This window comes from Pinus tabuliformis, chromosome 3_2 (assembly GCF_031772625.1).
Source record: "Pinus tabuliformis cultivar Carrire ecotype Pingquan chromosome 3_2, CPIR1, whole genome shotgun sequence".
Lineage (NCBI taxonomy): Eukaryota > Viridiplantae > Streptophyta > Pinopsida > Pinales > Pinaceae > Pinus > Pinus tabuliformis.
Genome location: NC_142302.1, coordinates 878,723,607 through 878,867,785, shown reverse-complemented (window position 1 = coordinate 878,867,785; position 144,179 = coordinate 878,723,607). Strand labels below are relative to the sequence as shown.

The following is a 144,179-nucleotide window of genomic DNA, read 5'->3' as shown; positions in this document are numbered from 1 at the left end:
GAAGAGTCTGACAAGGACACATATGATAGATTCATTTGAGGAATGAAAAACAGGGGATCACACATAAGAACTTGAATTAGGGGACGATGAATTAGAGTAGTTGATAAAGGTGGAAGGATCTATGAATTTGATTGAATTATGGGAGATTTAGATCAAGAAACCATGTCATAGCTGAAGGAAAATTTGAAGCTACCAAGTAAATTTTTGAATCGTCTTTGGAGCACAAATTGTTTTTCTTATGATTCCCCGCATTATTTTTAATTTATGAAGCAGGATAGAAAGGAGAATTCAGAAAAGTCCTACCTAGAACCTTTAGATGGGAATTGGTATTATGTTAATTTGCTAGAAAAATCTCAACAATTAGAGCAAAATATGTGTCTTTCTATTCCATCGAATTCCATGATCTTCAAGAGAAATCTACAAGTTAAGCATAGGAGATTTCTTAACCCATTTCTTCCTCATAGGTTGTGTTTTATTGACATTATATACACAAGAATCAGCTAAATGTCCCACCTTATACATACGTAGCACCTGAAGAGTAGTCGCCAATAGCTAATTTGTTGAATCCAAGTTCTCCCTTAATAGCATAACTTAATGTATTTGAGCAAACATTCCTTTATATTAACCTCCATCTGCACCAATGCATCCCTTTTGTCATGCTTTGAGAAACAATCCTCTTCAAATTACATGAACCAAACAATGTGATTTCCAAATTCTTCCAGAATCAAAGGATTCCAAAAAACCAATGGAAATTTGCGCAGAACATCCCATACCTTCTGTGTTCTCATCGGTTGATGGGCCATGTCAAAATAAAAGTGCCACCTTTGAATTGAGAGACTATAAAGCCCCCAATACCAATCCCTAGACATAATAATATTTCCCTCCTCAATAGAAAATAAGATCACACAAAACCATCCATAAATCATTATATGGAATTGTTGGCTTATTGGGGCCTGACCCAGGTTCAAAATGTTTAGCCAAACAAATCCCGAAACTACCGGCCCTTTTGGCAACAGTCCGTAGAGCGCGGACTGAGGTCTCACCCGAGGTAGTATGGGAGGGTGTTCGAACCAGGTTTCCGCACCCTAGGGATGTCTTGATGAGGTCTCAAAGTTCGCGAACCAATCCTACGCGCTGCGCTACTCCGCACAGCAGTCTATTCAGAGTATCTACCTTTGCACGGCTTGAATGCAATTTACCTTTTCTTTGCTTAGTATTATTATAGTTCTTGATTTAACTTAAGAAGGCACAATGCTTTCAGTTATCATTTAACATAAACAAACATATGCGCAATCATAAACCATAAACAAATGCATAAACCAGAATATAGAACAGATACGCAATATTCCAAAACCAACTTATCTTTATTATGCCTTTTTTCCAATTACAATCTACTTCCTGCCTTGCGCACACAGCTGCAGGGGTCCACGCACACAACTGCGGACTCTACCAGGCCTCCGCGCACACAACTGCGGACTCTACCAGGCCTCCGCGCACACAACTGCGGACTCTACCAGGCCTCCACGCACACAACTGCGGACTTTACCAGGCCTCCGCGCACACAACTGTGGAGCCTTTATCTCCTATTACAACCCAAAACTCAGACTTACAGACTCAGATCTAATATCGCATTCAGACACCCATGTTACTTTTTAACATCACCAAAAAGCTGCTTTTTACACTTAGAGCCTCACTCTTATTTATACATTCCCATAGTCCACGAACCATGGGTAGGCCGACACATTCTAGATTAATTTACAACATTTTAAGGCGGACTACCCTTAGACTTGACCCATTACAATTCACGCTCTGCGCACTTCACGGAGCTTTTACAATACCAATACCCAAAAATGTGGGCTTTAAGCCCAAAAATCATTACGTGGGGGATCCGCTACCCAACAAGCCCCCAACACAATCATCATGACTCGTCCCGAGTCACTCGTCGGTGCGGTGAGACACACTGCCAAGGCTTCGCGGTCCACCATCCCTGTGAGTGATTCACTACGCTTTGTTGCTCCATCCTTGCCTCTTGAAACACTTCTTCAAGCTCCTGCTCCATTTCCCCTGCTAATTCGTGTAACCGATGATGCTCATTCTACTCTGCTCAGTTAACACAAAGCGGCCCCTCATAGGATTTTAGCTCTAGCTGAGATGCCAAAGCCGTGAACTCTTTGTGCAAGAGCAGCAATCTTATGATCTCTGGTCCCGTATACTCAATGTCTGCTGAAGCTTGTGTTGCATTTTTGCAAGAGAGATGTTGTTGTCCGTGAGGTCCCAATCTTCAAGTTTCGTCGTGGGCACACGGCCCAGGGATGCACTTTTCAACAAAATTCTGTCTTTTATCCCAAGATTCACCATCTCACCCTTATCTTTCATAGATCGCTTACCAGACCACAAGTTTCGTGGCGACATCCAGACCAGTCCTACTATTTGTTTGGGAATTTGCAGTATATCTCCCACCACTAGCGTTGGGCTCAGCACGGTGACCTCGGCTGTCGGCATTACGTTGTCCCGAAGGTCTTGCATCTCTTTTGGCAATGTTGCAACCACTAGGTTTATTCTCAAAGCATCAAAGTTGGACGGGTCCATATCTATCAGATAGCTCAATAACTTAGGTCTCACAGTGCCATGGTTTGTTCGGTGGATGACCAGCTGTGATTTATAGGCCGACCGATATTCAAATTCGACCGTTCCCTCCTTTTCTGGTTCATTAATGCGATACTGACGGGAGATCATTTCAAATCCAGTTCTGACTCCATGTCTTAAATGCCCGCCGTCTGCTCCTCGTTGTCTCAGATTGACCATCTTGTCATGAATAGTGACCTCAACAGTCACTTTCCTGCCTTTCTGCGCAGCAGCGCAAACCTTTATGCGCGATCACAATTCTTGTGATAAACGCACCTTACACGGAACCTTGTTTCCACGCAGCTTTCCTACAGACTCGTTTATAGTCCCACGCCTTCTTTCAACTTCTTGGAGCACTAAGACTGTACTTGGGTCAGTTAGTTAGACAGCCGACCCACTCGTGTAGAGCTTCAGACGATTGCCATTTACTCTTCGTGGGAAGGGCTCTCCATTAAGCTTGCCGAGATGGACCGCGCCTCCATCTGTGACCTCTTTAACTACATATGGTCCCAACCAATGCATTCAGAGTTTTCCAGGGAATTTCTTGAACTTGCTGTCATAAAGCAATACTAAATCATTTACTTTGAACGTGCACAACTTGATATGGCGATCGTGCCAAGAGTTTTCGTTCTGTTTCTGTACCTGTTGATGGAATCCTATCAGAAACCGTTCTTCCTCCTGTTCTTCCAGTTGCACGAGCCTCTCTTCCAAGGCTTCACGGTCTGCCATGCCAGTCATCGCTGCTATCCACAAACTGGGTACAATGTATTCCATTGGCATGACAGCTTCCGTGCCGTAGACTAACCTGAATGGTGTCTGCCCCATCAATTTCTTGCATGTGGTTCTATATGCCCATAGCACGGCAGGTATGCGTAAATCCCAATCGGTTCGCTACGCGTTACATACTTTGGTCAACACAGTCTCCAGAATCTTGTTGAATGCTTCTACGGTCCCATTCGCTTACGGATGGTACAACGTGCTTTGCTGATGATACACCTGGAATTCCTTAGTGAATGTGCTGATAGTTTCATTTAGAAAGTGTGTTCCGTGGACTCATTAAAAATTTTGGGCATCCAAACTGTGTCAAGACATTGTCGAATAAAAATTTCGCAGTTGTACTGAGTCCTTAACGAGCTGTGCTTTTGCCCATCGAGTCAAATACTCTGTCGCAGTGATGATGTAGCACGCACCTGTCTTCCCTTGAGGTGTGACAGGCCCCACAAAGTCTATCACCCATTTTTCGAATGGCTGTAGTGTCATTTGTGGATTGAGTGGCATCTCATCCCTTCGCGATGGTTTCCCAGTCCATTGACATACGTCACAGGCCCGACAATACGCTTTTGAGTCTTGATGTAGGGTTGGCCACCATAGTCCGGCGCGAAGAATCTTTTGTGTTGTCGCCCGTCCCGCATAATTTCCTCCTACAGCCCCTCCATGTGCTTCTACGAGGATCTATCCTCGTTCAAATTCAGGTACATATCTTCGTAATATTTCGTCGTTTCCCATTTTGTAGAGGTGCCCCACGATAACAGTAAAATCCGTCGTGCATACCACCAATTCTTTCTTCTGCTGAACTGAATATCCCTGTGGCGTGGTCCCTGTGGTTAAGAAGTGGATTATATCCTCGAAGTGGTTGTCTGCGACGTGCACTGCATAGAGCTGTGCATCAGGTAGTCCTTCCTCCAAATTTGTTGGCTCCTCACCGTTCTCAATTCGAGACAGGTGATTTGGGCTTGCGTTTAGGTGTCCCGACTTTACGATGACCTCGAAGTCATATTCTTGAAATAGTAACAACCATCTACAAATGCACCCCCCCAACATAGGCTTGTTCACCAGGTATTTCAACGCGAAATGATCGGTATACATTTTGAAGTGCCCACTGAGTAGATAGTGGCGGTATTTCTGGAGCGCGTATACCATCGCCAATACCTTGCGCTAAGTAGTAGAGTAGTTATTTTTGGCTTTGGAGAATCGTCGACTTGCAAACACGATCGGGTGATCAATGCCTTCCGCTCCTTCCTGCTTGAGTACAGCGCCTAGTGCGATACACGACGCATCAACATGTACATGAAATTCGATGTCACATTTTGGGAAAACAAAAATGGGAGCGGATGCCATCTTTTCCTTGAGAATCTCCAGAATTTTCTTACAATCATCATTCCAACAATATGTAGCATCCTTTTTCAACACTATTCCATTGGTGTCGTGATTTGTGCATAGCCCTTAATAAAATTTCGATAGTAGCCAGTGTGCCCCAATGTGGTGCAAAGTTTTTTGACACTTCGCGGCATTGCAGATTGAGTATGACAGTAATCTTCATAGGGTCCACCATCAGGCCTTGTTTGTAGACCACATGGCCAAGAAAATTTCCAAAGGGGACAAGGAAGGTGCACTTCTTAAGATTCAGCACAATCTGGTGTCGTCAACAGGTATCCAGCATCAACCATAAGCTTGCTATATTTTTGTTGACTAGCCCAAATACAGTCCAATCGTCAAAATAAACCTATAAAAACTTATGGATGAATTCCTTGAATGCGGCCACTACTACGCGTGAAAATATCGTTGGTGCGTTCTTCAACCCAAAGGGCATAATAGTGTACTGAAAACATCCCCATTCAGTCACAAAGGTTGTCTTGCTCCTATCTTCCAGCGGGATATTGATCTGATGATACCTTGAGAACCCATTTGTGAATGAGTAAGCTTCTTGTCTGCCAACATTCTCTAGGACTCCATCTGTAAATGGTGTCGAGAATGGATCGTGAACACAGGAATAATTCAGTTTTTGGAGGTCCACGCAGATTCGAATTTTGTCGTTCTGGTTTTTCTCCTACACTATCATAGGACTCACCCAGTCAGACTCTTCCACTGGTTCAATAATTCTTGCTGCAAGCATTTTGTCCAATTCTTCACAGACCTTTTCCTTATACTTTGGATTCAAATGATAAGGACGCTGCTTAACTGGCTTCGCGTCCGGTTTAAGAGTTATCTTCATCATCCCTAGGTCGCCGAGGATCCCTTTTAACTCCATTATTTTGGTCAGGAATAAGTCTTGATATTCGCGAAGTAACTCGATGACCTTTTCAACTGTGGCATCATCCCAATAGTCCCCAAGCGTTGTGTGCTTCGGCTCCACATCTGTACCAATGTTCACCTGTTTTGTTTTCAGTGGTGTCATGATGTCGGGGTCCTCGATTGATGGTCCACAAACTTCGCGACTCCCTTCTATTTCTGGAATATTAATATTTCGGGGGTCATCATCATCATCCTCCACTTGCATGTTGTAACATTCTAGGGCATGGCTTAACTAAGGTGACCGTACTGGTTGAACTATATTTCGTGGTTCTTGTGGTATTTTGAAAATGGCGACGTTCACAACTTGCAGCACATTGTCAACAGTATCCGCCCATTGGGCTTCAAATGAGAATGTTAACAAAAATCCCTCGCACAAGATATCCCATTCCCCTGTACCATGTCGAAGTTCTGTTTCGGTATATCAGTTTCTTGGGATGACATCCAGGGTATGATAAAATAAGTGTACCCATTCAGACTGGGGCTCTTCGCCATAGGCTTTGGTCCATTTTGTGAGGTGTGTGCGCAAGTCATCGCATCCATCGTATTTCTCGGTTATTCATAGTTCCAGCCTCCCAAACCTTAGCTACATCATCCTTCTATAGTCGCGCCAGTTTTCAAAGTTTCCTTCATGTGTTCCTGACCAACGCGCAGGTGTCGCGCGCAGCACTCACTTTAATGCATCGAACCTCTGGTGCTCTGGTACAACACTCTCAAACTTATTCAACAATTCATTCATTGTTGTCAATCCATCGTATGTTGGTAGATCTCGAGCCTGGGCAGTTACGCAACGCAATGATTTGGTCATCATATTACAATTTAGCATTGTCACTTCACTCAACCAATTGTACCAACGTTCATCTTCTTTATCTGAATCCGAAAGGCAGGACTCTACGCGCTCCCACGAGACCCTTCCCTCTGCAATCGGATTTAGCCAATCCCAGTTTCACGCAATTATTTTGTAGATACAATCTAGATCCTCATTGTCTCCATCGTCGCACACGGGTTCAGTGTAGCACTCTCCTTCAGCTAGATCCAGCGGAACTACTACGCATAGGGACTTTTTTTCGAATATCATCTTCTGTTTTTTTAGGTTGATGACTCCATTCATATCCATGGCCCAGTCTATTCCTAGCAACGCGGGGTAAGGGTTATTGTCATCCACAATCTCTATTACCTCGAAGTTCGTCTATGTGCTCGCACCTTCGATATCCACTGTCACCCCTTTCAATATTCCCATGGGAAAGATCTTTTGTTGGTTCACCATCCATAATTGAATAGGAGACCACTGTAATGCGGGCTTGCCCATGCATTCCCATGTCTGTTTCGGTAACACATTTGCATCCGAACCCAGGTCTAGGATTACTTGATCCATCTCATATTCACCAATTTGTGTTGTCAACAGCAGTTCTCTTCTAATGAGCAAAGCATGCTTCCCCATTTTTCAAACTACGCGCGCTTCACCCGATCCTGCGCATCTAGCAATCAGCTCTTGTAGTCCTTTAACTGCCTTATTGTCGCGCAACAGTTTCATACATGTCTCTAAAAAGGTAGTTAGCATAGAAGGATCTAGGCCCATCTCTATTTGATCCTTACTACCTGAAGTAGAGACCTCCGCGAAGCTCTTCTTAGCTTCCATAAATGTTTCCTTTGCACGTTCCAAGTCAAACTCAAGTTCCTTTGTAGGAGCCTTACATACCTAGGTATCTTCTTTAGGCTGCTTCCCCTTATCTTCCCCCATGGTCGTGCCACTTCTGAGCATCATGTTCACATTGGGGTCTTCTTCGCGCGGTTCGGACCTCATCATTTGGATATTTTGCGTCAGAGTACGTTGCAGCACCCCTTTTTCGCGCATTTGTGCGATTAGCGTCAAACAATCTACCATTTCATGATCAAATTATTCACAGTACGGGCAAGATATTCTCGTTGGGTTGGTACAATCACGAGCGTAGTGCCCGAGCCCTCCGCAATTGTAACAGATTAGCTGTCTGCGGCCCCTTCCAGGCCCCATTCCTCCTTGACCTCGACCTCGCCCTTGAAATCCACCCCGCGCTATTGCTGCGGCTGGATCAAAGCCTCACGATTCTATCTACATTTGATAAGCTGGGGTCCTATCCATCATTAGCTCATAGCTCCGACATGTCTGCTCATCGTGGCCCACAAATCTATAGAAATTATAGTATAGTTGTTGTGGAGTCTGGGTATGCTTTTGCAACAGGTGACAATTGTCTATCGCGTGCTTTCCTCCCACCTGAAAAATCATGCACCAGAGTGTGGGTGGCACACTCGTCCCTGCTTATGCCTTTGGTCTCAATGGCATCAGTCCCCCTCCTTCTAAATAGTTCGTGAATACAGGACAATGATCCTTATCGTGACCTTGGCCTTTACATTTTATACACCACACTTCTTCGCTCGCCTCTATCCAGGACGCCCTATCCTACTTCAAACTTTGCATCTCCAAGCATATGTTTTATAGTTGCACGCGGATTTGTTGGACTCTTAACCCTGGATCCTGTATCGGTGTTTCGTGCAACCTCATTTCCATTTCCAATGCTTCTGCCTGGGTTGAGAGCTTCTATTGTGACAATGTTGTCCTCAGGTGTGGTGTCAAAGACGCCACAAACCATGCGCAGTGTTGCGCATATGTCAGTGTCATATTAGCCTCGTGGATCATACTTTTCAGCCTCTGATCCAAATCCCAGGGTGTTTCGCCTAGAATCATTGTGATCTCCTTGAATCCGATGATCGACTGCATCTCCGATTTCTGCTAGCTAAATTCTCTGTTCAATGCAATCTGGATCTCCGCTATTTTGGCATTCAGGTGATCATTCAAGTGCTTGATATACCATGTCAGCGCACGATCCTGCAGCACACTTACCAATGTGGCCTTCTTAATGTTATCATGCGTAACCTCGTGCGCTTCCCACACTGCTCTTACTACGAACTAAAACTGATCTAGATCTTCGTTCCCTGCTCCTTTGAATACAGGCAACTTGATCGTGCTCACCATGCTAAACTACTGGTTTGGTAGAGGCCGTGAGGGTGAAGATGGAGGTGAAGAAGGTGATGGGAGTGGTACCGTTAGCGAGGACAATAACTGCGGAATGTGCTGCCTGATCAAACTGACCGCACTCCTCAGAGAAACCTAAGCACGCTCTTCCTTGCTTGCTCGCGGAGGTGAAATTAAAGGACTATTTCCTAACCTTTCGATCCCTTTGTAGGCCTTTCCACTCTGCACCATTCCACTCATTAATGTATTTGCATCACCCGTTTTTCACATAACAACATCTTAATCCAGGTATTCAAAGACTTGATGTACTTACCTCATGGTCCCTTGAGAAAACGTCTTTCTACTTCGTTGTAGCTGACAATTGTGTCTATCGCAAATTCAGTGATAAACCCTCCTATTATCTGATCCAGCCAATGGTCTACGGCCCGCGTGATCTTATCTTCAGATGCCTCTAGCCTGTGCACCAACTCTGGAGTCCACACTATCAGTTGATCGAGCTTGCACCTTCCCTGGCTATCTGCTAGCCTCGCAATCCAATCATACAGTTCTGAAGAGAAGGTCGCGAAGAAGATCTCGTGGATTTCTGTATATATGAAGCGATCCAACCACCTCTTCTCAGATATCTGCGATGTTTTGTTTTCCTGTATTACGAACTCGTGCAGCTTCTGATCCAACCAATCTTCAATTTCTTTCTTCGTAGGGTTCCAGTGTTCCGACATCAGACATCCCTTAGGTAGATCCTGGTCCTGGCAACGAAACCATTTGTTGGCTTATTGGGGCCTGACCCAGGTTTAGAAATGTTTAGCCAAACAAATCCCGAAACTACCGGCCCTTTCGGCAATAGTCTGTAGAGCGCAGACTGAGGTCTCACCCAAGGTAGTATGGGAGGGTGCTAGAACCAGGTTTCTGCACCCTAGGGATGTCTTGATGAGGTCTGGAAGTTTGCGAACCAATCCTACACGCTGCGCTACTCCACATAGCCGTCTGTTCAGAGTATCTACCTTTGCGTGGCTTGAATGCAATTTACCTTTTCTTTGCTTAGTATTATTATAGATCTTGATTTAACTTAAGAAGGCACAATGCTTTCAGTTATCATTCAACATAAACAGACATACACACAATCATAAACCATAAACAAATGCATAAACCAGAATATAGAACAGATATGCAATATTCCAAAACCAACTTATCTTTATTAATGCCTTTTTTCCAGTTACAATCTACTTCCTGCCTTGCGCACACAGCTGCAGGGGTTCGCGCACAAAGCTGCGGAGTCTACCAGGGCTCCACGCACACAACTGTGGAGCCTCTATCTCCTATTATAACCCAAAACTTGGACTTACAGACTCAGATCTAATATCGCATTCAGACATCCATATTACTTTTTAACATCACCAAAAAGCTGTTTTTTACACTTAGAGCCTCGCTCTTATTTATACATTCCCATGGTCCACAAACCATGGGTAGGCCAACACATTCTAGATTAATTTACAATATTTTAGGGTAGACTACCCTTAGACTTGACCCATTACAATTCGCGCTCTGCGCACTTTGTGGAGCTTTTACAATACCAATACCCAAAAATGTGGGCTTTAAGCCCCAAAACCGTTACGCGGGGGATTTGCTGCCCAAGAGGAATTTAGGAGTGTCACCTAGTAATGACACTCAATTCGACTATAACCAGTGCATGAGAGTTGGTGAACTAAACATATTACCTGCAAAACATCCTACCTAAGCCCTTTCCTAAAGAATAGGGATGTCTGAGAGAGGAATGTCGTCACTTATGAACATTTTGGACTTCTCACAATGAGGTTCTAGGGAATGTTTGTAATGGGGAATAAAACTTGTGCCCTGTGAACCAGACTCTGGTTGAGGAGGCGCAATACTTTTTTTTTTTTGATTGGATGATTATATTATTTGTAGAATTTTTTTTATAGATCATCTAGCTCTAATACCATGTAGAAATTCTCACTGTAGATCACCTGATAATGCAATGTAACTAAAGCAAAATACTTGATCTACTTCTACTATCAAACTTGCAAAAGCTTAATCGATTTGAGCAAGATCAAACATAACACATATAATAGAGAAGAAGAATCAATCACACATGAAACACCGAAGAATACTCTGGGGAAAGCCTCAGCTAAAAACCCCGCTATATGTATTATCATACAAGGTGGAAATACATCAAGATTACACAAAGCTTTAACTCCCACAGCTAACCAGCTCTCAGTACAATCCTCCTGGATGATCACATGCAAACAAGGCTTCTCACAAACCTTCTGCTCTGCCCTCCAAGCCTCCTATTTCCTTGCATTGTTTTCCCTGGGTGTTCCTGTTGTAACCTTGTGTGACACTGGTCTCACACACTGCTCCAACACACTGTGAAAATGCGCAATCTTCAAGGAACCTTGTTCCTTCTACATGGATGAGTTTCCTTTATAGGAAAATTCCTCCAACTGATAGTACAATGTCCTTGTCTTTAATCTCAACTGGGTCTTTGCCTAAACTAACATGCATGAGTTATTTATGAGAGAATCCTCAGTTATCTAGAGTACACTAGTTTCATGCATGCATGCATTAACTGACTAAACTCACAATTAGTTCCTCAAACTGTTTGGAACTAATTTAACTAGACTTAACTTAGTTAACTGAGCTAACTAATTACAACTCAAATACAACTCATCCTTATCTCCTTAATTAAAGGATAACTTCCTCAATCAAAGGGATAACTGTTGCATGACTTCACGAAGACTTCATGTTTGAATTTCGCCAACTAATTAACTTAGGATGAATTAATTAATTATTTTTCAAACAGCTGGTGAGACTAAATTCAAATTTTAATTCAAGGACAAATCAAAATTGGAATATCCTAAAATGCTATCTATAGCAATGCTATTTTTAGCATTTCTTGTTGCTATTTTCAACATTATTTTTCATCCATATTGATGCTTTTAGAATGAAAAAGTGGAGGAATCATCTGACATGATCATTTTTACCAGCAAGGCCTAGTTTGACAAATTGGTGTCTTAAACCTTCTAGGAGCATTTTGAGGCATCAAATTACGTTTTTTGAGGGGTAAAACTATGTTACTTTAGTGCAACATTTTTTTTTCATATTATAAACACATAGATCTTTCCAACAATGTAAGAATCACATCAATCGAAGTTTGTATGCACAATTTATGCCACTCAGAAGTTGACCTCCCTATTTTCACCACCCTAATTCAAGAGGATGCCATGTCAATCCCCATTACTGATGGAGAAGGGGATCACCACATGAATATGATTAAGAAGACTCTAAAATGGTCCATATTGTAACTCTAGTTAAGAGTTGAGGTAGTCAAACCTAACCATTAGTAGGCTATCAGGCTGTGTTATAACCGAGCCACTAGGAGGAAAAGGGGTTCCATTCTTTTGAGTGCATTTATTCCATAGATGAGAAACAATAGCAGAGAAGGATAGGAGATAGAGTAAACATATATAGTTTGCGAATTACAGTAGCCCAAGGGCCACAGACCATACTTTTTCATACTTGCAACCATTTTCTATTCATAGAAAGAGAGTTGAGCGGCCTCACATTCTAGCTATATTTTCTCCTGAAAGGGTTTCCCAAGTCATATCTTATGTCAATCATGGTTTTTCAGTTTTTATTTCATTGTTATCTATATTCTGCATAATTTTAATTTGCATGCATATGCAACTAATAATAATCTACAGATCCAGAAATTTAAAGAAAAATAAAACCCTAATAGTGTAGATTTTGTTAGATTTTAAGCTTCTGTGGAAGTTTCTTGTAGCTTCAAGATCCGGATTATCCACAGTTTCTAGATTTTGATTTTTAAAATATAGTTTTATTATATCTGTTGTGACGAACTGTCCAGTGGAATATCTATGGAATTTTATCCATGGAAGTGGAATTATATTGGAATAATAGTAGGTTTCTTTGGGTATATTATGGATATTTGCAAGGGATCTAGATCAGCTAGGCCAAAAATCGTAAAACCCTAATCATGGCCGATGAATCTATGAATGACCTTCGTGATATTGCAGAGGAGGGGTTTTGTGCCTGGAAGCACAAGTTGTAGATATAAACCGTAATATGAATCTCCTCATGTCGGCCCTAAGCAATAATCTTGGGCTAATTAAAGAAACGGGGGTTCTAATGTAGAGGACAAATTAGAGGGGAGATCATGAGATTGAGAAGAAACAAAGAACCAACTGAAGAAATGGCTTGAAAAAAATCAACCCAATTTGAGTGTTGTGAATCATTCACAGTCCCTATTTAAAATGGAAGAAAAAGTCGATCTCAAGCCATACCAAGGCGGGATTGATGCTCTGAAGCTAAATCATTGGTTGCAACAATTAGAAATGTATTTCAATGTCCATCATATTGAGGAAGAACATAATATTTTATTTGTGTGGCTAAAATTAGAGGGCCATGCCCTCACTTACTAGGAAATCCACACAAGGACCCTAAAGTTGGAGGGAAACCTCCAGTGACTAAGTGGGATAACTTAAAAACCCTCTTAAAGTCACAATTTTATTCACTACTTTAGGCAAAAACAAGGGCAGAGCATACATGAGTATATCATAGAGTTCATAAAGATGGCCATAATGTTGGATATCTCCCCAAAGAACCCATATGTAGTCCTCAAGTATGTAAGGGGTCTACACAACCATTTGTGAAATCAAGTAATGATGTTTAATACTAGATCGGTGGATGAGGCTTGTGTACAGGCATGATACCTGGAGAACATAGGATTGAAGAAAGGGAAATCAAGTGGATCCAAGAAAAAGGAGCAAGATGACGCTTCTAAGGAGGGGAAGAAGAAGTGGAAAGGGGGGAAACATAAAAAGACGACAACCACAACACACTAGTGTAAAGATCTTAGCAACCATTGCAAATTTGACGACCATATAAAGGATAAGTGCTATAAGTTGCATCCAAATCTTAACCCGAAGAAAAAAAGAAAGAAAATAAGAAGAAGAACCTCATGGCCACCGATTCGAGCAACCAAGTTGAAAGCACCTCCGATGTGGATGAGAAAATTGTTTGTATGTCAGTGCAGATGGAGGTGAATATGAGTAGCCTTTAACAATGGGAAGAGAAAGAAATGACCAAACTCTTTAGCATAAAAATATAAGTCAATAAGACACATATTTATGCTCTATTTTACTTATGATAGTAGGTGAATCTCATTACAATAGAGTTGGTCAACAAATTGGGATTGGAATTTCATGATCATTCAAGCCCATATCCATTGGGATGGGTAAATAAGGATGCAGAGTTAAAGGTAAAAAAACATTGCAAAATTAGATTTGTTATTAGTGTTGATTTTGTTGATGAAGTGGAACTAGATGTAGTTCCCCTTGATGTATGCGGTGTAGTGTTTGGAAGTCCCTACATGTACATGTGAGATGTAATATTCATGTAGAGAACCAACTAGTACCGACTCGTCAAGGATGGAAAATCGTCTACCATCAACACCACAAGGGAAAGTAAAAATTTCGCTAGTAAGTGCCAACCAAGCCAAGAAATTGGTCAATTTTGGCAAGTATGTTTTATTTTTTTTAAGAGAAAATCAGTCTGTAGTGGAGTTTGTAATAGGCAAGACATCTCTGGAAGGGTGTACTAAGAAACAAAAGTAACAACTAGAAGAGTTTCTACAAGTGTATAGGGATGTGTTCAAGAACATAAAGGGTTACCACCCAAGAGAGAAGTGGAGCACAAGATCCAGCGATCCTTAGACTCCCCGTTGCCAAATATTGAGATGTACATGCAGAAGGCTATAGAAGCAAATGAGGTGAAGAAAAAGTTGCAGCAACTATTGGAACATGGTTTCATTTGTCTAAGTACATCACCATGTGGGTCACCCATCATGATTCTTCCAAAGAAGGATGGAACTTGGAAAATATTTATTACATACAAGGCATTGAAGAAAATCATGCTCAAGAATAGGTACCCCCTACCTAGGATAGATGATTTGTAGGATCAATTGCAGCAAGTGAAGTCCTTCACCAAGCTAGAATTAAATTTTGGATATCACTAGATTCGAGTCAAAGAAGAAGATACCTAGAAAACCACCTTCAAAACCATGCAAGAATTATATGAGTATTTAGTCATGCTATTCAGCCTATGCAACGCACCAACTATATTTATGAGGTTAACAAATGATATACCGCGTGCTTTTATAGATTCATTTGTAATTGTCTATTTGGATGATATATTAGTATACAGTGCTACCTGGGAGGAGCACATGTCACATTTGACGCAAGTGTTAGAGACATTAAATAAACATCAACTACTAGCAAATTTCAAGAAGTATGAGTTTGTACAACAGTGTTTGGTATATTTGGGTTATGTGATAGGTGAAGGAGAGATGAAGATAAATCCTACCAAGGTGGAGGCGATCATGAAATGGTCGGTGCCTACTAATGTTTATAAGATTAGGAGTTTTGTTGGGGCAGTACATTACCCGAGGAAGTTAATATCCTTATTTTTAGTAGTAACATTTCCACTCCATGACATAACAACGAGTGAAAAGAGTTTCTAGTGGGCGAAGGGTCAGCAAAGGGCCTTTGAGGAGCTAAAGAAGAATAGTAGTCAAGAACTAGTTCTTGCATTACCAAACTTGTAGCAACCCTTCGAAGTGGAGGTCGATGTGAGTGGGTATGTTATGGGAGCAATCTTGATGCAGGGAGGAAGGTCTATATGCTACCATTATGAAGTATTTCATGGGGTAGTTCTTAACTATCCTACTTATGATAAGGATCTCTATGCCTTGGTGCAAACTGTGAAGAATTGGAAGCACTATCTATGGGAAAGTATATAGTGATCCGCATTGGTCACCGACCACTACAATACCTACAAGCCCAGATTAAGCTATAATAGACCATGAATTACAAGTGGATGGGAGTTTTTTAGCAATTTCATTTGGTGATTAAGTATAAGAAGGGCAACACAAACAATTTGGTTGACATGATTTTAAGGCCACCCACAATAAATATCACAACTTTTGGAACTTTGATGCACCTGGAGCCATTCACCCGTGATGCATACAAAGAGCATATTCAAAGGATGAGGAATTCAAGGAGGTGTTTCAACAGTTGCAGAGTCAAAGTCATGTGTATGATAGCGACAACACGGTTGACTACCATCTCCAAGATGGGTTACTCTATAGGTTGGATAAGCTATGCATTCTTAAAGGTAAGTGATTGTAGCTAATTAGAGAGGCTCACACCTTTAAGGTTACATGGAACTTTGGTGTAGGGAAGAGAATGGCCAACATGCAGAGGTATGTGTATTGGCTCAAGATGCAAGAACAGGGAGTTAGGTTCATAAAAGGATGCATGCTTTGTTATATCAGTAAGCCTAGTAATAGGAAAAAAGGTCCATATCATCCCTTATATGTACCCACTCATCCTTTGGAAATCATTTCCATGGAATTTGTGGGAGGTTTACCAACAACCAAGATGGGACATGACTACCTGTTTGTGGTAGTTTACAGGTTCAACAAGATGTGTGTATTGATGCTTTGTAAAAAGACCATTGGTGGGAAATAAATAGCAATTTTCTTCTTTGGACAGATCTAGTTGCAATTTTTGATACCAAGGAGAATTGTTTCAGACAGGGACACAATATTTCTTAGTGCATTTTGGACTACATTGGGGGAGAAGATGGACACCAAGTTAAAAAGGTCTACAACATTCCATCCACAGACAGATGGGCAAACACAAGTAGTCAATTGGACTTTGGTGCAACTTTTGAGGGGTTATAATCAAAAGCATCCAAAGATATGGGATGAAAATATGGTATATATACAACTCTTTTATAACATATTAGTCCACACTTCTACTGGTAAGTCCCATTTGAAACTTGTTTTGGATAATTGTCACCTTCACCTTTATATATTGCATATGGGAATCAAGGAGGAGTGAGGGAGGATATTACATAGGATTCCTTGAGGGTTGCAAAAATTGTAGAGAAGATCAAGCAAATCCATATACAAGTACAAGAGACACTATGGAAGTCATGGGAAAAATATAAGGTCGGGCATGATCAACACAGAACATAGAAATCATGTCCTGGTAAGAAAATCAAGTCTCTATGGTATGGTCCCTTTGAGATGCTGGAAAAGTTGGGTGATAATGCCTATTATCTTATTCTACTACCATACATACACATTTACCTAGTTGTGAATGTAGATAATTTGAAACTTTATGAACCTTCCATGCTAGATTAGGAAGAGGAACACGTCCTACCTTCTGTGGAGGATTTGGCACTAGATACTCAAGTAGAGTTGGAAGAAGATATAGTTTTGTAGAAGAGGTAAAATTCTATGAGATAAGGGCAACATGACCTTTAGCATATTGGGTTGAAATGAAAACATCTATGCAAAGCTAAATGGTACACCCGAGAGAATGTGGAGGGAAAATTTCCTTACCTCATTCAGTAGAAGATTTTGGGGACCAAAGGCCTCCTAAAATTGGAAGGTGTGATTCAAATTGGATCATTATATTATTTGTCATCGATATCGATGCTTTAAAAGTGGAAAAGGTGGAGGAATCAACTCACAGGACCATTTTTACTAGAGGGACCCAGTTTGGTAAATTGGGGTCTAAAACCTTCCAGGAGCATTTTGAGGCATCAAATGACATCTTTTGGGGTTAAAATTTTGCACTATGTTTTTTGGGGGTTAAATGTTAGGTCTCGATAATACTAGTGTATCCCCTTTATTATTATTGTTGTGCCCATGTAGCCCCTATACTATTATTTTTGTGCCCCATAGAAACCCACTATTGTTATTATTGTGCCCTTACATTATTATTGTTATGTAGCCTCTGATTATATTGTGACCCCTTAGAATCCTATATATACAAAGGAGGTATATGTAATTTGTATCATCCAAGAATTGTTAATTTATCTAATGTAAAGGAGGTTCCCCCCTTGAATAGGATACTCTTTAAGTTTTTTATCTATCTTTTTGTGAACTGGTTGCATAACATTTGGTATGAGAGCTTTGGATTATAGGGTTTCACTCCTTAAAACGAGTCACCTTGGAATTTTCGCTATAATTTTTTTTTGTACGAAGCTACAAAATATGCAATTGAAATCATAGGGAGCCAAAATATTTTTGAACCTAATGTACAGATTTCAGACCTTGGTTCGCTATTTTCAAAGATATGATCTGTGGAAGTTAGTGTTTTTGCATGCTCCAGAATTTAGTCTCAAATAGGTGACCTTGGAAAAATCGTCATGTATTCCTCTATGAGCATCAGATTTGAATTTCGTAATGGATGAAATTGCACAGACCGTATTATCTTTTGTATTGTTTTGAGGGTCAAAGCTCAAAACAGTGACACGTGGCACTCCGCACAAGTTCACTCTATTGAACTAGTCCATAACCAGATCATCGTGAGAGATTGGACATAGCTTCATCTTGAAGAAACCAAAATTGGTCTTCCTTATGGCATTGGAAAGAAGACTCCAAGGGCTACCACATGACCAAATTTCAGACCTTGGAGATTCTAATTTACAAAGATACAATAGTTTCAACATCGAGCTCTTACAAATCCAGAAAAAGGTGTGTATTTTTTTTAAATTGGCATAAGTTATGTTTGAAAAATCAGTTTGAAGTGATTCAATGGGGCATAGTAAAACATAAATACCATTGTTTGATTCCAAAATGACTCAAAGCAAGAAAATGGAAATACCTAGTAAGTAACCAGAAAGCTCTACTATGACGCATGAAGAAGAGGAATAAATGCAACATGATATATCAAAATTATGAGACCAAGTGCAACAAATTTCGCTCTCACAAAGAGTAACCAGAAATGAAATGGAAGCTAAGATAGATGGTTTGAAGAATGGCATGCGAGCTTAAATGGATGGTATAGAAGCAAAAGTGAAAGGCAACATGGAAGATTTGAATAATGATTTAAAAGCAGACATTGAAAGTTTGAAGGAAAGTTTGACAAAGTTGCTACAAGAAATGCTTCCTAATGGCGAAAAAGTATTAGATGAAACACATGATGAGAATAAAAGGAATGTTAATCATGATTGATCTAGGTGGATATTGGTGGCCACCCACCTATTCCACTTGGACCCCCACCATTTTTTTGTTAGTTTCTTTTCAATTTCCTTAATTGTAGCACAATTTACTATTTTTAGGGTCCTGAACTTCTGGAGCTATTTTGAGGCCCTAAACAACGTTTTTTTCTTCAATATTCTTTTAGGCGCTGTCATTGAAATCACATTTTCATTTGTATTCCTCGGAGAGATCTTTCCAACGAGGTATCATGTGCATCAAACAGAGATAACATGACCAAGTTATGACCCTGGGAAGTTGGCTGCCCAACTAACCCCAACGAGGCCCATAAACTCTTGGTGTTACATCTCCCCGAGTTAGGGTTTTGGTTGTTTATGGTTTTCTATTATTGTTCAATAATAAAAAGGCCCTTGAGCCTCATTGTAACTCAGTTCAGAGGCATGTATCTGCCACATCTCTTCTCAGATATAAGCTACCATCGCCCTAGCAAGTCTCATTTCCATTATGTTTATAAGAATATTTCATTATTTGATATTAATGAAATGAAGTGTTATTTCTACTGCATCTCTATATTTATGGTTATATAATTTGTTGTGTTCTTGTTTAAATTCAGATCAGTGGTATCAGAGCAGTCTACTCTTTCCATGTTTTTCTTTGCATGTCCCCAATGAGGTCGGGATATAAGGAGTTAGGGCTCGAACTGGTCGAACCTTTGCAAGACTAGCCTTGTAAATCTCGATGACCTCCCATGGGGGAAGAAAAGAAAGATGAGGGAGCATGAGATCCTATCAAAATATTGCTCGAGGAGGCCCTCATGAAACCAAGGAACACAATGATGGATAACTTTGCCCAGATCCTTCAACAGTTGCCCACCGACGACACATCCACATCCAACAACCACTCTGGAGGCTCCACACCTTTTAATGTACACGTAAACTTTGACATTCCCATATTTGAGGGCCAAAATAGATGCAGACGTCGTAGATAAATGGTTGAATATGCTAGAAGGATATTTTTATGTTTATGATTTTTCTAGCCGGGAAAAGATTACTTTTGCTCTTCTCAAAGCCGCCCCCCACGTCAAGGATTGGTGGGAAACCTATTGTGAGCAGAAGGATGAAAGTATGACCTCACTATTTTCAACTGCTCCAACTTGGAATTCATTCAGGGATGCCATCAAGGAGAAGTACTACCCTGTCAGGAGCTACGAGGATAAATACATAAAGTGGACCACATTGTGGCAAGGAAGGGACCAATATGTGCTAGAGTTTACCAATGTCTTTCATACCCTTCGCACAATGTTGGATATCAAGGATTCTGAGAAACATTTGGTACTCAAGTACCACGACTACCTACATAGATACATCCAGGATGAGATGGAGTTCCTGGACATCTCCTTGCTTGTCACAATGTACCGATACACCGTCAAGATCGAGCAGAAGTTTAAACAGAAGAAGCGAGACTTTGGATCTACGAATTTGAAGAAAGGGAAAGGTGCCCCCAAACTGTAGAACAAAAGACAAAGCCAAGGTGGGACAACTTGTCAAGGCCATAAGCAAAGGATAACACTACGAAGTTGAAGAAGGACACGGGAAAGTGGTGTGAGTTCCATAAGAGCTCCACCCACAACACAAGTGAGTGTCAGGCCAAGTAGTCACTGGTGGCTGAGCTAAAGGATTCAGAATCAGATGCATGTTTTGACTCTGAGTCAGAACCCAACAAGGGGAATGACAAAGGAAAGCAAATTATTGATGCATAGCCCAACGCCACCGTCGCCACCACAAAGATCCAGAAGGAGGAACCTGAAGATCCAGAGGAGGAGGAGCGTCTCTTCCACTCTCAGATGTGGGTAAAGGGTTCCCCGCTACAGTTCATTGTCGACAACGTGAGCCAAAAGAACCTCATTGCAACAGAAGTCGTGAAGCTATTAGGTTTACCGACCACAACACACCCACAACGGTACATGATCGGGTGGTTTCACCAAGGACAAGATCTATGCATGAGCCAAAAGAACCTCATTGTAGCAGAAGTTGTGAAGCTACTAGGCTTACCGACTAAAACACACCCGCAACCGTACACCAATGGGTGGTTTCACCAAGGACAAGATCTGCACGTGAGCCAACAATGTCACCTTCCATACAACATCAAGCCCTTCACGGATGAGGTAATATGTGATGTTGCTCCCCTTGATGTTTGTGATGTATTATTAGGCCAACCATATTTGTGGAAGCGACATGATGTGTATGAGTCAAGGCCTCACTCTGTTATTGTTACATTGGAAAATAAGTTGTACAAGATACCGGAGGTAGCACCGCCTACCGCCATCTCTCTAGTTACTACAAAACAATGCAGTAAGCTCATTTCAAATACTAGGAAATTTCTTTTCCTGATGACACACCCTCAAGGAAAGAAGAAGATAGTGGCCACGACCTCCAGACAGCGCCCCTCCGCATGACAATAACAAATGGATAAGGTCGTGGAGGAGTACGAGGACATCTTCACCTCCTCTGCATGGGTGCCTCTGCATTGTTAGGTTAAGCACTCCATTGATCTGACCCTAGGTGCGTCGTTACCTAATGGACCAATCTATTAGTGCTCCATTCCGGAGAACGATGAAATCAAGAGGCAAATTCAGGAGCTGCTGCAGAAAGGTCACATTCAGCTGAGTTCATCGCCCTGTGGGAGCCCGATCGTGTTGGTACAGAAGAAGGATGGGACTTGGAGACTCTGTATTGACTATCAGGCGCTGAACAAGATCACTGTCTGGAATAGGTACTCGATCCCACAGATTGATGACCTTCTAGACCAACTCAAGGGGGCAAAATATTTCAGCAAGATCGACTTGAAGTCTGGATATCACTAGGTACCAATCAAACCCTCCGATGTGTGGAAGACTACCTTCAAAGCCAAGGAGGGCCTTTTCGAATGGTTGGTTATGCCTTTCGGGTTGACGAATGATCCTGCAACCTTCATGAGGCTTATGGATGACATCTTGTGGCCATTCACCAACTCATTTGTAGTGGTATACTTGGATGACATCCTGATCTCTAGCCAAAGTTGGGAAGAGCACCTCCACCACAACCAACAAGTTCTCCAAACATTGTGGCAACACAAGTTGTGGGCCAATATGGAGAAATTCACTTTTGGCATGAACCAAGTTCAGTATCTGAGATACATTATTGATGAATGGGGGGTGCATGTGGATCCAACCAAGATCCAAGCCATTTGGGATTAGCCAGCCCCAACCACTCTAACATAGCTCCGTAGCTTTCTAGGTCTTTCCAAGTTCTACCGCAAGTTCGTGTTAGGGTTCTCTCATATCACTTGGCCCTTGAGTCAAGTCACCAAAGGAGGAGAAAAAGCAAAATTATTTTGGTTTGAATCTCAACAGAAGGCATTCACAGAGTTGAAACGTCGCCTCTGCTATGCACTAGTGCTCACATTACCAGACTTGCAACAACCATTTGAGATCGAGACAGATGCCTCTGACTATGCTATTGGGGCATTCCTTACTCAATAGGGGAATCCAGTGGCATATCACAATGAGACACTTTCAGACACAATCCAAAAGTATCCCACTTATGACAAAGAGATGTACTCCATTGTGCAGGCCTGCTGGCAGTGGAAGCATTACATTTTGGGGAAGGAAATGGTCATCCACACAGACCACTGACCCCTGAAGTTCATACAAATGCAAGGGAAGTTGTAGAATGATCGCCATCAGAAGTGGTCCACATACCTGCAATAGTTCCATTTTAATATCAAGTATAGGAAGGGTAGCACAAATAATGTTGCAGATTGCCTCAGCCGACCATCGATCATGGCGTTAACCACCATGCTCAACCCTTGTGGGCACGAGACTTCTGATTGGCCACTTCTCTACAAAAGCGACCCAGAATTTGGCCACACATACCATACACTCTTGGGGGGTCAACAAGTTCCATATTTTCACCTCCAGGATGCTCTGTTATGCCACCTGGGACACCTTTGTGCTCCTTCAAGCGAGCGTACGAAGATGATTTGGTAAGTGCACTATAGTCGAGCCGTTGGGCATTTCGGGGTTGATAAAATGGTGGTAGTAGTGCAAAATTATTTCTATTGGAAAAATCTTCGACAGGATGTCGGGAAGTACATCAGATCCTGCACTGCTTGCGTCACTGCCAAACCGACCATCAAGAAGCAAGATCTCTATACTCCGCTACCTATCCCTAGTTAACCTTGGGAATCCATCTCCATGGATAACATGTCGAGCCTTCCTTCTACTAAGAATGGAAACGATTGTGTTTTTGTGGTCATCGATAGATTCTCGAAGATGGCCATTACAACGACCTGCAAGAAGAGTATCACAGCAGAAGCCACTGCTAAACTCTTCTTTGAAAGAGTGTGGGTACACTTTGGGATCCCACAATCTATCATCTCAGATTGGGACAACATGTTCCTCAGTACATTTTGGTCTAGTCTTTGGTTTATGCTAGACACCAAGCTCACTAAGTCCACAGTTTTCCATCCCCAAACTGATGGCCAGACAGAGGTCATCAACAGGATGATCATACAAATTTTGCGCATGTACAACTCAAAGAATCCACACACATGGGATGATAGCCTCCCCTAGGTCCAGCACAGCTACAACTGGGCTCTCCACAGCTCAATTGGCCACAACCCTTTGCAGGTGGGCCTGGGATTCCAGCCACTATGTCCCATTGATGTGGCCATACCATTTACATCAACTCAGGCAGATTCAGTTCATGTCCAGTCCGAAGCTGACAAGGAAAATAACTTCATTGAGCACATTCAACACATTCACCAACATGTCTATGACATATTGGATAAAGACAATGTTAAGTACAAGCAGTGGCATGATCAACATCAGGTGCCACATAAGTTCCAGGTGGGAAACAAAGTCTGGCTACATTTGCAGAAGGAGTGCCTCGCTGGGTCCCATCGCAAGATTCACCCACTTCGATATGGGCCATACACCATCGCCAAGGCTGTGGGAGATAATGCTTTTGAGCTCAACATTGCCACATTCCTTGGCCTGCACCCAATGTTCAATGTGGATTTCCTTCAGCCATACTTTCCACCATTATTGGACACATTCGACATTGCAGAACAACTCACACTAATAGAGTTAAATCCAGATTGCATGGAACAAGATGCAACTAATCGGATCATGGACACATAGATCAAGAACACTCGTGAGCAGAAGATCCAACTGTATCGAGTTTTCAAAGCCGACCAACTCTTGCATCAAGGAAAATGGCTCACTAGGGACCAAGTTCAGTAAAAAATTCCTCATCTCATGGAGCAACTCAACACAATGGAGACCATTGCTTCCTAAGGGGGGAGGAATGATCCATGTGGATATTGGTGGCCACCCGCCTTTTCCACTTGGGACCCCACCATTGTTATGTCAGTTTCTTTTCAGTTTCCTTAATTGTAGCACAATTTACTATTTTGGCAGTTTTTTGAGTCTTGAACTTCTAGAGTCATTTTGAGGCCCTAAACGACGTTTTTTTTTGCAATATTGCTTTAGGAAATTTCATTTAAATCACATTTTTAGTTGTATTCCTTAGAGAGATCTTTCTAATGAGGTATCATGCGCGTCAAACGAAGATAATATGACCAAGTTACGACCCCGAGAAGTTGGCTGCCCAACTAACCCCAACGAGGCCCATAAACTCTTGGTGTTAGATCTCCTCGGGTTAGGGTTTTGGTTGTTTGGGGTTTTCTCTTATTGCTCAATAATAAAAAGGTCCTTGAGCCTCATTATAACTCAGTTCAGAGGCATGCAGCACCACATCTCTTCTTAGAGATAAGCTACCGTTGCCCTCTCATTTCCATTCTATTTGTAAGCATATTTCGTTATTTGATATTAATGAAAGGAAGTGTTATTTCTATTGCATCTCTGTATTTATGGTTATCTCTATAATTTGTTGCGTTCCTGTTTAAATTCAGATCAATGATTTTATAGACTCTAACTTTGGATTGAAGACCCATCATATTCCAAAGATCGATATGAGGAAGTTTGATGGCAAGGATCTGGTAACATGGATACTACGGATGGAATAATATTTTGATCTCCATAATGTGCAATACACACAAAAGTTACGCATTGCAACTTTATATTTAGAACCCAATCAGTTTGTAATGTATCGATGGATTTGTTCTCGTAAGCCACTTATCACTAGGTCAATTTTTAAGGAGGAAATGATAGCACATTATGAGGATACAAAGAGCAACACCTTATTTAGCGAATTGATATATCTCAAACAAAAGGTTATAATGGCAGAGCACATTGAGGACTTCCAAAAATTGAATATCAGGGTTCCATAAGAGCATAGGATTGATGTCTTTATAGGCACCTCAAAGGATAACATCTAATATTAGGTTCACCTTTGGGAACCTGATTCATTGGAGAAGGCACTCAGGGTGGAAAGAAAAGTTGAAAGCAAAATAATTGCAACAAGGAAGTCTACCAATCACAAATATAAAGTTGGAAGTGTTGTTGCTCCTAGCCTTCCACAACTTACAAGGTTGACACCAAAACAATTGGAGGAAAAAAGAGCAAAAGGGCTTTGTTACAGTTGTGATAGCAAATACACTAAAGGTCATAAGTGTGTTGAGAATAAATTATTCTACATAGATTGTGAAGAGGAGGAAGAAAATGAACAAGAAACATCAAAAGAGGAGTACATACACCAGGAACCAACCCCAGAGAAAGAAGAAATGAATTTGACCATATATTCTAATACATTGGCAGGAATTACCACTACTCAAACTCTCAAGATAGAGGGATATATCAAGAAGAAAAAGGTAATAGTGTTGATTGATTTGGGTAGTACCCATAATTTTATTCATTGTAAGAGAGCCAAGGAATTGAATTGCTTCCTATATCTAGCACCAAAGTGTCAAGTGATGGTTGCAACTGGAGGAATTATAAATTACTTTGGAAAGTGCCATAATATCAAGCTAACCATGGGGGAATATATATTGAATAGTCCAATGCATTCCATTCCAATGGGTGGTGTTGATGTTGTACTGGGAGTCTAATGGTTACAATTTTTGGGGACGATAGCTTTCAATTTCAAGAACTTTTTCTTGAATTTTTTAGGAAGGAAAGGAAGTTGAATTAAGGTGTATCACAAGGAAACAAGGAAAAATAATCTCTAATGGCATGGCAAAACTTATAAAGAAATAACAATAGAGCGTAATTGCACAATTATGCTCACTAGGGGTTCAAACATCAAAATCATCTATTTCTCCATATCTCCAAAAAGTCTTGGATAATCATTCCAAGGTGTTTGAGACTCCAAAAGGCCTCCCACTTATTTGCGATCATGATCATGCAATTCACTTAATTCTAGGAAGTGTTCCTCCAAACATCGGGCCTTACAGATATCCTTATGCCCAAAAGAGCGAAATTGAATGTATGGTTGCAAAAATGCTAGAGGTTGGTATAATTCAAGCTAGTCAAAGTTCTTTCTCTGCTCCAGTAGTATTGGTGCACAAGAATGATGGATCATGGCGTATGTGTCCAGATTATAGGGAGCTCAACAAGCTCACTATTAAAGATAAATTTCCCATTCATGTCATTGATGAATTGTTGGATGAATTTCATGGAGAAATTTACTTTACCAAGATGGATCTTCATTCAGGATATCATCAAATTAGAATGAAGATTGAAGACATTCTAAAAGCAACATTCAGAACTCATGAGGGTCATTATGATTTTTTGGTCATGCCTTTTGGCCTTACTAATGCACTTTCCACATTTCAAGGTTTGATGAATTCCATTTTCAAACCCTTCCTTGGAAAATTTATGTTAGTATTTTTTGATGATATACTAATCTACAACAAGTCTTGGAAGGATCATGTTCAACATGTTGACAGGGTGCTCAAACTATTGGAGGAGAAACAATTATATGCAAAAACCTCCAAATTTTTCTTTGGAGTACAGGAGGTGGAATATTTGAGTCATATTGTATCTCATGAGGGTGTTAAGGTAGACCCTAACAAAATTAAATCCATTAAGGAATGGAAAATCCCCACAACCATAAAGCATCTTCGAGGATTTCTCAGGTTGACAGGGTATTATCGCAAGTTTGTTAAGAATTATGGGAGAATAGCAGCACCTCTAACATCATTACTGAAGAAAGATGCATTTTCTTGGACTCCAAAAGCAATGAAGACCTTTAAACATCTTAAAAAGGCAATGTGCCAAGCACTGGTCTTAGCTACGTTGATCTTCACAAAAACTTTTATTGTGGAATGCGATGCTTCAGAATATGGAACTGGTGCTATTTTAATGCAAGAAGGAAGACCCATTTCTTTTGAAAGTTTTCTAATCAAAGGAAAGTATTTACACAAACTTGTTTATGAGAAGGAAATGTTGGCAATACTACATGCACTAAAACAATGGTGACCTTAATTAATGGAAAGACAATACAAGGTAAAAATAGATCATGATAGTCTTAAATACTTTTTGGAACAAGGATTATCTTAAGAAGAGCAACAAAAATGGGTGACAAAGATGTTGGATCATGACTTTGAAATCATCTACAAAAAGGGGAAGCAAAATGTTGTTGTAGTTGCACTCTCAAGAAAGGATGAGGATGTGGAAGCATTGATTTGTGTCATTTCTATTATCCAACCTCAGTGGATAACCAAAGGAAGGGATCAATGGAAGAATGGCGAAGAGGTGTGGACACTCATTCAAAAGTTGCAACAAGATCCCAGTACATATGATACATTTAGCTGGAAAAATTATTCATTATGGTACAAAGATTGCTTATATCTTTGTAAGAATTCCCAACTCAAAAAAAAAATATTCTTTTGGAATTGCACACTTCTCCCTTAGGAGGGCCCTCGTGATTTTTAAAAACTTACCATAGGGTCAAGAAGGAATTTTTTTGGGATGGCCTTAAATCTGATATTTAGAAGTTTGTGGCAGAATGTTTGGTTTGCCAACAAAATAAAGTTGAGACAATTAAGACCCCGGGTCTACTACAACCTTTAGCCATTCCAAGTTAGCGTTGGGAGGAGGTCTCAATGGATTTTATCACAGGTTTACTGAAGTCGAATGAAAAGAGTGTCATCATGGTGGTAGTTGATAAACTTACCAAGTATGCACACTTTTGTGCATTATCTCATCCTTTTAAATCCAGTACAGTTGCTACTACATTTATGGAAACAATTCAAAAGCTTCATGGAAATCCAAAGATTATAGTAAGTGACAGAGATCCCATTTTCACTGGAAATTTTTGGACGAAATTATTTTCTTGTCTTGGTACTCAATTAGCTCATAGCTCATCTTATCATCCTCAATCTGATAGGAAAATTGAGATAGTGAACAAATGTTTGGAAGGATATCTTCGTTGCTTTGTATCTCATAAAAAAATACAATGGGTCAAGTGGTTACCTCTAGTTGAATGGTGGTATAACACTTCCATACTGCAGCAAAAATGGCCCCATTTATGTCACTTTATGGATATCATCCACCATCCATCACATCACCCTTAAGAGAAATTCTAAGGTTCAAGTAGTGGAAGATCACATCGAGCATCAACAACAAGTTCTCCAACTCTTAAAGGATAAGCTCACTCTGGCGCAGAACCGAATGAAACAATAGAAAAATCAACGTCGCAGTGAAATAAGTTTCGATGTAGGTGACTGGGTATTTTTACAGCTACAACCATATAAACAAATGTATCTCAAGCAAGCTAAGAAGGATAATAAATTATCACCCAAGTATTATGGTCCTTACAAGGTGTTGCATAAGATTGGTACTATGGCATACAAATTGGAGATGCCCGCATATTCCCAAGTACACCCAGTTTTTAATGTTTCATGCTTAAAAAAGGTTATCGGTGACGAGCTTCTAGTTTAAATAGTGTTGCCAGAACTTGACGAAGAAGGAAAAATCATATTTGAGCCCAAAGCAGTCACAAAAACAAGAACCCGACAACTACGGAATCGATCAATTTCAGAGTATCTCATTAAGTGGAAGAACTTACCCATTGAAGATTCCACATGGGAGGATGATAATTTTATACAGAAGCATCCAAAACTACTCAAGCATTGAGGACAACACTTTTTTAAAGGAGAGGGGCATGTTAGGTCCCTATAATACTAGTGTATCCCCCTTATTATTATTTTTGTGCCCTTACATTATTATTGTTATGTAGGCTCTATTTATATTAAGACGCCTTAGATTCCTATATATGCAAAAGAGGTCTTGTCATTTGTATCATCCAAGAATTTTTCATTTATGTAGTGTAAAGGAGGTTTCCCCCTCGAAGAGGATACTCTTTAAGCCGTTGATCTATATTTTTTTGAGCTCGTTGCATAACATTAAAACTTTTTTCGCTTAAATGCAACACCTTTTTTCATATTTTACACACAAAGACCTTTCTAATGATGCAAGAATCATGCCAATCTGAGTCTGCATGTAAAAGTTATGCCACTCTGAAGTTAACATTCCTATTTTCACCACCATAATTTGAGAGGATGCCATGTCAACCCCCATTATTCATGGAAAAGGGGTTATCCATGCAATTATGATTATGATTAAGAATACTTTAGAAGAGTCCATATTGTACCTTTGGTTAATAGTTGACTATCACCTCAGACATGACAATCCAATGACATCGATTAAAGATGACAATCAGGAAAAAATAATTCAAGATTGAGACTATGGAAACATAGACCTGAGGTCAAGTTTGTGTAGAAACCCTCGCATAATAAAGATCCCCCAAAACTACAGAGTCGTCAAAGTGCATATATGTATGTATGTATGATTTTAATAAAATTAAAAGTAAGAATATTACTAGGTATAAAGATGTGGAAATTATATAAATATAAATATTATTATTAATAATCAACATAAATCTATCTTAATTCTAGATTTATCAAGCGGTTAGAGGAATCAAATTCCTTGAGGTGCAAACCTTTCTTCAAGTTTTGCACTTAAAAATAAGTTTGTATCTTAAGAGATTTGATTCCTTTCGTTACTTGGTAGATCTTAAATTAAGAAAAATCTATGCCGGTGTTAATTTCAAACCCATCAAAAAGTAATACTTGATTGATATGACATAAAACTTACTACATAGTTATTTAATCTAGGTTTCATATTAAGGTCCAAACTTATAAGAGTCCTTCCATGCAATTGAAAGTGAAATATGAGTGTGTTGGTTGAGGTGTTCGATGGGAAAGCCAAACTCTTTTCATAATCTAATTATGTAAGCAGTATGGATGTCTTTTCATAATCTAATTAAGTAAGCAGTATGGGTGTTTGAGTTAGGTGTTGAATGAAAAAGTTAAAAGAATAATATTAATTTTTTAATTTTTAATCATCTTTATATAAAAAAATATTTGATTTTTATTTGTATTAACATTCATATACTTGAATACATATTTTTTATAAAAAAAATAAAATAATTAATTTATATTTTAAAATAAATAATAATAATTTCCATTCATATATAAATTCTAAATAATTTGATTAACCTTTAATATTATAATATTATTATTATTAATTTAAAAAAATCAAAATTTATATTAATAAATTTTCTATTTATTTATTATATCATAAATTTGTAATCCAAATTCTAATCATCTTTATAATATTTTTTATATGTAAATGGAATCAAAGTCTTTTTTTAATAATATTAAAAAATTTAATTTATTATTATTAAAATTATTATATAAATATCCAAACCAATATTTGAAAATAATTATCTTCATCAGATGAAAACTTAACTTGGGTAACTCAAAATTATTGTAATGTAAATTCTTAATCAAACTTTGGGCCTACGTAATGAGTGGTGGAGTACGTGTTGGGTGGAGGAGAAAAGCTACACATTTTCAATTTTTTATTAGTAAAGTTTGTAAGTTTTACCATAAAAATTTCTAAATATTGTATAAGTTAGATTATGCTCTATGAGTCTTGCAAGTAGTCATGGTAATATTAGTACCCAAGACTTTTTATTATGAAGTATGACTTTTAAATTCAAAACAATAGATTGAGATGGCCTTTAAGACCATATGTTATTAATGTTTTATTTTTGTGAATAAAGTTTTTATAGCTTAATAAGATTATTTAAAAGCAGGAATATAGGATTCCCATTGTGAGTGTGAGTATTTACTTAAACATATTAAATTCGGATACGAAAGAGTGATGGTATGATTTAATTTTTATTTATTATTATAAATGAAATAAATAAATTAAAAAAGGTTATAGATATGAATTTTAATTATAATAGTAGATCAAAATGTTAAAAAAATTTATTAATTTTTTACATGGTAAATAATTCAAGAGATTTGTTTATAAATATGATGGTAAGAATTTAAGAGATTTATTTATGGATACAAATGTAAGTAGAGTTAAAATTTAAGAGGGTGTTTAATAAGTAATTCATATTATTAATACTTTATTCTTGTGAATATAATATAAGAGATTTTACTTATGGACTTCAGTCCTTAAATAAAATGTTAAATTAAGGTGTTTAATAAGTCACTTATATCAGTTAATTTTTATTCATATGAACAAAGTTTTTGCAATTTAATAAGATTGTTTGTTGTTTGGAATTGTGGACCCTTTCTTTGTGAATATGAGTTCCTTACTAAAACAACAACTTGAGGTGTTTGAAGAGATGCTTAGGTTATTAATCTTTAATTCATGTGAACGAAGTTGTTGTGATCTAGTAAAACTACTTGAGGATTGGAACTCAAGGACTTTTACATGTGAATGCAAATCCTTAAAGAAAACCTCATATTGGGGTGTTTAACAAGGTATCCACATCGTTGATCTTTTATTCATGAGAACACAATTGTCACAATCTAACAAGAACAATTGAAGGTTGGAACTCAATACCTGTCACTTATGGATATAAATCCTTAATCAAAACCCCAGATCATGATGTTTGACAATAAATCCATGCTAAACATAGTTGTCACAAGTCAGTAAGATCACTTAAGGGTGAGAACTCAAGACCTTTTACATGTGTATTGGAGTCAACCAACGCACTAGAGTGGGTGTTCAATAAGAGACTCATGTCATTAACATTTTATTTATATGAATGGAGTTATCGTAATCTATCAACACCACTCAATGGTTAGAACTCATTACCTTTTACTTGTGGTTATGAATCCCTACCCAAAATACCAATAGGGGTATTCAACAAGGTAACCACCTTTGATATTTTATGCTTGTTTACAAAGTTGTGGGGATATAACAATTTGCAACAAATAGAGTAGAGTTGTTCCTTGTTTTATTATTGATAAAGTGACAAACATGGATATCTTTTTTATTTGAAAAATGAGGCGTGTTGTTGTTTTTTTAGTTTCCTTTTATGATAATATGAGCATTAATGGCATGCATTCCTTATTAATATGGATGGAAGATTCAATTTTTAAACCATTGGCTAAGCAACCATAAGGATATGGTATTCCAATATGTCAAACTCATGGAGACTTGTACTTGATCCTAATTGAAAATTTGAGCACAAGCATAAGCATGAGTGATCCACGAGGCAAAACATGCTGCTGGGACACTTGAACCATGGTAGAGGCAATAACAATACCCCACTTTATTTGATCCAATGAACCTTGGTTGATGGTGTGTTATTATATTCATTAAAAAATACTCATTTATGAAGGAAAAAGCTACATAGGCTACAACTAACTCCATCAAGCATTTCTTGTCTTACTATTGTTAAAATTTAGCAAATAGGAAGAAACACATGTTTATTGGAGCACTTCAAGTTGGATCTCTTTTATGATAAAGAGTTTAAGTGCCGCGTAGAGTGAAATTTCATTGTGGTGTATTACTCTCTTTTCTTGAGATGCAACGTTAAGAGAGACTACTATGCCCTTATTTCTCACAGACATCTAGCCAAGTTCATTTTTTTTTCAATCTTTTATCTTCTCATCTTTCTTGAGTGTCTTGTTGAATGAAGCCTTGATGTACTGATTTTGGGGAAAGTCGTTACATTCTCCCAGATCTAGCTCTATTTAGGACTTCTTGTTTTACTACCCTATTATTTAGGTGACTAGGATACATGAAACCTATTGACTTTTGATGAAGCATTTAACATTGCATCTCTTATATAATTAAGAGATTATATATATATACACTTTTTTTTTTCTTCGAGCTAAACTGTGAACAAAGCTCATTCTTCTCGTCTTTTCTCATAAACCTCCAATAGAGTTCATTCTTGTGTTGTTGTATCTCTTCTATGCTCTCTTTCTTTGAGGTCTATTTGAGCTAAATATTTATGTATTTACTTTAAAGAAAACTGTTACATACTCGTAGATTTAGTTCCATTTAAGACTTCTCATTTTACAACTTCATTATTTAGATAAATAGAAAGATACATATACAACTCGTAAACTTTCAATATATACTCAACATTAAATCTCTTCTCCATTAAAAAATTCAAATTTATTCTAAGTATAAATTCACCACAACTAACTTTTCTCACATCTTTTTCATGTTCTTCTAATTAAATAATAATAATTAAATATATTTATCTCAAAATAATAAAATCTTTTATTGAGAATTAATTTATACCAAAATATAAACACAAATATATCACGATCAATATTAATTACTAATATTAGGATAAATTAAATCATGATCACCATTGATATTAACATAAATTTTAATGTCAAATCCCATTGAAAATCTCAATTAACAACCTTCATATGAAATGATAGAAAATGACTTTGGAATGTATAACCTTACCTACCTCAACGAATTTGAATTTCATTTCAGCTCCGTTCCCATTCTGCGGACAATTATTGAAGGCCCCATATGTCCATGTTGCTGGAATATTCCTGATCACGCATATGCATGTATGCATGTATATGATGTATGTATCCATGTATTGTGCATGGCATCGACTTGGTATGTATGCATGCATACATACATCCGAAAATATCATATCCAACTCAGCAGCCCCTAAATGCCATGTCGGACGGAGCACGTTGAACAGCCAGAGAAATCCTAAACAAAAACAACACAAACGAATAACGAGAAGAAAAGCTTTAAACCCTCACTCGCTGCGCAAACTGCAATTTATTGCTGCGAATTCTTTCAAAGACTCGATTTTTTACAGCTTCAGATCATCGAAGGCCACTCTATTTCTAGCCTCGCGAGCTACGCTTGGCTGAAATTGACCGCGGGCTTTGAAATTTAAGGTATGTTGAAGCTTTGAACAGGTCGACATGCTTTAACAGACTTTAAAGCAGAGCGGAAGTGGATATTCCGAGGACTCACCTTAAATGCTGCGAAGGCGATGCTTTCATCTTATATGAGGACATCGTGAACGGCTGAATTCGATTTTGTTTCTAAAGTTATGCCTGTCGTCTTGAACAGTTGAAATTCTCCCTATTTAAAAGGAAAAACAATACATTTTATGCGTTCTGGACTGCGTAATTCATTTTTCGATGTACAGGCGATGTTTCGCCAGTAATTTTCGGTGTTTTGAACAGCTGAATTTGTGCTTATATCGTGTGTCTTTGTTTTTCTTGTTCCTTGGGTCAGGATCCTGTCAAATTTGAGTGTGGGAGCTGTGACGCTTTCTCCAGCTTTTTGTTCAGAGAAGTTTGACAGCATTTGAGGATATTTTAGCTGGGAATGAGAGTATATGGGTTCTTACAGCATCTTGTTAACCTTAAGGGCTGTTAAACGTATTCATTAAAGTTTAAGTGTGTTTCTGTGCGTCTTGTCCACATGAAGGGCTGTTAAAATGAGTCAGGACAGTGTTAAGTGCATTTCTGTGCATTTTGTCCATTGGTGTTAAGGAGAGCAGTTCATTTGGAGACCCGATGTCTAGATTTTGTGTTGACATAGATCCAAAAGGGACCGGTATTTCTTAAAATGAAGTTTTTCCGATTGATGAGAAAACAAAATTAGAGAGCATTAGGAGTCCATGTCTTTTGAGTAATCTATAAGCATCTTTCCTGGAAGCAACGGTAGAGAAAAGCGCAGATTACTTGAAGGGATTTGATCATTGATGTCTATATCAAAGCAAAAGTGGATTCAAGGCCTACAATATTCTTCTCTCTTTCGGCCACCTCCTCAAAATGCACAGCAACGACAGGTAAGTAATAATATTTCTCACTTTTTTGCAAGTGTTTTGTATGTTTCATTTTAGCAAAGGCTGTTTTCAAGTTAATAGTTATGGAGTTTTTGAGTGTTGTTTGGTTAGCCTCTGCAGTGATAGCTTTTCTTCCTGTTGCTACAAATGTTGCCTCCTTTTTTTGGCAAGAATGTGTTGTCTTTCTGTGAAAATTTACTTCAAAGTTCAAACTAAAATTTTCACCAAAGATATTCTTATCAAAAGTAAAATCTCAATGTGTTTTCTGAAGGTGGAGTGTCTAAAACATTTCTCCGATTTAAACCGTGATTTACATTATCCTTGCTTTTATTTTCCATTGGTAGCTTTATAGATTATTACTAATAGGATTCATGGTCGACAAGAGAGTTTCCAAACAGTGGGTTATCATTACATCTCCACTGCCATTTATGCTATAAGGTACTTTCCAATGTTTTCATTTTAGAGCAATTGTTGGTTTTGATAACAGTAATAGCGGAAACCATCAAGGAAAAATCCTTTGCCGATTATGTCAATAGTAAATTCCAGTTATAATGCTCAATATGAGATCATTTTTCCCATCAGTGCATACATTTAGCCTGATTGGTGTGGATATCTTTTTTATTTCCCATGAAATATATATATGGGAAATCCATTAGTCACTTCCTCTCATTCCGAGGGTAGTATTTAGGGTAAATCAGTTTCTTCATGACTCAAAACTGATACAACAATATATGCATTATGAGCTCAACATGTCACTCATGGGAATTGTTCTTGGGTGGAGAGGATAACACTCCTCTCAACCACTCAGGCTAAGACCCAATTGAGAGATAGGTGTGGATATCTACTCCAATAGAGTTGAAAAAGTAGAGGTTTTCAAAGTTCCAAACTAACTTGAGAAAAATATGAAAGCAAAGGGCCCCTCATTATGTCTGTGACTAAGGTGAAGCCTTGAAGTTTGTATCTACCCAACATGCAGCAGAGATGGTCTACAGTTTCATTTTATCAGAAGCATGTAACTCTAGTTCCCAATACGGTTGAAGCTGAATGCCATCTTTACCAGTTGTAGTTGGCCTTGTTCACTTGTATGTGACATAGAATTGTCAATATATGCTATATCGGCCTCTGCAATTTTTGGTTATTGCTTGCAAACATGGACATCTGCCAGGGTTGCCTCTGGTATATCGAATCTTATCATATAACATTCACAATATAGAATTTTTGGTGTAGCAGCTCATATATTCAATTGGATAGACATAGATGAAATTGCACACTTGGAATAAGTTTAAGGCCAAACCCAGAAAACAAACTTTCTTAAATGATCGATGTGTTCAATATGCGCACAAAATGCAGCTCACGTCTATTTGAAATTTCTGTGAGAGCCAGTACAGTATTTTGCAAAGAAGAAATGTCAACCTATGGGAATTAAATTATTAATCTAGGAATCATCGTTGACCGAAAATGCCTTCCACTTGAAAATCACTGCGTCCTTTCCATGATATGCATATGTCACATTGTTCCAAAGATGGCTCTGCAGTCTGCACTTGTACTCCTAATTGAGTGTACTGCATTCTAGGCAAAAAGGGAAAAATTATTATTAAAAATTTAATTGTGTGATGGTTAGAACATTTTGGAAATTGAATACTTGAAGGTTGGAATTCTGGATGGAGGACTTAAAAACAGATTTGGAAGGTTAGTTGAATTCAGTTGGCAGAAAAAGGTGAAATATAAAGCAATAAATGGCTTGTTCTTTTGGCAACATAGTCCCGACCAGGGTTGCGGGGGAACACACCCCCCCTCATGAACCCGCTCCCAATTTGCACTCCGCTCGGGAGCTACTCGGGAGCGCAGGGGAGCTATTTCAGGAGCGCGCTCCCTTTAAAAAAATGCTCCCTGGTTTTTAGGGAGCGTTTAGGGGGGTGGTTGGGAGTGGTCGCTCCTTGACCGCTCCCCTATACTCGGGGAGCTCCCTTTAAAAAAACGCTCCCAGGTTTTTAGGGATTGTTTAGGGGAGTGGTCGGGAGTGGTCGCTCCTTGACCGCTCCCCTACACTCTGGGAGGGATTTTTAAGAGGAGGAGCAGTTGGGGAGCGATCGCTTCCGACTGCTCCCCCTCGAAAAAAACCCTCCCGTTCGATGTTGGAAAAGGAGGCCGCGTGATTGAGAGAGAGGTGCGATGACGGAGAGGGAGAGGAAAGGGAGGGAAAGGGGAGGGGGAAAAGGATAAAAAGACCCTCTCCCCTCCCATTATTCACAATTTCATCCATTGGAGAGAGCAAGAGGAGCAAGAGAGAGTTTGGAGGTTGGAGAGAGGAGCTTGGAGAGAGCAAGAGAGAGGAGCTTGAGGAGCTTGCAAGGGAGATTGGAGCTTGGGATTGAAGGCCAAAGAGGTAGGATCTACACTGTAATCTATCATTTTTTTTGTTTTTTGTTTGTTTTGTTTTATGTTCATTGCTAATTTTTTTTTTTCTCTATTTCCCATTCCCATTCCTCCATTTTTTTGCAGACTCAAAACTTCAAAGTTCAAACATCATGGTTATATGGCTTGGCATTTTCTTCTTCTTGGTTCCTTTTTTGGTTATTATGGTGTTGGAGAGTAGAAGGAGGGTTGATCATGATGAAGAAGAGGATGAAGAAGTGGGTTATAGTGGATTTGATGAAAACCTTGGAGAGGAGTACCTTGGTGAGGAGGAAGAGAGTGAACATGATGAGGCCCAAAAAACTAAACAAGACCAAACCCCATTGTGGAAATATGTTTCTAGGCCTGAAGGAGGGAAAGGGGGTGGAACCACTAAATTTGCATGCCCCCATTGCAACAAAACTTACACAAGTTCATACACCCGTGCTAGAAGGCACCTCTGTGGGAAAGGGCCATGTGATGAAGATAAACCAATAGGAATCAAAACTTGTGCAAGTGTGTCAGCAATAGATAGAGCCAAATACATAAGGGGAGAGGAGGAAGCCCAATAAAAATCTAAAAATCAAAGGGTTTCTTTGAACATAGCTCACAATCACATCAACATGCACAAAGAACTCCTTCAACATCCTCCCATGGCAGTGGATATGGAGGCACAGGAACAAACATCTCTTTAAGGTGTAGAACCATATCAGATTTCCTTGACGAAGGGTGTAGGAATGATGTGGATTAAAAAATTTACCGGTTTCTCTATGCATGTGGGATACCATTCAATGTTCTTCGCTCACCTTATTGGCATGAAATGGTTTCTGCCATAAATGATGCCCCCAAAGGATACAAGAGCCCTGGGTATGACAAGGCTAGAACCATTGGACTTGATCATGAAAAAGCAAAAATATCACATTCTTTGAGTAGAATGACAAATTCTTGGACTGAGCATGGGGTGTCCATTGTATTTGATGGATGGACAAATGTAAAAGGCAAGCCATTGATAAGTGTTCTTGCTGTGTCTGTTAGTGGTGCCATCTTTCTTTCAGCATATGATTACTCAGAGAAGTTCAAGACCGACATCAACATTGCAGAACCATTACTTGAAACAATTGAACGTATTGGGCCATACAATGTCATCCAAGTCATCACTGATAATGCTGCTAATTTGTGAGTCTAAGGGAGCAATTATTGAGGATAAATACCCCAAAATATTTTGGTCTTGGTGTTTGGTTCACACAATGAACGTTTTGATGCATGATATTATTAAGAACAAAAACCAACAATACAAATGGATTGGTGATTTGTACAAGAGAGGCAAACAAATGATAAAATTTATTACAAATCATAGCAATACCCATGGGCTTTTTCGCAGTCACTCAAGATTGGAGTTGTTGAAGATTGCGAAGACTAGATTTGCTAGCTATTAGCTCACCTTCAGGCGCCTTTTGAAGGTAAGAGAGTCATTGACTAACATGGTATCAAGTCCACACTGGCAGGTATTAAAGGATAGGGCTACAAATGCAACCGACAAGCAAGTTTTGAACAGGTGGAGCAGATCGCTCTTGATGGTTTGTTTTGGGCACGTGTGAGGCAAGTATTGGAATTCACCAAGCCCATTTATAACATGATTCATTTTGCAGATATGGATAAACCAGTGATTGGGGAAGTGTATGAGCAGATGGATACCATGTTGGAAATAAAAGATATTGTTCAGAAAGATGATCCCAACTTGTATACATTGATTCACAATTGTGTGTGTACATGGTGGAATAAACTTAATGTTCCACTACATGCCTTGGCGTATATCCTTATGCCAAAATACTACTCTCCATCTTGGTTGGGCCAACCTGCACTTGGGGGTGGGGTTAAGGTCAAACCCCATACAAATCCAAAGGTATCTACAAGATATATGCAAGCATTAGACAAGTTGGTACCTGACAGGGAGGAGTGTGCTAATTTGCATCTTGAATTAGGCAGATACTTCAGTTGCACTGGTTTGTTTGGTTCTTTGCATGCAATGGAAGATAGAGATAGGTTTGATGCTCTCACATGGTGGGAAGCATATGGCAGCATGGGACTTCTGCCAAAATTGGCAAAAAAAAGTTCTCTCACAGGTTGTAAATACTTCTTTTGCAGAGAGGTGTTGGAGCACCTACAACTTCATACATAATGTGAGAAGAAACAGACTCAATGAAAACTAATAGAAAGCTTGGTTTATGTGCACTACAACCTGAGGTTGTTGAGTCATTATTGTGATTGGGCTTATGAGGATCCAACATATAAAATTTGGGACAACCACCTAGAGGACGATAATTTGGAGGATGACACTATACATCTTGAAGAATTGGAAGCAAAACTTATGAGAGATGAAGATGAAGCAACAACAACCATGCCACCCCCACCATCCAGAAGCAGTGCCAGTGCTCGAGTTCCAAGTATTGTTCCTTTGCTGCCGCCGCCTCCATCTACATCCTCATGTGAAGGGCATGTGCCTTCTGGTTTTGGTCGTGCGACTGTGTGAGAGGAGATTCCTAGAAGACCACCACGACCTGCTCAGAAATTAGACATTTCTCGTGGCGGCAAGAGGACGTTGTAGATAATAGATTTACTCGTCTTTTCTAGTAGTTTTAATAACTGTTGACTCTTTCATATTTATTATGATATTTTTTGTAAACAATATATGAAAATTTAAGTTTGAAGTTTGAAGTTGGCAATTATAACTCATTGGTAATGAATTATGAATATGATGCTTCGTGAAAGTTGAAAGTTGTTTAATTTAATTTCATGCTAGATATTCTTTGTTGTAATGGTTACACTTAACTTACAAGTACAACTTTGGTGATCAATTATGATAAATGTTATATATTGAATTTTGAAAGCTTGAAACTTTAAGATTGATGAATCATGAGACTCAGTATGTTGTATGTTAATAACTTGTGGATGTGGTTGATGAAGATTACTGATTATAACTTCTAGATGATTGTTGTTATATGGTTCAATCTATATTCTATATTTTTTATGCTTTTTATATCTAATTCATCATTCTACATGCTTTTGTTGACATATATGCATCAAAATATAAAAAATATATATTATATAAAAAATTGCTTCCAATCCGGGAGCTTCTAAAAATGTCACTCCCGCTCCTCGTTTTTGTTCCCACTCCCAAGTAACCTTGGTCTAGACTTCCTTGTTCAAAATCTGAAAGAACTTCAATCTTTTGCCTGTTTTGATGATTATTATAGCTTGAATGGGCTTAAAGGTTAAAAACATGTCTTCTTCTTTGAGGCTACAAGTTTGAATCTTGAGGTGGGTAGGGTGTGTATTGTACAGGGTAAGTTCCTTAGATAGAACACCAAAGGATACCGCTCACAAACAGATCACAGATCAGTACACCAGTATTCTTGACTTGGTTAAAACCCTCAAAGAGGGAAACAGTCCAAGGCCTGAGCTAATGCGGCCACTTCAGGTAATTTATTAATGTAAAAGATTTTTTTTTACATAAGCTTCTCTCATGAACGGTCCTCTAACAAATGACCCTCCACGCTCTTTAAATAGAGATCATGGACCAATCGGGTGTTAAGCCACAGATCAAGTGTTGGTAATACCGAAAAGAGAATGAACCGCCGGATCATTTCATTTCTAGAAGATATCGTGACCGTCGGATTGTAAGTTACAAAAAGTACATACTAAAGAAACACACTTTACCTAACTATACACTAGACCAAGTTATACTTAATTATTTCCTATGTGTCGGAATATCCTAACATCCTCCCTTAAGAACAAATTGGGATAGGATTGAAGTATGTACAAAGATGACATAATAGGAGAAGGAAGGAGGCATTAGAGCCTATCCCCCCTTAGTGACAACTTCCTGAACTCCAAACATAAATCGAAGTTTAGTAAACTTCGCCTCTGTGAGAGCCTTTGTAAAGATGTCTGCAACTTGATCATCAATTGAATAATATTGCATTTCAAGAACATGGTCATGAATGAGCTTTCTGATGAAGTGCATGTGTAGTTCAATGTGTTTGCTGCGCTGATGTTCGACTGGATGGATCTTTGCATAGTTGAATGGCACTTTGATTATCACACCAAAGTGTAGTCGGATGTTGCTACTGAGAACCAAACTTTGATAGGATCTGACGAAGCCACAGGGCTTCCTTACTAGCTTCAACGGTGCCACGATACTCTGCTTCTACTGAAGAAAGAGAAATGGCACTTTGTTTCTTGCAAGCCCATGTAATAGGTCGAGAACCAAGAGTGAAGACATAACTTGCAGTGGACTTCCGATCATGATCATCGGGGTCACTAGCCCAATCAGAATCAGTGAAACCAACCAATAGAGGAGATGCTTCTGCACTGTAATGAATCCCAAATTGAACTGTACCTCGAACATAACGAAGTATTCTTTTAGCTGCTTTCCAATGACTTTCATGTGGGTTTTGCATAAACCGAGCAACAAGGCCAACAACAAAGGAAAGGTCAGGACGGGTATGGGTCAGATACAAAAGTTTTCCAACAAGCTGACGATATAAGGTAGCATCAACTTCAGGGGAAGTACAAGTGACTGAAAGTTTGGCTCCAGATTGAAAGGGAGAAGGGGCTGGCTTACAGTCTTCCATGTGAAAGTGGCGTAGATGATCACAAACATACTTGGACTGGGAAAGGGAAATACCTTCTTTGGATTGCAAGACTTGAAGACCAAGAAAATAATGTAAGTATCCTATTTCTGTCATTTCAAACTGCTTTTTAAGGCTGGACTTCACATGGTTTATAAGGTTGGGATCACTACTAGTAAGGATAAGATCATCAACATAAAGAACAAGAATGATAAGAGACTTACCCACTTTCTTGGTGTAGACAGTATTGTCAGAATGACACCTATAAAAGCCAGTATCTAAAAGAAAGCTATCTATTTTGGCATACCAAGCTCGAGGGGCTTGCTTGAGACCATAAAGGATTTCTTAAGCCGACATACAAGGTTGGAGTATGTTTGTATAAAGCCAAGAGGTTGTTCCATATAGATTTCTTCATGCAAGTTGCCATACAAGAAGGCAGTTTTAACATCCATATGATGGACTTCCCATTTGAAAGAGGTAGCAAGGGAAAGAACAAGGCGGATAGAGTTCATTTTGGCAACAGGGGAGAAGGTTTTAGTATAGTCAATGGCTTCAACTTATGAAAAACCCTTAGCAACAAGATGAGCTTTATGTTTATCAACTTTTTCGTCTAGTCCAAACTTGGTTCTGTAAACCCATTTGCATCTAACAAGTTTTTGTCCCTTTGGAAGAGGGACAAGGTCCCATGTATCATTTACCAATAATCAATGATATTCTTCATTCATAGCTGCATCCCAATCTGGATGGCCTGAAGCTTCTGCAAAGGTATCATGATCATAATTCACTGAAGCTTGAGCCAGTAAAGAAGAGGCTCTATCAAACTGAGAATGTGTACGACGTTGATCTGTAGGATCACCTGCAAGAGCACCTGCTGCATTCCGAGTAGTGCAGACCCATTTTGGAAGTTGAGGAGCTGAAGGAGGATCTCGAGAAGGTGGGGGAGGATTGTCATCCTCGCTGCCATTATCTGAAGAAGGAATTTTTTCAGAAGTAGAAGGGATAGGGAGAGGTGGCACATCCCGCCGAACTAGGGTCATAGGCCAATATATTTTCAGCAAACTTTACATCTCTTCTAATGATAACGTTTTTAGATTTAGGTTGAAGAAGTCTATATCCTTTAACATCTTTAGAATATCCAACAAAAATACATTTTTCACTCTTAGGTTCTAAGGCTTTATGTTTCTCATCTGGAATATGGGCCCATGCTTCACTTCCAAAAACATGAAAGTGACTTACATCTGGTTTAATTGGACTTATTCTTTAAAACTTTAGTAGGAATGTGATTTACTATGTAATTTGCACAGTTAATTGCTTCTGCCCAAAAATTAAACTAAGTCCTTTAGATTGAAGCATACAATTAACCATTTCCTTTAACGTGCGATTCTTCCTTTCAGCGACATCATTTTGCTGTGGAGTATATGGAACAGTATGTTGCAATTGAATTCCATGCTCAGTGCAAAAGTTGATGAATTTGTTGTTAACATATTCTCTGCCATTATCAGATCTTAGCTTAAGAATTTGATGTCCAGATTGTTTCTCAACAAAGGCCTTTAAGGCCAAGAACATGTTAAAGACTTCACTCTTGAGTTTTAAGAAGTATACTCAAGTGCGTCTGGAGAAATCATCAATGAAAGTTAAGAAATACTTGTAGCTAGAGAATGAAACAACTGGAAGTGGACCACATAAATCACTATGCACAAGCTGTAAAGGGGCTGAGGCATGCCAAGAGGCACGTTTTCCAAAACTATCTTGATGATGTTTTCCGAGTACACATCCGGAACAAACACCATCTTTGCAAGATACCATAGGAAGACCTGTCACCATATTTTCTTTACACAGATTTTGAAGGGAGCGATAGTTTAAGTGACCAAATTGCTCATGCTAAAGTTTGCTCACTTCATCATTATGAGCAACAGATACTGAGGGAAGAGTTGATGACCCAAATTTGTTGAACTTATACAACCTTGTAGAATCATCAACAATGCTAGTAGCTAAAATTTGTCTAGGATCTCTTAGGTCCTTAATTACAACATCATGAGATGAAAATTCAACGGTTTTACCTTCACCTGAATGAGTTATCCGATATACAGATAGAAGGTCGCAGGATAAGGTAGGAACACATAATACATCATTAAATTGACCATTGTCTAGATGAATAGTTCCAGTCCCTACAACACTAAGAGATCTATCATCACCAACATATATATTTTTGGTGTTACAATCATTTAAAGAAGAAAACATGGCTTTGTTTTTAGCCATGTGATAAGAAGAAGATACATTTAATGCATACCCAGACCGAGATGCTTGACAACCACTTGCAGAAAGTGTTATTCTTGGAGATGAAGTTGAAGAGTGCTCCAAATGGATGTTATGCTTCTTCATTGCTGCTTCCAAGGCTTCCATCTTCTTAAAGCATTTGGATTTTAAGTGGCCATCACGATTACAAAAGTTGCAATGTCTATCAGTCTTCTTCCCTTTGTTTTTAATTGTCTTATCATTTTGTTGAGTTGATTTTTCATTATGAGACTGAAATTGCTTAGGACTCTTGTTTGGTTTAGGACCATTCTTTTTAGGATGCTGCTTCTTAAGATTCTTCGAACTTGGCTGTTGCTATGCTGCTAAGGCTTTCTTATAAGAGTTTCCAGTATTAAGAAAACCAAAATGTAAGAGTTTTTCTTGCTCTCTTATTAAAGAATCACAAAAGGCATCAAATGAGGGGGACTTGTAGGCTTGTCCTTGAGAAATAAAGGCTTCTCTAGTAGAATGGAAGGTGGAAACAAACACAGAGTAAACTGATCCTAACTTTTAGTAAGAATGGAATAGATAAGGTTACCATCTTCTTTCTTAAACTTAACGCTTTTCAAGAGAAGTCCAAGGGTCTTGAACTTGGACAAAAAATCTTCAATGGAAGAAAAATTATTGGGGTCCAACGTAAGCAACTCATTTTCGAGTTGATGGGCTCTAATTTCATTTTTAATTCCAAAAACATTACTGAGCTTTTTCATTGCTTCATCGGGGGTATCAATTTCTGCGATATGGAATCTAAGGTTTGGAGAAATAGACATCCCTATCAACCCACGTGCTTGATCTTGCTTATTTTCCCATTTGGCTTGCTTATCTTCATCTTGAGGTTTAGACTCTTGGCCTGAGGCTATTCTATAAAGACCTTTACTTTTAAGTAAATCCACCATGTAGGATCAATGTTGCACGAGGCGAGGACGAAATAGGGACGTTTTTTGGAAGCGGGGATGTGGAAGCGTCATTTTCCAAAAATCTAGGAAGCGAAGCGTCTACTATATATATATATATATTTGCATTTATATTAAAAAACATCCAAAATACCAAATTAGTTGTAGAAGACATGAAAACATGCATATTTTTACATAAATCAAGATAGATATGGCATCCACTGTACATTAATGATTAATTATTCCAGCATCAACCATCTACAATCTAGATCCTCTTCTCTTGTCTAGCCTTTGCCTCTACTTCAATTCTATAGGGATTTTAGTCAACATTGCCTAATTTTGATCAAACAACTTATCCAAGCCTTATAATATGATAGAGAAAGCTTAACATGCCTAATCAATGATTTTGACTTGAGTGAAGGGTACATAATTGCTAAGGCCATGACAAAGGAGTTCAACAATCAATAACACCAACACTGGGTTACATATAGGGCTTGTTGCTCTTGATTAAATGCCAATCACATGACCTCATACATGACATAATCCAATGAAACGCCACAGTCCCATTGATCCTGAAAACTATTAAGTCTGCTGAATTTTGAATCGGATATGAAATTCTATTTTCTCCATATGAAGTTTGATGAGGTTGGAACCACTCTCAAACATCCCGAGTCATTTCATGGTAATGTTAAAAATTTAATTTAAAGGATGGAAATGAAAGATAAAGGAGAATGTCACTTTTACGTTAAGAATTTAACATTACCATTAGGGAGCATCCAGGAAGCGTCTAGGGAGCATCAAGGGGCACATTGGGAGTATTTGGAAAGTGTAGTTCCTCATAGAACAGTTCGGAATTTCCAAAAACAAAAAAAGCCCCACGGAACCGTCCACCTTCTCTCGGATCCATTCATGATCCGCGGTGGATACACAACTGATTCTCCACAGATCCACACCCGATCCTTTCTGGATCCGCGGATCGGGAAATAGGAACTGCGGATTAAGAAATAGGAACCGCGGATCGGGCAGTAGGAGTCGCAGATCGGGCAGTAGGAGTCGCAGATCGGGCCCCCACAGAATCCAATTTTGCAGGAACCACCAAAAAAAGGAGGAACCGTGGATCCGATTTTCCAATCCGCGGTTCAGCCGAAGGATCGGTGGCGGATCTGTACGGGACGCGGATCTGCTTTTGGATCCTTGGGGGGGGGGACGATTCCTGCAACACTCTGTAGGATAGCCATTGGAAGTAGTTGGTGCTGTCAAGAATAGCTAGGCATAGACTTTCCATTTTAAAAGAAACTGATGCTATATACGCTGAAACTAAGTGTTCAAATGGAAAGATCTCGAAAAATTAAGCCGATTAAAAAAAACGGCTCTGAAAATGGTTTCTGAATGAAAAAGTTATGGCTTTTTGAAGAAAAGTTCTTGAAGACGCCAACAAACCACGTGAATGTTTGGAAGTTGATGATAATGTTATATTTAAAAAAATTCCCCCCCTTTCCAAATTTAATCTAATTAGCTCACTTTTAAAAAAAAGATTACTTTATGTGACCCACTTTTATAAATAAGTGAAAGTCACTTTTACAATGGTACTTTATGAACTATCCACTAAATTGTAACTTAAATAAAAGATAAAGTGACTTTAGAATTATAAGTGACTCACTTTTTATAATGGGTGAGAACACTTTTACATAAAGTAACTTTAAAACATAACTTACATGTGCTTTTTGAAAAAGTAACTCAACAAAAAGAAAGACTTGAACCCAAGACCTCTATTCTCATAAAGTAACTTTAGACCAAGTGAGCTAATTTAAAAGGTTAGTAATTGTTGGAAAGGAGGAAGGGTTTTTTTTTGCTCATTGAAGCTTTGGGGTGCGTGCTTACTTGAAAAACCCCTTTTTTCCTACAAAACAAAAAAACAACCACACAAACCAAACGAACAAGCAAAAGTATCCAAGCTTTACGGTTAAAGTTAGATTTGCCTAGAAACTAGATATTTTCCTTAATATTTTTGATTTTCCGAAGATCACACTAAGGCTCGGCAGAAAAGAGCATACGCATGAGAAAAATCATTTCTTTCTGTTTCTGGTTTGCCCAGATCACACAGAGTCGCGGGGCAAAGAGCATACACAGAAATGAAAGGTATAGATTTGGTAATAAAAAAAATTATAGAAGACTATAAACCGAAATAAATAAAGATATAAATAACTATAACTACTAATAAATACTTTATACCTCCAGATCTTAAAAATGATGTAGCTAGGGCTATCGAAAACTTTTTCGCGTGAAACAAAAGAGGTTCTTCGCTGGAACATATGCTCCTAACACAATAGAGTAGTTCTCTTGGCCCGAAAGCAGTCAGAAACTGTAGATATAGGAAACAATAGTTGGATGCAGTTGTACCAACTTCGGATTTGGATCACCAACGTATGCGACATTCGAATAGCTCTGATACCATGTAGGAATTTACAGGGTAAATTCCTTAGATAGAACACCAAAGGACATCACTCACAAACAGATCACTTTACCTAACTATACACTAGACCAAGTTATACTTAATTATTTCCTATGTGTTGGAATATCCTAACATGTACTGAGTAGACTAAGTAGTCAAATCATTGTGAGAAGAGGATTATATCTCAATTTGGCAATTGGCTAGGAGGTGACCTTTTTTGTGACTAGAGGAATTGGCAACCAGGCCAAGCTCGTACTTGCATGACATTGGGTTGATTCCAACTGCTACCACTATGACCTCTAGGTGAAATCACATGTGCTTCAACGCATGGTTCACACATGAAATTGGGGGGATTTGAACCTTGGATTACTTAGTTTACATAATACTTCATTACACGGCCATCGCCAACTGATCTGCCCCCGGGTGTGGCTGGGATGTGACCTTAAAATTTATTATTATTATTATTTGAATTGGCAGGGAACAAAAGCCTTGGTTTGTGCAACTATTATAATAGGATATAATATAGTTAATTACAATTAGTTGCTGAGGCAACTTTCAATATTGAATATTTTGAGGACAGCCACAGAATTTGGCTTAAATTTGCTTCTCTCTCAGGAGTTGAAGAAAAAACTGAAAACAAAGAAGGTGGCAGTAAAAGAAAGAAGGTAATATGCATTGGTATTATTTAGCTTAAATTTGCTTCTTTTTCTAAACAACGCAGAACAAGAAATGAAGAGGAAGAAGAGAAGGTAAAACAAGAGACATGTTAGTATTTTACTCGGAACTTGGAGGACAGATTAATCTTTTGTCATACATTATTAGAAGATGAAACAGATGGTATAGAATCTAGATCATGTTACCGCCTGAGCAATGGCTAAATTACTATTGAGGACTTTTCGTCAACATGACTCCACGATTTAGCATTAAACACTTCTGTGTGGTATTAAATTACATGGAGCAAAATAGGACTTCTGGTGGGTCTGTTGGGCTATCATTTTGTTAGGTTTTGATCTAAAACATTGGAAACGGCTTTAGAAGAAGACACCCAGCTTTTTTTTTTAATTAAGTTCTGATAACTGAATTATAGGCATATTGCTTTACTCTAATGACAAGCTATTATTTGTGAGCTTTATGTCAAACATAATCAAAGTCAGCATCTCATGTGTGTTACAGACTGTTACAGAGCTATGCTGCCCCTGAATTAATCTCTAGCGGAGGTTAGGAACTGTCAGAACAAAACCTAGCACCCACAAAGTGTAAAGTACCAAGCAACTACTAACTTTGTGTAACTCCAGAAGGTTACCCGCTGTCACCTCAGTAGCTCTTCCTCTCTCTTTAGATTGGTTCTTTTTTGACACAAGGGGGTATCTCAAAGTAGGATTGCTAACGCCATGGAGTGGAGGCTTTAAGTGATGCTTGAAGAGTAAGCCTTAACAAAACAAGTGGTTGTAGGAGTGGTGAAAATATGAATGGTGTGAGAAGGAAATACTAAGAAAAACCCCTAGACTAGTGCCTGCCAAATCTTCAGCAAAATGGAATCAAGGAACATCACTCTGAAGAGGGCTGTTTTGTAAATAATTAAGGGGTGAGGGGCTGTAAATAGCATGCCACAATCAGCCTTAATAGTGCTAGCTTATTGGCGCTACACTTGAACCAATTGAAGAAGGTGCTGCTGTACAATGCTATATTGATTACAGCAACCTCTTGTTTGATAGGTGAAGGATTAATATATGCAGAAATATAACAGCAAAAAGAAACAAAGAGAACCTCCTCACACCACTCCTCTCCAAATGGCAAATATTCCATTAGAAGGCCTTCATAAAACATTCTTTGCAAGAGGTTCCCACAATTATCCAAGAACACTAAAAACATGCAAAAAATTAAGCCTCACATATGATAGAATGATTGATATCTCCAATCTTCCATTAAGCTTGCCATAATGATGTACAATGTAGTCCAAAGGGAGAGCTCCTCAATTCCCAAATTCCCAACAAGAACATTAAAAACATGCAAAAAATTAAGCCTCACATATGATAGAATGATTGATATCTCCAATCTTCCATTAAGCTTGCCATAATGATGTACAATGTAGTCCAAAGGGAGAGCTCCTCAATCCCCAAATTCCCAACAACCATTACAATGGACAGAGAGTTCCTCTTTATAGGGTAAGTCTCTTCTTTCATACAGTAAAGTATTGTTATTCTTCTAGCTCCCTCCATGACAAGTCAAACAAATAGTAAATTATTGGAGTAGTTAGATCTCTCCTAAATCCATGGTTAACCATGTCAAACATATGTGGACATAATCCTCTCCAAGACAACTTTCCCCATCTAGAAATAGAGTAGTATGCACTAATTAATGCTCATGGAGGCATACCACCAAAACCAGGCATTAAACCAAGTCAATGCCAAGTGTTCACTTGGAATGTGTCCTCCAGTAATGCATGGATGCGACATATAATAAAATAATTCTCAACATTGGAGGGTGTGCTCCAAGGTCCACCCAGTGGAACTCACTATGTGCACTCTCTAAGATGCATGAGAGAAATAAACATATAATAATCCTCCTAGGAGAGTGCTCCACAACAACCTCATGGCAAGAGGACTACAAGATGCATGCAACCAATCCATGTGTGAATTTCAAGGTGACGAACTCCATGGATGAACATGTAAGATGTCAAGTAAATGGAGCCTTCCATTAAAAATGAAGTAGTCAAAACCCCAAAATAGCAAGTGGACCATCTCCATCAATACAAATCCAAGGTGATAAGGACGAATTATGGTGTTGACCATCCCAAAAATCCATCAAATAATAAAATACATATCTCCAAGAAAAGTGCGTCCTCCAAGATAAGCTCAAATAGTAATAGGATCAAGTAAATGTATGCTAAATCCACATGTCTGGCCCTTCAAGTGTGCCACATTTCTAGAAATAGAGGCCCTCCATAATCACCTTCAATAAAATAATATATGTGCCAAGTCAAAGAGGTGTGGGTTTTCTCCAATGATGGCCAAAAGATGACAAGTGTAGCTGAAATAACCATGGAATAAAGATGAGCGAGCGCACAAGAGAGGTGCACCCTAGAAAAGTGTCAATGGTATCCCAACACCTATCTTCAATGCCTAAGACCATGGGGATGGAATGAGGTTTTATAGTGTAGACAAGTAAGAGGAAAGAGCTCAAGTCTCCTTGGGAGAAGCAACAACTTTGAGATCTTGGGCCAAAGTCATGCCCTGAATCCTATAAGGATGCGGTTATGCGTTTACCTAAGATGCGACCATTGTAGTTGGATGCCATTATTTTTAGCAATACTGTTAATAGCCTAAGCATAGGATTAATCCTTGAATGAAGTTTTCTCTTGTGTCTAGAAATGTTAGAGAGATTATTATTCCTTGTAGGAAGATGCATGTTTAAGATATGCTACAAAAGCCAAACCTAATGTGGTTTTACTTCAAGAAGTCAAGTCTATTTGTTTTGGGTTGCAGTGCGGAATGAGTTTTTGTTGGAGGGGGGACCTCAAATCATTCTCAAGGCTGTCATGGGGTTGTGTTAGCTCTTTCTTCTTTCCTACAAAGCTTCTTAGTTGGGCATGGTTCTAACCCTTTGCATAGATGTATGTGGGTTATGATCTTGATTTAAGATGGGTTGATGGGTTTTTTCTCTATTTACACCCATATTGCAAGTAGTGATAGATGTACTCTTTGGGATTGGATGTCTTCCTCTCTCCTAGTTGTAGAGTGGATTATAGGTGGAGATTTTAACATGGTTGAGTGGGCAAGAGAAAGAGATGGCTGTGTCGATAGTGTCATTGTTGGTTTAGAGAAGTAAGCTTGGTCTTGTTGAAATGTTGCTTTATAGGTGTTTAACCCCACTTGGAGACAAAAGGATTCAGATTATGGGGGATGTTTTTGTGGAGTAATTTTTGACAGGGCGAAGACAAGGTGCAAGCGCAGTTAAATCACTTTTATGGGCCTTATGATGGGGTGATCTTCTCTAGGAAGCTCTGGCCAATTGTTTTTGATCACTTGCTCATCCAAACATCTATCTTGTTTGGACACTAGGATGATTCATCTCCATCTTTCCTCTTCAACCTATATGTTTCTCATTTGCAATCTCTATATTTCAGAACCTCATTTCATTGGGTTTGGATCCTTGCCCTTTGGTCTCAAGGGTCACAAATTGGTTGATTTGGTGGGATGTGATCCTTTGCCATATAATTAAAGTTATGCAAGGATGGGGTTGATTGATTGCGTGCAAGAGGAGGGAGTTGTTAGATTTCCTTGAACCCGACACCCAATATTTAATTCCTAGCAAAAATTAGTGAATAAACAAAACTATGTTCCTAACAAAAATATTTAGCAATGGCAAATAACAATTTGAATCGCATTGATACACAAATTTATGCCCAACAAATTTTTTCATTAAGAGAAAATGTAAATACAATAGCGCAGATCTGATCCAACAAATATGCCTTGGATCGGTGCTCGATCTTACTTGCATATCTAGATCTCCAACCTCTTTGCACTCCCTCAGACCCAACACACGGCTCACTGAGATGCCACTCTCAATCTCTTGCCGTTGTTGTGTGTCTCTCTCCTCTCCTCAACCATGCTTTTATAACTTTACATTGAGCCAAAACCCTAGTCTTAACCCTAATCTCAAAGTGATTGATGACCGAGATTAGATCTCGACTCACTTGAGATCGATGGCTAAGATTAAAAGTTACTGAAGTAAATTACATTACTTTTCCTAAGTTTCTATTTGCTTAATAAGCAAACATATTAATGAACATTTTTTAAAGACTCTTATGCCTTTGTAAGAAAGTGCATCCCATACGAGACGGAGCACGCGCCCCTGTTAGGTTAACCATCGACTGATTGCGCCTCGCCTTCGGCTCTCCGCCATGTCCCCTCCGGAAGCTTCATCGGAGGCGGCCGCTGCTCAACAGGTATTCTCAGATCTGGTTAAGTCCTTACCTCCCCAGAGGCCTCGCCCAACAATCTCCAAGTTCGTGAAGAAGCTCGATGTTTTGCAGGAAGTCAATCTTCCCCCAGCTCTGCCTCGTATGGCTGCTCTTGCACTAGCAGAACGAGGACTCATTGGACAATTTATTGGGCTTTGGCCATCGCCGAAAACAGTCCAAAGATGGGTCGAAAGGAATTGGTCTGATAAAACTCAAGGAAAAATCTCCATTCGATTTTGTGGAAAAGGGTACTTCACCTTTCATTTTGAAACTAGAGAAGACAAAGACTTGATCTTCAGGAATGGGCCCTATTTCATGGATTCAAGAGGATTATATCTCAACAAATGGACTCTGGATTTCGATCTAGAGTTGGATATTCCGAGTGCTGTTCTTGTGTGGGTTCGGCTTCCACATCTCCCTCTTCACTGCTGGGGAGATGAATCGGTCAGAGCTATTGGGAATGCTGTGGGTAGATACATTGATCGCAGTGAACCAAAAGACAATATGCAGGCTTGTGCCCGCATATGCATAGAAATAAATCTCGACAAATGACTTCCAGAGGCCATCAAGCTCAAGGTAGACGATTGGACCCACATTCAACAATTAGACTACGAACAGATTCCCTTCAAGTGCAAGGTATGTTACAAATATGGACATTTTGCTAACCGTTGTACTAAATTAGTTGATGTAGAGAACACTTCGCAAGATGAACATTGGGAAACAATTAAGAAAAATAAAGTAGCCCCAACCCCCAAGTCAAACCCTGAAGCTGGCTCTGTTCGTAACCCTCCCATTCCATCCTCCTCGTCCCTCTCTAATCCGTCCCTTCCACTGCTGGACCAGCCCCTTCCCCAACCTCCTCCTTCGTCTTCCAACTCTTTCCATATCCTCACCCCCTTAGAGGACAATCCCCCCCCCATGGCTCAAATCGATGCCCCTGAATCTCCTCTCCCTCTGATTATCTCCTCCACCCTCCCTCCTGATCTACCCTCATCTCTAATTACCAGAAGCAACTCAAAGGAGCATGGTGCAACCTTAGACACTCAAAAGAGAAATGGACCTGGAAGGAAATCAGCCAAGCAGCAGAGAGATGAAAATACCCAGAAAGATATAGCCATGGGTGCTCAGAACCCCATAGAGTCTTATATCTTGGGACAAATCGACAAAGATATAGCAAGCAAGGAGCAGGGAGGGCGATTAACTCTCCGTAACCCCTACATGAAATGATGAAAGTCCTCTCTTGGAACAGTAGGGGACTAGGGCACCCCTCCAAAATATCTGCCCAAAAAGATCTAATAAATCAAGAGAAACTTGGAGTTGTATTAGTTCAAGAAACAAAGCAAGGGCAGCAAGAAATGAAAAAAATCATAGCATACCATAAACAATACAAAGGCAGTGTTTGTGAATCAAGAGGAGCTTCTGGGGGAATTGCAACACTTTGGGACCAAAACACTTGGAGTCTCACAGCAGAAACAATCCATTAACACTGGATAAATACTGCTCTGGAGAACACTTCAAATAATCAAAGGATAGTCATTTATAATGTATACGCTCCAAATCATTATAGAGACAAGGAGTAATGCTGGGGCACTCTTAAAGAAATTATCGATGAAGAAGAAAATAACAACATTATTCTGGGGGGAGATCTAAATCTCATTTTGCACTCCAATGAGAAGCAAGGAGGCTGCTTCTCTTCAGATCCTTACAGAAACTAGGTGGAGACCATCATGTAGGACCCAGACCTTATTGATGTAGTCCCAAAAAACCGCAGATTCACTTGGAACAATCGCAGGCTAGGGAAAAACAATATTATGGAAAGGTTGGACAGAATCCTGGTGAATGTTTCACTTCTCTCCACCTTCTCTGCAGCTTACGCCTACATCCATCCCTTCACAGCTTCTGATCACTACCCCACATCTCTGACTCTTGAAACCCACTGCTCATTGGGACCTATTCCCTTTAAGTACAGTCCCCTGTGGAACGATAACTCAACAGTCAAAAGTATTATTCAAAGTAGTTGGTAGTAGCACATAGAAGGATCACCAGGATATATCTGGGAAAGCAAAATTAAAAGAGTCAAATATGCTCTTAAAGACTGGGCAAAAAACTGCTACACTGAGCCGGAAAAAGAGAAAAGAGAGACCAAAGCCAAATTGGAGGATCTCCATAGCACAATTGAGGGGCGCAGATTCCAGCAGGAAGATAAAGATCGTGAAGATAAACTCTATTGTCAGCGATATCGATCAATAGAGAAGAAGAGCAGAAAGGGAAAATTAAGTCTAGGTAGTTGTGGCTGAAAGGAGGAGACAAAAATTTGGCCTTCTTCCATAAGCAAACTATAGCTCGGAAAATTAGGAACAGCATAACATCTATTGCTGATGGAGAAGGCAACCTACAAACCAGCCAAGGTGCTATCAAGCAGGCAGCCTCAGATCATTATAGAGAACTGCTAACAGAAACTAAGGAAGAGGAAGACTATTCAGACCTGCTGCAATACCTTCCAAGTGGGATCAACAAAGAAATCAATGACAACTTGAGTGAGGAGATAGAAGAAGAAGAAATAAGAGGAGCTATCTGGGCTCTACAACCAGACAAAGCTCCTGGATCGGATGGCTTTCCAATCTGCTTTTATAGAGCTCACTAGGGTATTATTAAAAAGGATCTTATCAAAATGATGAAATGGATTCAGTGCAAAGGGAAAATTGGAGGCTATACCAATTCCACCTACCTAGCCCTCATCCCCAAAGAGAATTGCCCTACGACCTCTTGCTTCCGGCCCATTTCTCTTTGCAACTCATCTTACAAAATCCTCACAAAAATCTTAGCCACCCGTCTCAAACCTCTTCTTCCTTCGCTCATATCTGGAAATCAAGGTGGTTTTCTGGCCAACAGGCAAATCTCTGATTCAATCCTCTTTGTTCAAAAAGCAATCCACTCCAGTCACTCCAGAAAAGAAAAAGGGTTCATCTTGAAGCTGGATTTGGCCAACGCGTTTGATAGGGTAAGGCACTCCTTTCTTATTGCTGTCCTTAAGAAAATGGGTTTTGCTAAGCCCCTCCTTGATCTCATCAAAGCCTGTATCATGGGGCCTTGGATCTCCCCCCTGTCAATGGTAGACCTGGACCTCCCTTTCAATCTTCGAGAGGGCTGAGACAAGGTTGCCCCCTCTCCCCTTACTTGTTTATCTTGATGGCGGAATCCTTCAGCAAAGCTTTAGATTACAAGAGACGAACTGGTCTCATCACTGGCATAAAATTTGAGAATGGAGTCAAAAACATAAACCATTCCCAATTTGCGGATGACACTCTGTTAATAGGAGGGGCATCTGTCACAATAGCTCGTCGTTTCAAAACTCTTCTGGACAAATATATGAGTTATTCAGGAGGCATGATCAATCATTTAAAAAGCTGCATCTATGGTTGGCATGCAACAGCCCAAACCCTTCATAATATAGCCAACACTTTTGGGGTCCCTTGCAAATTGAATTGGGAATGTTTCACCTATCTGGGAATGCCTGTGAGCATTGGGCCCTTAAAAGCTGAGATCTGGGACACAATTATAGACAAGATGAAGAGGAAGGTGCAGCAGTGGGGTTCCACATGGCTTAACCTGGCAGGCCGCCTTGTTCTACTAAAATCAGGGCTCTCATCTCTTCCACTATATCAATTCACTCTAATGCAGGCCCCAACCATATTCCACAACAAAATGGAGAGTATTCTCCGCCATTTTCTCTGGCAAGGGGGGAAAAACGAAAAAAAGAAGTACAATCTTGTTAACTGGAAGCAAGTAATTCAAGGCCAGGATCGTGGAGGACTCAGAATAAGATCTCCCAAGCTCTCGAATTTGGCTTTTGGAGGCAAGATTGTGTGGAGACTAATCAGCGAGCAACTGACATGGTGGGAAAGAGACTAAGAGTTCTAGAAGTCAAATATCTAAGTTGCCCAAGACAGCAGCTTTTGGACTGTGAAATACCCGCTAGAAATAGTTCAAAAATATGGAAACTATGCAAAAAAGTAATCCCCTTTTTGGCCCAAAACACATCTAAAGTCCCCAAGGGAGGCAACAGTATAAAAATTGGTGCAGACAAAATTATGGGGAATCAATCTATCAGCAGCCAACTAGGTATGGATAAAATCCTTCTCTTTCTTTACAATAAAGGAATTCATTATCTGGACCAAATCTCGCAATGGGACACCCACTCGCAGATATGGATGGGATGGACCTTTCCACCCATTCCCTCAGATCTTAAGGAGAGCTTCGACATCCTTCAAGCTCATCTCCACAGCATCGCCCCCATAACTAAAAATGACATCGACAATTTTCGATGGGATCCTACAGGCTCCAACTATACAATTCAAGCTGGCCACCAATACTTATGTAACAAAGAATATCCTGCTCCTGCTTGGACTCATTGGAAAATTGTCTGGAAATCTGAGGCCATCCCCAAAATCAAATTCTTCATTTGGACCCTCTTGAAAGGGAAAATTCTCACTGCTGATAATCTGCAAAAGAGAGGTATAGCAGGACCTTCGCGATGCCCAAATTGTAAAGAAGCAGAAGAAACCATCCAGCATCTCTTTATCACCTGCCCTTTTGCAATTTCTTGCTGGAAAGGAATATTTCCCAACGATCATCTTCCATGGAATTCCCAAAACTCCATTGGTGAGGTTCGGAATTTATGGAAGAAAAGTTACCCTTGGCAACATAAGAAGAACAATATAGCCAAACGGGTTTGGGATGCCCTCCTTTATGCCCTTTTGTGGAAAATCTGGTTGGCAAGGAACTGTATGATCTTCCAAAACAAGAAAACCATCACAAGGAATCTTTGCAGTAAGGCAAAAGGTTTAACGTTAGAAACCATTTCTGCCAAAAATCTAAAGAAAATTGATGTCGCTGGCCTCTGTGTTGAGGAAAGGGATTTTATTGGCTATTTGTTAGATAAAAATAACAGCAATCATATTGAAAGTAATTCAAGTATCCAGTCCAACATCCCCAATCATAGCTGGAAAATAAGAAACAAAGAAGATTTTTTAAGCTGGCTCCGAGGCAGCAACCTCCACTATCTCTTCTTCGATGTAGCTTCTAAATCCAACCCAGGAACAACAGGCGTAGGCAAAGTCATCTACAACCTCAGTGGTAGCATTATAGCTACCTATGAATGGGGATTGGGCCCCTTATCCAACAACAGGGCAGAAGCTCTTGCCCTCTATCAAGGTCTAAATCAACTCCAAAAATTTGGAATTAAAAAAGCGCTGATTTTTGGAGACTCTGCCACAATCATCAGTCTCATGGTTTGCAACCGAAAGGCATCCAATATTTTCCTTCAGCAAACGATTAATAGGTGTCAAGCTCTAACCCGTCAAAACATGGAACTTAGATTTTTCCATGTGCTCCGCTCTCTCAACAAAGAAGCTGACATTCGTGCCAACAGAGCTTGTGGCAAACCCAAAGGCAATCTTCTCTGCAATAATACAGAATCCCAACATCATCTCCCGTAATCTTCTCCCTCATCATGATTTGTGGTAATTCATCTGAACCTGTCCCTCGCAGCATCTTCATGGGATTCTCTGACAGACAACTGCATCTCCCTTCCTTTATCAAATCTCTAATTAAGATCCTCTCTCCTCCTATCAGTCCCATCGCCCCCTTCGCTCTGCCCCGATTGACTCGATTCCTCCTCTCTTGTGACTCCCTCCACCCCTCTCTCGTGATCCCGCGCCTCCTCCTCCGTTGTCTTCATCCTTTAAAATCGAGCTTCCCCCTTCATTCTTGTGCTCAGTTTTATTCTCTTGTTTTCTTCGTGACCCTCTGCTCTTGTTCCTCGTTTCCTAGCTTGGCTGGGACCTCGGTCTCTGCTGTCTTCCATGCACGTTGCTACTCTCTGCCTCTCCCTCGCCCGCTTTCCCCTTTGTTTGCTGACCTGCGCTCTGCCCTCATCCCTTCTCCGCGGCGCCTTCCCTTCCTCTACCTTTCTTTTTCTCAGAAAGGTTACCCCCTCAGTTCTTCTGCTCTCCTGATCTTTCTCTTTTTTAGCCCATCCTCTTCTTTATCTTCATCGACTGGACATAACTCCTTAATCGCTCCAGGTCTTTCTCATTCCACGCAGTGCACTAAGACAGCTCCCAACATCCACAATATGGCAAGATCTGAAGACTGCCTGCATTGTGCTGATCTTCAGGCGGAACTGGAACAAATCCGTGCGCATCAAAAACTGCTGGACGCCAAAATAGATTCCCATGCCAGACTGACCAGTGAGAAATATGAAGCAGATACCAATCTATTTCTACATAGAGTCTCCTCGCTCCAGACACAGTTTAATGATCTGCCCAACAAATGCAGCCATGTCCAGGAATCAATCGAAATCCTGAAGTACATGATCGAGAAAAGGAATGCACCCAACACTAGTTCTTCAAGTCTCAGGAATGCTGAAGTCGACAGCAAACCAGAAGGTTCAACAGCCCGTTAGATTAGCCATGTTAGCATAGATTAAAGATGTGTTGTAGATACTGCTTACTTCTGTCTCAGTTTGTTAGAATTTTTACTTACTCTTGTTTTCCAAAAGTCAGAAATGACAGAAGCAAAGGGAAATTTTGTCTTCCCAATCATCTCCTAGCTTCACCCCCGGGCTTAAAACCTTGTAACACAGGAGCCCAGTCTCCCAATCTTTTTTTGGAATACAAATAGCAACCGATTATGTGAAAAAAATAAAATAAGCAAACATATTAATATGTGCTTTTTCCTAAGTTAGACTTAGGCTAAGTTACGTCAGCAACTTGCTCAAACTAGAAGAAGTGTTCTAAGGAGGTGTGGGCGACTTTTGCATGCCTAGACACAAGGCTTGTGCAAAAGCAACTTCCCAAGCTACAAACTTCAACACTACCTCTTAGCGAGGGAGGTATTTTTGGAAGAACCTCCTCCACCTGGATTTGTCTCCAATCCCAACACATCATTTGTTGTTGTAGATTCCCCCTCTGAACTGGAAGGCTTCCCTACTACTTTCTTTGGAATTTGATCTGAAGACCTGTTTCTCCCAACCATGCTCTTAGGAGGATGCTCCTGAGCATCCATCAATGTTAGATGATACCAACTGGTCCTGGCAGATCTGGAAGAGGCCTCTTGCCCATCTTCCAGAATAGAAGTCCGAGTTCTTGGTCTCAACTCAGTATTCAGAGCCTCTTGCTCAATCTCTGTCACTATTTACTAACATTGATCCTTGATCCAAGATCCGCTTGGATCTACTTACAAGGTGGCCCTGCAAGTTGTACAACTTAACCTTCTTGACACTAAGCCTAACCCTTGTGTCCTGGGTAGCTCCCTCTGAATTTATGAATACTTTTCCTTTTTGGAACTCAATATCATACCCATCATCCTCCGTAGCTGAGACTGAGAGCAAGTTCGTCTTCAACTCTGGGACATATAACACCTTTGCCACCTCCAGAGATCCTCCTGATTCTAGTTGAAATAATACTGTTCCAACCCCTTTTACTGCATGTATGGTACTCATACCAACTTTCACATGCATGTCTGAATCCATCTCTGAAACACTAAGGAACACTTCACTCATTCTCGTCATATGGCGAGATGCTCCACTATCTATGAACCATGCATCTTTCGTGACGATCTCTGAAAGGCATGACACTAAGGCAAAGTTCCTCTCAATATTCTCAGCTAAGTTATCCATTTGTGTAGTGACTGTCGTGTTTGTCATTCCTTTGACTTTCTTTTTGTTTGGACATTGGCTTGCATAATGTCTTGGCTTGTGACATGCAAAACACTTTACCTTGCCCATGTCGTTCTTCTTCCCATCCCAAGAGGATCCTCTGTCTCCTTTGTTTAGTTTGGTAGCCCCATTTTCTTACATGACTTGAAAGAACAATGTTCTTCTCATCCATTTCGATCTTTACTCTGTTTCCGATTAGTGCCTCCTCACGAGTCTCCTCTTGGGTGAAGTCATCCCATAACCTATCCTAGGTTGGGAGATTCTCCCGTTCCACGACTCCTCTACGAAATTGCGCAATTGTTCTGTGAACCCATTCAGAGCTATCCTTACTAGTTCCGAGTCTATCACTGCCTCCCCTACTGTAACAAGCTCATCTCGTACTTGAGATATTATGGTGAGATAAGAAGAAACAAATTCATTCTTGGACATCTTGGTGCCCCTAATTTTCTCTCTCAACACCATTTTCTGGTTTTGGTTGTCGCTTTGGTATAACTTGGTTAATGCCTCCCAAATTTCTCTAGTGGTTTTCTTCTTGGATATATGAGGAATAATGTGGTCCTTAACTCTATCCATGATAATCCTCTTGGCTGTCATGTCTTGCTTATAATGGGCAACCAAAAGTGTTACATCGGTAGGACGAATATGAGTTTGTGATGCAAACTCCCAGATTTTGTTCTCCTTTAATACCAATGCAATCCTCTACTTCCAGATGTTGTAATTGGACAACCCATCCAAGCGATCCACAATTTGCGTCTACCTCTGTGTTGCCCACTTGTGTCTTGTCATTGTCTGTTCGCCTTGACAAATTTGTCGTTATTGCCCTCAATGTTAACTCTATGTTGGTCTGGGCAATTGGCTTGCATTTAGCAATGCCCTGACACTCCATAACGTCCCTCGACACTCCCTAACATCGCCCTGTGGGCTGGCGGCGGCTGGGTGTGCCGTTAGACCCATTGGTTCCCTTAGCTTCTCTTTTTATTTTTTTTATTTTTTAAATTATGCCTTTTTTTTAAATTCGACCCTTTTAAAAAATTTCTCTTCAGCTGATTTACTTTGACCCCCTTAAAAAAAATCCGTTTGTATGAATGTGGTTGAACATGGCTCCGGTGATTTGGTATGACTCGACACTTACGATTTTGAGATCGATTTAGAGTTTCAACTTTGATACGATGTTACTTTTCCTTGAACCTAGCACTCGATATTTAATTCCTAGCCAAACTTACTGAATAAACACATAGTTAGGTTCCTAACAAAAATATTTAGCAGTGGCAAATAACGATTTGAATCACAATGATACACACAAATTTTTGCCCAACAAGTTTTTTCATTAAGAAATCCAAACTTCGTGGGCTCCTATGTTAGGATAATGGCCCACTTGAGAAAATACAGATACAATTCCTGGATCTGATCTAGTAGATCTACCTTAGATCGGTGCTCAATCTCACTCGCAGATCTAGATCTTTAGCCTCTCTGCACTCTGATACTGAGAGCAACATTGCAATCTCCCCAATCCTAAAACCCTGAAAACTAGAAGGCTGCTGGGTTTTTAGTGGGATCCAAAATTCTACTTTCTCCATATGAAATTTATTGAGGTTGGAACCACTCACAAACATCCTAAAACAATTAATGGTAATGTTAAAAATTTAAGTAAAAGTACTTTAAGATTTAACATTACCATTAATTACATAGCATTAGTAGGGCCCCAGGGTTGAATATTAGGCTTCCCCACTCATAAACTATTGTTTTTAGGAAAACTTTAGGGGGATGCCCAACCCTTATTGAGGGGGGACACCCACAAGCACCCCTTTTGGGGGAATGATACCCCCTGCATCTCTCAGGGTTTCCCACAAAGGGGGGACGTGGGTAAATGTTTCCCTAGTCGCTCCCCCGTCATGGAAGCATGAGAAACGTAGGGAGTGTGCCACCCACCCTAGGGGACATGTCCCGTGGAACACTAGCTAACTTTGACCACTGGGAATGATTCTCAAGAAAATCTATAGCATTTGTAAGAGTAGCAATAACTCACTTGGGCCAAGATGGACAATGAAGTAGTAGGTAAATGTCGACATTGTCATCATCGTCATTCAACATTGACAATGTCAAACATAATTTATTGCCATTGAATTGTAAATGATTAGAAGGAAAGAGATCACCATCAGAGGAGGGTCCATTAATATGTAGCACATTTATAGAGAGCTCATCATTGGTTTACTCATTGAATAATGGTCATCATTGGTCGCTCATCGAAAGAAGGCTCATTGCAACCTTACCAAAAGAGGGAAGGTTGCACAAGACCTATGGAATAAATGAGATTGAATAAAGACTATAGTCGTTAGAGATTGTTTAGAAGAAGAGCTCGAAAAGGAACCCATGTGTGTACTGAGACTTGATGAAGTTGTGGTAAGATCTAGTAGACAAGTTGAGAGTCATCAACAAATAACTTTGATGAAGAAGAAGAGGAACGTTTGATGGAGACATGTTGATAATCATCACTTGAATTTTTGGAGATCCATTGAGGTGAGAAGACATATCCCTATGATATTGCACACCTATTAGGTGTGTTGCTACCGAACAATTCATTTGATGGACTACTAGAAGAAACAACCCATACAAAAATGAATAATGTAGACATCGATTTGATCATCTACTTGAAACAACTGTCATTGACTTGCTTATCCTATGAAGGAGAGTGGGAACGTATATCCTTGCCATGTTGTGCATTCTCTAGGAGAGTGGCATTGAACTATACATCTAAAGAGGAGTTGGAAGAACATCCTATAAAAGATAGATAAGAGTACCCACCTCAAATAAGGCCATTCATAGCAAAAGTGAGAGTGAGAAGATCCAACTTGATATATCTGAAAGGTTTTGAATAAGACCAAACATCCTCAAATACAATAGGAGTGTGGGTATATGGATACATAGCATAGGTATGAGAGAATGAAGCTCAAATTAGATAAGAGTAGGTTTATAAACACCTAGCTCCCAATAAAGAGTGGCTATGGCCAAAATATAGGATATAGGTGGCTGAAATACAAGTGAGAGCTGCTGTGTGAATAAATAACTAAAAATTGTTGACCATAGCCCAAATAAAGAATTGAAAGGGTTGATGGGATTTCATATCAACATAGGGTCATCTCTATGCATAACATACTTCTTGATGATAAATAGGAGGCTAGGAAGAGAAAGCATTGGATAGAACCTTCCCCTCATAATGTTGAATGTGGGTTGTCTAAAGATAGATCCTCCCCAAAACACCATAGGACTATTGCCACAAAATCTAGCAAGCCTTGGAAAGGGCCACCCTACAAGGCAAATACTAAACCAAGTGACAACAATGGGGTAGTGGCCACTATCACCACAACCAAAACCCCTTGCTCTTTACAAACTTTCACCAATGGGAGGAGTCCTTGTATGGGTCATTAGAGAAATTTTGAGGTCTAAAATGGACCGCCTAAGGAATATTATAAAATAGTAGTAGAAATAATAAAATGAGATTAGATTAGATCATCAAATTTTAGAGGAAAAACAGAAAATCTACTTTTTCAAATCGTATTTTCAACTTATTTCCCTACGGTTTTACTAAAATTTTGAGCAGGAGCACTCATTGGATGTAGAATTTAATTCCTCATCCAAGGAGTACCCATGTTGCATATGTTTGATGGACCCCGCTATACCAAAAATGAGAAATACATGAAAAAATGTGATAGCACATTTTTTCATGTATTTCTCATTTTTCATGTAGTAGGGTCCATCAAAAGTATGCAACATGGGTACTCTTTGGATGAAGAATTAAATTCCGCATCCAAAGAGTGCTCCCGCTTGAAATTTGAGTAAAACCACAGGGAGATAAGTTGAAAACACGAGTTGAAAAAATAGTTTTTTATTTTTTAATCTTTTTACTTTTTTACTTCAAAAATGGTGAATCATCCCTCATGGTTGACATCAACATCTTGAATCCTATTGGTTCTTATAAAGTTGATTTTGGTTGTACATTTTTGTTTCAATGTCCATTTTAGACCTCAAAATTTCTCTAATGATAGGTCACCTAATATGTATTCTAGGCTCAAGGCTCCGATAAGAGGCAATTCGCTTTCTTGATAGAGACCTATTAGATGAGGCACAAGATTAGGGCTTGATTGATATGTTGAGTATTGGGGTGGCCGAAGGTGAAGGAGAGGAGAAGGGATTTCCAACGATGATTTTCAACAAGAACAAGGCACTTGAAACCCTCAAGAAGGCCCCAAATTGAAGCTAAGTCCAACTCCAAACTAGGGTTAACTTAGGGCTAGTAACTAGGGCAAAGAAATTTATGGACGAAATTGAAGTGAATGCCTACCAAAAGAAAGGATTTTGTGGCAACCACTCCCCTCTCGGCATTTAGACTCTCCAACTCCAGAATTTCCCTTCCCTTAGGAATTTGCACCAAGCCTTAGTTTGGCCACTTGGCCTTAAAGGGGCCGAAAGAGGAAATGAAGAGAAATTACTAGATTAAAAGTTAAATTGAGCATCCAAAGGGAAGGCTGGTGCCTTGATCCTTGGGAGGATGGACTCTTTGATGTGGTAGATCAGCCAACAAGGTTCTAAGGAGGTCGAAATTTTGATGCTCTAGCACCAAAATCTCAAACAATTATCTATGCAAGGGATAATGGAGATTTTGTGGGAGAGCTAGTAAAATATCACCACTAGGACATTCATTCACATGTTATGCATGAGTAATGCATGCAATAGATCATCTAGATAACAATTCAATAAATCTTCAATAAATTAGGGCACAATTTGCAAGCCTAGATTCAACATTATTCCATACATTAGACATAGAGAGAAAGATTTAATCAACAAAGGTTCACATACAAGATAACATGCAAAAGATTCCATCCATTGATCCAAAGAATAGCTCCAAAGATAGACAAATCAGCTCCAAATATCAAAATACATTCATAGATCCTTGTTCCTCCACAAGAAAAGAGGCCGAAATCTCTAAAGAGACAGAAATTCCAAGTTTGTGATGATGATTTGATACAATGGGAGCCTCCTCTATTTATATGAGGAGATTGAATGTCTAAATTAACCTAATGCCCCCTAAAATCATAAAATAATGTACGTCAGCCTCACTGTGGTACTTCTGCCTCTCTGCAAATGCACTCGCTGGATCTGGAAATCTTTCTCTAGCCTCACTGTCTTTGCCCCTCACTCATTGCTTCAATCTCTGACTCTTCGGAAACTACTGCTGCTCTTTGGAAATCGATCTGCCAAGAAAATTGAACTACTTGTGTATCTTCTCCAAGTGCCCATCGACTTCTTAGAATCCTCTGTTGGGACTCCAACGACTAAGATTAAATCTTAATCAAGGGCTATGATCATCTTAAAGTCGATTCGTGTGAGTTTCTAGATGATTCACACCTTGACTTAATTAATTTTGATTCATTAACCATATTCCCTAAGTTTGGACTTAGGAAATATTTAAAAACTGCTTAATAATCTAATTATGCCATCTCTAGGTGGAATTTCCAAAAACAATTTCTGGGTTTTGGAGATCTTATGTATTCTAGATTCTCCACCAAATTTTGTGGTTAGAACACATCCAATGCTACAGAAACTAATAGGGTCCAGGCGCATCATCCCACGAAAGTTTTCAATGTAGGGCAAAGTGTTGGAACGTTGTGGGTGCTGGAGGTGCCTAAGGATATGTATGATTCTCTACTGCTGCTTGGAGTACCATGGCTTTCAACGCTCCACCAATGGGTGTCAATATGCTCTTGTGAAGGACTTGAGCCTCAGTTAAGTTGTCCAAGCCATGATAGAACCACCTGACAATTACACACAATATCCATTGCTAGCATCTACATCATTAGGTACATTTAATCATTTTTGCATCTAAGTGAACCAGGCTTGCAAGTAATGGGCAATTTGGCATTTCAAACAAAGTTTCCCTTCCAAAATCAAGGCTTTGAACTTGAAATAGTGTTACCTCCCTAGGTCCCTATTAGGTGTTTCCAAGCCCTAAAGGGAAATGCCATGCCCTTGGTCCACCCTTCAATTGATAGGTGTCATGTGAATAATGATGGAACGAAGAAGAGAAGACTTTATGACCAAGTGCCATGGTCAAAGGGACCAGCTATGATGGTGCTCCTCATCCGGAGTTTATAGATGCAGGGAGGGAGCAATCATGGATGTATGAGTTACCAACTTGGCCTTTTTTTTTCCACCCCTCTTGTGCACCTTTTATCTTTTCTTGATTTTTCTTTGTACTACTACTCTTAGCTCAAGGGTTAGAGCTTGCTTTGTATGATGTATAGTAGTGAATTCCCCATTAAGGATAAAGCAACTCATTGCCCACTAGGGGTTGGGACATGCAAGGGTTTCTTCTCATAATATGAAGAGCAACATGTGCTTAGGAACTAGGTGATGGCCATAATTAATTAGGTAGAGCTCATGCTAGGCTTTTCCCCATGTGCTAATATGTATCTTTTGCATTTTGATCTTCTTTTGTTTTTACCTATGGCCATCATATGCTTTTTCTTATTCTTTTAGCTGTATCAACCTCCCAAGGCCAAGTTTCGGGTCCTACCCAAGTATGAGGATGTATGGTGCCAATCCCAGTGAACCAATGGTCAGTTGAACCCGAAGATGGGAGGTGGATTATGGGGCTTGTAATGTAAGATGGAATATGGTAAGTATGAATAGGGAGAGATGAGACTACACTATCTCAATCAAGGCTTCCCAGGTAGTGCCCTTCCTATACCCATTGGGCCATTAGGGGAGGTCCCATTGGACTAGGATGAAAAGTTACTCCCCCATTTAAGGTGAGGGAACAAAATGACAGTCAAAGCCCCACTACCTTCTAGGTTACCCCATGATCCATGCCAAATGCCCAAAATACAAACAAACATAAGCACCTAATTGCAAAATGAATAAAGTACCTTTTGATCGGAAGCCCACCTTCCAACGTGTGCTCATGCCAAATGGGCGAGGAAACATATGAATGATGCAGGTGGCGGAGATATGAATGATAGATCGTCATTGGCTACTAGTGGCTGTCAGGGGCTATTTGTTGTTGGCTAGAAGAGATGGCAGGAGAAAAATTTCTCCTATGGAGTCACCCACTTTAGGTGGGTAACAAGGACTAATGCCAATGTAGCTCCACAATTGAGTAAAGGTTGTCTATGTTGGAGATCTCAAAGGAACCATTGAAGTAAGTTGAGAATCAGTGTTAGAATCTTCAGTAAAATAGAGGGGGATAGATATTGTGGACTATGATTGGAATTGCATTAAAGGAGGTGAAAAGGCTATCCCTTCACAAAGAAACAACCATAGGCTTGTTAGGGTCAATGTGAATCACAACCAAAAACTGAGTAGGCCTTGCATCACCAATTGCAATATCCAATATAAAATAATCATCTTTTGAATCTGGTATAGCCCGGTTTACAAAGTACACAACTATATGTGTGTTAAGGAAATAGTCCATCCGGTTAGCAAAAGAAAGTTTTTGTGCAAACGCCTATAAAAAACCAAAGGAGCCAATAAAGGATTGAAACACTACAATAGAGATGATTCAATAACCCTAGTTTCATAGTGTTTAGGGCAAATGCCATTAGTCTATAATCCCTCAAATTCCTTGAATGGTTTAGAAAATTATGACACCAAGTAGTCCTTTAGATCAAAATTGAGAGGTGGACCCCCTTAGAGGCCCTAAGAGAACGAAACTTCGAACACCCGATAAATCAGTGTTGCAAACATTCTGATTTTATTATGAAAAAATCTTGAAGTCACGATTTTTTTGGCCTAGCCGATGTTTAGCTAAATTTACCGATATTTTGGTGGTATCTTAATTTTGTTGATGTTAGCTGATTTTTACAAATATTTTCTTGATTTTTACAATTTTTTGGTTTTTTGGACCATTGTTGATTTTATCCCGAGTCATCATCATGGAGAGAATCCATTGGATCTCCCTAGAGGCCCTAAAAGAAGAAACTTTGAACTCCCAATGCATCATCATCATGGAAAGAATCCATTGTTGCAACTCATATATTTCACTATCCATGTTTCTTTCCTTAAAGTACAATTTACATGTAGATGGAAGTGCTTCTTTGGGGGAAGCAAGGTAGGAACAAATGGGCTTTCCTTGGTTTCTCTAGGCCTCTACTTTGCCCAAAATGGATAAAAGTTTTGGTCTAACTATTGCGTGCTCAAAGAATTGTGTTAGCACCAAAATGGGTTGATTGGACTATGTGCAAGAATGCACTAACGAAAGAATATACTTGTTTGTCACTGCATTCAAAGTGATACACATTTAAATGGCACTTCAGGTCCCTATAGTCTATGGGATATTGTTGGTGTTTCTAGAGCTTTTAAATCGTTTGATTCATTTTTTCTCAAGGGATATGGCCAGCTTGGAAATGATATCTAGATTGTTGCATTATGACCATGTGGGTTATCAGAAAAGATGTGATTTGGATGCATGATCAAATTGGACATTTTCAATGGAGGGGCCATGTTGGGTTGATTCCTATCTTTTTGGGAAAAAGGTTGGCGACGAAATGCTTTTACAGATGGGGAGATTTGCGGGACAAGGTCATAGTCCTCTAGCTATCTTATAGAACTCTTAACTGGTCTCAAATGCTTTAGGCTTGGGACAAAGTTACAAACATGCTTTCACTACATTCAATACACTCATAAATGGTAGAATCTAGTAGAGATGTTACAATCCTACCAATCCTGAAATCCTGAAACTGGTTAAGTCTGCTGAATTTTGAATGAGATCTAAAGTTCTAATTTTCTCCATATGGAATCCAATGGGGTTGGAACCACTATCAAACATCTCGAAACAATTAATGATAATGTCAAAAATTTAAGTACAAGGATAAAAAAAGAAAGAGAAGGAGAATAGGAAAGATAAGGAGAATGCCAACTTTTGCTTTAATAAATTATTGTTACCATTAATTACTAGGGTTAGGTTTTGTAGGGCTCTAGGGTTAGACATTTTGCTTTCCTTTCAAGTAATTTTTTGTTCTAAAAAAGCTTAGGTGGTCTCTAGCTGTACCATTCAGCACTGTACATAATTGGTCAGTTTTGTTCTTTAAGGTCAGTTCCAATATGGAACTGGCCTTTACCAGTCCAAAACACCAAACTGGACCATTATTGTGCCAAAACCGGACTGCCCAATTCCACTGGTTCGGATAAAACTGATTTCAAAGGCCCACTCTTCTATTAAGACTCAAATACTTTGATTGTTTGTCCTTTATAATATTTTGGTGGTTAAGGATTTGTTGCATTGAACTGGTCTACGAATGGATGCTGTTGTTTTGTTCATTGCAAATTTAAAACAATCAAGTATCTTATGTATAACTGCAACATGTATAGATTTGGGCATGTTCATAGGCTTATATGGAAAGATTGGAAATGGACTTTTGGGAAGCCATTTATGGGTTACCAAACCAAGGGGCTTTATATGTTAATATTTATCCAACTTGATCAATGGTAGATTTCTGTAACAATAAACAAAATATTATATTGGAACTAGTTAGATCAAGGAGTGTCAAGGTATTTGGAAGGCCCATTTTCTCTTCAGACTCTAGTGCTGGGATGGTGGGTCCTTCTTAATTACTGAAAAGTTAAGAGTCAATGATATTGGAACTAGTTAGATCAAGGAGTGTCAAGGTATTTGGAAGGCCCATTTGTCTCTTCAGACTCTAGTGCTGGGATGGTGGGTCCTTATTAATGACTGAAAGGTTAAGAGTCAATGATTACATTGGTTTTACAATATACATTATGGGGTTTGTCACAAACTTAACACAATTAACTTTAAACATGTTATTTAGTATTGCAAAATTCCGAAGTATTTTGGGTTTGGATTATTGTCGAGTACAGTTTTATCTGTGTCTGTCCTTCATTATAAAGAGGTTGATTTTGGGGAGAAATGGGTGGTTCGACAGTCAGGCAGGAGAACCTGGGATGTAATCAAATCGACAAGCATCTCATTCTTATGGAAGTGATGGTGCTGAGCAAGTTCTGATGAGGCAAATACTGTGTTCAAATTAGGAGAAGCACTGCTTTTAAATCAGATCTGGCTATACAATTCCAGCCACAATTACCATTTTTAGGAAAGATATATGTCTTGAAGTTGGAGCAAAAGTAGACATGCTAGCTCTCCTCGCTTATGTAGGAAGAGAGATCATGTCTGTTCATTGGTTCCTTGATTTAACATTTTTATGTACGACTATATTAATTTATACTGAGAACCTGGGATGTAATCAAATCGACAAGCATCTCATTCTTATGGAAGTGATGGTGCTGAGCAAATTTTGATGAGGCAAATACTGTGTTCAAATTAGGAGAAGCGCTGGTTTTAAATCAGATCTGGCTATACAATTCCAGCCACAAATACCATTTTTAGGAAAGATATATATCTTGAAGTTGGAGCGAAAGTAGACATGTTAGCTCTCCTTGCTTATGTAGGAAGAGAGATCATGTCTGTTCATTGGTTCCTTAATGTAATATTTTTTATGTACAACTATATTAATTTATACTGAAATATATAATTATTTTCATCAAAAGAAACTTTTACTATTTTTCTACTAGGGTAGTTAGGATATGTTTTATTATCCTGTGCATTTAAGTTAATGCTTGCAAGTGAAATTTACAAAGTTCTCTTGTTTTGCAGGCAGAAATATTGGCTTACGTGGAGCTCTTTGCACAGTTTACTTCAGAAGAATTCCCAGATGATATTGCTGAGGTGCATCTCCTTGGTTTTAGTCAGAAGAGTTCCAAGATGGCTGTCTGTGCATAGTTGAAATGGCAAAATATATGATAAAGTCCTTTGAGAAATTCTCTAGGGTCTGATGTCCTTAAAGGATTGCTTTAACAATAGTCACATTGCATTGTAAGGGATTTTACTTATTATGCTGAATGAAACTATTCGTATTTTTTGCAGCTAGTGCATAGTCATTATCCAAATGGGGAGGCTTGTCTCTTGGATGATGTCTTAGGTATTTCAAATCTTGTATATTTTTCTTCTCTTATTTGTCAAATAATTTGCTATTTTGCATGGCAACTACGTTTTCAGTCAAGTTTCTAAAGTTTTGATGCGTATGTTTTTGTCATTTTGGCTTCTAGCTATATTTGTCCTTCACCATCCAGAGCATGGCCATGCATGTATTCATCCATTGCTGTCATGTATCATTGACGGAACATTAATATATGACAAGAAGATCCCTCCATTCAGTTCTTTTACTTCTTTGTTCAGCCCATCTAGTGAGGTATGCGTTGTATAGTTGATGTTTTGAAGTTAATTATCTTTCTTTTGTCAGCTATGCAAGTCTCCTTTTTGTTTTTTGTGAGTTCTTGTATTTTCCAGTCAATGACAGTGGACTGACTATTTTTAATGTCCATTTTCACTATTGAAAAATATCATTCCATTGTTTGCCTTTGCCTTTTCATGTGTTTTGATTGGGCAAGGGTCAGGTGATGTGTTATGCTGTGTCTCATGAAAGCATTTTCTTTGGCAGAAGGACTATTCAGAGCAGTGGGCTCTTGCATGCGGAGAGATATTGAGAATATTAACACATTACAACCGACCAGTTTACAAAGTTGATATAGCACAGAAGCAGGAAATGGAAAGGTGTGTTAGTGGGAACAGTGCAAGTACGAGTAACAGCAGAGACAATGAAAATTTAGGTCATTCTATCAGACAGGACCAAGACAAGAAGCCCTTAAGGCTCTTGACCCCATGGATTACAGATATTTTACTTGCTGCACCACTGGGAATAAGGAGCGACTATTTTCGTTGGTAAGATTGAATTGTTTTTGGCATATACTGTAAACTTAATAGAGATTTCTTCTTGAATAGTGATTGTCAATTATTTCATGTGTCATGCTTTTATTCAGTCTCCTTTGTGATTTGTTAAAGTTTTTCATTTAAATCATGAAAGATTCTGCATAATGTATGAATGTCTTGAAATATATGATACATTATTGTCGTAATAAAAGATTCTGCATACAAAGATATAGCTTATAAGCATGTATTGTCATAAGAAAACTGAAGTGGAAAATAATTTCAGACTCCCAAGTGGAAATGTGAAACGGAAAACTAAAATAGCATTTTGAAATGGATGGGTTATTGTAACTCGTGTAGTAATCCAGTTAAAATTGGTGGTAGAGGTTATTCAGAATTTATGCAGGAATTGTATTAATTTTATTTCTCAGAAATCCTTCACTTGAATATGCTATGAGATATATTGTTTCTGTATGTAGTACGTGCCAGGATGTCTAATTTTAAGAAGCAAAATGTTGAACAAGTGGATAGAGTTCTTTAGATGTCTCTTTGAGTTTGTAAAGAGGAAGTGGGAAGACAGAGAATTTCTGTAACGCTTTATCATCTTCCAGAAGGTCTATAAGTTGGAATCATGTTCCATAGTAACATAAACATGAATATTCTTCATCTTCCCATTGGTGAGAATGCTTTAGGAACTTGTTTTTTGAAGTTAAAAGGATATTGAAAGAGCTTCCATATTTAAAGTCCATCTAAGTTTGCAGGGAATTCCCTGCAAGGCTATGTCACTAGGTTTGTCGAACTTCAACCTTGTGGTTTGAAATTCAGTGAACCTAATTTTTTTTTGAGGTTCGGCAAACCTCATCGGACCTCATGGTCAAGCTCAAGACTTCTTATCACAGCCCAAGCTTGTAATTTATCCTTGCAGTTGCCAAGTCCATGATAGCGTTCTTTTTGTTTATTGATGTTGACTTCTTACTATATTATGCTATATTCATTTTAAAGTTAATATATGTATATATATAGAGAATGTATATACAGGAACCTAATGGCAAACCTCATCCAAACTTCATCAAAAAATTCAAACTCAAACTGAACCGAATCATTGTCGAACCCGAACCATGTGACTTAGCGGCAAGGTTGCCTTTGATAAAACTTGTATCTGGGAATGTTCCCAAATGATCAGCATAAAATGTTTAAAAGATATTTGTTTCCAATGCTCCTACACTAGGGAGAAACTCCTAGTGATTTTGGAATGTTCCCTAGAGGACCAAAAAATTCATGAATGATAGGAAAAATACATATGGGGTTCCTACAGGAGAAATCCTAAATGGTCCATCCTGAAACATCTTTATACTTCCACTCCTGCTTTGGTTTTGTGCCACATTAAGTGCTGCCCAACAAATGTCAGATATGATTTTCATTGTATTAGCTTCTGTTCAATCGCAAGAGGATCTTGAATATATCAAATAAAGGTCATTTAGAGGGGATGGGGCATTCCTAAGGGCTTGTTAATGAATGGCTTTTAGGTACCTTGTCAAGGGGACACATTGTAAATGTAAATGAAGTTAAACCACAAGAAGGAAATAATAACAACTGCGCTTCTCCCCTGTACTGATCTCCAAATGAATACAGTTATGTGATTTCTGTGGTATAAGAAACCTATGCATTTCTCTTAATCAGGAGCATTTTTTGATTGCCTATGCACATCTTTGAAGCGGGAATTCGTTAAAGCATAAAGTTTTTAAATCTTCATAATGGTTGAGAACAATCTAGCCTTGTATGTTCTTAGGGATCAGCTTTTATGTACAATGTACGGTCAAGTTTGTTTTCAAAATAGAAAAGAAGTATTTATACGTCCATTTTTCTTGTAAGCATGTCTAACTTTATTGGGTTTACTTTATGCTTTCAGGTGTGGTGGCGTCATGGGCAAATATGCTGCTGGTGGAGAGCTAAAGCCTCCAACAACTGGTTTGTTACAAAACCTTAAAAATTTCATATGCGAATCTGTTATCAATGTTAGAACCCTTCCAGATGTGGTATTTTGCTACTGTAGGAAAGTGCATACTCATATAGGCTTTCATTGTGCAATCTTATATCTTTATGACTTGATAGGCATATTATTATTTGAAGAAGTTGCATGTCAATATTTCAATATTCCCTCATAATCAATTGTTGATCACGTGGGTATCTATTTCTTTCATTCTTTTTTATCTCTGTGTTGGGAGATTTCTGCAAGGGTGCTTAAATCAAAGCTTATGACTAGTGTAAGCATAAAGTCCTTGCCTAAAGAAAAATGAATTGCGGGTAGGATAATTTGGAGGCAGTCAAATAAGAAGCTTTGTACAATGTTCCTATTGTTGTTTTCAGCCATATGTTGCATTATTGACGAGTATTTGTTAATTGAGGCTACAGTGTGGATCTGTGTGCACGGTGCATATAAATAGGAATCGGGTTGTTTGTTTTGACTTCAACTGGTTTGCCTCAGCAATTAGTTTGTTGCAAAACCTTAAAAATTTCGTATTTCAATCCGCCAGATGTAATATTTTGCTATTGTAGGAAAGTGCATCCTCATATAGCCTTTCATTGTGCAATGTTATATCTTTATGACTTGGTAGTCATATTATTATTTAAAGAGGTTGCATATAAATATCTCAATGTTCCACCAGAATCAATGGTTGATCACGTGGGTATCTGTTTCTTTCCGTTTTCTATCTCTTTCTTGGGAGATTTCTGCAAGGATGCTTAAATCAAAGGTTCATGACTAGTGTAACCATAAAGCCGATGCTTAAATCAAAGGTTCATGACTAGTATAAGCATAAAGCCCTATACTAAAAAAAATAATTGCAGGTAGGATAATTTGGAGGCACCCAGATAAGAAGCCATGTTTATTGTTCGTATTGTTGTTTTCAGCCATATGTTGCATTATTGACGAGTATTTGTGGATAAACGCTACAGTGTGGATCAGTGTGCTGTGCATATAAATAGGAATCACGGTGTTTGTTTTGACTTCTACTTACGTGGATCTGCCATATTTATGTCGACTATTACTTGGTGCATGAATTTGTTAACATTCTTCAAGTTTTGCTACTTGACAATGAATTCGGTGTTAGATCCCTGTAATGACAAATTTTATTATCAAAATTCTGTATTAAATTTCTGTACCTGGGCAATAGTATCCTGCAATGAGACAATCAGTTAGTTTGATTCCATTAGGTTTGGAGGAAATCCTCTCAAGAGTTCCTCAATTATCTTTATGAGATTCATGTTTCTAAATCAGGACTCAGAAGTCCTTTAGCACATGGTCATCTTTAAAATTTCGAACTTTGATTAGTATTTTAAGCCAATTTTCCTTTTTAAGTTTTTTCTCATCCTCCATGAGTTCCTTTTCATTTCCATTAGTAATCTGCCATACACGAACATGAAGCCCATCCTACATATACATTAGTTCAGGCATATTGGAATAGATCCAAGAGTCCGTAATGAAACATCGAGCGGAAGATTATTTTTAGATAGGCACTGAAACCAAACAGACACACAAAGTGCAAAGGACACGCAAGAATACCGTTCTTTTCTCATCATTGTCCCCACTATGCCCCCACCGAAAGCAATATAGTATCGCTAGAACCAATGAAGTTATTTGACCTGTAAATTAACTTAAAGTCCCCTTTTTCTTCAAAGTCTCCTTTTTTTGTTTCTTAATATGTATTCTGACTGTCCCCTTCTTTTATTTTTCCTTGTTTTAAAGTTCTAAAAGGGATATATATATATAAATTAGGAAATGAAAGTGTCTTTTATATTAAATCTCCTCTTTTTTCACATAAAGATGATTATTCCTTTAAAAAAATAAAATCCTCTTTTAATATGCTGAAGTCTTTTATTTTTAATGTTTGAAAGTTTGTTTGCACGTTGGGTGGTATACTGTTCTCCACCGATGCATCTTAGTGCCGACTGTTTTCCTGGTTGGTGTGAAATTTTCTTGGAGGCTGTAGCTGATAGACTATCGCGACCTTGTGTAATCTATCTGATAAACGGACACAATGGGTCAAGTGGTTACCTCTAGCTGAATGGTGATATAACACTTCCTTCCATACTGCGGTGGAAATGACCCCTTTTATGGCACTTTATGGATATCATCTGTTATCTCCATCTTGCCCAAAAGTCTATTTCGAGAAAAGAGATGAGATGTTGATTTGTAAGGTGGCAAGAGAGATCTGTTTCAGGTACCTTAACCCACAAAGGTTATGTATATCGGGTCTGCAAGGGAAGAAATAATGGAAGAAGTTTCAGGTGATGATTAAAGGTTCAAGCTAATGGTCCGAAGTTTGATTGTGGCTTATAAACCGTGCAAATTAGGGCCCGGGTTGCCCAACATCCTAATCCACTGACACCTAACCGCAACTCTGGCAGCGCACATGCGAAGGGGTTAACTAGGCGCAGACCCTCGATGTTGAATTGTCAGCGCTTGCCCGACGGTCCTAATTCATTTTGGCACCCGACGAAGGCTGCTTCCGATCCACAGTACACTCTGTCGTAACAAGGTAGGGACCACCCGACAGGTGGTCTCCTCCTATTTGCTTGACAATGCGAAGACATCAGGTATCAGGTAAAGAGGTAAATGGGTAAGTAAGTGATGAAGTTAGGAATTACTCGCCTCTCCGCATAAGCTCATCCCCTGTCATCCTGAGCCAATCTGTGATCGTCACATGTTTCCCACACCTACATCTGTCTCCCGCCACCTGGGCATATATCCCTGTCCTTTGCATAAATCCCCTAAAACCCTAAAGCTACCGCCCGACAGTGATCTTTCATTCCCAGCCAAAGAACCTCTCTCCCAGACAACAATCCAGGATTCCTTTGTACACACTCCCAAAGGTCACGGACGCCCTCCTGAGTCGTTTTCATTCCCCCTGCGGGCTCCAGGTAACCCGACACCCCGACCTCATTGTTTGATTGCTTTTTGTTTTATTCAGAGGGATGAAGCACGCGACGCTTGCAACCCCCAACACCCATGAGGTCAAAAGCATTGGTGTCAGGCCTTTAACAGACACCGAAGCCCAAATAGCTGACCCTGTCTGTCCCTTTCCACTTGCAGACCTTCGTTATGAAATGTTCGCCGACCATGTGAGGAACGAGGACCCATTTAGGGTCATGACTTCTGGGTTGTACTATCAAATTGCCCCTCTAGTCCATCACCTCCTTGAATTTGTAACTTGGCTGGCTGACTCTTATCAAAAGGAGAAAAACTGCTTTGTTTCTACTTCAAGGGTGGTAATCCTTGAGATAACCCCCCTCTTAATCCAGAGAGCTCTCAATTTCCTTGCATCTTCCACTATGTACACATTCACTGATGTAGCCCTAGCCGGTTATTTCACCGCACTCCCAACTGGAGAGCAGCAAGCATTCCTGGAGCAAATTCTCGCTCCAGAGGTCAAAACCCTGCCCCCAGACATTCAATTTCCATTAACTCTCTTTAAGACCTCTATTCGACCGGCCTTAGCCGCTGTCGCTTGTCTATTAGGTGAAGACACCACCTTGAAAATAAGCAGGGTTGCCCTAGGGTGTTTGCATAAGATGAAGCAGTCCCAGAGTACCTTTCAACTTCCATTCGTTTCCAATTCAGCTACTTTAGAGTCTCCTCCTTCTTTCGCTACTACTCATTGCTGTTTTACTTGTTCCTCTATGCCCATATTGAGGAATTCCAATGTCTCCACCTAGATGTGTTTGCTCCCAATAAAGAGAGAAATTCATTCTTTGACTGGAATATCTTTGTAAGGAAGAGGCCAGGTTTGGGTGGGTACTCTCATTTCCTCTCGTCTTTCATGGTTATTGCTTACCAAATCACCCATGGAGTCCCACCTCCCAGAATCTTCCCAGAGCAAAAGGAACTCCTCCAACTCCACGAGGAAGCTGCCATTGGAGACTGGTACCTCTATGAGGACCATATAGAGATTCGGGTTTATGGATGTGAACTCCCTCCTTATCATTTGCCAGTGTTTCTGCCAATGAGGATATTCGCCCTTGAGTTCATCAGGCAAATCCTCAGTGTTGACCTGCTCCACTTTGTACCGACCAAGAAAGGTTACATTTTTAAAATGGGATAGCTGGTAGGTCCTTTTGTGATAAGTACCAGACAAGCCTTCAAAATAGTTGAGGCCCTGCTCGAAGCCATGGAGTTCGAGAAAGGACAAATTTGGCATTACAATCCCCGAGGCCTCCTTGCTCGGAGAAGGGAAAAGATTAAAGCCTCAACTTATGTGCATGATCCTAAGCCCAAGGTCGAATGGAAAGCTAACTTTGATTCCTAGCCTCTTAATACAGAAATGGAGACCGAGTCCCCAGTCAGCACAGACAAAGCACAAAAGAGGATTGTTGACACTTCAAAGACAACTGACATGGAAGAAGGACCGGTTCATAAAAGGGCTAGAAGTCAAAGGCTAGAACAGGAACGAAATAGGAACAGGAGGAGGAAGAACAGTGCATCCAGCTTGAAACACAAGTGTCTGATAACCCAGGTTTTCAGGTCAACTTGGAAATACCACCAATTGCCTCATCAACATCCTTGACCGAGGTAGCTGTCCCAGAGTCCAAGGAAAGCCTTTATGCTGCAGGAATAGGTTGGTCATAGGGCAAGGTCATCCAAGTAAGAAACAGGATAGAAAAAGAGAAGTTACACCAAGAAATGGCCTCCAAAATCACCCCTTGGCACACTAGGGTATTAACTGCAATGGACTTAGAGAGGGAGGAGATGAAAATCAGATTGAAGCATCCATCCATCCAAACCTTGCCTTTTGGCTCCCAGTTCCAAGATTTGGATGTGTCTATGGATTTGACTAGTGTCCCTCTAGCAAACAAAGTCAACCTACACAGGCAAGTGGGAGAGATGTTGTACAACAACATCAATAAGCACCAGATGACCATTAATAGTGCTAAGGTCTATATAGTGGAGCCTCATGGCATATGACGGGAATCAGGGTGTGTTTCTCGGAATATCAAGAAGAGAAGATGAAATTTCAGATCACCATGGGGAACAAGGCAAAGTGTACTCCAGTAGGGAAGGGTACCATAGTCTTTTAGACAGAATCGGGAGAACGGTTCCATGCTACAAATGTGCTGCATGTACTAGGATTGGGGATGAACTTACTTTCCGTGTCACAACTACAAGGCAAGGGCCATGATATCTACTTCATAAAGGAGAAGGTATACGTCAAACACCCGAGCTGGAAAAAGAAAGTGTACATCGAGATCAAAAGTAATCGGTTGTATAGATTACAACTAGAATCACCAATGGCACTAATAGGCAGTCACGGAGACAAGGAATTGAATGAACTATGGTACAAAAGAATGGGTCACTTGCACCATGGAGCTCTGAGAATTCTCAAGAGCACTGTGACAGGAGCTCTGGATCAGAGTACGGAACGAGATGATGTATGTAGGGGATGTGCTCTAGGAAAGTATGCCAAGGCAGCATTTCTTAGGAGCAAACATAGGGCCAAGAGTGTACTAGGATTGATACACTCAGATATCTGCGGACCTATGTCCATCAAAGCTCTCAGTGGTGTCGACTATTTCCTTACCTTCATTGATGACCACTCAAGGAAAACTTGGATTTATTTTCTGAAAACTAAGGATGAGGTTTTCTGTCGATCCAAGGAGTTCAAGGCTTTGGTGGAGAATCTGACTGGGAAGAAAATAAAAGTTTTGCGCTCAGATAATGGTGGAGAATATGTCGATAAGGACTTCACTGATTTTTGCACTAAGGAGGGCATCAAAAGAGAGTGGACAACTCCCTACAATCCGGAGCAGAATGGGGTAGCAAAAAGAAAGAACAGGACTATTGTAGAAGCAACTAGGGCATGATGTATGATCAGGATATGCCAAAATTCCTGTAAGCGGAAGCATGTAAAACAATAGTCTATGTTCAGAACAAGACTCCTCATCGGGCGTTGGGCAAGATTACTCTAGAGAAAGTCTTCATAGGGAACACACTTGAAGTCAGTCATCTCAAGATATTTGGGAGTTTAGCATATCGCCGCATACCTGAAGAAAAGAGGAAGAAGCTGGATCAGACTGCGGAAAAGGGATATCTGTTGGGACATAGCGAGAATGCTGAGGCATACTGAATCTATCTTCCAGGGAGCAGGAAGGTAGGAGTACGACAAGATGTAAAGTTCATGGAGGACTGGGCTTTTAGAAGATCTCGCGAGATGCATTCCGAGGAGTAGTCGAAAGAGAAGCCGTTGGTTAAGCCTCTTCAACCAACAGAAGCAAAGAATTCTTCCTCAGAACAAGAAGATTCTCAAGATGAGGAGGAGGAGCGAATAGAAGCACCTGCTGGCAGAGGAAGAACTAGTAGGGAACTTCATCAGATTTTGCGAGATGCAGAGGACTTCATCGGTGTGCCAAGAAACAATAAGAGGGAGCGAAAACAACCAGATAGATATCAGGCATTAGTAGCTCAGGATGGAGAGCCTACCAGTTTCAAAGAGGTAACTCAGCATCAGGTTTGGCTAGATGTGATGGTAGAGGAATACAACTCCATAATGGTAAACGATATCTGGGAGGTGGTGCTAAGGCCTCAAGACAGATCAGTGGTAGGTTCAAGATGGATCTACAAGATCAAATACACTGCAGACAACAGTGTTGAGAAATACAAGGCCAAGTTTGTGGCTAAGGGGTATGCTCAAAAAGAAGGGATTAACTATGAGGAGACCTTTGCCCTGGTAGCCAGGTATACATCTATTAGGATTGTGATATCTCTTACAACCCAGCTGGGATGGGAGATCCATCAGATGGATGTCAAAACGACATTTCTGAATGGGGTAATAGAAGAGGAGGTATATATTGAACAACCAGAGGGATTTGAAACTCATGAGAAGAAGTTTCATGTATGCAGATTGAAGAAAGCCTTGTATGGGCTCAGTGTTGCGGGGGAGCGCCCCCCCCCCGATCCCGCTCCCAATCCGCGCTCCAGGCGAGAGCAAGTTGGGAGCGCACTCCCGAATCGCTCCCGAAAAAGTGAGCGATTTCGGGAGCGCGCTTCCTAAAAAAAACGCTCCCTGCTTTTTCGTGAGCATTTAGCCTTTTTTGCAAATTTTCTTTTGCAGTAATGTTCCAAATGCAATTTTTTTCAAAGAAACAAATAAGTTTTGAGTGGGGCAGCTTAATGATCAAGCCTATGGCCCGAGTATTGATATGCGATTCATGGTAATGTTAAATTCTTAAAGTAAAAGTGACATTCTCCTTAATCTTCATTTTCATCCTTTTACTTAAATTTTTAACATTACCATGAAATGACTCAGGTTGTTTGAGAGTGGTTCCGATCTCATTGGATTTCATATGGAGAAAGTAGAATTTTAGATTTCATTCAAAATCCAGCAAACTTATCAGTTTTTCAGGATTTCAGGATTGCAATGTTTCCATTGAATTTTGTCATGTATTAGGGTATGGAACTTGTATTTAATCAAGAGCACCAATCCCTCTATGTATCTTGATGTTAGTGACATTGGTTGTCGAACTCCTCTATCATGACCCTCCTAAAAATGTATGCATCACTCAAACAAAATCTTGACTTGACATGCTATGCTTTTTCTATCTTATGTTAATGCTTAGAGGGTGATATTAATGACAAAGATCCCTATACAGATACAGAGGTAATGACAAAGATACCTCTGGATATTAATGCTTAGAGGGTGATATTAATGACAAAGATCCTGATTTTCCAACAAGACTAAAAAAATAGACATTTCTCGTGGTGGCAAGAGGCCCAAGCATAAGCAATAGATAATAGATTTACTTTTCTTTTCTAGTTTTTAGTAGTTTTTATAAGTATTGACTCTTTCATATTTATTATGATATTTTTTTAAACAATATATGACAATTTAAGTTTGAAGTTGGCAATTATAACTCATTGGTAATGAATTATGAATATGATGCTTCATGAAAGTTGAAAGTTGTTTCATTTCATTTTATAACATTTCATTTCATGTCAGATATTATTTGTTGTAATGGTTACACTTAGCTTACAAGTACAACTTTCGTGATCAATGATGATAAATGTTATATATTGAATTTTGAAAGCTTGAAACTTTAAGATTGATGAATCATGAGACTCAATATGTTGTATGTTACTATGTTACTAACTTGTGGACGTGGTTGATGAAGATTATAACTTCTAGATGATTGTTGTTATATGGTTCAATCTATGTTTTTTTATATCTAATTCATCATTCTAAATGTTTTTGTTGACATATGTTTTAAAATATAAAAATATATATATATATATATATATATATATATATATTATATATATATATAAAAACGCTTCGGGATTCGCTCCTAAACTAGGAGCTTTTGAAAATGTCGCTCCCGCACCCATTTTCGCTCCTGCTCCCCACTTTCGCTTCCGCTCCCAAGTAACACTGTATGGGCTGAAACATGCACCAAGAGCATGGTATGGTTGAATAGATGGCTATTTGCAGAAGATGGTATTTGTCAAGAGTGACGTGAATCTGAATCTCTACTATCTGGTTCTAGAGAATGAGTCGCTAATCTTAGTATTGTATGTGGATGATCTCTTTCTGACAGGATCATCCAGACTCATTGGGGACTGCAAGAAGAATCTAGCCACAGAATTCGATATGAAGGATTTGGGACGAATGCATTACTTCCTAGGTTTGGAAGTTTGGCAGCAGAAGGGAGAAATCTTCCTTGGGCAAGGGAGGTATGCTATAGAAATCTTGAAAAGATTCGAGATGGAGGACTGTAGACCTATGGCTACGCCAATGATCACCAACTGGAAGAAGATTGATGCATCAGAAGACAAGGATGTCGATCCCACTCTATACAGGCAGCTCATAGGTCCTTGATGTATCTGGTCAATACCGGGCCAAACATTTGCTACACTGTAAACACCCTCAGTCAGTTCATGGTGGAACCAAAGAGGGCACACTAGGCAGTAGCCAAACATGTTCTCAGGTATTTACAGGGAACAGTCGATTATGGGCTCTTGTACACTAAAGGTAAGGATATCAGTTTGAGTGGATTTACTAATGCAGATTGGGTAGGAAGTTCAGTGGATCGGAAAAGTACCTCTGGGTACTGTTTCAACATTGGATCAGGAATGACCTCCTGGTGCAGTAGGAAACAGAAGTCTGTGGCTCTGAGCTCATCTGAGGTAGAATATATGGCAGCAAGCATAGCTTCGTGTGAGGCCATATGGCTTAGAAAACTGCTGGTGAACCTATTCAGAAAGAATATGGAGGCGACCAGGATCATGTGCGACAATCAGAGTTGCATCAAGCTCTCTGAGAATCCAGTGTTTCATGATAGGTCGAAGCATATTGATATTCGGTGTCACTTTGTCAGAGACTGTGTCCAACGAGGAGCTGTAGAGTTGAGCTACACTCCTACAGGAGAACAGGTGGCAGATATCCTCACCTAGGCCCTTGGAAGGACAAAGTTTGACTACTTAAGGGAAAAGATGGGGATGGTGAAGAACCCGTTTTAGAAGCAGAAATGGGAGTGATAGCAACATGGATGCAGAGGGAGTTGCAGTGCGGATGCAGTGTTGGGAGAACGGACTAGCTGCAGCACAGATGTAGAGGGAGTTGCAGTGCGGATGCAGTGTTGGGAGAAAGGACCAGCAGCAGCATGGATGCAGAGGGAGTTGTCGTACAGATGCAGCAGTGGTAGTGGTAGAGCCATGGGCAACAGTACAAGATGCAACAATGTAGAGGATGATGGGCAGTAGGCCTAGCATCAACACAGGGACCGATGCCGGATGATCAGGGTGATGCTCAGTGAGGAGTATTGCTAGAGCACAGTCCTCGCTAAGAGGGAGTGTTGATTTGAGGTAGCATTGGATGTGCTCTAGCCACGAAAATTGGTGGAGAGGCTAAGGCACATGAGATCTCCAATACACATAAAGGGTTTGGGCAGATCCTAAACAGTTTGGGAGATATTAAATTAATCAATATTTTTAATGAAATCCCTAAGTCTAAACCTAGGGAGAATAAAATATTAATGTGAATTAATACAACACTGTGTTAGAATGGTCCAAAAGTCATGGATCAAGCTAGATCTAATCTTAGCCGTTGATTAGGGACTTAATCTTGGCCGTTGATTTGTCAATGAGAAAAGTATAAGAGGAGGCTTGAGGGTCACTTGGAGAACACATTGAGGGAGACCAGTCAGTTCAATTTCTGGAGCGGGGTTAGCTGAGAAATTGAACCAGTGGTCTGGTGAGCAGTCAGGAGGTAACACGGAACAAAGAGATGGGATCAACCACTAGAGATCAGCGCTGAGGCAGGAGAGGCAGACACAAGGCATTTTAGGCAGACGCAAAGGCAGCAGGACACTGTGCAGTCATTAACTGGGCCTACGTGGGTGACGCAAAGAGGCCCAGGGCTGACGCAGTCAAGCAGGGGCTGACGTAGAGGGTCTAAGAGCCACGCAGAGGTCAGCTGGGCTGACGCTGGGATTGGGAGAAGTGCTGGAGAATTTTTTTCTCTGTGGGTAAGCCAGTTTGGCACCTTGTTGTACTGAAGAATTGTTGAATAATAAAAACCTCCCTTGCTGCACCGATTTTCCCACATTGGGTTTTTCTGGGGACTGTTGTCCAAAATAACTGTGTCAATGTGTTGATTCTTGTGCATATGTTTGTTTCTGTATTACGGTGTGATATCTGCAGCAATATTTATTTTAATGTTTATTGAAGTAATTTCATAAATAACTTATTGTGGAATAAGTAGGAAAAATAAATTAGTTGCTGCAGTGATAGAATTTTCACAATGGAAACAATGGTAGATATTTCCAAGGTTATTTCGAAAGAAGAAGCCAGAGCTAAAAGGCTACAAAAGGAGGTGGCAACTTTTGATGGCAAGTTCAATCAGCTCCTTGAAGCCTAGGTTACCTAACTTGTGGGGAGCCAATGGAGAGTTGTTCACACAGGAATTATACACCCAGAAAATGACCGAGATTAAAAGCTTGATGGGTGCAGCTCCCGAGAAAACATCGGTCCTTAAAGGAACAACCATAACGAATTTCCTTGAGAAAGAATTTCGCCTTCTCGAGATGGTTAGGGGTATCTTTGAGCGAAAACTGGATTATGCAGGGGTGATCAATCTTAGACTTCATTATCGACAGTTCAACTCTATCCCTCCTCCCCCTCCAGCGATGTGGCAGCGATACGAACAATTTGCCAACCCTCCAATACTTCAAATGGTTCGTCCACGGGGTTCTACAACTTCTCACTAAGCATCAACATCATCTCATCGTCCTTGAAGATCATGCTTATTGTGCCAGTTATGGCCTTTTTATTTCACTTTCTAATCATTTTTACTTTATGTTTCACTGTGCTTTTAAGAAGACCTTTTATTATGATTAGAAAGGTTGTGCCCTTGTGCATGCTCTAATTTTGATACGTGATTTTTTGCAATGATGGCAAAGATCAAGAAGGAATATTTCTTTAACGACCTATGTTTTAAGGTCTTTGTATATATACGTTCTTGACAAAGGAAAACAGGTTCAGAATTTGGTGAAAGAAAACTCTATGTTATTTTTGAGAACGTCTCTACTTTTTGAAGAATGTATCTCTCAGATTATTAATGAAAATCATGGTGATTCCTTTGTTCCAGGATTACAATATGTCTTCTCTCTGTTACAATTCCATAATGTTCATGTTCTTCTCAGATTCCATGTTATGTAGCTGCCATATGTGTTTCCTGTTTTCTTACAGATTCATTTGAATTAAGATATTAGTACAAATGCCTGTATGAGTCTCTGGAAGCTAACTCTTTAATTGCAGTCCGTGAATTTTTGCATTCATTCCTTCTGCTTATCCATTATGTCTTTCCTAACTCAGAAAAGTGTAGAATTCTTGATATTTTGAGCTCTACGTGATGGATTATCCTTCCTTTTCTGTCTGCTTTCATACTACTGCTAAAGTAATTGATCTGTTATTCTTTGAGCTGTTTGGCCTTCTCGTTTTATCCTTAATATTTCTGGGTATCATATGTATATGTGAATGTACAAGGAAATAATGGACTGTGTCTTTCTTTGATGACTGAACCAATCAAATTCTATATAAGAAAAGTTGTATGTGGTGTCTCTATTCTTTGAAGAATTGTCGGAGACATGTTAGATCTAAATGTTCTCGGCACTGGTCTCATAGCAATCAGAGGTTGTCTCTAGAATCGACAACATCATCCACCATCCATCACATCATCTTTAAGAGAAAATTCTAAGGTTCAAGCAGTGGAAGATCACATCGAGCATCAACAACAAGTTATCCAACTCTTAATGGATAACCTCACTCTGGCGCAAAATCGAATGAAACAACAGGCATATCAACATTGTAGTGAAAGAAGTTTTGATGTAGGTGACTGACCATTTTTATGGCTACAACCATACAAACAAATGTCCCTCAAGCAAGCTAAGAAGGATAATAAATTATCACCCAAGTACTATGGTCCTTACAAGGTGTTGTTTGGTATTATGTCATACAAATTGGAGTTGTCTGCATCTTCCCGAGTACACCCAGTTTTCAATGTTTCGTTCTTAAAGAAGGTTATCGGTGACAGGTTCAATAGTGTTGCTAGATCTTGACGAAGAAAGAAAAATCATATTTGAGCTTGAAGCAATAACGGAAACAAGAACCCGACAGCTACAGAATCAATTAATTTCAGAGTATCTTATTAAGTGGAAGAACTTACCCATTGAAGATTGCACATGGGAGGATGAGAATTTTATACAGAAGCATCCAAAACTACTCAAGCGTTGAGGACAACACTTTTTTGAAGGGGAGGGGCATGTTAGGTTCCTATAATACTAGTGTATTCCCCTTATTGTTATTGTTAGTGTAGTCCCTATTGTTATTGTTGTGCCCCATGGAAGCCCACTATTGTTATTATTGTGCCCTTGCATTTTTATTGTTGTGTAGACTCTTATTATATTGTGACTGCTTAGACTCCTATATATACCAAGGAGGTCTTATCATTTGTAGCATTCAAGAATTGTTCATTTATGTATTGTAAAGGAGTTTTCCCTTTCGAAGAGGCTAATTTTTAACTTGTTGATCTATCTTTTCTTCTATTTTGTGAGCTGGTTGCATAACATACAAGGTTTCGAACTGGTGACCATTATGCTAGGAGTGATTTGATTGTGACCATTAATTCCTTGCAGAGTTAACATATCTACTAATTAAATGCATAGTTAGGTTCATTAACACATTAAAATTTAGTGGAAGCAAATATATTGATCTCAATCACAATGACACAATAGAGTCTGCGCGACAAAGTTTTTCATTAATGATCCAAACTTACGCGGTTTCACGTCCCCTAGGATAATGGTTCGACTAAAAAATGCAGAATACAAATAAACCAGGATCCGATCTAGCAAATTGCCCTAGATTGGTTTTCGATCTTCCTTGCAAATCTAGCTCTCCAACCCCTCTGCATTCCTTGAATCCAACACACTTTCTCACTGAGATGGCTCTCTCAATCTTGTGCCGCTATAGTATGTCTTTCTCCTCTCCTTGGCCTTGCTTTTATAACTTTACATTGAGCGAAATCCCTAACCCTAACCCTAACCCTAACCCTAATCTCAAAGTGATTAACGACTAAGATTAGATCTTGCCTCACTTGAGATCAATGGCTAAAATTAAAAAAAAATCACTAAAGTAAATTACTTTACTTTTCCTAAGTTTATTTAGCTATATGAGCCAACATAATACTTATATGCTTTTCATTAGTTACAAATCAACTTGCTCAAATTAGAGCAAGTGTCCTAGGGAGATCTCGTGGGCGACTTTTGCAGACCTAGACACTTAAGCCTACGTAGAAGTATCTGTCCAAGCTACAATCAACAACACTCCCTCTTGTAAGAGAGGTACTTTTGCCCCCTCGAACTATTTGCGACCTTGGACCAGTATCTGCTGCCTTGGCTGCTCCCTTTGAATTGGAAGCCTTCTCTGCCACTTGTTTTGGAAAGATCCTTGAGCTCCAACTCCCCTTGGCATTGTTCCTAGAAGCTTCCTGCTCCTAAACATCCTGTAGTGTCATCTTATACCAAGAGACCTTGACAAACTTGGAGGAATCTGCTGGCTGCTCCTCCCTACTTGAACCTTAAGGTTGTCTCCCTTTGAGCTGCTCAACCTTCATAGCCTCCCGCTGCTTGTTCTCTACCTTCTTTGCGACCTGGTCTGGAAAGATCCTTGAAGTCCAACTCCCCTTGGCATCATTCCTAGAAGCCTCATGCTCTTGAACATCCTGTAGGGTCATCTCATACCAAGGGACCTTGACAAACTTGGAGGAATCTCTTGGCTGCTCCTCCCTACTTGAAACTTAAGGCTGTCACCCTATGAGCTGCTCAACCTTCAGAGCCTCTTGCTCCTTGTTCTCTGTGACTGCAATGCTTCTTGCCATTGCTCTTATGTTAAGTACTTCTAACATGACTGCTCTGCTTCTTGTGACCCCTATGTTAAGTCCTTCTAGCACCCACAAGAAAGATGTTGGTTTATAGATTTGCAAAGATCTTCCTCGTGGATTTGTTTTGGTCCTTTGAGACACCTACGAACTTCGCTACCAATCCCCTTACTGGTGCGATCTCTCTCTCTCCCTCTGAGGGCTGACCTACACCAATCTTGTTGGCTGTTGGTATTGTTCTTCATACTTGCGACTGCTACTACCAGTTATGTTGGCAACTGTTGGCTCATGCATGTAATGGAAAATCCTTTGTCCAACGACTTCTGCTAGACACTACTTCTTGCAACTACTTGATCGTGGCCAATGCAACACTCTGTCCGCAACACGATCCTCTGTAGACTAACTGTCTCTATGGCACCACCTGGACCCTGCTGCTGCCTTTACAACTGGCCCGCCCATAACTTGGCTGCACTTTTCATTGTGTAGCCCTATGCATGGTCCTGACACCCCCTTCGCATATCCATCATGCAATGTCTCTCGCATTGCTTACATTGATGACATCTGCTACAACCCTGTGATTTGTGCAACAACTTTGGCCTCGTGGGTCGTATAAGCCACAAATCTCCTTGATTCTCATGATTTCCCCTACTCTTGGTGGCCACTTTCCTTTCTTGGTGGTCATTTTATCTACTAGCAGCATTTCCCAACTCTGCGTTAGCCGCTACAATTTCGCTCAACTTCCTTGAACTTAGCACACTTGTTCATTATGATGCCTCTCTTAATCTTGTGGTTCTGTAGTGTGTCTTTCTCCTCTCCTTAGCCTTGCTTTTATAACTTGAAATTGAGCTAAATCCCTAACCCTAACCCCGATCTTAAAGTGATTAATGACCGAGATTAGATCTCACCTCTCTTGAGATCAATGGTTGAGATTAAAACAAAAGCACTAAAGTAAATTACCGTACTTTTCCTAAGTTTACTTTAGCTCAATGAGCCAACACAATGCTTATTTGCTTTTTCTAAGTTACACAACAACTCGCTCAACCTAGAGCAAGTATCCTGGCGAGATCTTGTGGGCGACTTTGCATCCTTGGACACTTAGGCTTGTGCAAAAGTACTAGCTTGAGCTACAAACATCAACATTAACGAGAAGGATAATTGTGGTTTCATTGAGAATTGAGACTTTGGTTGGTCTTTTGTGGAACAATAGGTAAATAAAAAATATGAAGATGAAATACCTTTGATAATGCTCTAGCAACACAATAAAACAATAAACAATCACAGAAAGTTTGCGAAGATAGGCAAGGGGATGGTAACAAGAATAAAAACATGTCAAAAGTCTATTACTACTGTGGGAAGTCTGCTTTCTTAAGAGGGAGTGTATGAAAAGGAAAAGAGATTTGGATCACAAAAATATAACACATGGAGATAATTTTGTGGGGTATAATGAAGAAATTCTAGACTTATAATTTCACCTAAAAAACAAGGAGACAAATGTCTGGTGCATGGATTAAGAGATAACCAAGCATATGACTTATAGAGGGGAGTATGAGGGATATCCTATACATACTTACGATGAAACAAATTTGATGTTAGTGAGTGAAATGGCCAAGCAAAGCTTGAAGGTGGAATTTGATGTTGAAAAGTGTTTCTAAAGGATAAGAAAAAGATGGTTGTCTTTGAGACAAAAGACAGAGTCTTTACGAACTTGATGGCTTTCTAGTCTCTGTCCAAATGTAATGGTGGTGGAAGTGAAATTGCAGAATGTGCCATGGCATGATTAATATGGGAATTGGAGTTATTCATGTTTGAACTTTTGTATGAGAAAACCATGGTGCATTGATTGCTAGTGATTAGAAAGAAGAGGGAAATCTATCAGGAATATGTTGCAAACGAACAACATAATTTTATTGTTGTCCACAAATAACCAAAACAGGGCAATGGGACTTCAAAGTGCATCCAGTAATAGTGCCAAAGTGAACCATCGAAGGCATCACTTACATAAACAATAATGTAATGGATAAATCCATGAGGTAGGCTTTGGACAAAGAAGTAGTGACCAATCCCATGTAAGAATAGAAACACGAATTTGCACTAGAATCCTAATTGGAGTGTTGAAAACTAAATGTGGAAGGCAATGAAGGTTTTGGATTTGGTGCATAATGACCTTTATAGTCATATAAATACTAAGCCAATGTGTGGCTCTAACGTATTCCGTCACTCGTGATCGTCATCATATGAAAGTACTTCTAGAAGGCAAAGATGGAGGAAATGGAAACTTTTAATTGGTTAAAGGCATAAGTAAATAGATTCGGTGGAAAGAAAATAAAAATATGCAAGATAGGCAATTAAGGGGATTATGTGTTGGTGGAGCTTTTGAACTATTGTAAAATATAGGGAATTGAAAAGAAACATGCATTGGAAAAATAGGGTTGCAAGAGGAAAAAACAAAACAATGATGAAAAGGGAAAGGAGTATGTTGAAAAGACAAGAAAGAAAGAAAATATAAGATAAGATAATTTTATTGATGTCCAACAAATGACCAAGAAAAAAGGTCAATTGGGACTAGAGAGTACAACTAGTCGTCAGTAAGTTAGTGTATAGAACATTCCTAAATCCTTAAAATGAAGACAAATAAGAAAGATGCAACTAAAAAAACAAGAGAGTAGTAGGATCTAGGTATAATAAAGGAGGAAAACCGCAAGTTATGCAAAGCCCTAGTTCAACATCAATGTGTGAAAATTTTATCTATCACAACAACTGGAAATTATTTTTCTAATTGTTAATTTATTTAACAATTTATCTGCTGTCTGCTACGACAAATATCAAATAATTCACACTGCGATTTTTACAAATAAACTGTGGAAGAAAATAGTGTTGGAAACTGAGAAAATCTAGCGCACATAAAAATATGACAATTATTTTTGGACAACTGTCCCAGGAAAAAACCAACTTGGGAAAACCAGTGCAACAACTAAGGGTTTTATTATTATGTAATAGTGAAATCTGAGTACAATCTATGGATGCCCAAATGGCAATCCAAACAATAAGAAAATTTGGCCAAAATTATCTAAGGGAATTTCTCTTCCTCCACAAACAACCCCGACACAACTTAGCTTGAGAAACTCGTCCTCCTGGACCCTTTGCGCAGGCCTCTGCATTGTGCTTGCACATACCCTTTGACGTCTACCCTAAAACAACCTGTGATCAAGTCGTTCTCCCTGTCTCTACTAAGGAAAATGATTCTCCAACTTGCTGGAGGACTTTCCAGGCCTCTAGGAGCCGAATTGATTTTTCCTTCAGCTAAATCGAATTGCTCTTCTAAAGCAATTGCATAGTCCTCTGTGCTGCCCCACTGGGAATAAATCGACCTCTTGTTGTTGCCTCTTCGGATCTAGAAAACTACCTCTAGATCAATGTCCCTGCCCCACTATCTCTACTTCGATCTTTGGTTCTCCGACAATTGCTGTTGCTCTCTGGGAATCGATCTACCAAGGAAATCGAACTGCTCAAGTGTATTCTCGAAGTGCTCATCGACTTCTTATAATCTTTTGTTGGAGCAGCAACGACCAAGATTAAAACTTAATCAGCTACCTATTTCTATCCTTACTGGCCATATGGGTTTATCTCTATTGGCTCATTCCACTACTATAAATCCAACCAATCTCTACTGGCATGGCTCTATCGGCTTTACGGGCCCACCTTTACTGGCCCCACCAGACCTTCCCTGAACCTTTTAGTTGAGGAAGGGAGATGTCCAATGGAAGGATGTTCTGCCTTAGGTAGTAAGAATGAGGGTAATGGCTAGTGTTCTAGAGGGTATATAAATGTCAAGGGCCAAGATCATATCGAAGTCGATCCATGTGAGTTTCTAGAGAATTCTCAACTTGACTTAATTAATTCTGATTAATTAACCAGTTTTCCTAAGTTTAGACCTAGGAAACATTAAAAAGTAGGTTAATAATCTAATTAAGTCATCTCTAGGTGGAATTTCTAGAAACGATTTTTGGGTTACGGAGATCTCATGTATTCTAGCCTCTCCACCAAGTTTCGTACCAGAACACATCCAATGCTACAAAAACTAACACAATGTCATATCTAAAAATAAATGTAAAAGTAAAGGAGGGAGAGCGAAAAGAGGTATCCTTGTTTCTATTTATTTAATACCTTGGTTTTGACCCTTGGAATGTATTGGATCGAATTACATATAAGTTGCAAATGCATGGTTAAAATGATGCGAGTCAAGCCATATAAGCTTAAACAAATGATTACATACATAAATGATGTTAATATTCTAGTATGGATTCCTATTATGGAGCTCAAGTCCATGGACTATGTGGTATGATTTCAATGGTGAACTCAAGCTTTGTAAATATTAATGTTGGAATATAATATATAATGGTCCAAGATGGCCATGGAAAGAACGAGAAGGGCTATGATTCCATTAGAGGGAAAAGAGGTAAGGGTGGCCTATGGAAAAGTAAATCCTCTATTGCCAAGTTTCAACCTTAGATCTCATTTCTTTTCTATCATTTATCATAAATGAATCCATCCATCTATATTGACTTATAAAACCAATCATTGAATGCTTGTAAAAGGTTGGTGGGGAAGTCTTCTTTCATAGTTATGGAATTGTGGGCTGAGTACAATAATCAAGGGAGAGTGAAAGAGTGCTTTATTCTTTATGTTAGAAGCAACACCGACCTTCATTTCCTTTGATTCTTCCATTGCCATTCACTCCATTCGTCTATCATACTTTATTCTTCATGTCAGAAGGAATATTAACCTTCAATTCCCTTGAATCTCTCATTGCCATGCAATCCATTCCTCTAGCATACTTTATTCTTCATGTCAGAAGGAATGTTAGCCTTCATTTTTATTGACTCTCTCATTGCCATTCACTCCATTCCTCTATCATTTTCGTGTTCATGCTTTTAGACTTCTCTTGCATTACTCTCCATTGGCAATTATGAACCATTTTGGAAATTGACCAAATTAACATTGTGAAGAGGAAATTGTAGACCTTGGATCAGAAATAGACAACTGTAGAAGAGCATAGTGTTAGTTTTTGGTAGCATCAAAAGTGCTCTAGCCTTGAAAATTGGTGGAGAGGCTAAGGCACATGAGTTCTAAGGAACCCAGAAACCGTTTGGTGAAATTCCACCCGGATTGTATTTTATTAAAATAATTAGTATTTTTATTGGGGTTCCTAAGTCTAAACTTAGGAAAATTAAAATATTAATGGGTATTAATCAAAATATGGGTGAGAATGATCTAGAAGGCGGTTCAAGTCATGTTTTAATCTTAGCTGTTGATTAGAGACTTAATCTCGGCCATTGAAGACTCAACATGAAAAGTATAAAATGGAGGCTTGGGGTTCATTTGGAAATACACACAGAGAGAACGAATTGATCAAGAATTCGATTCCTAGGGCAGGGTTTGCTAAGGATTTCGAATTAAGTGATCATTTTGCAGCAGAGGGGCAGTGAGAATCCGGGAGAAGGACTTTCTGGAGAATACAGACAGAGAGGTAGAGAGAGCAGCAAAGCAGAAAAGTTGCCTGTCACGCAGAAGCCGGAACTGCCGGGAATAGTCGGAACAATTGGGAAAGCTGACGCAGAGGGCAGAAGTCGGAACTGCCGAGAATAGCTGGAACTGCCGGAACAGCCGAGAAAGCTAATGCAGAGGGCAAAAGTTGGAACTGCTGGGAACAACCAGAACTGCGGGAACAGTCGGGAATGCTAACGTAGAGGGGAACAACCGAAACTGTCGGGAATAGTCGGAACAACCGGGAAAGCTGATGTAGAGGGCAAAAGAGGTGACGCAGAAATAGCCGGGGTTAAACAGTCTTGTGCTGGATCAGCCAGAATTCTGCCGGGTAAAGTGAGGTAAAACTCACTCAGATTTTCTGCCAGTATTTTTTTTGTAAAGGATTGCTAGATGAGCATCCTAGATTTGTATTCAGATATTTCTCTTGGATAATAATTAACCCTCAGAATTGTTGCACCGGTTTTCCTGCATTGGGTTTTTCTAGGGACTATTGTGTCCAAAAATAAGTGTGTCCTATGTATGTTGTTCTTTGCTCTAGTTTCTGTTTCATGAGATCAAATATTTAATTAGTGTAGGCTGCAGAAGTAATTTGACTCAGTATTAAGAAGAATAACTTGATAAATAATTTAAAAATCAAGTAGGTGAAGTAGATTGAGATTTGCTGCAATAGGGGTTCCTAAAGTCTAGGAATTTTCACACATAGAGGTTGGACTAGTTAGGAGTCCTTCACCCATTATGTATTTATTTCTCATTGGGACCTTGAAGTCCAAGTTCTATTTTGTGGGTTGTTCTTAGAGGGAATTCAACATATCACACTCTTTTTTCCTATTCTAAAGAGTACCAGAAGAGAAGAATATCCTTGAGGCACTATTGAGTAGAGAAATAAAAGATCTTCGTGTTATGTAAGGCAATGGAAGAGAGTAACATGTCTATTTGATGTTTGGATGAGATGCTTGGAGTGCTTTGTAATGAGTAGATTCTCTTAGTATGAGAACAAATGGGTTGGATTGAGTGAGCTGGTAGTCTGTAGCCCTCTCTTGCCCACCCTTTTTGGGATTTATATTGAAAAGTTGGAGTCTTTCCTCCAGAAGCACATTAAGGAGGGGGACAATTGCCTTCTCCATCAGTGGTTGATCTCTCTACTCCTTTTTGCTGACGACTTGGTTTTATTGGCCTCTACCCTGAGGGCCTGCAAAGACAACTAGATGCCCTAACCAATTCTTGTGACCTCGACAGTTGAAGTTCAACCTAGATAAAACCAAGGTTATGATCTTCAACGCATCGAAGAGATATCTTACAGCCTTGCACTTCTATTTTCGGGGAGAAGAGATTGAGATCACCACATCTTACATTTACCTGGGAGTGTAGTTCACAGGGCCTCATTTTGGCATGAGACAGACCTTCTAGACCCGACTCAACAAAGGGTATCGCTCTCTTGCCCTCATCAAGAGATGGTGCTTCCAAAGTCAGTTTCGGGACGTCTCATCCAAACTCCACCTCATGGAAGCGATTATTTGAGCTACGGTTCTTTATGGCTCTAAGTTCGGGGGCCAAGCTTGGTACAGATAGATTGGGTTCAAATGGAGAGAGTCCAGACCTTGCATCTCATACACATTGTTATCACTTTTTTTAGTTTCGGGTTAAGACATTTCAGGTTTTTTATGAACAATTTGGTTGTGCTTACATTTGTTTTGTTAGCACTATTTCAAAAATTTGTAACACAGGTGCCGACAAATCAAATGTCAGCGATATCGAAGGATTTCAAAAAAGTGAGTGCTGACAAAACTAAAGTGGTATATGACCATTTGTATGCTGAGACAAATCCAACGTCAGCAATATTGATATTTGATAGTAATCAATTCACGGTAAAAACATTGTTTACTCATTATTAGTTCCCTACAGTTGATTGATAGAGTAATCATAGCGATGTAACCGATATCTTATCACCGAATAACCTGTGGGTTAGTTTTCATAACGCTGGACGATTTCATTGCATCCGGTTAGTTTCAAAGATCAGTGTCGTGGTTTCAGTATTGGTTGCAGTCTTTGTGGGCAGCTGTTGAGAAAAATGGGGAAGAGCGATCGCATGCAGAGAGGAGAACCGGGAGGCCCTGAGACTCTAGAGGCCATCCCAGAGCTCTGGGAACAGTTCCGATAGGCTGCTTGGGAGCAATTTTGTTTCAGCTGCAATGGGTATCACAATGGTGTGGCACATGCATTTGCTAAGAGTTTTAATGGTGAAAATGTCAGAATTGCTGATATTTTGTTCTCAGTCACAGAGTAGAGTGTTTCATAGGCAACTGGCATATTGATTGAAGGGGAGTGCTGATTCAAAAATAGAACCCTCATTGGCATCAATGTTCCCTTTTTCGTTAAGGACGAGCACAAAAATTTCCAGTGGTGGTCAGGTGTAGAGAGAGCCTGGTTAAAAAAGGAGTGGCATGAAACACTGGTCGTCATTCAGAAATATTTCACTTGTGAGGGGTGTTACCATAGACTTGGTATGTTCCATTTTATATTCTTAGCACACCTCTCTGGTCAAATTCGTATCAATGTGCCTTTCTTCTTGTTAAATAGTCTAAAAAAGATATCAGCCAAGGTCCAAAAGAAGCCCAAATCTGCGGTATATCATAAGGGATTAATTAAATTGTTAGTAGTAGACCACTTAAAGAAATTAAACAGGACCTGGGACCATTTCTTGTTCTTCGGAGGTTTCGGTATAGTAGGAAACCCTAGCTCTTCGACTGTGAAAAGAAAGAGATGCAGAGACGTATTAAAGGCCCGAAAGATTGCGGGAGAACCTTCTTACACTGTTAGAACTAGAAGCAAGGGAAGGGTTTCACCTCCGAAAACCTCTGTCGCTTGGCCATCATTAGAAAGAGTTTATGAAAGAAAGACTAGAAGAGCATTTAGGACAGAGATGCCCATCTCCTCCTGAAAACCCTGGACCAATTGGAACCTCAAACACATTTGAACAAAACCCTGTAGATCAAACACCAGAAGTTGGAGAGGAAGTGCTTGAAGAAACAGGGGAGGAAAATATAGCACGAGAGGAGGAAGAGAAAGAACCCACACTAGCTGAACTGTATGGGTTTCAAAAGCCTTATACTAGGCTTGTGAATAAACTTTGACTGAGTTTCAAATTGAAACAAAACCCTGGTCTAGCTGAAGAAGTTATTCAAATAGATGATCAACCAATAATGGATTTGGTGATAAATAAAGAGAAGGGTTCCAGTTCCAAAAAGCAAAAACAGAAGCAATGCCCCAAAACCAACCCCAGAAAAGGTAAGGAAAAGAAACTTGTTCTATCTGATGAGGTGGACCTGTTACTAAGAGCAGTTGAAAAATGACTAATTAAAACAGGGGCCTATTATTTTGTCAGCATTTTCCCTGGAAATTTTGCACAGAGCGCTGATAATTATTTTGTCAGTGCCACGCATTTCTGTTTTGCACCAAGTGCTGACAATTGTTTTGTCAGCGACTGTTCCAGCTTAACTCCGATATACAGTGCCAATGCTTTTGTCAACACCCGAACTTGGAATAGGTTTACAACAACGGTTAAAATTCTGTTTTGTAAGGGTAACTGAAGGGTGAATATTCCACAGTTTTTACCTTTATGAGATTAAGTCCAAAACTTAAAGAACCATGATTTTCAACAAGAATTTTAAGGCGTAAAACAGGGCAATCTCCAGATTTTGTGACCAAAAATCTGCAGTCAGTTGTCAATGCCTCTTCATCAACATTTTTTCAGCTTCAGTTCATTTTGGATATCATGTTTAATCATACATCATGAAGAGACATCAAACCAAGCTTTATTTTGAAACTGTATATTTAAATAGCATAAAAAATATGATTTATTTTCCAGAAATAGATTACAGTGAAACTTTCTTTAATTTCTGAAGTTTGTTATAAATATTTTTGCTATAAAGCAATTCTAAAAGACAGAACAAGGGTTGGAATTCTTTGCAGAAACCTTGGATATTGTGTATACCTTTGATATTAATAGAATCGCTGAGAACAATATTACTTGTGAAAATGATATAGAGATTCATGTGTGATAAGTTTCCTATCAGTGTTCCTAGTGTATTCTTTTTTTCTAAGCCATAAATCTGATTCAGAACTCTTCTGCGTTTGGAAATAAGTGAATAAATTCGAACTCTGTTTGTAAGCTCAGATTTACATTTTCCAAATTTCTTATATGTTTTCAGCTTAAATGTCATTTACAAAAATCATATGAATGCTTTGTTTTTGATGTTTATTCTCTATTGTTTTCTATCATAACTTGATGATGGTTTGTCTAAGAAATTTAAAGCTATCTTGCCTCTGTTAAACTTGTTCATATAGCCTGTAGCTAGCAGTTTTATGTCAAGAGACTCCATTGCCCAATGGTCCCTGTCTATCTTCCTTCTAAACAAAGTTCCCGTGTTACCAACTAAATCTGGCCAATGAGCTAAATTGCTTGCTGCTTAGTGATAGTGAGTAGTAGAGTTTTAAGGAGAGATCCCTGTCTGGATTGAAGGGCCAACTTTCAGTCTAAAGCGTTTAGAGGTTACCTTAGTTTTATCCCTCTAGAGCCAGGGTTTTTTCTAAGTGATAACATTTTGATGCCATTTCCGAGGAACGAAAGATACATTCTCCCTGAATGATTTGATTGTTAAAACAGATCTCTAAGAGCAAACAAGGATTTGAACATCAGTTTTGGCTGCAAGATTTTGCTCTAGCGGCTCCATTGTTGAAGTTTAAGGCGATCCCACTGGGGAAGTTCTGGCTCATAGGGGAGTTTACACACAAAGGAACCCAGATCCCAATCCACCAGAGATCTTATCAAGTTTTGATGAGTTGTTCAAAAAAAGATCTCTAGAAGAATCAGGTACCATTCACTTAGGAAGGTCATCTTCCTTATCTAAAAAGGTTGAGTCCATAGATGATATACAGTTTGATATTAATTTTGAGCAAACTCTGTTTAGGTCCAAGTCAGAAATTAATCTCTTAGATACTGTATTTGACAAGACAAAATTTAAGACCTTTATTCCTAGTTTTTCCCATCAAGGATTGAATTTATTACCACAAGACCAAGAGATTTGGTTTCAGTTTTAAAAATTGGAAAATTTAGTTCATGAGCTTCAGATAGCTGCATCTAAGTCTCCAACTTTCCCATTTTCTATTCCACCATTTTCCGCCTCAACTGGACCTCTGGTCTTTGCTGGACCTCATAACCCTGCTTCATCAATCGTTACAACAACAATATCATTTCCGTTATCATTTGCATTCCAAATTCCTATTTCTGTTGGTTCTTCAACTTCATTTCACACAACCATTGTTGCTAGATCAACGTTACCAGACTTGGAATCGGCAATAAATCGGTGAGGCAAAAGAGCGAAGAGTTTTAATCGGATCGGGGAAAAATCAGGGAAAAATCGGTGAATTCAATAATTTAAGATATACACATATATTGAATTAAAAAAAAACATTTTTCATTGATATTCAATAAAGCCATGTCCAAACAATGCATAATATCAATAGATGTCCAAAATATCATGAATGAATAACTATCTCATATATGTTATGAGTCCAAACATGATCCAAAGTACTGGGTCTTGACTCCTAACCTGTGACTACATCGAACCAGAAGCATCTGCTTCTAAAAGTTTATAAAATACTGCATACTAATCAGTAAAAAAGCAGTAACTGAAATCTCTTGATTGCTGCTAAAATGATACGATAATGGTTTGCTACTGAAATCTTTGACCAAGCACATGTTGAAGCTACAATGGAGCACACTGCACACTACGCCTCTATTACACTATGACTCTATTACGTGGAGTAAATTGAAACTGAAACCATGCCTCTATTACCTTCTCGACGTATGAGTTGTAGACCTGAGCAAGTGAGAAAAGTCAATTACAGGCCGACTTTTAATCTTTAACGTAACTAAACTACGCAACGAAAAATGTGGGAACCCTTTGAGTGTTGAAAATCACCTCAGTCGGCTAAATCGCAATTAATCGGTGAGTCGCAAGTGAAACCCGCGTTGATCACAAGTCAAACACTGTCAACGCGAGTTTGACTCGTCCATAGTTGAATCGGATCGTTTGAGGGAGGAGTAGAGTTCATGATTAATCACGAGTGATCGGAGATTCATGTTTCACTGTGCTAGATACACCCCTCTCAATCTTCCAACTCCACTGCATGATCTTCCTTTGAATTATGGTCAACGTTTACTTCAGTTTGATGGGACAGGACCCCTTACAACTCAACATCACTTAGATAAATTTAATGACTTCATGGATCTGGAGGAGGTAGATCATGAAGATGTTAAATTAAAACTTTTTGCACAAAGTGTCTCAGGAGAAGTTAAAAAATGGTTTAGAGCACAACTAGCAGGAGGCTTTGCAAACTTCCAACAGTTCGAGCAGATTTTCCTTGCTAGATGGGAGGTGGAGAACCCGTTACAAATCTTGGCCGAGTATGAACATTTGAAGAGAAACCCAGGAGAAATCGTATAGGAATTTTCTACTAGGTTTAACAGGGTTTATAATTCTATTCCAGTTGGAATTAAGCCACCTCCGAGACTCGCTCTTCTTCATTATCCAGATGCATTTGATGCAGATTTTGCTTTTCAGCTAAGAGAAAGGAACCCGACTACATTGGAAGCCATGCAAAATAATGCCATGGGAGGGGAAACCAATTCACTGGCCAAAAAAGCAAAATTGAGGGCTGAAAGGAAAGTAGCATTTAAAGATGAACCTTCTTCTTCATCAGATGCTAAGTTTGATGTTATGTTGAAGACAATGGAGAAATTAGTGGATAAGTTAACTCCTCCTAGAGTTGAGCCTCAACCTCAAGTCCGAAATCTAAATTTTAGGAGACCTCAAGGCTCTCAAAATTGTCAAAGAGAGCAGAAAGGCTCTGAAGACTAGCAGGATGTAAGACCTCCTTTTCCTAAGATTTTTGTTGATGAAGATTCAACTGAAGAAGCAAATCAACAGATCAACTGTTTTGATGATGAAGAAACTCAGGTGTTTGTGACTAAAGAAGAACATGATAAATTTGCTAAGTCTTCAGAAGAAAAAGACAGTACTCAAATGATGTTTGATTCAAAATCTATCAGCAAGGTTACAATAATGCAAAGGCTGATTTTCAAAGACAGTGCAATCTTAGGGGCCGAAATGTTCCAATTAAAACTCCATCACTAAAACTTGCAGCAGGAGAACAACAAGCTGAGCCAAAAAGAGACATACTTAAGAGAGTTGATGAACCAAAAAAGGATGCTCCAAAAAGGATTGATGAAGCTAAGAAGGATGTGAAAGAAGTAGAGAAAGCTCAGGCATCATTCAACTTGGAAAGTGAAATAGGTAAATTAAAAATTCCTATTCCTTTTTCTGAATTGTTGAAGAATGAGCAGTATAGGAAACAAATCTTTACAATGGTAAAGGGTTCAGAGACTGATCAAATAAATATTAATTCACAAGATTCTCTCAATATAAATGATGATGCTCTTGAGTTTGTATTCGGTCCCCATGTAACCAATGTGAATGATGATGTCCCTCCTTTTTATGTTAGTCTAAATATCCATGACATGATCCTTCATAATGCCATGCTGGACTCTGGAGCATCACACAACTTGATGCCTAAGTCAGTCATGGATAGTTTGGGACTTGAGATTTCCAGGCCTTACAAAGATTTGTTTTCCTTTGATTCAAGAAAGGTCAAGTGCTTGGGTTTAATTAAAGATCTTGTGGTGAATTTGACTCAAGTTCCTGCAAAAAGTATCGTTATAGACATAGTAGTAGCAAATATCCCACCCAGGTTTGGCATGCTACTTTCAAGGTCTTGGGCAGCTAGGTTGGGAGGCACCCTACAGATGGATATGTCTTATGCATCAATTCCAGTATTTGGAGAACTAAGGAGACTTTACAGGGAAGTCCAATGAAGTATGTGGTGAGTAGTAAGATTGAACCAGAAAATCATCCTCTTTATGCGGTTGACACCGAGCTTGGTTCTCAAATTTTCTATAATGATTTTTGCATTGAAGAAGAGAAACAACAACAAATTGAAACTGAAGTTCAGGAGGAAAAGGTACTGCTAGCTAAAGATAATGGGATATGGAACATGCACTTTGACGATTTTACTTGCAAAGATGGTTCAGGAGGAGGTATCTGGATTATTCCTCTAGATCTTACTAGTCAACTGCACTCTTTCAAGCTGTATGTCAAATGCACAAATAACATTGCAAAGTATGAATCTCTGATCATTGGACTAAATCTACTGAGAGAGCAGAAAGCAAGGAGGATTTGTGTCTTCAAAGATTCAGAGTTGGTTGTGAAGCAAGTCTTGGGCATATATCAAACCAAACATCTGAGGATGAGGGCTTATCGAAATGAGGTATGGGATATGTTTGACAATTTCTTTTTAGAACATAAAATTTCTACTATTTCTAGAGAAGAAAACGCAATAGCAGACTCCTTAGCTATTGTTGCTAGTGCTTTCAAAATTCCCATTCATCCAAATAGAAAATATGAAATTAATGTAAAGCACAGACCCTCTATCCCAGACAACATCAAACATTGGCATATTTTTGAAGATGATCAACAGATTCGTAGATTCTTAGAGATGGTTGATGAATTTACAAATACCCCAGTTGATTAGAATGGAGATGAAGAACCAGACTTAAATGCAAAATCAAATGTTTTGATGAATGCTATAGCTGGACAAGAAATTATTCAGCTAAGCAACAATTTTATTCCAAGGGGTTTGGTTCCTCTAGAAAGACTGTTTGATAACAATGATGTAGTTGTAAAACCTAGGATTCGACCAAGTGATAAGGAGTTGGAAGATTATAATTTAGGAACAGAGGTTGATCCTAAGTTTGTTAAGGTGTCTAATTCTTTAAAGGCAGAGCAGAAGCAACAATATGCAAAATTGTTGAAGGAGTTTTCAGATGTGTTTGCCTAGAGGTATGAAGATTTAAAGGTTTATGAGAAGAACATCATTCAACACACTATTCCACTCAGGGAGAACAAGAAACCTTTCAAACAGAAACTTAGAAGGATCAATCCAAAGCTGCTGCCACTAATAGAAAAGGAGGTAAAAAGATTACTTGCTGCTAAGATCATTGTGCCATTAAGGTTTTCTAATTGGATTGCCAATCTGGTTCCAGTTAGGAAAAAGAGTGGAGAAATCAGACTTTGTGTGGATTTCAGAAATCTGAATAAGGTTTCTCTGAAAGACAACTATCCGCTACCCAAGATGGAATATATATTGCAGAAAGTAGTTGGGGCTGAGAGGATTTCCATGCTTGATGGTTTTTCCAGATATAACCAAATATTGGTGAATTCGAGGGATCAAGACAAGACAACATTTACTATGCCATGGGGCACCTTCATGTACTCCAAAATGCCTTTTGGGCTGATGAATGCCAGAGCAACATTTCAAAGGGCGATGGACATAGCATTTGCAATCGAGAAAGATAAATTTGTAGTGGTTTATTTGGATGACATAATAGTTTTCTTGCCATCAGATTTAGATCACCTGAAGCATCTCAGGCAAATTTTTCGAAAGTGCAGAAAATTCAGCATATCTCTCAGTCCAAAGAAGTCATACTTTGATATGCAGGAGGGTAGACTATTGGGGCACATAGTTTCTAAAGAGGGAATCCGAATCGATCTAGACAGAGTCACATCAATCAAAGGTTAAAACTGCCAAGAAGTAAAAGGGAAATATAGTCTTTCCTTGGTAGGGTAAATTTTTTGAGAAGATTTGTTCCAAATTTTGCAGAAATTGTAAGGGCAATTACCAATATGTTGAAAAAGGGCAATGAAATTAAATGGAAAGTTCCAGCTAGAGAAGCATTTGATGGAATTAAACATGCATTGATACAAACGCCTGTTCTTATAAGTCCATATTTCTCAAAGGAATTTTTGGTTTTTTCCTTTGCATCTGAACATACCATCTCTAGAGTATTATTGCAGAAAAACAGTGACAACTAGGAGCAACCTATTTCTTTTTTTCAGCAGATCATTAAGGGATGTAGAATTGAAGTACAATATCATGGAGAAGTAGGCATTTGCACTTGTTAAGACATTGAAGGACTTTAGAGTATATATTTTGCATTCTCATGTTAAAGCTTTTGTCCCTAACAATGTAGTTAAAGATATTTTAAGTCAGCCTGATAGTGATGGAAGAAGAGGTAAGTGGATTACTAAGTTGCTGGAATATGACTTGGAAATCAAGCCAACAAAGTTGATTAAAGGCCAGGGCTTAACAAAGTTTATGACAGAAAAAAATATTGATTCTCTTGGTATGGATTTTTTATCAATATGCTTGAATGACTCAGATGACAGGGTGTGTTTGAAGGTGTTTCATGAATTAAAACAATGCCCATGGTACAGTGATATAATCTACATTTTGTAGAATTTGGAGGCTCCACCAGGGACAACCAAAACCTGAGCAAGATCGCTGAAAATGAAAGCAATTAAATATTGTTGTCTTGATGGATATTTGTATTGGAAGGATCCATTAGGAATTCTCCTAAATTGTCTGATTGAAAGTGAAGCAAAGAAAGTTGTAACGGAATTTCATTAGGGAGTTTGTGGAGGACACCATTATTGGAAGGCTACAATAAATAAAATCCTTAGGGGAGGTTTTTATTGGCCAACTTTATTTTTAGATGTTCATAAGGAAGCGACAGTCTGTTTCAAATGCCAGATCTTTGAAGGAAAAACTAAGCTATTATCATTACCTATCATCCCTATCTCAGTGGAAACTCATTTTCAGCAATGGGGATTGGATTTCATTGGAGAAATTCACCCAACTTCTTCAGGTGGTCATAAATGGATCTTGACTATTACAGATTACTTTATGAAATGGATTGAGGCAATTCCAACAAGGAAAGCTACAGAAAGCGTGGTAATTCAGTTTCTAGAAGATATTTTTATTAGATTTGGCTGCCCGAGAAGGATTATATCAGACAATGCCCAAGCCTTTAAATCCCATAAAATTATCAAATTCTGTGAGGAGTATAATGTCAAGTTGGGCCATTCTACAGCTTACTATCCCTAGGGAAATGGCTTGGCAGAGTCATCTAACAAAAGCCTAATTAGAGCTATTAAAAAGTTGTTGGAAGAAAATAAAAACGGTTGGCATACTAAGCTGAAATTTGCTTTATGGGCAGACATAATTAGTACCAAAAGGTCAATCAACACTTCTCCATTTCAAATAGTCTATGGTACTAGACCATTCTTTCTAGTTTCTTTGAGCATACCAGTAATGAGGCTTTTGCAGGAGCATGATGCAGAGCCTAATGACTTTCATAAAAGAATCAATCAACTTATTGAAGCTGAAGAATTGAGTCAACAAGTCTACAATTAAGCAAAGCTGTTTCAAGAACAGTTGAAAAGGTATTTGTGAAAACCACTAAAGAAGATAACTTTCAGATCCAGGATACAATTTTGAAATGGGATGCATAGATCGAAGACAGGGGCAAACATGGGAAGTTTGACCACATCTGGAAAGGTTCATATCAGATTGCAACATATCGTGGCAAGAATGCATTTATTCTGCAAGATTTAAATGGAGAAATACTGCCTGGAGGTCTAGTAAATGGACGCTTTCTCAAACATTATATCTCTTGAAAAAACAATACTTAATCATTTCATTGTATATATCAGTTTTAATTTGGAAGTTTGCAAGTTTGGATAAGCATCCTGAAGGATTTGAAGTCCGAGGAGAAGGCCCTAAGGTTATGATGAATGATTATTAGAATAAAAAGTTCTCAGAAGTCTGTTTTAGTTTTCAGAGTAACTATTTTAGTTTTTAAGTAGTTTGTATGTAAATAAATTTGGAAAAGAACATTCTTTCCATTAATTAGAATCTGTTAGTGTGCTTAAAGAAAGTTGAAAATTTGTTTTAATTTACATTGTAATAAAGCAGGCATCTGGTCTACAAGGTTCTTGCCACCTACAAGTTGACAACATCCCCGTGAAGCCAGTTGTTATCACTTTTTTATTTTAGGGCTATAAGACATTTCAAATTTTTTATGAATAGTTTGGTCACGTTGACATTTGTTTTGTCGGCGCTATTTCAAAAAATTGTAACAAAAGTGCTAACAAATCAAATGCCAGCAATATTGAAGGATTGCAAACAAGCCAACGTTGACAAAACTAAAGTGGTATATGACCATTTGTATGCCGACAGCTGGCGCTAAGAAAGCCAACGTCAATGATATCTGAAAGCAATCAATTCACGGTAAAAAACATTGTTTACTCATTATTAGTTCCTTACAGTTGATTGACAGGGTAATCATAGCGATGTAACTGATATCTTATCACCAAATAACTTGCGGGTTAGTTATCATAATGCTGGACGAGTTCATTGCATCCTGTTAGTTTCAAAGATCATTGCTGTGGTTTCAGTATCAGTTGCAGTCTTTGTGGGCAGTTGTTGAGAAAAATGGGGAGGAGCGGTCACACGCAGAGAGGAGAATCGGAAGGCCCTGAGATTCTAGAAGCCATCCCAAAACTATGGGAACTGTTTCGGCAGGTTGGTTGGGAGCAGTTGTATTTCAGCTGCAATGGGTATCACAATGGTGTGGCACAGACATTTGCTGAGAGTTTTAATGGTGAAAATGTCAGAATTGCTGACATTTCGTTCTCAGGCACAGAGCTGAGTGTTTTAGAGGCAATTGGCATACCGATTGAAGGGGAACGCTGTTTCAAAAACAGAACCCTCGCTGGCATCGATGTTCCCTTTTTCCTTGAGGACGAGCACAAAAATGAGCAGTGGCAGTTGGGTGTACATAGAACGCTAATCGTCGTTCATAAATATTTCACTTGTGAGGGGCGGTACCATAGACTTGGTATGTTCCATTTTCTATTCTTAGCACATACCTCTCTAGTCAAATTCGTATCGATGTGCCTTTCTTATTGTTAAATAGTCTAAAAAATATGTCAGCCAAGGTCCAAAATAATCCGAAATCTGCTGTATATCATAAGAGCTTAATTAAATTGTTAGTAGTAGACCATTTGAAGAAATTAAACAGGAGTTGGGACCATTTCTTGTTCTTTGGAGGTTTCGGTACAGTAGGAAACGCTAGCTCTCTGACCGTTAAGAGAAAGAGACGCAAGGACATATTAAAGGCCCAAAAGATTGTGGTGAACCTTCTTCTTCCATCGTTAGAACTAGAAGCAAGGGAAGGGTTTCACGTCTGAAAACCTGTGTCCCTGGGCCATCATTAAAAAGAGTTTATGAAAGAAAGACCAGAAGAGCAGTTAGGACAAAGATGCCATCTCCTCAAAATCTTGGACCAGTTGGAACCTCAAACACATTTGAACAAAACCATGTAGGTCAAACACCAGAAGTTGCAGAGGAAGTGCTTGAAGAAACAGGGGAGGAAAATATAGCACGAGAGGAAGAAGAGAAAAAACCCACACTAGCTGAACTGTATGGGTTTCGAAAACCTCATACTAGGCCTGTGAATAAACTTTCAACTGAGTTTCAAATTGAAACAAAACCCCGCCCTAGCTAAAGAAGTTATTCAGAATCTCAGATAGATGATTCACCAATAAAGGATTTGGTGATAAATAAAGAGAAGGGCTCTAGTTCCAAAAAGCAAAAACAAAAGCAAGGCCCCAAAACCAAACCCAGAAAAGCTAAGGAAAGGAGACCTGTTCTCTCTGATGAGGCAGACCTGTTACTAAGAGCAGCAGAGCGGTAGAAAAATGACTAATTAAAACAGGTGCCTATTATTTTTTCAGCATTTCGCTTGGAAATTTTGCATAGAGTGCTAACAACTGTTTTTTTAGCGCTACGCTTTTCTGTTTTGCATCAAGCACTGAATTGTTTTGTCAGCTGCTGTTCCAGCTTAATTGCGATATACAGTGCCAGTCCTTTTGTCAAACCTGAACTTGGAATAGGTTTACAGCAGTGGTTAAATTCTGTTTTGTAAGGGTAACTGAAGGGTAAATATTCCACAGTTTTTACCTTTATGAGATTAAGTCCAAAGCTTATAAGAACCATGATTTTCAGCAGACTTTTAAGGCATAAAACAATGCAGTCTCCAGATTTTGTGATCGAAAATCAGCAGGCAGTTGTCACTGCATCTTCATCAACAATTTTTCTGGCTTCAGTTCATTTTGGATATCATGTTTAATCATACATCATGAAGAGACATCGGACCAAGCTTTATTTTTGAAAATGTATATTTAAATAGCATAAAAAATAGGATTTATTTTCCAGAAATAGATTACAGTTAAACTTCCTTCAAATTTTGATGTTTGTTGTAAATATTTTTGCTATAAACAATTTTAAAAGACAGAACAAGGGTTGGGATTTTTTGCAAAAACCTTGCATATTGTGTATACCTTTGATATTGATAGAATTGCTGTGAACAGTGTTACTTGTGCAAATTTTACAGAGATTCATGTGTGATAAGTTTCCTGTCAGTGTTTCTGGTGTATTCTTTTTCTTCTAAGCCAAATCTGGTTCATAACTCTTGCGTTTGGAAATAAGTGATTAAATTCGAACTCTGTCTGTAAGCTCAAATTTATATTTTCCAAATTTCTTATATGTTTTCAGCTTAAATTTCATTTACAGAAGTCATATGAATGCTCTGTTTTTGATGTTTATTCTCTACTGTCTCCTATCATAACTTGATGATGGTTTGTCTAAGAAATTTAAAGCTATCTTGCCTCTGTTAAACTTGTTCATATAACATGTAGCCAACAGTTTTATGTCAAGGGACTCTTTCGCCCAATGGTCCTTGTCTATCTTCTTTCCAAATAAAGTCCCGCGTTACCAACTAAATCTGGCCAATGAGCGAAATTGCCTGCTGCTTGGTGACAGTGAGTAGTAGAGTTTTAAGAAGAGATCCCTCTCCGAATTGAAGGGCCAACTTTCAATTTAAAGCGATTAGAGGTTACCTTCTTTCCCCCTATAGCCGGTGTTTTTTCTAAGTGATAACACACATCATAAGGTGCAAATGTACAGTTCCACAACCTATTATCCAGATAGAGTTTGGTGCCCATCCATTCCGTCTTGAGGTCATTTTCCGCCTAGTATCTTTCCTCCACAGAGTTAGATATCTTCGTTACTCGGCGGTGGGGAAAGAGCGTTAACCCTACCTAGCACTTTGCTCTTTAGAGGCCCTTTCTTTAGACCAGTCTATAGGATGTGCTCTTAGGTGGTTCTCAGAGGCATCTTGACCCCACCAGTCTGTGGCCATCTCCCAAGAGCGCATCCCCCCATTCAGATTCTCTCTTGATGTGCTGAGTCATCTTTTGTCAAAAAAACAGGTGCTGAACTAGTCCATCAGAGAGGATATCTACTGGCTATACACTCAGGTCACATGGACTTCACCTCCTACGGGCCTTGGTCCAGACTCCAAAGATGTCTTTCCATTTGGAGCATTTCTTAGAGTTGCAGGATGGCCTTATCATCTGGCCCCCCTACTTGCGCCGACATTGGATGCACTCTCTCAGGATACCCCTGGGGCAACTTTGTGTTGGCTCGCATCGTCTCAAAGTTGAGATTGACCATCATATTCCTTGGTCGGACATAATTTTCCAGGTGTGCCATCTTCTGGAGTCGGAGATTGAGTGGCACCTTATCTTTGGGTGCCCAATTTACAATGAGATTAGAGGATGTTTCCACTGTCTCTACAGGGTTTCCAAGGGTTCCCTTTCTACTTTTTTGCAATACTAGGACTAAAGATGCTTATTCCTTTTTATCAGGGAGATCTTTACCTACAGATCTCAACTCTTGCACACTTCTACTCACCATGGGGTTCCTACATCCATTACCTCTTACTTCTAGGTTGTTTTGTCTGGTCAAAACAACAAGCGGTATGCAGAGTTTCAATTTACAGCAGAGGGGAGAATGGCCAGACCTTGGGGTTTTCCGCAATCCCCCCCGTTCTATGATAGGCAGGTACATTCGAGACCAGCTCGTATATGTAGTACCATGCTTTAGTTGACCCACCCTTAGAGAGCCCGAGGGAATGGCTCGAGGTAGAGACAACGTAGGGTGCCTCTCGCTCGCCAGACCTCCTCCCAGACACAGTGCAACAAACAAAGAATGATTAGAAGCTTCTTCCTTTTTGCCTTTGATGTTGGGATGAACACTCGCTCATCTACTCCCCCTAGGATCATGCAGTTTGATTTCCTGATGGTTCTGGACGACCCAGACAAAGAGAGATTACCTTGCTTGCCTCCCTCGCCATCTCCCATTAGATTTGGGAGACGCTGACCTCATTGGCTTCATCTTTGGTTCCCCCCTCGCTTCATAGTCCAACATCAGATATACTTCGCATTTCTCATTTTTGGTCATCTCATATGACTTTGTACATTCTCTATTTGCATTTTTATTTCATGTCAGTTCTATTTTAGTCATATCTTAGTCTTATTAGCTTTGGAGTTACAATGGAGTTGCATTTTCACTCCCACATGTCTTGTACTTACATTGGATGTATCCTTTAGTCCCATTGACCTAATTTTGTGGCAACTTGAGGATTATAATAAAATTATCTTATCTTGTCTTATCTATCTATCGTCTTGCTTCAATGATGCTTAGCTCACGAATGATGAATGGAATGAACATGATTAATTAAATCACTTTATATTTATTTTCTTTTTCTAACTGTTCTAGTTACCATGCTTGGTCCACTCACAAGCGTATGATTTGAATGTATATTATTTCTTGATATATACATATATTAGAAATTTAAGTGTGTTGAAAAGAGGAACACCACCTCTCTAAAAACAAATAGGGACTTGTATGTTGGCCCTACAAGTTTGACTTTTTGCTCGACTAGAAAAAAGATCAACAAACCTATACCTACAATCCATCTATCATGTAGACTTCTCCCATTGGAAAATGATTTGTAGTTGACACATGGGAGAGAGCCACTTGGTTAGATTCCATTAAGGAAAACACCTGCTAGGTGCGGAGGAACCCACCAATAAGGCTAATAGGATTAAAGGTACAAGTGCTTTTGGTTAATATGGATGATCTGCCTTGTTCAATGCGAGATGATTGCCAATGAGGCTATTGGCCATCAAGGTGCTCAAGGTTCTGGATCACTTCTCAAATGATGCGTTGGAGTCGATAAGGAATGATCTATTAAGGTGAAGGCAGTGATGAAATCCTTTTCCTTAGCACAAAGTGAAAATGAGGAAGTAGAAGAAATGGTGCCAGATCCCTAAGGTTGGATGAGGAGTTGACTATCTTAGGGAGATGACTCAATGTGATGACTGAAGAGATAAAACAATAAGACCGAAGACTGCTATGTCTCTTTAAAATTACCCACCTATTAGATATAGTTATCACATATTGGAAAACATGACACTGTCATCCAAGATTGACCTAGACATGAGCACTTGGGAACAATGGGAAAATTGGCGACATCATACTCAAAGGTTTGAGGGAAAATAATGAACAACAAATTAATAAGGCATACATACAAGGAAATAACAGACCTGCCCCATAGGAGGATTTTATTATGTATGGAAACTAGACTATGTTGACATAAAGCAAAAGGAAAAAGGACTAACACTACAAACTAGACCAAGAAATCAGCTGAAAAAGAAAGGAAAATTACAAACTAAAACATCCCACCAACTATTCTAAAACATAAAAAATAGCAATACTAAAATCTGAAAAAAACATTTTGGAAATAAGGAAAAACTTGCTACCCATCTGTAGATATAAAGAATAACAACTACCCACATAAACCTAAAGATTTCACTTCTTTTTCTTCTCTCACTCTCTCTCTCTTTAAACTGCAGCCCACCATCTCTTATTCTAGAGTTTTGTCAAATCATGACCAATTAACATACTCAAATGACCAATGTAACCATGTGGCCAAGTGATTGGTGAGATGAGAAATATGAAAATAGTCAATCCTTCAATGCAACCAATCATGCAATCTCATAAGCCGAAAAGATGCCTTGATGTAGTTGCTATTGAAGAAACTTATGAAGGTTGTTGGTTGGATCTTGCATTAGGGGGATTTTGAGGTAAAAAATGGGCCTCAAAATAAGAAATGTACTAACAAAATTAACTTTAAAAGAACCAATAGGATTCAAAATGATGATGTCATCCCTAGTGGTAAATATTTTGGAGGGAAAATAAAACTATTTTTAATTGTATTTTTGACATATCTCCTTATAGGTTTATTCAAATGTTAAGTGTAGACACCCATTGAATGCAAAATTAAATTCTACATCTAACGAGTATCCACTTTGCATAATTTTGAGTAGATCCACATAAAATAAATTAAAAATACATTAAAAAAGCGTGTGAACATGCTTGGATTTGGATTTCAATTTCACATCCAACATGTATCTATACTTGATATTTGAGTAAACCTATAACGAGATAAGATAAAAATACAATAAAAAAAGTAGTTTCTTTTCCTTTTCTTTAAAAATTCATAAATTTTATTTATTATTTTAACTATTGTTTTATCATTTTCTTTAAGAGGCTTGTTACTGCTCAAACTAGCAGGGGTCCTAGGAGGGGATCCTAAAAGGGAAACTACTAGGTCAAGGGCAACAATGAAACGATAACCCACTGCTCCCTGCTCTTTACGAACTTTCATTGATGGGAGGAGACCCGGTATGAAGGGAATCACTAGATGGATGAATCAATGAAGAAATAAAGATACAAGGCTAACCGCCAAGATACAAGGCTAACCACCAAATCGGGCAAAGGAGACAAAAACATAGACCTAGCCCACTCTTTCCACCGAATCCCCCCACCAATCGATGCCCAAAATGTCCATGATAAGTAAACAAAGTTACTAACTACACCAATGAAAAGCCATACCTTCGAGGTCAGGGGGCCCACCTTTAAACATATGATAATAACAGATGGGTGAGGGACCATATGGTGGGTTCATGTGGCAGAGATGGTGGCACATCGAGCTATTTGGTGGCTGTAAGGGGTTGTTGGTTGAGGACCATCTAGGAAAAAAAATTCTCCTATGGGTATCACCCACAAATTTGTGGGTAGCAGGGCTCAAACGTCTTTGTGTACTTTATTCATTTCACTGTTGTAGATTTCCGCTGTGCAAAGTGTTTGTAAGTTGGGGGTTCCTAGTTTGTTTGTGTGCTTGGTTAGCCTCAGACCAGAGCTAGGGCCTAGGGAAAATTCAACAAAAGGGGCTCGACTCCCCCCTAAATTTTGTGTAAAAACAATAGCTTATGAGTGGGGAAGCCTAATATTCAACCTTTGGGCCCTACTAATGCTATGCAATGAATGATTATGTTAAATTCTCCTTTATCTTTCATTTTCATCCTTTTACTTAAATTTTTAACATTACTATTAATTGTTTTAGCATGCTTGAGAGTGGTTCCAACCTCATTGGATTTCATATGAAGAAAGTAGAATTTTGGATCCTAGTCAAAATCTAGTACAGTTAACAGTGTTTAGGATTTCAAGATTGGGTGGATTGCAATGTTTCCATTGGATTTTATCATGTATGAGGGTATGGAACTAGCATTTAATCAAGAGCACCAAGCTCTCTATGTACCTCGATGTTGGTGGCATTGATTGTTGAACTCCTCTATCATGACCCTAGTAAAAATGTACCTATCACTCAAACAAAATCTTGATTTGACATGTTAAGCTTTTTCTATCTTATTTTAATGCTTAGAGGGTGATATTGATGATGAGGATTCTCATATAGGCAATGATTTTGATGATATGTAGGTATTTGTTGTAGCATGATTTTTTTTTGGGACTATAGAGGCCATCTAGAGCCTCTTTGTTGATGTATTTTTGGTTCAAAGATGGATTGAACTTGGTCCTATTTTGGTTCTATGCACCTTTACTTGCTACATATATGAAAAAAATTGCATATTTGTGTATAATGGTTTGGATTCATATGGATGCACATGAATATTTATGTATTTTTTTCAAAATTTATATATTTATGTATCTTTTGGTTGACTGGTTTTTTGGTTTGTATTTTTTCCCAATTCTTGGTTTTGGGGTCAACTAGTTTGTTGACCAGTCTGGTTCTGATAACATTAGTTCATTATCCATCGTTCATTTTCATTGTTGACTCTCGACTCTAGATGCTGATGACATGTGGATCTCCCCGTTCCCACATCCCCTGTCCTGGAAACTTGGTGGAACATTGGCTTTGGAGTTTACTACTTGCATTATGTATCACTCGTCCAATGTCTTCTATTCTCATTTAAATGTTCTTGGGCCTTGGCACTTACTCATTTATTCATGAATCTGTATTCTAAATCATACTGTTAAAACTTAAAAGTTTAAAACTTATATACTTTCTTTCAAAGTTCCAATATAGATTTTTGAAATAGCACACTATCTAATATATACGACACGTTTTACTGTTTTCCTAATTTTTAAGGGGCCACATTTCCAGCGCATTTCTGTTTCTCCATATCACACAACTTTCCTATATATATATATATATATATTTTGCATATCCATGTTTCTTAATATTTTTGGGTTATGTTTCTAGCATGTTCTTATTTCAAATATGTGTTTTTGTTTCCTCACACCATGCAATTTGGGGGCACAACAATCTGGTCTCTAATCTCCACCAAGCTCGTAGATGAAAATTAGACTACTGATGTAGATGCCAAATCCACTGAAAGCAGCCCACAAACATTGCCAAATTAGCTTCAAGCTAACTCCGAATCAAATCTCTTCACCATGGCTCCACAGTCTCCAAAATCAAATGCTCACAAATGAGAGATGTGAAGGAAATAGATGGGGCAGGTACATTGATTTAGGGATAGCTAACTCTGTATCAAATCTCTTCACTGCAGCTCCGGAATCATCAAAACTAAATGCTCACAAATGGGACGTCTGAGGGAAATAGAGGGGGCAGGGTCATTCTATAACATTGGTTTAGGGTTTGGGAGGTAGGGGGAGGTTTTTTTTCTTAATTTTTTCTTTTCCTCTCCCCTTTTTTTTTTCATTTTATTCCCCAGAGGCACACACTGGTCTACAGACCAGCTCTTAACAGGAACCAGTTTGAACCTGCAGGTTCCATATGAAACTGACCTCCCAGCCCAGTTACCCACCCATTTGGGCCCTCCAGCATTTGGACTGTTTCTGATAACACTACGTTGTAGTAGTACTACATAAGTCAGTGTGTGTAATAATAACTCTGCCGACCTCTTATATATAAAAGTTCTCACTCATTGCCCATGTAGGCCCATTACCAGGCCAGTCTAGCTTTTACATTTACATTTGACCCTCATTAGGGTCAATAGATACTTTGCAAGTAATTAAAAGGACTTCTGGACAAGGATAATGTTAAGACAGGTGAGTGCGTAGAGGTAAGAGAGAGACAGGAGATGATCAGAAGCCTAAAATAAAAGGTCGGTAAGTGCATTTGCTTTTCTAAGTTTCTCTATAATTCAACTCGGGAATTAAAATACTTGCTGGGTAATAGTATTGGGGCAGATGTGCAGGTGTGAACAGATGGGGTGAATGCTACTGTGAGGAATGACATTGAATGAATTTGAAACTGACTGCTTGATTGGTTTGCTAGTTTGGATGGCACATGTGCCAAAGTGTTGATAACTGCACACTTGAATTCACAGTGATAAACGAATGTTTCATATTTCATTTGTGGGATCAAGTTTTAGCCTGTTAACTTTTGAAACTTGAATGTAGTGACTAAAAGAGCAAATAGTAGTGAATATATCATCACAAGCTGTACAGAAAAGAAAAGTTATGAAGGTATGAGCAATCGAGGACATATTTATTATGAACATTAAGAAGACTTACAAATGTATGAGTAGTCAGTGGCATCTGAACATTAGATGTACAGAACTTAGTAACATAGATAGATTGAAGGACGTATTAAATTAAATAAAAAGATGAGGGGATGAATTATGTGACATGCGTGGACAACAATTGATGGAGATAAGGGCTTGACTATAGAGGAGATGATTGGGGGAAATATTGGTAACACACTTAAAACATAATTATCGTTATATTTTTTATATTGCACTTTGAGTAAATAGGGTTTTTATGTTGGCAGATTTTGAGAGGCATTAACCAATTGAAAAGCAATGATGCATGCAAAAGGATTCAAGCCAAAGCAAAAGCAATAAGATGTGTTAATTGATGGAATGAGATTTCTCATGGGAGCAATGTTGTCATTGCTAGCACTGATTTGTAGATGATGGGAAAACAATGGATGGGATGGGATTATAACTAATTAATGCATTTATTCTTGTAGTCATTAAGATGAAACATTTTATGGCTATAGGACTGTTATGACCTTAAAACATGGATATAGATAGAATTATTGTTTTGTTTTTATCACGAATAAAAACCAATGAAGATGGAAGGTTATTCATTCAATTGGAAAAAACAAGGTTCTGCAGATTGTTTGGAAACTTTTCTCTCTAAATATATTGAGATGGTAGACATGACAGTTCAATGACTTATTATGATTTGTCTCAAATGCTCGATTTAATTTTTTGTTCAATAATTTGACTCTGGAATTCTATGCATGAATGACAGCTGGTGGTCGAGGACCAGGAAAACACCCACAACTTATGCCATCAACGCCAAGATGGGCAGTTGCTAATGGAGCTGGAGTCATTCTCAGTGTCTGCGATGATGAAGTTAGTCGTTATGAGACTGCCAATCTGACTGCTGCTGCTGTTCCTGCTCTCCTCCTTCCTCCTCCAACAACAGCTTTGGATGAGCATTTGGTTGCAGGATTGCCTCCTCTTGAACCTTATGCTCGCTTATTCCACAGGTGAAGTTTTCCTGTGATTTGAATCTTCTACTCACAAATTCAACAATTCCTGTTGTTGGGTTGTAATTTTCAACATGATTGAGATTTATTGAATTTTTTATCTGTCATGTTTTGCCAATGACAGGTACTATGCAATTGCTACTCCTAGTGCAACACAGAGGCTACTTTTGGGCCTGTTAGAGGCACCTCCTTCTTGGGCTCCGGATGCACTTGATGCTGCAGTACAGCTTGTGGAACTTCTGAGAGCTGCAGAAGACTACGCATCTACAATGCAAGTGAGTAGATATAACCTTACTATTTGTACGGTTAATCCTTTTTTCTTTTCCTTTTTTCTGTTTACAACATCTGAAGGGATCCATATATCATTTGTAGTTTGCAAGTATCACTGTTTGATACTTTAGTCTTAAAATAGATATAGGATTAGAGTGTTTTAAGTGATATGTTGATGTTATTCTTGCTTGTGAGTTTCAGGAAAATAACTTTTGTTAGGCACTCTTTGATCACTAGAGCAGGGCTCTATCTAAATGATTTAGTGATATGCTAATAGTTTGGTTGGCCTTACATAGATGCATTATTAGATATATATTGATGCTATTCTTGGTTATGAGTTTCAAGAAAGTAACTTTTCTTGGACACTCTTCGATCACTAGAGCAGGGCTCTATTTATATGATTCAGACTTTCAGTGTTATGCTAATTTGAAGGATTTTGAACACAACCAGCTTTATAGCACTTAAAAATATTGTGTTCAAAGGCAAAACACCTCGCAAATTGTTAATTTTAGGTATGTTCTATGCTTAGAGCAATTTATTTCAATTTTCACAGTTAGCTCCATATCTTTTCCAGATTAGCAATCACATCAGTGTTAAAGTAAACTGCAGATAGAACATAAACATAAATCACAGAAGACAAGCCAAGACAAGAGGACACAAGATGTGACGCTAGCCAGGGACAAACCCCAATGTGGGGAAACCCTTGATCAATTCTTCTTATATGTTCTTCAATAGTTCAGCAGAGAGAGAGAGAGATAGTACGTTTACAACAGAAGTCAACACTTTGACTTATCTAGATAAGAGCATAGATCATCTCTAAGAAGATGATACATGAGATCAGTTGAAGACATGCTGCTTCAACTAATTCTCCAAGGTGACTCCTTCACTTATCGTTGTGCTGCATTTCATCATCATGCTGCACCTCACCGAACTGCACCACGCTGCACCCATCATCACTATGCTGCATCTCATCACGCTTCATTAATCATGACTGTACCCATCACTATACTGCATTATGTGCCATTGCTGCACCATGTTGCCATGCTGACCTATGTGTTGGCTGCACTTTTCTTGCTTGTTGTCCCTAGCATGCTTGTTGTCCTTAGCATGCTTGTTGTTGCATGTTAGTTGTCCCTTGCATGCTAGCTGTAACATTGCATGCTTGGTGTATTGGCTGCTAAGTACCATACAATTGTCCCAATGTTAGTTAGCTGTCCCTTGCATGCTACTTTCCTTGGGAGATAGATGCTTTGGCTGTTTCGGCAGTTCTGGCAGTTTCAGTTTCAGCTGTTCCCGGTAGTTTCGGTTGTTACCGGCAGTCCCCATGTTGTTCCCTGGCAGTTTCGGCTTTTCCAGCAGTTTTTGGCTTTTTCGGCAGTTCTGGCGTTTCCAGAGTTTTCCGGCTTTTCTGGCAGTTCCGGCTTTTCCAACAGTTCCGGCTTTTCCGGCAGTGCTGGCTTTTCCGGCAGTTCCGGCTTTTCCGGTGTTTCTGGCATTTCCGGCGTTTCAGCATTTCCGGCTTTTCCGGTTTTTTGCCCTCTGGATCATGGCAACGTTATTCCTTAGGATCTCTCCTCCTACTAAAACCCAAAGACAAGTAGAGAGAGGAAGAGATCCCAAGTGTATTGAAATGACTTGAAGGCCACCTCTATTTATACTAAGACATTGAGCACATGTGGGGTTTATTTGGTTGTTGGCCGACTTTGACGAATTGTCTTATAACACAAATAAATTCATAACTCCAAGAATACTTATTGGAATCGGATAATCTTTAGATCAATCCTACACCTCTCGATGAGAGGGATCCAAGAAAAATATCAGCTGCCATAAATAAGATGACCCACATGGAGTTTGGCCCTAGTTGCCAATTTTAACACTCCCTCTCGAGTCTCAACTAGGGAGAACTTCATCCGTTGATCCATATGTCTGACTGTACTATCTCTGCCATCAGTGCCCTGCACTGCTCTGATCTGCTGAGCTCTGCTCTGTTGAACTGTGAAGAAGAAGAATTGATCGAGAATGTCTCATACCATTCTTTACTGACCCGAAGTCAGTTTCATCTGAAGAGAGTGTGTCACATCACTCTTATTGACTCGAAGTTAGTTTTATTGATCCCAAATCAATATCACAAGAGAGTGTCTCAAACCACTCATACTGATCCCAGATCAATTTCATTGATCCCAGATCGATGGAGGTCATCCTAGCATAGGGAGTATGGTAGATACAACGATGTGTCCATTGATAGTACTACTATGGTCCCTATCCTCATTTCCCTGCTTATTGATCAGATGAGAGGTACTTCCCATGAGTCCCAGACTTCATGGGTAGGATGCCTCGACAGGAGAACTAATCATCCTGTCCACAGGAGAACGAATCATCCTGTCAGTGGATGCCACGGAGAACTAATCATCTTAGCCCACAGGAGAACTAATCATCCTGTTCCACAGTTGCCACAGAGAACAAATCATCCTGGCCCACAGGAGAACTAATCATCTTATTCCATAGTCGCCACGGAGAACAAATCATCCTGGCCCATAGGAGAACTAATCATCCTGATTCACAGTTGCCACGGGAGAACTAATCATCCCGACCCATAGAAGAACTAATCATCCTGTTCATAGCGCACCACCAGGGGAAGGTGAGTCGCCCTGTGGCCATACGTTGCTCCAGTAAGTACCCCAAGCCCCCCAGAGCTCCTAGAGCTCAATGCATCAACATGCAGGACCCTTATAAGGTCTCTCAACGACTCCAAGTCGTTCGGGAAAGTCACAGATTTGACCTTTCCTCGGGTTTTTGACAAAATGTCTGTGACCTGTACATCAGTCTCAATGCGATGGAGCCTCCTCACTCATTGACTTACCATATCGCAGATAAGGTAGTTTCTGATGTCTATCTGCTGGAGCAATCATCGAATACGGGATTCCTCAATAATCAAATCCCCCCTCTGGTTGTCATAGAGAATCACAGTGGTATTCATCATGTGTACAAACAAATCACTCAAGAGCTTCTGAAACCATGCAACTTCACACAAGATCATACTTGTATCTATGTATTCAGTCTCGGCGGTGCTTATAGCAACCAAATTCTGCTTCCTGCTCATCCATGATATCGAAGTAGAATCCAAAGAGAACCAGCACTGAGAAGTGCTCTAGTGATCCTCCACACTACCTGCCCAGTCAACATTCGAATAATCATGCAGTTTCATATTTCCGGCAGTGTATCTCAATCCATGAGAGATTGTGCCCCGAAGATATCTCAGAAGATTCTTGACACCAATCTAGTGAGGCTCAACCAAATATGAGCTCACCATGCTAACTGCAAAACATATGTCCGAATGGAAGTTCACCAAGAACATCAACGCGAACGAGTTTATGAAACTCAAAGGCATTTCCCAAATCTGGTCTAACATCACTACCATATAACTTTTGAAAGTTAAGATCCTCGAGGTAGTCACAGACTCACAGGGTTGCAGTTTATCATTCCACATCCAGAATCCAACTCCCTCTTACTTCTGCAAATGAGAGGGTCTGCACCTGTCAGAAATAGGTCGTCCTCATAAGGTGCCGGTATGAGAGGTCTATCATCCACAACCTTCGGGTAATGGTTTGGATCGGTTTCACTCCTAGTGAATCTCAGCTTCATCAGACAACTATCAATCCTCTCATACTACGCCCGGGGTGTTTTGCTTCAAGCCATAGAGGGCTTTCTTCCACCTGTATACATGAGATTCCTGATCATGAATCTCAAACTCCTCGGGTTGTTCCAAACCTGTGGACCTGCTACATGAGGGGAATGGTCCCCTTATAATATTTTCCTTCGGTACATCTCAGACATGTACCTTCATGCTCTACTTGAATTCAGACATCCCTATCACCATTTGACTCACATCAGGTAGGGCCCCATAGGTAGACCTCCGGTGTTATAGATGTGATATGTCAATTGACATGATCCCCAATGGACCATCCTGCAACTTGATACAAATTGCCAACCTTGAACCCATGAGAAAAAGCATCTTTGAAAATTATATTTTTTAACATGTACCTTTCCATCGATGAATGCCACCCTGAAACCTTTGACTTCCATTTCCGAGATGGACACCAGGTTCTTCTTGTGATCAAGTACATAAAAGAGATTTTGTAAATGAATCGAGTTACCCTTATTCAATTGAGAGTTAACATTCCCTACACCCTTTTAGGAATAGGTGGCATCGACTCCAAGTATAATCCCTTGATTGTTTCCATCTCTACCAAATTAGAGAGTGCACCCATCTATCCGATGAAGTGCCTTGAAGCACTACAATCTATAAGCCAGATTCCCAAAGAATCTGAAGGAGAGGGCCAATACAAGATAATGCTTTTTTATCTTATCAGAAACAACATTTGATTCTTCATACCTGGGGTTCCTTGCTTTCTATGAAGAGTCGACCATTTCCTTGATGACCTGCATTACCTATCATTCCTTTGATCATTGAAGATGTCCCTGGAATGATTGTTATCATCATCAAGTGATGTGTCCCTGCCATTCAGACACTCCTTCGCATAATGGCCGAACTAGTTATCTGCCTTTCCTTCCACCCTGAGATCTGGTCTTCCAATGAAGTGATCTTTAGGTAGGCGGCAGGCCATATTCCGCTGCGCCATTTTGATAATATTCTCTGCTTTGACTTCACCCTTGGTGAATTTGAAGAGGGATGAGGAATCCATTGATCCTTTTGTCCTTTCCCAACTGTCTTCGGTGATTGCTCTTTCACTCTTGCTTGGGCATTGTCTTCACCTCAGCTCTGATACCATGTTAATTTTAGGTATGTTCTATGCTTAGAGCAATTTATTTCAATTTTCACAGTTAGCTCCATATCTTTTCCAGATTAGCAATCACATCAGCATTAAAGTAAACTGCAGATAGAACATAAACATAAATCGTTGAAGACAAGCCAAGACAAGAGGACACAAGATGTGGCGCTAGCCAGGGACAAACCCCAATGTGGGGAAACCCTTGATCAATTCTTCTTATATGTTCTTCAATAGTTCAGCAGAGAGAGAGAGAGAGAGAGATAGTACGTTTACAACAGAAGTCAACACTTTGACTTATCTAGATAAGAGCATAGATCATCTCTAAGAAGATGATACATGAGATCAGTTGAAGACATGCTGCTTCAACTAATTCTCCAAGGTGACTCCTTCACTTATCGTTGTGCTGCATTTCATCATCATGCTGCACCTCACTGCACTGCACCATGCTGCACCCATCATCACTATGCTGCATCTCATCACGCTTCATTAATCATGACTGTACCCATCACTGTACTGCATTATGTGCCATTGCTGCACCATGTTGCCATCTTGACCTGTGTGTTGGCTGCACCTTGCTTGCTTGTTGTCCCTTGCTTGCTTAATGCCCCTAGCATGCTTGTTGTTGCATGCTAGTTGTCCCTTGCATGCTAGCTGTAACATTGCATGCTTGGTGTATTGGCTGCTAATTACCATACAACTGTCCTAATGTTAGTTAGCTGTCCCTTGCATGCTGCTTTCCTTCAGAGACAGATGCTCCAGATGTTTCGGCAGTTCCCGATAGTTCTGGCAGTTTTGGATGTTCCCGGCAGTGCCGACAGTTCTGGTTGTTCCCGACAGTCTCGGCAGTCTCGGCAATTCCGACTTTTCCGGTAGTTCTGGCTTTTCTGGAAATTCCGGCTTTTCCGGCTTTTCCGGTAGTTTTGTCTTTTCCGACAGTTCTGGCATTTCCGGCATTTTTAGCTTTTTAGCATTTCCGGCTTTTCCGGCTTTCTGCCCTCTGGATTAGGGCAACGTTATTCCTTAGGATCTCTCCTACTAAAACCCAAAGACAAGTAGAGAGAGGAAGAGATCCCAAGTGTGTTGAAATGACTTGAAGGCCACCTCTATTTATACTAAAATGTTGAGCACATGTGGGGTTTATTTGGTTGCTGGCTGACCTTGACGAATTGTCTTATAACGCAAATAAATTCATAACTCCATGAATACTTATCGGAATCGGATGATCTTTAGATCAATCCTACACCTCTCGATGAGAGGGATCCAAGAAAAATATCAGCTGCCATAAATAAGATGATCCACATGGAGTTTGGCCCTAGTTGCCAATTTTAACACAAATGCATTCACAATTCCAAGATAAATACTTACAACTTATTTATCGCATACAATGACAATTCTAGGTTTAGTTCTTTGGAAGAACATAATTTGGATAAAACTTCATGGGAGGATACCAGATATAGAAATGGTCTGACAAATGATAAGCCTTTGTTATGGAAAGATATTATCTTAAAACTCTTAGGATTCTTTTGACTGTTGGGAGGGAATTTTCATGATCTTTGTTGAACTTGTATGAATAAAGGCACCAAATAGATTCTTCTCATTTGATTTGTATTTGTTTTTATTAAGTTTACAGTTGTACCGTTTAGAAGGCCATACAAAACGCTGGAAAGTAGAAGTTGAAATGCAGATCACTATTTTATCTGAGGAATATATAGCTTATATTCAAATCTTTGTTCAGAATGCTCAATAAATTACTGTGATGGAAGGCTAAAATGATAAGAAGCAAGCAGATCTAGATAGATACATCATGCTATCTACTTTCCCTATGATATATTAAATGTGACATGCCATGATGCAATTAGAAATGTATTAGCTGTTTTTATCTCTTAAGGGTACAGATGGTGAGAATGTTTCAGTTTTTATCTGTGGGATGCAACCTTCTCTTTCAGATGGAGTTCTAACCACCATCTTTGTATTACAGCTTCCTAAAAATTGGCTGCATTTGCATTTTCTACGTGCAATTGGTACAGCTCTGTCCATGAGGGTTGGCATTGCTGCTGATGCTGCAGCAGCCTTGCTCTTCCGTACACTTTCACAGCCTGCATTGCTTTTTCCTCCTCCTCGACTTGCTCAAGGTGTTGATGTTCAGTGTGACATGTATGGTGCTTTTGGTCCTTCAAGCAGTGGAGAGCAGGTAACTTTGAGTCATAATTTTCCGATGCTCTTATTGATATTTTATTGCAGTCTTTTATATTATAATAGAGTTGTTGGTAGGACTCTATATCGTGGTTGACAATAAGGATCATAGTTTTTTGTTGGTGCATTTTATTTTGCATCTTATCTAATATCCTCAGATGCTCAAATACCAAATTAATTGTTTCTGCTCTCCACTTTTATAATGTTCAAAATTTTTACAGATAGAAATGGAAACATATCAAGCTAATATCGAAGCCACAGCCCAAGGTGTGGCCTCATTAATGCGTCATCATGGGCCTGAGGTAGAATGGAGAATTTGTACTCTTTGGGAAGCTGCATATGGTCTGCTCCCTCTGAGTTCGTCAACTGTGGATTTACCTGAAATTGTAGTGGCAACTCCTTTGCAACCGCCAGTTTTATCATGGAATCTATTTCATCCTCTCCTCCGTGTTCTGGAATATCTACCTCGGGGAAGCCCATCAGAGGCTTCATTAATGAGAATATTTACTGCGACTGTCCAAGCAATACTGCAAAGAACCTTTCCTGCAGAACAATCAATGGAACAGACTAGAAAAACACGAAATTCCCATGCTGGTGCTGGTCCAACCTCCAAGAACCTTGCTGTGGCCGAGCTCCGTGCTATGGTTCATTCTTTATTTACAGAGCCTTGTCTTCCTTTAGATCTTGCTTCTCGTTTACTCTTTGTGGTCCTTACTGTTTGCCTTAGTCATGATGCTGTGCAAAATGGGAGCAGAAAAGCAATAAATGATAGAGGTGTACTTTCAAATTCAACTATGAGAGATCAGCAGGCTATTAATGGAAGCCAAAAAGTAAATGGGCACAGAGCCAACAAAGAGAGAGGGGCAGCAGCAACTTTCAGTTCATACATTCTTGCAGCTGTTTGTGCTCAGGCATGTGAAGTGCAATTGCTCTCTTTTACATCACCTATGGTAAACTGTGTACACCCACCTCATTCTGTTCGAGCGGCAAACAGCATCAGTGGACATGTCAAAGGACTACCAAATGGGGTCTATTCTGCTGTGAATCATACCAGAAGGTTATTAGGGATTTTAGAGGCACTTCTGTCATTAAATCCATCTGCTGTTGGCAATACTGCAGAAAATTACAGCTCTAGTGAGATAGTTGCTGCTGCTATGGTAGCTGCACATATATCAGATCTTTTAGGAAGGTCAAAGGCATGCATGCATGCACTGTCTGTCATGATGAGATGCAAATGGGATCCAGAGCTATGTGCCAGAGCCTCATCAGTTCTTGTTCTTATTGATGCTAATAGCAAAGCAGTTGCTTCCATTATAGACAAGTCCGAATCATTTGTTTCACATGTTCAGTATAGAGGAGAAAAGAATTACAGTATGGATACAGCTGCTTATTCTGGAGTAGGAATACATGCAGAGGTGGCAATTGACCAAAACCCTGAAGGCGGCAATATTTTATCCTTTGAAAATTGCCATGGTCAGGTGGAGGTTAAGTCTCACAATGGACAAGAGCAACACTTTATGGATGTGGTTATTGTTGGTTCTGGAAAAGTTATTGCTAACCTACCAATGGATGCATCAGATGTGGCCTCTCTCCTTACCGTGGACAGACATAAATGGGTAAATGATAATGTTGGAAATTTTGTCACAGCTGTGCTGGAAGAGAAACAAGATTTGTGTGTAGCTTCTGTACCGTTGCTCTGGCAGAGGCTGATTACGGCTCCTGAAATGCAAATGAGTGTTGAAAGTACATCTGCCAAACAAGGTTGGAGGCAGGTAAGAATCCATATATTTCTACTTCGTCTGATGGTCTCTTTTTCCTCTCTATATATTTTTTCTGTTCTCTCACAAGCATATACATGCATAGAAATGCTGTGTCCCAAAAAAACATTCTTTGTATACATGCAGTGTGCACAGGCCAAAACGCTAAAGGATGTTTGCATAACTACACACGGGTGTATGTGCATAGTTTTTCATGTTTGTCATTTGTTATGTACATATTTTTTTCTGTTTCTCATTTGCATGCAGTGTGCAGTGTGCACAGGCCCAAATACTAAAGGATGTTTTGTGTATGTGGACATTGTTTGTTTTGTTTCTTATTTTCTATTGTGGATGGTTAATACTTGTATCCTTTTTCCTTTATTGATTTGCTGTTACATGTGCCTAATGTTTGCCATTATAATTTGAAGTTTAATCTTGTGATATGTTGCCGACATATCATGATGTTTTCAAAATATTGCCATATTTTCAAAATTTGAAAAATATTGTTATATATTGAGGTGATAGTATTGCTGCCTTGAAAATCCTGTGATATATCATAATATTGGTGATATTATCATGATGAAGCAACACTAGTCACAAATTTTAATCTCCTTTTTGCAACTCCGATTAAATGCCAGCTTACTTGTGCAACCCACATTGTTTTTGGTTGGGCATATCCAACCCTTTGATCTTGTTATCTCCCTTGGTCCATTGTGTGAATGAGTGGATGATATAGTAGCCCACATCCTATTCAAAAGCCCTTTTGGCATTCCAGTATTGTTTTAAAGGGAGATTTGTTGGCCTTTGGTTGGTAGGCAGTGTTATGGTTGATGATTGAGTACTTGGGCTTCTTGCCATAATAATGGATTGCACAATCAAACAATACACAAATATAAAAACTTAGAAGCCCAACAAAGAAGAAAACTTAAAAGCCAACCTTGTGCAAAGAAGTCCACAATATATGTACTGCAGTGTTTGCGGCTATTTAGAATCCCAAAGCTAGAATGCTCTGGAGTCCAAGGCTCCAACTATGAAAATATCTCTGGTCCAACCCCCAAGTTCCAAGTGTAGGGATTTTCCTTGTTCTTATAGTTCAATTTCTTAGGAATGAATGGCACATATGAGATAGTTCTAACATTTTAAAGAATTTTCTAGGCTATTTCCTCCTCAACCTCTCCCGTTTTTGAAAGTTTGTCATTCTTTTTTGAATGCGGACAACATGGGTGGCCACCAAAAGCTAGAAAAATGATGGCTTTAAAATCCTTTAAAGCCACTGAAATTACTCTAGATCACATTTATCAAAATTGCCACTTGGCCGTATATAAACTAAGCCAATTTTCTTGAAAACAAAACAAAGTAAGAGTCTTCCCATTAAGTTACAAAAGGGATGACCACACATTTAAAGGAAACATGTAGGTCATTGTCAAGATCAGATTACATTAGTTGGAAAATTATCTGGCATTCTTGGTTGTCCCTCGCCCATCATTAGTAGCCGACTCCATGTCAAGAGCATTAACCTCTCAACCTTTAGTTTCTAGTTGATTTTCATTCTTTGAGAGTGCCAATGCAAGAGTAAAATTCATTTCATGCATTGGACATGCTAGAGGGCTAATGGCCAATGTGGTGGCACTCTCTCCTCTCTGTGATGGCTCGACCAAATTTGTTCCTTGGCTTCCCATCACTCACTAACATTATTTGGAATGGGTAGATTGGTTTCGAGAAACCATAGGAGGCTCTTTGCTTATGGTCCAAGGTACCCTTACCCAATATTCTAGGAGTTGGTAGAGGTGCACCATGTTTAATTCCACCAACCGGGCTTGCGCTATTGTTTGTGGTCTAAAATTTACACATATCAATGTACTATTGGTCAAAGAAAAAATCATAGCAACTTGGGCCGAATTAAACAAAGTTATGTTCCTTTTTCTCTAGATTAGAAATAGAACTTCATTTCGAATAAGTTTCCTCGTAGCATAAAATTCAATGACCCGAGTCAACTTGTCTCCTAGTAGGGAAAACTTCCATGGGATTGGGGGTAAGGTGTAACTTGCTACAAACAAAAGTCATTCCCACTTCCAGGCTGATTTGGAAAAACAAAAGAACCAAGAGGGATGCTTGAAGCTTTTAGGCCACCCGCAAAATGGGAACAAAGGATGAATGATTCAAAGATGGGGTAGTCTATGGTTGAGAAAATCTCAGCCAAGATAATGGAACATATCAAGAATGCCTTTTGTTTCCTCTACTAGTTTGTCCAATTGAGCATCCAAATAAGCATACAACAACCACCATCAACAAACTTATATTTCCTTAAGGCTTTGACTTTATCCCAATTCTAGTCTTAGTGCCTAGAAGCTAGAGATTGAAGCCTTTGGTTAAATAAGGAAGAGCATGGGATAAACTCCTTTACGTGCTCCATGACTATCTTGTCAAGGATGGTGAGTGGGAATCCATCCTTCAACTTGGCCCAAGGAATGTAGTGTTTAGAATAGAATTCATGTAAGTCATAGCGCTATTACGAACTTGCAATATGACTAATGAGAATATATCAAATTTTCTGGGGGGTTGGCTGATATTGACCAAACCTTTTTCATTCAATCACTTTCCTTTCACTTTCCATTAAGGTTAGAGTAAAATTGATTTATAAAGCATCCAATTGATGACGCATCGAAGAATAGAAAAGTTTGATGAAGAGAAAAGTTCTTTGAATATGCCATGTATCTTCAAAGTTTGTGAACTATTTTTAAGGATGCAAATGCAATAGTTTGATGGGTAGAGCATTTATTAAGGTACCTCTTTACCCTGCACTTGCATCATGTAACGTAAGAACTTTTTGAAAGGGAAATGTATTATACCTTCCCCATGAATGCATAAATTGCATGGTGGAACCTGTTACCCACCATTTTGTGGGTGATATCCCTAGGAGATTTTTTTTTCTCCATGATGGTCCTCAGTCGGCCGCTAGCAACCCTTGTAGCCACCAACTAGATCATTGTGCCATTTCTTCGTCACCTGAGCTAGCCATGTGGTCCCTCACCCATCTGTGATGATCGTATGTTTGGAGGTGGGCCTCCCAAACCTAAAGGCATGCCTTGTCATTTGGTAATTGAGTATTTTAGTTTACTTATCATGGAAACTCTTGGGCATGGATTAATGGGGGGATTTGGTGGAAGGAGTGGACTAGGTTTGTGCTCTTGTCCCTTAGGTCTCTTTTGGATGTTAAGCTTGGATCTTAGTCCCATGGGCTCTTTTACTGACCTTTGGGCTTTAGGGATGGTACTACATGGGAAACCCCTATTTTGGTTGCGTGGTCCCGCTCATCGATTCACATATATCACCCTCCCTTCCGTTCATTATAATCCCATTCATCACTCCTCCCACGTGGGTCCACGTTCCTCCACTGGGTCCACAAAGGGTCAACCACCCCCTCCCCTTTGCCGCCACACCTTGGGTCGGGCCTTGTTGACACACCTTGGGTCGGGCCTTGCCGCCACACCTTGGGTCGGGCCTGGAACAATGCCCAAAGGTTGATGCAAAAGAAAAGACCAACTTTACAAAGAACCTGACAAACAAGATGCCTTCTTTAATAGTAAATATCTTTCACATCTTCTTTCTTCGACTTCTTCTCAGGTTCTCCCATTTCCTCAGCCATGTGAGCCTCGCTTCTTTCCTTTCTTTTGTTGTTCTGTTGGTTTGGACAGTCCCTCTTAAAGTGTCCATACTCATTGCACTTAAAGCATTGAACCTTGGACATATATTTCTTCTTGGACTTCCCAAACTTTCCCTTCTTCAACTTCTTGACTCTAGCTATAAAGGCTTGAGACTGTCATCTGATCCAATGTCATCCTTTGCCTTGATCCTAGTTTCTTCCAAGATGCATTGAGCCCACAACTCATCAAAAGGAGTTGAGTCTTTCTTAGAGTAGATGCTTGTTGCAAAGCTGCTCCATTCTGGTGGCAATGCATTTAGTACACAGATGGTCATTTCCGAATCAGAAATTGTCTCTCCAAGCCCCTGCAAGTGATCTCTTAATTGAGAGATCTTCATTAGAAAGGATTCCATGTCTTCATCCTTTGATTTCTTCATTCTATATAGCTTATTCCTCAAAGACATCTTTTGTCCTGATGTACTTACAAAGTACAAATTCACTAGCTTGTCGTACATAGCCTTGGAAGTTTTCAAATTTGCAACAAATGGAACAAGAGGATCCTTAATGGATTCAACGATGATCCTTTGTGCCCTTACTTCCCCTTTCTTGTACTTCGCTAGTTCTTGAGTCTTGTCTTTGCTAGGTTCAGTAATTTCACCAGTAACATATTCCATCACTTCATTTTCTATAGGTGCTAGATCAATCCTTTTCTTCCATGCTAGGAAATTTGATGAGACAACAAGCTTATTTCTTTCCTTGTAGAAAGAACCATATGACCAATAGATTCAAACAAAGATTCATCAATATGATACTTACTTGATGATCAAGAGTCTTCCCTTTCTAGTGATGTCTCCAACTATCTTGAGGTTTTCAAGATCTTCAAAGAGACTTTAATAATGGCTTCCAATAGTAATGATACCAAAATCCTTTGATGCTTCCTTTAGGGAGGTCTTCCAGTGAGATTATAACTAGACCCTTTTTCTTAAGGGAAAGCAGTAACCTTCTTGTAGTATTCCTCTTCAAGTTTTCTTCTGATGAGGTCCTTCTTCTAGATCAATAGGTCTTCCTTTTGTCCTTAACATTACCATCTTGTGTCCACAAGATGATCCTTCTAGCTTACTAATTCCAATTTTCCTGTAACCTTAATACTTGTTTGTGAACTTTGTTATTCTTCTTGTGTTTCTTTATTAGATCATGTTCATCAAACAAATATCAAGAGCAAAATAATAAAAACAATGGACACAAAAGTTAGGCTCCAAGCCAGGGCAAAACCCCTCAAAGGGGAAACCCAGAAACTCTTCTCTTTTTATAGAATCTACTTCATATGAGACAACAAAGACCCAAACCCTAGACCAAGTCCTCCAAGTACCAAGTCAGTCCTTCCAAGAGAACCAACCTCTAGCTGCAACTTCGACCACAACTTCTGCCTTGCAATTTCGTCCTGCAACTTTAGCCATATAGCTGCTTCAAAAACCCTAATCCAACTTCTTCAAGAGTCCTTCCTTGAGCAAGATAGATCCTCCCAAGGTCAATGAGGTCAAGATAGAGTATTCTCTCTTCCAACACCTTGATACATCACCTTGCTGTCCTGTAATTCGGACCTGCAGTTTCAGCCATCTTTGTAGCTGTAGAAACCCTATACCTTCACACATGTGAGAGAGATAGAGCCCAAAAATAAGCTTTTCCTTGACTTCTTGGATTCCTCTTGCCTTCTAGACCTTCGTTCCTCTTTACTTGCTGCTTCTTTTCCTAGATCGAACTTTTTCTTGTAAGATCGAACTTGTTGATGAGTGAGTTCCAAATGAGGTCGAATTGCTCCTTTATATAGCCTTTCCAAGGGGGTCAAATTCTCTCCTTTAGGCCGACTTGAAGCTTCTTAGGCCGACTTGTACTTTGGAGGTTTCTGGGACTTTCTAGATTCAAAATAAATTATTTTATAAGATATATTTTGCCTGGAATGGTTTCATAAACATAATGTTGAATTTCTTGACTCGTGACAATAAATCCTATGACCTAACAAACCCTAGAAGCGTGAAGAACATGCTTTGACCTAGAAGGTCATCAATAAAGAGCATGAACCCCATGCTTTAAAATAATAACTTTTTCTTTTCTTCTTTTGTTTGTTACATAAGATACATATTGAAATAAGTACAACAACAATTATGAAGAGTCAAGACCGAAACTAGTTACATTTCCAACAGCTGAATCATCTAGGGTTTCACCACTTACGAAATCTATTTCATTGTTAGATTGCACTAGATAAGCTTTGTAGACAATCTAGGAATGAAATATAAGTTAAAGCAGGGTTACATTGCACATTTTAGTATCAAAACTTAGCTTTAAGTGTTTCACCAAATCTGATTTTTTATACTGCAATTTAATGTCCAGAATTGGTAAAATCCTTAAATCAGCCCACAAAATACATCAAAACCTTTAGAACAAATATGTGGGGCCATTTTTTCCTGCTTAGAATTTAATAATTAAGCTCAAACCCTAGTACAAATACATTTAGAAAGTGATATAAACCATTAGATTTGTCAAGGTAATGGATAAATATTTTTATTTGAGTTTATCTTTTATGATTTTTTTATATTTTTAGAGAAAATTATTTTAGTTTTTAGGGTTTTTGGGGGTCATTGGGAGTGGACTTAGTGCTTTGTCTCCACTTAGGGGGTCAAAAGGAATGCCTGTCTAAGATTTGGTTATCCAAAACTTATAGATTAGAGTGCAAGAGTAAAGTCTGGAGGCTAAATAGTTTTTTACATAATCAAGATAAGTCATGAAAACCAAGGCCCTACAAGAGCAAATCCTTTACCAACAAGATCAAAGATGGATTGGAAAGAATACCGAAAACCCTTGCGAAGGAGCATAAAACTAGTCAAAAGAAGAGATTTAGCACGTACCAAGCCACTTAAGGAGAATGGAAGAGATACAAACTATAGACATCTTCAACAATTCACAACCATTTGGAATGATAAGAGAGCCTTTATATATAGATCAGGTTTCTAACTTCTTCCCATTCTCTATTTTCTAATTAAACCTAGGGAAAGAAAATAAAGTGACTTTTCATCCACACAAGGAGACTAACTCAAAGATACAAGAAAATGATGCCACGTGCACAACCCTTGAAAGGCGGGTGGCTCCTTCAAAACAACTCCATTAAATTGTAGTACGATGCTCTACAACTTCCAAAGAAAGCCTCAATTGAATGCCCATGCCAATTCTTAAAATCAAAGCACCTCCATGAAGGATGGAAGTGACCCTTCACATCATAAAATGGGCCGTTAACCCCCCAACAAGTAAGTGATGTCCAAATGAGTGAGGTCGACCCTTAAGCTTAACCCATTAGTCTTCAAGTTGTTGTTAAGCTATGTCCACATCATCCTCATTGTTTTAATTGACTTCCATATCATTTCTTCATGCTAGGAAGTCACTCAACTGACATCTCCATGTCATCACATACCCTAATAACCCCCATCCCTATCATAAGTGATCACATGTGTGGGTCAACCGTCATATTGGATGAAAATGAGCTCCAAAAGTGACAAATAGAGAATGCTCTTCCTTCTTCAATGTAGCATGTGTAGATGATGTCCATATGTGTACAAATATCCCATCTGTTCCTTGGAGAATATGACCAATGCCTCTATAAACATGAGACTGCCTTGAGAAATGTGAAAATGCATGAATAAGAGCAACATTATCTCCAATAGCTCATGGCCAAAATGTGGTACATACGTAAGAGAAGGGGTCTATGTGGGATACATAATAGGTGTGCTAAACCATATGTATGCCAACCTTTATAGAAGAGGAACACGTATACATAGCAAATAAAATAAGTGAGTGGATAGGGGCTCATAAGATCATGTATCCTAGTAGATCCACCTCAAGATGCCCAAATACCTTACCCAAAACATAAATGCCTCACATCATGGGATTGTTGGGTGTGTGTTATATTCTTTCCAAGGATGGGGGGTGGACCCAAAGATGGTGGGCGGACCTACCCATGGTCTTGTACATGGGTTTTGCACATGGTTTTGGGCATGATGGTTTTCTGCCCATGGTATTTTGTAGATCCGGTCAGGGGAACTATGGTTATGTTCTAATCCAGGGTTAATGGATTGGGGTTTATGAATGCTTCGGCATGTATATATATGAATTGTAACAATGAAAGGAACATAATGAAAAATCAATCTAGTAGTCCCAGTTTTGGTATCCAGGGGAAAATCTCTGTATTTGTTTTAAGAATTTTTATAATTTCTGTTTTAAGAATTCATTTGCGGGTAATTGCTGTACAGGGTTAAAACCTACAGGGATGTTATTAACTTATTACCATCAAAGGGTAGTTGTCCATGGTAGTAAAACTGAGCACCTTGAAATGGGGAATTAAAGTATCGGCTATGACCAACCACCAAAGTGGTATGGGCTACCAACTAGACAAGCAATTTTACATCAATCGTTCTAGGCAGTGTTGCAGGCTCTGCCCCCCTCGCCCCCTAAGGATTAGGAGGTGGAATCGCGTCCTATATGGATCCGCAACCAATCCTCCGGCGGAACTGCAGATTCAAAAATCGGATCCGCGATTCCGCCATTTTTAGCGATTCTTGGAAAAGCAGATTTGCAGATCCATAAAGGATCGACTGCAAAACAATGTAGGTTCGGGCGTGCTCTGAGGTGGATCATGAGTGGATCGAGAGAAGGCAGATGGTTCACATGGTTCCGCCAAGCTTTTTTTATTTGGAATTTTTGAACTGTAATGTGAGGAACTATGCTTTCCGAATACTCCCAAGGTGCCCATTGATGCTCCCTAGACGCTTCCTAGATGCTCCCTAATGGTAATGTTAAATTCTTAAAGTAAAAGTGACATTCTCTTTTATCTTTCATTTTCATCATTTTCCATAAGTTTTTAACATTACCATTAAATGACTTGGGATGTTTGAGAGTGGTTCCAACCTCATCAAACTTTATATGGAAAAAATATAATTTCATATCCCATTCAAAATTCAGTAGACTTAACAGTTTTCAGGATCAATGGGATTGTGGCGTTACATTAGATTATATCATGTATGAGGTCATGTGATTGTCATTTAATCAAGAGCATTGAGCCTTATATGGATCCAAGTGTTGGTGTTGTTGATTGTTGAACTCCTTTGTCATGGTCTTAGCAAAAATGTACCTTTCACTCAAGTCAAAATCATTGATCATGCATGTTAAGCTTTCTCTACCATATTATAAGTCTTGGATTAGGCTGTTTGATCAAAATTGGGCAATGTTGACTAATATCCCTAGAGAATTAAAGTAGAGGCAAAGACTAGACAAGAGGATAGGAAATCTAGATTCTAGATGGTTGATGTTGGAATAATTAATCATTGATGTACAATGGATAATGTATCTATCTTGATTTATGTACAAATATGCATGTTTTCATATCTTTTACGACTAATATGGTACTTTGGATGTTTTTTTTTTAATATATATATATAATGCTTCTGAGACACTTCACTTCCTAGATTTTTGGAAAATGATGGTTCTAACGCTACGCTTCCAGAAAACGTCCACACTTTGTCCCCGCTTCGTGCAACATTGGTTCGAGCGTGGCCAAATAAAATAGATAGATACATCAATCATCCCACTTTTGGCTCATCATGATAGTCATATCTCATGAAAATAAGTAGGATACATTTTAAAGAGTCCAAGGTGCAACAACTACTTTCTGAACATTTGGTTTGGAGGATTTTTTAAAGAGGATTTTATTTCAAGCCTTACATGTTCTCCATAACATCGTTCTATAGCTTATTTTAGAATGTCATTTTCTAGTTAGGGTGGTGGAATTCAACTTTTAATATCTTTACCTTGGCTGATGAACAGTGCTGATTAGTCTGGCATTATCAGTTGATTTTATGAATTGATTAATTTTCTATTTTTTTTTGTGTAATAATCTGTTTTAGTTCCTTGTTCAAAAAAAAGTTGTATCTTTATATTGCGGAATTTCATTGTAATCTTCTTTCTGTTGTGTTAGACATCCAGAATATTTTAGCGATGTAATGTTTTGGTCAACCTCGGTAATTTAATTTCTAACCCAATGGCATAGATGTCAACTATCTAATTTTTTTTTTCCTTTAAATGGGTCAGGTCGTTGATGCCCTTTGCAATATTGTACGGGCTTCTCCCGCGAAAGCCGCAACTGCTATTGTTGTTCAGGTGTGGAAAATAGTTTATCATGCTATGTAGATGCTCTCTTTGTTCAGAAAGCATTAGTTGAAATTTTATTTCCCTATGAAAATTAATTATTGCATATTTAGACTTGATAAGTTTTCTCATATTTATGGGTGATTATGTTTTCTAAGGATTTTCTTCTGCAACATGAGGGGTAGCTCTCTGTGTTCTAACTATATGCTTGATTTTGCATCAAAACTTGTGTGTGAATGAAATCTATTATTTTCAAAGCCTCGCTTGGAAATCTCAAGGGGTTTGGTTTTCCCTTCAATTGCATGTGTCTTGTATTTGAAGGTTGTTATGTATTTTGCTTTCTACTAGAAATGTATAATTATCGAAGTGGATAGTTGTGAAAGATCTCTTCAGTATGAATGGACAGGCAGAAAGAGATTTGCAGCCTTGGGTTACGAGAGATGATACCCAAGGTCAACAAATATGGAGACTAAACCAGCGGATCGTAAGCCTTCTTGCTGAACTTCTGAGGTATCATAATGCCCCAGAATCCTTGATGGTATTGGCTAATGCATCAGATCTTCTCATGAGAGCAACAGATGGCATGCTTGTTGATGGAGAAGCATGTACAACACCACAATTAGAGGTATGCCATCTTTTCATTTAGTTTATTAGATGTATATGCCCGATAATATGAGTACCAACTAATCATTTATTATCTGGAATGTATAAAACACGATTTTTATCTTGAAACCAGTTTGAATTCTCTCTAGTTCAAAATGTGGTAGCCGGTGTCATTTTTTATCAGTTTATATTTGGCGAAAGAGATGAACAGCTCTTTTAAAACGGAAAAGGATAAAATCAGTATTCTGACTGTTAAACTATATCCTCTCCTTTTCACATGCCTAAATAATGAGGGTACTGTTTCTTGATTTTAATTCCGATTGCATGATTTAGTTAGGTTCGTTGTCCTTGTTTCTTTGAGGTCTCATTCATCTCTAACCTTGGAGTGAAACGTGAACAGTTGTTAGAAGCAATGGCAGTGGCAGCACAACTTTCACTAGGTTGGGGGGTACCAGGCAAGGCAATGGCAGATGGACTATGGAACCTATTGAAGGTAATCACACATATTACTCTTTAATTATATCATCTTTTTTGTTACATACAAAATTTATTTTGAACCCTTTATGGAATTCTGTATATGCAGTATCGGCTACCTGCAACTGTTCAATGTCTATCACATTCCAGTGCGCATGTCCGTGCACTTAGTACATCAGTTCTGCGGGATATTTTGCATGCGGAATCTCTCAATTTCAGGTATTGCAAGAACATTTCAGATAAAAAGCACCATTCTGAACATTTGTATTATGGAAAGGACATGGTTGTTCAAGATTGGCATAAAGCTGTAGAACAATGCCTGGCATGGGAAGCCCACAATCGGCAAGCAAGGGGGATGTCTGTTTCCTTTCTTGCATTAGCAGCCAATGCATTAGGTTTTTCAGCAAATGTTTGACACGGCATATTTTTCTCGTCATAGTGTATATCACCCCGGCACATGGAACTTGGCATTCCTGGGTTTCTCAGGAAATAGCTAATGTATTTCTAGAGTTTTGAGGATGAAAGAAATATTGTTTTTATACCGTAAGAAATGTAGTACTCCCACAGAACTGTTACGTTGCAGTGACATGGCTGAAAGGCAAGCTTGTACAATCTTTCTAATGAACGATTTTTATTTTGACAATGGCTAACATTTCGTATGATGTAAAATTGCATTTTTTCATGAGAAATTACTAACCATAAGAAGAGAGAGAATGCTCTCGATGAGGTTTATTCACTTCTAGATAACAGCATGCGGGGCTTGTATAAAGATGTTTGTCACAGTTTCACAATTTTCTATGAGCAATATCTTTATGAACATGGTCAAATCAGAAAGCTGGAGAAATCATCACCTCGTTCTTTCTCTACCCTTTTCTTCTCCTTTTAAATGTGCGTCTTCATCGTTGTATAGTTTTTGACGTTTGAATTTTGTTGAAAACAAAAGCGTAGTGTTTGTATTCTGGCCATTGATTTACATTTGGAGCTGTCTGTCCGAAATGTGACCAGCAATATCTCAAGTTAACCAAGCGTTAAGTCAATATCCTCCGCTTCTCGTCATACCTTTAAATTCCTTTTTTTCTTTTTCTTTTGCTTCACTAAACAATCTCTCAGGATTCCAATATATAAAGTATTGGCAGCTACGGAATTTTATTTTCTGAGAGATTCAAGGAACCAAATCTATGTCATGTTATTGAAAGATTTTAATTGATATTGGTGTTAAAGTTTACTATTTGGACTTTTCAGTAAGTTAACCTAGTGTTAAGTCAATACCCTTTGCTTCTTGTCATATGCTTAAATTTCTTTTTTTCTTCTTTTGCTTCACTAAACTCTCTTTAGTATTTCAAAAGATAAACTCTTGGCGTCTATGGAAATATATTTTTGGAGAGATTCAAGTATTTCAAAAGATAAACTCTTGGCGTCTATGGAATTATATTTTTGGAGAGATTCAAGGAACCAATTCTATCGGAAGATTTTAATATAGAGCTAGGCGTTAAAATTTACTATTTGGACTTTTCTGTCAGTGCTTTGCATTTCCATTAGAATATATGGATATTTTTTTTATTTGCACGGTCCTTACATTTATGCAAACATATATTGGTGAGTTTGCATATTGAGCATTTTGAGGAAGAACAACAATCATCTATCGATGGTATTTGAAAATTATTATTATTATTATCCAATTTCAAGGTCACGGCCAAGCCAGACACCAAGTTCCAAGCCAGACACCAAATTGGTGTATGATGTATGAGACCCCTTGTTTGTGGGACAATGGACCCACCTCTGTGCAGCGATTTGACTTCTAAGTCTACGAAGGCATACATACTCTACCCCCTCTGGTTTTGAACCTGTGACCTCTTAAGAGGAAACACATGCTCCTAACCATTAAACCCACTCAAGCTGTATGTCAAGCTGTATGTAGGCTCACTCATGCTGTTAACCATTAGGAAACACATGCTCTTAAAGAAAACATAAAATTGAAAAAGGCCTCTTTTCAACGGCTCTCAAGAAAGATGGCAAATCTGCATCTGAAGATTGAAAAGGGCCTCTTTTCAACGGCTCTCAAGAAAGATGGCAAATCTGCATCTGAAGATGTTTCTTGCCAGAGTGCTATAATTGGAAGTTTAATTGTTCTCAGCTGAAGTCTTGTAAGCATAAACTTAATTGAGTTAATAGTTTTGATCGTTTAAACCTAAAACTCAAGTACATGGTTTGCTCATATTGAAGATTAACAGTAATGTTTCATAGATTTAGTTGTTGGTTCTTAGACAACCCCGTTTCTATTTTCATAAAACAGGTCTGTGTCACTTATATTAGATACGTTTGTCAAGACAACTGTTTTCTTTTTGTAATGAAGTCCACCCCACTTATGTGGTACATGCCTATGCATTAGTTCTCTTGCATTAAGTTCCATGTCTCCAAATGACATAGATTATCCATTTTTGGGAACTCGCTCGCACACCAACATAAGCCAGGACATATAATACATATATGCACATAATATGGTAATATTTATTCATAAACAAACGAGTGCAACAAACGTCTGAGCAGCCATAGCAGAGCTTCTGCTAGAATTATATCTAGTATTCATCTAGGTAGATCTATCTATCCATACATACAAATAGAAAGTGATTTCAGGTTTTACATTGTGACCACATGGTGTGATCTGAAATGAAACCGAACAAGACAAATGGTTGTAAACTTCAGTGCCCAAGTGCAATCAAGAATTAATGAAGCTTAAATTATAGAAAAAGACAATGCAAGTTTAGAAAAAAAAAACGATTAATTAAATAAGAAAAGAAAATGAAAATAGGAGAGAAGATAGCTGGAAATGGGAAATGAAAGGCCGGGCCTTTTGGCCTTCTAATTTGCCTCATCTCTGCCTATATCTTATTCTAATTAGACACACAACGGCTCTATGGCTTGCCAGGAGGTTAGGGTGCGGAAGAGGAGCTGTGTAAATTGTGAATGGCTATAGAGTTATGCGCTGCATTGTAACTGGAGATTATTGAAAGGAAAAATGAGCAACTATTCAAAACTAGTTTTTCCATTTGGGTTTTTGAGTGAATATTGTGTTATTGCGCTATGAATTTTTATGTGGCTTTGTTAAACACTATAAGTTATCGGTGTTCTTAGCTATGTTTAAGGTACTGCCTGTAGTTGAATTTGTGGTTAAAATGAAGAACTCCCCACTATATTTATATTATCATTACTCGGATACTCTGTTCCCATTAATTCTCTGTGAAAGCCAAACAAATATGCAATGAGCTCCGTCGATTTTATATTGGATTGAATCAATGGCTATTATAATGTAGATGTTGCAATTTTTATGCTAATTTTTTAATTTTGCATATGAAGTACAGAATTTGAGTGATGTTAAGTCATTGGCCGCTAAACAATCAATAATTGATTAAGCTTGAGGCTGTACACACCGTAGTTTAATTACAGCACTCAGAAATCACTTGAATCTCTGGGGCTCCCTGTGTGCCATATACAGGCCGTATATAGGACGTGTGTACTGACTGGGATGCCCTCTTGTTGTGTAGTTCATGGGACGCTTTCTTGGATGGTACGTTGGGTGGATGGTTGCAGATGGCATGGTAATGCCATTAAACAGTGAATCATTTACCTTTTTGCCAATCCACGTAGCCTTTATCGAACATTTAACCTTTTTACCTTATTTATTTAATTGTTGTAGCTGCTCACTGATATCACTGATATGCATCCATACAATGTTAAGTTGGACATAGTATTGGATTGTATTGAAAATGCTTGGAACATGAAACTATGCCCATTTCCATTGGCTTGAGTTTTTGTGGAATGATGAGTCTCATGGTACTGTAGTGCTTGATTGGGGGTATTGCTATCAATCTACACAATTATCTTTGTAGTTAATAGTTAAACTTTGTCAAAACATAGTCTTAGTTGAGATTCAATTGGGTAAGGTGATGGGTTCATAATAACACCCTTACATTAAGGGAATATGCAACACTGGTAGCATTGTTCCTTTTGTGCGGAAATAATCTAGAGATAATGCAATTCAATAAATGCAATAACTATGCCCATTTCCATTGGCTTGAGTTTTTGTGGAATGGTGAGTCTCATGGTACTGTAGTGCTTGATTGGGGGTATTGCTATCAATCTACACAATTATCTTTGTAGTTAATAGTTAAACTTTGTCAAATCATAGTCTTAGTTGAGATCAATGTTTTTAAAACCGGAACCGGTGATCGGACTGGTCCACCTAATGAACCGGTTTACCGACCGGAACCGGTCTAAGCGGGACTGGTTTGGTCTAAACGGGACTGGTTTGGTCTAAACGAACCGGTTTTAGAAAAATACATTAAATAATTATTTTTTAATGAAAAAAACTATTTTTAAGATTTAAAACCATGATTCCAAGCCAATAGAGACAAAATATGCAAAGATTGCTCATTTATATACCATGTAAAGGTGAATATATCAAAATGGCACCGAGTGCAATACATATCATCGACAAAATACATAAGCAATGAGGCTCTAAATGGCCTCTAGAGTGCAAAAACAAAGCCTACAAACTATGGGGCCAGTGGCCTACTACAAGACTTCAGTGTAGACTCTACATATATAATAATAGTAATACTATAACAGTGATCAACATTATCACTTGAAGTTGAAACTTCTCATGAGTCTCAGTCATCATGATCAAACTCAGTTGGTTGAGTCTAGACTCCCAAACTTTGCAGTCACAAACTTCTCTATTGGTTCAGTGACTTGAGTCTCAAACTTCTGAAGGCATTCTACCCTAATATGCCCTATTATTTCATTTGGTGCTCCACATGGCTTTACATGGCCTCCTATCCCAGCCAAGTGTTGCTTGAACCTGTTAATACCCCCTCCTTGAATGGATTTTTGGCAATATTTGCAGATCATTTTGCCATCAATCATATCACAATGAGCCCATGCAGTATCTCTAGCTTTTGGAGGCATGATGACTCCCTGGATGGTAGATCATAGAAGTGAGAAGTTTATAACACATAAAAAAAATTAATTCATGGACAACAGTCAAATAAGGAATTTTCAAGTGCAAATCCTTACCTGGAATTGCAAACTAGCTTCTTTCGCCTCCTCTTGAAGATGACAACTCCACTGACAGCTACACACTATCTCCAAAATAGCTCCAACTCCAACTCCAAGATGACTACTTCAACAAAAACTCAACACTCTCCAAGCTCACAAACAAACTCACAAACACTCACAAACACTCCAAATCAGTTGTGTGAGACAAATGAGAGTGAGAGGGGCCTCTTATAGCTTGGAGAGGGTGTTTTTGGAGGGAAAACACCCTTAGTTCCCCCCCAAAACCCCTAAACCACAATCAGAAAACCGCTTTTTGCAAGTTATGGTGGGCATGCCAAAAACCGGCCAGTTTGATACAAACCGGCCGGTTCCGTCCTAAACCGACCGGTTTTCACGGGTTAGGGCCCAAAAAAGGTGAAATGCAAGGTATAACCGGGCTTTTTGAACCGGCCAGCTTGCTAACCGGCCGGTTTGACCGGTAACCGGTTTTTCAAAACGGTTTTTAAAACACTGGTTGAGATTCAATTGGGTAAGGTGATGGGTTCATAATAACACCCTTACACTAAGGGAATATACAACACTGGTAGCATTGTTCCTTTTGTGCAGAAATAATCTAGAGATAATGCAATTCAATAAATGCAATCTCAAGTTGTTAGAGAAAGAGGAATAATGAGACCATAGGAAAGAACCAGCCTTGTTCCCGTTGCAAGAATTAATTTCAAGTGGATATTGACTTGCATTGGAACTAGTCGAATTTTTAAATGATTGGATTTTAATGGAGCAATTATGTGTTTGTTGATTGGCATATTGTAGAGTAGAGGTTTGTTTTTATTTAGCCTTGACAGGGTATAATTGTTTCCCCACTGGAAGAATTGGTTTTTCATTACCAAGCTAACAACAACACCACCATTTAATGCTTGTTGGAGAACAGTGAGTAGAGAAATTTTGGCATACAGAGTTGGAATGTGTTGCTCAATGGGAACCTAAGCACATAGCATTAGAAGCATGAAAGAGCCAAGCCTCGAAGCGGAGAAGCATAACTAATTCATGTATGCTTGCATTCTTTTTTTTTTTGATATCTAGTGGAATCGGCAATGGCGGTGGTATCGTACTTGTGTTACACGGGGTCGAATCCCACCGGCGGCCACTATAACCGCTAGGAGGAATCGCCTAGCCTGCAAGTACGGCCCTCAGGTTAAGACGAGACTTGAACTCGTGACCTGCACAGTGGCACGAACGACTTAACAGACCGTCCACTGGCCACAAGAAAAACCCTGCAGGCATGTATGCTTGCATTGTTAAACCTCCAATACCAGGTCTAATTTTTTATACATCAATTATTTTTTATCCAAAAATTACTTATTCAATAAAATTTGGAAACTGTTGGAAAATAAATTCACCGGTGTTTTAACTTTCAAAAATTAAAATGCTATGGAAGTAAAAATAGGGAAATCAATCACAATTCACACTACAATAGAAAATTCTTCCAAAAACAATTAATCTTCACTTTATTTTACGCAGGAAAATTAAGCCCTAGATCCACAAAGAATACACAAAAAATTAGAGCTGCTAGAACATGAAAATCTACCCTAAAGGAATTCAGCCCACTAGAATTCGACTCTCCTAGAAGAATTCGTCCCTAGAGAATTTCGCCTCTTTCATCGACAAACTTGACCCCTTCTTTCCTCGTACACTATGCACTTGAGAAAATCGACCTTGACAATTTCGGCCCTCCAAAAGTTGACCCTCCTCTTCATCAATTCGACCTCTCCCTTGGACTTGGTGTTAAAATTGGCAACTAGGGCCAAATTCTACTTTAGACAACTCATTTGATGGAGATGACGATTGCATTGAATTCCTATTTTCGAGAGGACCAAAATTGATATAAAGATCATTTAATTTGAATAAGAAGTGTGTTTTTGAATTTATGCCCACACATGCAAATTGTTCACGTCAGCCACATCATAATGTAGGCTCATGAAGCCCAATGGTCATGTCACTTCACCCTCAACATCTTGTATAAATATAAGTGACCTCTCACCTCATTTAGCATCGTCACTCACACGTTTTCTTCTCTCTCCTCTCATTGGTTTGTACAACTATTGGGTAGATATTTTGTCTCACACGTGTGGCAAGGAGGATGAATTTTCTGGGCAAATTGTAGGGCCGGATTTCAGGACTGTTGCAGGTGTTTGACTTGCGTTGACTAGACACTTTGACTCATCATTTGATTGTGATTTTATGGGAAAAACTCGATTTTGGCAAACCGTACAGATTGGCACAAAAATAGAGAAATTATGAGCACTTTGACATGTGTTGACCACAAGTTGTTTCATTGCAGAAGTTGACTTTTGTTGACCGAGTTTGACTATGTTGTTTTGTGGACTATTTTCACTGTTATTTGACCAACTAAAGACACTGAGTTTGATTGCCTTTGACTGAGCTTCAAAGGGAAGTTTTTCTGTTGCGTTGACCATCTTTGACTTTCTAGTTAGCACTGAATTT

At 39.1% G+C, this 144,179-nt stretch overlaps 1 protein-coding gene across 3 annotated transcripts; it reads left to right on the top strand.

The window, feature by feature from the left end:
- Positions 1–33,733: 33,733 nt before the first annotated feature.
- On the top strand, positions 33,734–137,359 carry GI (gigantea protein (GI)). 3 transcript variants are annotated; one of them, XM_089417114.1, is made up of 15 exons: positions 33,736–33,953; positions 34,300–34,858; positions 70,867–70,938; positions 71,137–71,191; positions 71,319–71,461; positions 71,711–71,991; positions 73,886–73,944; positions 116,460–116,700; positions 116,825–116,975; positions 123,739–123,951; positions 124,175–125,725; positions 135,486–135,554; positions 135,949–136,167; positions 136,546–136,638; positions 136,729–137,359. In XM_089417114.1, exons 2-15 carry the CDS (start codon positions 34,772–34,774, stop codon positions 137,032–137,034), a joined length of 3,540 nt encoding a protein of 1,179 aa, XP_089273240.1. In that variant the 5' UTR covers positions 33,736–33,953; positions 34,300–34,771; the 3' UTR covers positions 137,035–137,359. The 3 variants fall into 3 exon arrangements, with proteins under 3 accessions (XP_089273242.1, XP_089273241.1, XP_089273240.1); XM_089417116.1 differs by lacking the exons at positions 136,546–136,638; positions 136,729–137,359 and having other exon boundaries at positions 33,734–33,953; positions 135,936–136,119; XM_089417115.1 differs by lacking the exons at positions 136,546–136,638; positions 136,729–137,359 and having other exon boundaries at positions 33,734–33,953; positions 135,891–136,119.
- The last annotated feature ends 6,820 nt before the right edge of the window (positions 137,360–144,179 follow it).

Coding starts and splice junctions, on each gene's coding strand:
- GI (XM_089417114.1), top strand. CDS start 34,772: ATGTCTATATCAAAGCAAAAGTGGATTCAAGGCCTACAATATTCTTCT. Junction 34,859..70,866: donor AAAATGCACAGCAACGACAG/GTAAGTAATAAT, acceptor CTTGTTTTGCAG/GCAGAAATATTGGCTTACGT. Junction 116,976..123,738: donor ACTACGCATCTACAATGCAA/GTGAGTAGATAT, acceptor TTTGTATTACAG/CTTCCTAAAAATTGGCTGCA.